The 140,945-nt window shown below is 52.6% G+C and overlaps 1 protein-coding gene and 1 long non-coding RNA gene across 8 annotated transcripts; one reads left to right on the top strand and one right to left on the bottom strand.

Annotated features, from left to right (window-relative positions):
• Window positions 1-39,932: 39,932 nt before the first annotated feature.
• Window positions 39,933-116,952, bottom strand: COL13A1 (collagen type XIII alpha 1 chain). Of its 7 annotated transcripts, none has more exons than XM_058298958.2 (38): window positions 116,648-116,668; window positions 113,876-113,911; window positions 111,049-111,075; window positions 108,561-108,611; window positions 103,126-103,161; window positions 102,356-102,382; window positions 101,565-101,591; window positions 97,422-97,448; window positions 97,306-97,332; window positions 96,531-96,557; window positions 93,388-93,453; window positions 89,453-89,560; window positions 87,189-87,215; window positions 86,342-86,377; window positions 76,247-76,291; window positions 75,321-75,353; window positions 74,376-74,402; window positions 72,397-72,450; window positions 71,547-71,633; window positions 69,948-70,001; window positions 68,784-68,828; window positions 68,362-68,430; window positions 67,379-67,402; window positions 65,445-65,507; window positions 64,682-64,726; window positions 64,221-64,373; window positions 63,554-63,652; window positions 62,099-62,143; window positions 60,963-61,004; window positions 60,043-60,069; window positions 59,100-59,180; window positions 55,866-55,901; window positions 53,187-53,240; window positions 51,860-51,913; window positions 50,738-50,773; window positions 45,863-45,949; window positions 42,348-42,386; window positions 39,933-40,152 (listed from the first exon to the last, which is right to left on the bottom strand). In XM_058298958.2, the coding sequence occupies exons 2-38, from the start codon at window positions 113,888-113,890 to the stop codon at window positions 40,150-40,152; spliced, it is 1,803 nt and encodes a 600-aa protein (XP_058154941.1). In that variant the 5' UTR covers window positions 113,891-113,911; window positions 116,648-116,668; the 3' UTR covers window positions 39,933-40,149. The 7 variants fall into 7 exon arrangements, with proteins under 7 accessions (XP_058154941.1, XP_058154942.1, XP_058154944.1 ...); XM_058298959.2 differs by lacking the exon at window positions 45,863-45,949 and adding an exon at window positions 44,866-44,943; XM_058298961.2 differs by lacking the exon at window positions 55,866-55,901.
• On the top strand, window positions 96,570-97,972 carry LOC131278746 (uncharacterized). Its single transcript, XR_009186168.2, has 3 exons — window positions 96,570-97,028; window positions 97,329-97,413; window positions 97,633-97,972. It is a non-coding gene; the product is annotated as an uncharacterized lncRNA (long non-coding RNA).
• Window positions 116,953-140,945: the final 23,993 nt, after the last annotated feature.

Genomic DNA, 140,945 nt, shown 5'->3' with positions numbered 1-140,945 from the left:
GAGGATATCCAGTTCTAGCACCATTTGTTGAAAACCTTATTCTTCCCTCCCTAATAAATTGTCTTGACACACTTGTTGAAAATCAATTGACCAGAAATGTATAGATTTATTTCTGAACTCTAAATTCTATCCCATTTACCTATATGTCTATCATTATGCTGGTACCACACAGTCTTGATTATTGTAGCTTTATATTAAGTTTTGAAATCAGGAAGTATTCGTTCTCCAATTTTGTTCTTTTTCAAGATTGTGTTGGCTATTCTGGTTCCCTTGGATTTCCATATGAATTTGTGGATCAGCTGGTTAATTTCTTACATTTCAACTTGAAGGATTCCCTTTAGTATTTCTTATAGGGCATGCCTGCTATCAACAAATTATTTCAGTTCTTGTTTATCTGGGAATGCCTTAATTCCTCCTCTATTGTGAAAGACATAGATATAGAATTCTTGGTTGACAGTACTTTTCTTGAAGCATTTTGAATATGTCAGCCCACTGCATTATGATGCCCATGATTCTGGTGAGAGATCAGCTGGTAATCATATTGAAGATCCTTGTATGTGATGAAGAACATCTCTCTTACTGCTTTCAAGAGTCCATTTTTGTCTTTCTCTTGCCTTTTGGCAATTTGATTATGATGCATCTATGTTCATGTTTTCCTGCTTGAATTTGTTGAGTTTCTTCAATATGTAGTTTAATGTTTTCTATAAAATTTGGGAAATTACAAGGATTATTCTTCAAATATTCTTTCTGCCACCGCCCCCTCCCCAACTCTTTCTGGGACTCTCATTATGTTGGCATACTTGATGGTACTCAACAATTCTCTGAGGCTTGTTTGTTTTCTTTTTTTAATTACCTTGTAGAATTTTACTTTTTTTTCTCTCCCCCTCCCCCTCCCTCTCCCTCTCCTCCACCCTGCTGTATCTATTTCTCTTTTTGTCTTCTCATCTTTCTCCTTTAGGATTTGGGGACCTCCGATGTGGAGAAAGGTTTCCTGTCAATTGTGCCACCTTAGTTCCTGGTCTCTCCTGTGCTTCACCTTGACTCTTCCCTTGTCTCTCTTTTGTTGTGTCATCATCTTGCTGTGTGACTCACTTGCGCAGGCTTTGGCTCACTGCATGGGCACTTGGCTTGCTGCATGGGCACTCGGTTTGCCATGTGGGCACTGGCTCACCATGCGGGCACTGGCTCACCACACGGGTACTCATGTGGGCACTTGGTTCACCACGCGGGCACTTGCCTCACCAAGCAGGCACTCACGTGGGCACTGGCTTGCCGCACAGGCACGCTTTCTCTTCTTTTTCACCAGGAGGCCCCAGGGATTGGACCTGAGTCCTCCCATATGGTAGGCAGAGGCCTTATCACTTGAGCCACATCTGCTTCCCCTTGTTTATTTTCTTCTCTATGTTTTCTTTCTGCCCCTCAGACAGGATAATCTTAATTAATCTATCTCCAATTTAACTTATTCTTTTCTCTGCCTGCTCAAATCTGTGGATGAGCCCTTCTAGTGATTTTTTTCATTTTGGTGATTGTACTTTTTTTTTTTAAAGATTTATTTTTCATTTATTTCTCTCTCCTCCCCCTACCCCATTGTCGCTTTCTGTGTCCATTCTCAGTGTGTTCTTCTTCGTCCGCTTGCATTCTTGTCAGTGGCACTGGGAATCTGTGTCTCTTTTTGTTGCGTCATCTTGCTATGTCAGCTCTCTGTGTGTGCTGTGCCACTCCTGGGCAGGCTGCATCTTTTTCACGTGGGGCGGCTCTCCTTGAGGGTGCACTCCTTGTGCATGGGGCTCCCCTATGTGGGGGACACCCCTACTTGGCAAGGCACTCCTTGCACATATCAGCACTGTGCATGGGCCAACTCACCACATGGACTTTTCAACTCTAGAAATTTTATTTGGTTCTTTTAAAATATAACTTTTATCTCTTTATATTGATGTATTTTATATCTTGAGACATAATTCTCACACTTTCCTTTAGTTATTTTTTTCTCAATTAAAAGCAAGTGTTTATTTTGTATGAAAAAATTACAGAATACTGATCACAGGAAACTTTTGCCAGTTGCACTGAGTAATTACGTTCATATACTATATGTTGTTATTTTACATTTATCTGATCTACTCCAGCTTTTTTTTTTTTTGGTTACTGTTTGCATGGAATACCTTTTTTCCAACCTTTCACGTTTAACCTGGTTATGTCCTTTCATCTGAGGTGGGTCTCTTGTAGACAACATATAGACGGAGCTCATATTTTTTTTATCCATTCTATCAGTCTGTGTCTTTTTATTGGGGAGTTCAATCCATTGACATTCAGTGTTATTACAGTAAAGGCATTACTTACTTCATCCATTTTGTCCTTTGACTTTCTGTTGTCTTATCATTCTATTGTCTATCTTCTTATCTTTTAGTTTACCCTTCCTAATAATCTTCATTTCTAAACTCTTCTCCAAATTTCTCACCCTTGTTTTTTTTTTCCTTCAGGCTGCAGCATCCCTTTAGTACCTCTTGCAAATCTGGCCTTTTGGTAACACATTCTATCAGGTTTTGTTTGTCTTCATTTTTGAAGGACAGTTTTGCCGAATATAGAATTGTTGGCTGGCAGTTTTTCTCTTTCAGTACCTTAAATACATCTGTAGCAGTTTTATATTATTGATGAATTCCAAAAAGAAATACTGGATTATGTTTGTAATTGAGTTATGATTGAGTTATGACTGGGGCTTTGATTGGGCCATGTCATTAGGGCATTGAGTCCCCACCCCTTGGTGGGGACTCTCAGATAAAAGGCATGGCAAAGGACAGAGTAGAGGGTTCTTAATGTTGGAGTTTTGATGTTGGAGTTTGATGCTGAAGCCTTAAGCTGGAGCCCCAGGAAGTTAGCACACAGAGAAAAGAGAAGCAAGCCCCAGGAAGAGAGGAAACTTGAACCCAGAGAGAAGCAAGACCCTGGAAGGGAGGAACCCAGGAAGCCTGAACCCTCATAGCCGTCAGCAGCCATCTTGCTCCAACATAAGAAAATAGACTTTGGTGAGGGAAGTAACTTATGCTTTATGGCCTGGTATCTGTAAGCTCCTACCCCAGATAAAAATCCTTTATAAAAACCAACCAATTTCTGGTATTTTCCATCAGTACCCCTTTGGCTGACCAATACAACATCATACCATTTTCTCCTCTCCTTGGTTTCTGATGAGAGGTCGGCACTTAATATTATCGAGTTTCCCTTGTATGTTATGCTTTGCTTTTCTCTTGCTGCTTCCAGAATCTTCTCTTATCACTGATATTTGTCATTCTGAATAGTACGTGTCTTGGGGTAAGTCTATTTGGATTTATTCTGTTTGGGGTGTGTTGTCCTTCTTGGGTATTGATATTTATGTCCTTCATAAGGGTTGGGAAATCTTTGGGCATTATTTCCTCAAATATTCTTTCTGCCCCTTTTCCATTCTCTTCTCCTTCTGGGACACCAATAATGTGAATGTTTGTGCATTTTGTGTTGTCATTCAATTCTCTGAGACTCTGTTCCATTTTTTCCATTCTCTTCTCCTGTCTTTTCCAGTTCAAATGTTCTATCTTTGAACTCACTACTTCTGTCTTTAAGCAATTAAAATCTGCTCTTATGTGCCTCTAATGTAATTTTAATCTCAGCCATCATGTCCTTCATTCCCATAAAGTCTGTAACTTTTCTTTGCAGGCTTTCAAATTGTTCTTTATGCTCTCCCAGTATCTTCTTAATATCCTTTATTTCTTTAGTCATATTTTCTTTAAATTCTTTGAAGCAATTTAGGAGAGTTGTGTGATTATCACTGATTAATTGTATTAAATCCTGTATTGCTTCAGGATATTTTGTTTGTTCTTTTTTTTTTTTTTTAAAGATTTATTTATTTATTTAATTTCCCCCCCTCCCCTGGTTGTCTGTTCTTGGTGTCTATTTGCTGCGTCTTGTTTCTTTGTCCGCTTCTGTTGTCGTCAGCGTCACGGGAAGTGTGGGCGGCGCCATTCCTGGGCAGGCTGCTCTTTCTTTTCACGCTGGGCGGCTCTCCTCACGGGCGCACTCCTTGCGCGTGGGGCTCCCCCACGCGGGGGACACCCTTGCGTGGCATGGCACTCCTTGCGCGCATCAGCGCTGCACATGGCCAGCTCCACACAGGTCAAGGAGGCCCGGGGTTTGAACCGCGGACCTCCCATATGGTAGACGGACGCCCTAACCACTGGGCCAAAGTCCGTTTCCCTGTTTGTTCTTTTGGTTGGCCATTTCTTCCTGTTTCCTAGTTTGGCTTCTAAGTTTTGCTGATGTCTAGGCATCTGAATATGTTGGAGAATTTACTCTGATGGCTAATTTCTCTCTCTTGCCTATTGTTCTTTTTCCTCCATAGCTCTTCTTTGCTATTTTATTCAACTTATTCTCAGTCTTTAAAATTGCCCAACTTAAGTTTTCAAAATTGGCCCAAGGAATCACTTGTGGGGTGCAGATTTTCTTTCAGGGGTTGGATACAGAGAGTGTGAACCATTTTTGTCCATGCAATTTCCAGACCAACCAGCAGATGGTGATAGCTCACCTTTCAACAAGGTATTTCTGTCTCGGCTTTCCTGTGTTCCTGTGTTGAATCTCCAGATTGAAGATTCAAAGTGGGCTCTGCTGCCCAAATTCACTGAAGAAAAGCACTCCAACCTCCCCTCCCTCTTCCTTTGAAACAGCTGACAGGGAGGAAGATGTCTACTGCTCTGTAAGTTGGCTTCAGTGAGCCAGGGGTTTTACCCTAACTTGATATCTTGGAGGAGGGGAGCTCTATCTGGCCACCACGGGCGCTTGATAACTCAATGTTTGTAATTTGGCTTCTTCATCTCTCTGTTTCTCACCCTTCTGGGAGTTGTGTAGCACTATCCTGGTCTGATGACCCCCAAAGCAGGAGCCTTGGACAGCTTTTGGGTCTTTCTCTGTTGTTTTTGTGAGAGCATTCAGCTCTGCCTGTTAGTCTGTCATCATCTACTCACAATCTTCTCCTTTAGTTTTTTAGACATGGTTTCCTTTAGTTTTTTGAACATATTTAAAATGGCTGATTTAAAGTCTTTGTGTAGTAAGTTCAATGTCTGGGCTTCCTCAAGGATAGTTTCTATTAATTGGCTGTTTTCTTTTTTTACTGTGTATGGGCCATACTTTCTTTTTTCTTTTTAGTAATAATAAACTTTATTTTTGAGAAGTTTTAGATTTACAGAAAAATTACATAGAAATTAGAGGGAATTCCTATATAACCCCCACCCACACACATAGTTTCCCTTATTATTAATATCTTACAATAGTGTGGCACATTTGTTACATTTAATAAACCAAATACTGGAGCATTGCTATTAACCAAAGTCCATAGTTTACATTATGGTTTACACTTTGTGCTGTATAAGCTTTGATAAATGTATAATGTCATGTGTCCATCATTGTGGTATAATACAGAACAATTTCAATGTCCTAAAAATGCCCTATTTTCCACCTGTTCATCCCTTGCCCTTGCTTCTGAACCCTTGGCAACCACTACCTTTATATCAGTGTTAAAAGTTCTTCTGTTTACACAGAATAATAAGTACAATATAATGAATCTACTGTGGTTCATGGTTACACTCTCCCCTTGTGTTTGTTCATTCCTCAGTGTGGAGGGATTTGAGACGATGTCTGCCCTGACTCCTTCTGGCTGAGAAGGGACTTAGATATTATCAGGCAGATGGGAGGAATTGTTTTGCTTGCAGTTGTAGATACTCCTTGTTTTTTGGGATGGGACTTGTCCATCATCATCATTTTGCCAGTTGCCAGGGAAAGCCTGAGGAACTGGAGAGTAGGAGTTGGCCGTAACTCTGCTGGGATTCAGGACTCAATTGGCACATGAATAATCCAAAGATTTAAGTCTCTGAGAGATATATTTAATGGGTATATTGAAAACTATAGATCCAAATACAAGGAATAGAAGAATCATGAGTAGGAGAATTATAAATGAGTATAATAATGTTATATTGGGAAAACAGATGATCATATATTCCCAAATAGGGCCCACTGAGGAAGTATTGATTTCAGGAGTCCGTGTGCCTTGCCTCTGGTGTCTGGATGTCCCTAGAGCTCTCAGGAACATTCTTGTTTGAGGCTTTGTTTACTGTGGCAGTAAGTGAGACCTGTATAAGTATAACCTCTGGAATGACCTCCCAACTCACTTTGAAATTTCTTAATCATAAAAAATACATTTGTGGGAAGCGGATTTGGCTCACCTGATAGAGCGTTTGCTTACCACATGGGAGGTCCAGGGTAAAAACCCAGGACCTTCTGACCCATGTGGAGCTGGCCCATGTGCAGTGTTGATATGCCTAAGGAGTGCCGTGCCACATAGGGGTGTCCCCCGCATAGGGGAGCCCCATGCACAAGGAGTGTGTCCCGTTAGAATAACTGCCCTATGTGAAAAAAAGTGCAGCCTGCACAGGAGTGGCACCGCACACATGGAGAGCTGATGCAGCAAGATGACCCAACAAAAAAGAGTTGTGGTTTCCCAGTACTGCTGACAAGAATATAAGCAGACATGGAAGAACACACAGCGAATGGACACAGAGAGCATACAGCTGGTGGGGGTGGGGGAAAGGGGAGAGAAATAAGTAAATCGAAAAAAAAATTTAAAAAATGCATTTGTAATTAATATTTCCTCCTTTTGGTCAAGGTCTTTTTTCCAAAATGCATCACTGGTTGACACTTGGTAATAATCCCTCAGTGCCAAGGAGGCTCATTCCCAGGAGTATGTTCCATGCTGGGGGGAAGGTAGTGAGTTTATTTGCTGAGTTTGGCTTAACAAGAGGCTGAGCAGTAACAAGGAGATTTTCAGGAGGTAATTCTTAGGTATTAATTCCAATTAGGCTAAGTTTCAGTTTTACAGAAATAAGACTCATAAGTTTAAGCATTAAGATCAAGGGCTTGGCATATTGGCCTGTTTTCTTTTGTTAGGCACACAGCTTTTATATTCCAGAGATTTTTGCCATTTTATTTGAGAAAGTAACAGGACTTCCCCAGCTGGAGGTTTAATGTTTTATTAGCTACTGGGTGGGCTTCTGTCTAGTGAGAAAACTTACCTCTGACAACATGAATACATTCATATCCCATAGAAGTATGCTTTAGGTGCATTTCCCCCCATATGTCACACCACTATCAATACCCTGTACTAGTGGTGTGCCTTTGTTACAGATCCTGAAAAAACATTCTATTCATAAATCTTAACCACAATCCTCAGCCACCCAAAGTTCACTTAGTTATACAATCACCTGTTTTATCCTCTAGTTTTCCTTCTAACATCATGGACAGACCAAAACTTTCCCATTCAACTATGTTCACACTTACACTTCAGCGCCATTAATTACACTCATATGGATGTGCCACCATCACCTCTGTCCATTTCCAAATCATTATAAGCACCCTAATTGCAAATTCTGCACAGATTAAGCATCAGCTCACCACTCTCTCACTTCTATCTCCTGGTAACCTATCTTCCAGACTCTACCTCCACAAGTCTGCTCACTATCTTTAATTCATATCAATGAGATCATGCAATATTTGCCCTTTTGTGTCTGCCTTATTTCATTCAATATAATGTGCTCGAGGTTCATCCATGTTGTCACATACATCAGTACTTCCTTCTTATAGCTGAATAATATTCCATTGTATACATATACCACGGTTTTCTTATCCATTCATCAGTTGATGGACACATGGGTTGCTTCCATGTTTTGGTGTGAATAATGCCACTATGAACATTGGTGTGCTTATATCTGTTCATATTTCTGCTTTCAATTCTTCTGGGTATATACCTATTAGTGGGATTTCTAGATCATATAATAATGCTATACTTAACTTCCTATGGAATTGTCAAACTGCCCTCCAGTGGCTGCACCATTGTACAATCCCACCAGGAGTGAACGAGGTGTTCCTATTTGCCCACATCCTCTCCAACATATGCAGTTTTGTTTTTTTAAAATAGCAGCCAATCTAGTAGGTGTGAAATATCTCATTGTAGTTTTGATTTGCATTTCCCTAATAACGAGTGATGTTGAGCATCTTTTCATGTACTTTTTAGGCATCTGTATTTCCTCTTTGGAAAAGTGTCTGTTCAAGTCTCTTGCCCATTTTTAAAAATGGGTTGTTTGTCTTTTTATTATTGAGTTGTAAGATTTCTTTATATATGCTGGGTACTAGACTCTTATTGGATATGTGGTTTTCAAATGTTTTCTCCCAATTTGTAGGCTGGCTTTCTTTTTTTCCACAATTATTTATTTATTTATCAATCAGTTTTATTGAGATATATTCACATGCAATACAATCTATTGAAAGATATATAATAAATGACTTTTAGTATAATCACAACATTGGGCATTCATCACCACAAAAAATTTTAGAAACAGGGAAGCGGATGTGGCTCAGGCAGTTGGGTGCCCACCTACCACATGGGAGATCCTGGGTTTGATTCCCTGTGCCTCCTAAAAAAGATGAACAAGACAGTGAGCTGATGCGATGGGCTGGCGCTATGAGCTGGCAAGACGAGGTGACACAACAAGATGATGCAACAAGATAACACCGCAATGAGGAGACACAATGAGGAAACACAATGAGAGATGGAACAAGCAAGGAGGAGAGGTGACTTAAGTGATTGGTTGCCACCCTCCTACATGGGAGGTCCTGGGTTTAGTTCTTGGTGCCTCCTAAAAAGAAGATGAGAGTTATAGAGAGCAGACAGTGAGCACAAATAACAAGGAGGGGAGGGTGGGATAAATAAATAAATAAATCTAAAAAAAGTATTTTAGAACCATTTCATTACTCCAAAAAGAAAAACTCCACACCCCTTAGCATGCCTTTGCCAGCCCTACAAAACCACTAATCTAATTTCATCTTTATAAATTGACTTATATTTACATTTTATATAAATGGAATCATACAGTACATTACACAATATATTTAACTCATAGTGTGCAATCATATAGTATTTGTCCTTTTGTGTCAGGTTTGCTTTACTCAACATAATGCCCTCCAGGCTTATCCATGTTGTCATATGCCTTGTGACTTCATTTCTTCTTACAGCTGCATAATATTAATATTCCATCATGTGTATGTACCACATTTTGTTTACCCATTCATCAGTTGATGGATACCTGGGTTGTCTGCAACTTCTGGCAATCATGAATAATACTGCTGTGCACATCAGTGTATGAAGTCTGTTCGTGTCACTGCTCTCAGTTCTTCTGGCTATATACCCGGTAGTGGTATTGCTGGGTCACAAGGCAAGTCTATATTCTAGTTCTTTGGAGCTGCCAAATAGTCCTCCATAGTGGCTGTACGATTCTGCATTCCCACCAACAGTGAATAAGTGTTCCTATCTCTCTACATCCTCTCCAACGTGTATAGTTCTCAGTCTTTTTAATAGCAGTTACTCTGATAGGTGTGAAAAATGATATCTCATTTTAGTTTTGATTTGCCATTCCCTAATCATTTGTAATGATGAACATTTTTTCATGTGTTTGGTTTTTTTTTTTTTTCACTCAGAGAAAGTGATTTTTATTTTTACAATTTCTCTTTCAGTTGTCAAAATCTTATCTACAGGCCTTTGACAAGAATTTCTCCTTTCTTGTAAAATGATGTACATTACAGAAATCCCAGTACTATATTTGCTTGAGATGAGGCCTAAGATCCCAAGAAATATATTAATTTATCCAAATCAAAGGAATTATTGCCAGGTAACATCAATAATGTTTTCTCATAAGTCCTTTCCCAATAAAACAGAGATATAGTACTCCTTTAGGAGAAATACTAGCAGATCAAATTCTGACTTACAAATTAGCTAACCATATATTGTTTCTCATGGGGTTATAGAGCCATATTTCCCAGATTTTTCAATATAGTGTTTTATCTGCTTAGTATTCCAAAAAAACTTACTTCATTCAGTAAGTTTCCAGTTAATTCAATCCATGTCATCAGATTTGGCAAAATATAATTCAAAACAAACCATCCAGATAATCATGAAACTACACCAAAAAGGTAGAAAAGAAAGCAAACAGTTGGATTAATCAATTAAAGTAGGAATGTGATGCACATCCAGACAATACTCTAAAGATTTTGCAAAGACAGAACAAAATATCATATTTTTTTGCCATTTGTATTTCTTCTTTGGACAAATGTCTTTTCAAGTCTTTTGCCCATTTTTAAAATCTGGTAGTTCATCTTTTTATTTTCGAGTTGTATGATCTCTTTATATATCATGGATATTAAATGCTTATTGGACCTGTGATTTCGAAAAATTTTCTCCCATTGAGTCAGTTGCCTTTTCACCCTTTTGACAAAGTCCTGTGAGATGCAAAAGTGTTTAGTTTTGGGGAGGCCCATTTATCTATTTTTTCTTTTGTTGTGTGTCCTTCGGGTATAAAGTACAAGAAACCACTGCCTACCACAAGGTCTTTAAGATGTTTCCCTGCATTTTCTTCTAGTAGTTGTATGGTCCTGGCTTTTATATTTAGGTCTTTGATCCATTTTGAGTGGACTCTTGCACAGGGAGTGAGATAGGGGTCCTCTTTCATTCTTTTGGTATAGATATCCAGTTCTCCCAGCACTGTTTGTTGAAGAGACTGTTTTTTCCCATTTACATGGACTTGGTAGGTTTGTCAAAAATGAGTTGACCATAGAGGGGATGGTTTATTTCTGGACTCACAATTCTATTACATTGACAAATGTGTCTATTTTTATGCCAGTACTATGATATTTTGGCTACTATAACTTTGTAATATGTTTCAAGGTCAGACAATGAAATGCCTCCCATATTGCTCTTCTGTTTTAGAATGCTTTTGGATAATCTAGGTGCTCTTTCTCTTCCAAATGAATTTGGTAATTGTCTTTTCTATTTCTGTACACTAGGCTTTTGAAATTTTGATTGGTATTGCATTGAATCTATAAATATTTTGGGTAGGATTTACATCTTCATGATATTTAGTCTTCCAATCCATGAACATGGAATCTCTTCCATTTGTTTAGGTCTTCAATGATTTCTTTTAGCATCATTTTGTAGTTTTCTGCGTATAGGACATATACTTTTTTCGTTAAATTGATCCCTAGGTATTTAAGTCTTTTTGTTGTTATTATAAATGGAATTTCCCCTCTGATTTCTAACTCAGACAGTTCAATACTAGTGTACAAAAACATTACTGATTTTTGTGTGTCGATCTTGTATCCTGCCACTTTGTTGAACTTATTAGCCCAAGTAGCTTTGTTGCAGACATTTCAGAATTTTCTAAATATAGGATCATGTCATTCACAAATAGTGAGAGTTTTACTTCCTCTTTTCCTATCTGGATGCCTTTAATTTTTAAATTCTTGTTTAATTGCTCTAGCTAGAAGAACTTCTATTACAATGTTGAATAACAATGTTGAGAGTGGGCATCCCTGTCTTATACCTGATTTTAGAGGAAAAGCTTTCAACTTTTCCTTCCCATTGAGTGCGATATTGGCTGTGAGTTTTTCATATATGCCTTTTATAATATTGAGGAATTTCCCTCTATTCCTATCTTTCAAAGTGTTTTTTATCAAAAAAGGGATCTGGATTTTGTTGAATGCCTTTTCTGCATTGATTGGGATGACGATGTGTATTTTTTTTTTTTCAGTATTAGAGAATTTTTTAAAAAATTTTATTCATTTTGTAAAAATATTACATTAAAAAAATATGAGGTCCCATTCAACCCCCCCACCCCCACCCCCCCACTCCCCCCCCCCCCCCAGCAACACTCACTCCCATCATCATGACACATCCATTGTGTTTGGTAAGTACATCTCTGGGCATCTCTGCACCTCATGGTCAATGGTCCACATCATAGCCCATACTCTCCCACGTTCCATCCAGTGGACCCTGGGAGGATTTACAATGTCCAGTAATTGTCCCTGAAGCACCACCCAGGACAACTCCAAGTCCCAAAAACACCTCCACATCTCATCTCTTCCTCCCATTCCCCATACCCATCAGCCACCATGGCCACTTTTCCCACACCAATGCCACCTTTTCTCTGTGGACCTTGGATTGGTTGTGTCCCTTGCACCTCTATGTCAAGAGGAGGCTCAGATTCCACAGGGATACTGGATGCAATCCTCCTGCTTTCAGTTGTAGGCACTCTAGGCTCCATGGTGTGGTGGTTGACATTCTTCAACTCCATGTTACCTGAGTGGGGTAAGTCCAATAAATCAGAGTGTAGGAGTTGAAGTCTGTTGAGGCTCAGGGCCTGGCTATCATATTGTCAGTCCAGAGATTCAAATCCCCTAGATATATCTTAAACCCCAGCTCCAACTACACTTCCAGTAAAGTAGCATGAAAGCCTTGTGAAAAGAGATCCCATCTGTGTTCAGCTCCATCATGCAGAAACACCAGCTCCAAAGAAGGGCCAACTGACATGGCAGTGAACCCCATCTGCCATGACCCTAGAACATGTGGGTCTCTTTAGCCCTCAAAAGAACCAATACCTGGGTTGTATCTACTTTATCTGTCTCTGAGACTCTGCTCATGTGTGCATAAGGGCAATCCTTCTGACATTCTCCAGACTCTTTTTTAGAGACTCATAGCCATATAAACTCATTTGTCCTTTCCATTTCCCCCTTAATTTAGGTCAAACAGCAATTTTAACTCCTGTTATTACATGTAGACCGGGATATTCTGCCAGTCTGTGTTGAACCTTTAATTCAAGGTCATTTTCTAGTTGCATCATCAGTTGGTACTTGGTAGTGATCCCTCGGTGCCAGGGAGGCTCATCCCCGGGTGTCATGTCCCACGCTGGGGGGAAGGCATCTCATTTACATGCTGAGTTTGGCTTCAAGACTGGCCACATTTGAGTAACATGAAGGCTGTCAGGAGGAAACTCGTAGGCACAGTGCTGCTCTAGGCCTTGTTCTTATTTCAGGCATATAGTGTATTTTTTCCCTTCAATTTGTTTATATGGCGTATTGATTGATTTTCTTATGTTGAACCAGCCTTGTATGCCAGGGATAAATTTCACTTGGTCCTGGTGTTTTAGTCTTTTTAAAAATTTTTAAAATTTTTATCTCCTAATACACAGCCTCAAAATTATTCTTATGTAATCAAATGTCCCTCCTGTATGTACTCCATCAAAATCTGACTGGCTCTTTGGAAAGAGTCGTACCTCTTTTCTGAATATCCGAAATATCCTCAGTTAGGAATATTCGATTAAAATTCAAATGTAGTAACTTACATTGAGGACAGAAAGACAGGTTTTCATTGCTATGTATAGGAATGTCTCTCTCCTTTCTCTTGTTTTATTTTATAAACCTGTTTTGCCTTTTTTTAGGCATTTTTCAATTTAATTGATACATATTAAAAAAGCATAAATCCATCCAAAGCATATAATGAATGGTATTTGGCATAATCACATGTTTGTGCATTCATCACCCCATTAACTCCCAGAGCAGTTTCAATATTCCAATAATAATAATAATAGGGAAACGGACTTGGCCCAGTGGTTAGGGCATCCGTCTACCACATGGGAGGTCCGTGGTTCAAACCCCGGGCTTCCTTGACCCGTGTGGAGCAGGCCCATGCAAGGAGTGCCCTGCCACGCAGGGGTGTCCCCCGCGTAGGGGAGCCCCACGCGCAAGGAGTGCACCCTGTAAGGAGAGCCTGCCCAGGAATGGCGCCGCCCACACTTCCCTTGCCGCTGACAACAACAGAAGCGGACAAAGAAACAAGACGCAGCAAATAGACACAGAGAACAGACAACTGGGGGCGGGGGGGAATTAAATAAATAAATAAATCTTAAAAAAAAAAAATAATAATAAACAAGAAATGGGCAAACAAACAAAACTCATCACTCTCCATCTCTCTATGCCTCACCTGGCACACATAGCTGCTATTCTTTTCCCTTCTCTCCAGTGTATTTGTATTTATGTATTGTAAATATAGTCTTATACCTGCAAGATCACCCATTTTTTTGTTTTACGTGAGGTTTTATTATCTTATACAGTTCCATGTTACAGTTTTTAGCTTTCCTTTTAATGATATACATGACGTTAGACTTCCCTTTTCCAACTACTGTCCTATCTATACAATAGCTCTGCTAGTTACAAACACCATGCTATTCTTTAACCATTTCTATTTTCAAAGATTTACAAGCAACATTTAAAAATTCTGCACAGATTAACCCTCAGCTTTCCATTCTCCACCCTCGTTCTGTTTTCTGGTGACCTGTATTCTAATTATTAACTCGACAAATTTACACAGTATATTTATTTCATAATAGCGCAATTATATAGTATTTGTCCTTTTGTGTCTGGCTTGTTTCACACAACATAATGTCCTCCAGGTTCATCCATGTTTTCATACACTTAACGATTTCATTTCTTCTTACTGTTGCACATTACATTGTGTGTATATGCCACAATTTGTTAATCCATTCATCAGTTGATGGACACTTGGGTTGTTTCCAACTTTTGGCAATTGTGAATAATGCCACTATGAACATTGGTGTGCAGATATCTGTTTGTGTCTCTGCTCTCACTTCTTCTGGGTATATACCTAATAATGGCATTGCTGGGCCACACGGCAAGTCTATATTCAACTTCCTTAGAAACTGCCAAATAGGGAAACGGACTTTGGCCCAGTGGTTAGGGCGTCCGTCTACCATATGGGAGGTCCGCGGTTCAAACCCCGGGCCTCCTTGACCCGTGTGGAGCTGGCCATGCGCAGTGCTGATGCGCGCAAGGAGTGCCTTGCCACGCAAGGGTGTCCCCCGCGTGGGGGAGCCCCACGCACAAGGAGTGCGCCCGTGAGGAAAGCCGCCCAGCGTGAAAAGAAAGAGCAGCCTGCCCAGGAATGGCGCCGCCCACACTTCCCGTGCCGCTGACGACAACAGAAGTGGACAAAGAAACAAGACGCAGCAAAACAGACACCAAGAACAGACAATCAGGGGAGGGGGGGAAATTAAATAAATAAATAAATCTTTAAAAAAAAAAAAAAAAAAAGAAACTGCCAAATAGTCCTCCACAGTGGCTGTACCATTCTATGTTCCCACCAACAGTGAATAAGCGTTCCTATCTCTCCACATCCTCTCCAACATTTACAGTTTTCTGCCTTTTAAATATCAGCCAGTCTAATAGGTATGAAATGATATTAATATCTCTTTGTAGTTTTGATTTTCATTTCCCTAATAGCTAGTGATATTGAAAATTTTTTCAGGTTTTTTTTTGCCATTTGTATTTCTTCTTTGGGCAAATGTCTTTTCAACTCTTTTGCCCATTTTTCAGTTGAGTAGTTTGTCTTTTTATTGTTGAGTTGTATGATCTCTTTGTATATCATGGATATTAAACCCTTACTGGATATCTGATTGCCAAATATTTTCTCCCATTGAGTTGGCCGCTTTTTCTCCTATTTGACAAAGTCCTTTGAGGTACATAAGTGTTTAAGTTTGAAGAGGTCCCATTTGTCTATTTTTTCTTTTGTTGCTAATGCTTTGGGTGTAAGATTTAAGAAACTGCCACCTACTATAAGATCTTGAAGATGTTTTCCCACATTTTCTTCTAGGGACTTTATGGTTGTTGTTTTTACATTTAGGTCTTTGATCCATTTTGAGCTAATTTTTGTATAAGGTATGAGATAGGGGTCTTCTTTCTTTCTTTTGGATATGGATATCCAATTCTTCCAGACTATTTGCTGAATAGACTGTTCTAGCCCAGCTGCGAGGGCTTGACTGCCTTGTCAAAAATCACTGGACTGTAGATGTGAGGGTCTATTTCTGAGTTCTTAATTCAGTTTCATTGGTAAATATGTATGTCCTTATGATAGTACCAGGCTCTTTTTACCACTGTAGCTAGGTAATATGTTTAAAGTCTGGAAGTGAGAGTCCTCCAACTTCATTCTTCTTTTAGTCTTCTGATAGGCTGTTGGATTCGATTTGCAAGTGTTTCGTTGGGAATTTTTGCTTCTATGTTCATTAGAGAGATTGGTCTATAATTTTCTTTTCTTATAGTGTCTTTATCTGGCTTTGGTATTGGGGTAATGTTAGCTTCACAAAATGTGTTTGGTAATCTTATCTCCTCTTTTTGGAAGAGTTTAAGCTGGATTGGTGTTAATTTTTCTCAAAATGCTTGGTAGAATTTACCTGTGAAGCCACCTGGTCCTGGACTTTTCTTTGTTAGGAGATTTTTAAATGTGACTGGTTTCTTAAGTTCTTGTATTTCTTGTAGCATTAGTGTAGGTTGTTTGTGCATTTCTAGGAATTTGTCCATTTCATCTAAGTTGTCTAGTTTGTTGGCATACAGGTTCTCATTATATCCCCTTATGATTCTTTTTATTTATGTGGGGTCAGTCATAACTTCCCCCTTTCATTTCTGATTGAATTTATTTTCATCTTCTCTCTTTTTTTCTTAATTAGTCTAGCTAGGGGTTTGCCAATTTTATTGATTTTTCTCAAAGAACTGACTTGGTTTTGTTGATTTTCTCTATTTGTTCTTGATTTCATTTATTTCTGTCTTATCTTTATTTTTTCTTTCCTTCTGCTTGTTTTGGAGTTGGTTTGCTCTTCTTTTTTAGTTTCTCCAGTTGTTCAGTTAGATCTTTGATTTTAGCTTTGTATTAGTCAGCCAAAGAGTTGCTTATGCAAAATATCAGAAATTCATTGGCTTTCATAAGAGGGTATTTATTTGGGATAGACGCTTACAGTTACCGGACCATAAAGTATACGTTACTTTCCTCACCAAAGTCTGTTGCCATGTGTTGGAACAAGAAGTCTGCAAGTGTTCAGACTTCCTCTTCCTCTTAAGGTTCCATGATCCCAACTTCTTCCAATATCAGCTGTAGGCTGGGGTAAATCTCATCTCTCTCCCAGGACTCATTTCTCTCTAGTCTCAACTGGTCTGCTCTGTCCCCAAGGCCAACTGTAAACTATCAGGCAAATGGCTTGTCGCTCTTCCCAGGGCCTCTGCCATGTCTAATAGAGCTGTCTCTCTTTCCTCATGTATCTGCTTCTCTGTTTATTTACTTCCTTAGGCTCCAGGATTAAAACTCCAACTGTTTTCTTTGCCTTATCCTAATGACATGGCCTAAAAAAGCCCTAGTCATAATTTAAGTAAGTAAAAGTGAAACCTCTGAATTCAATGCAATCTCAGGTTATCACTAGCCCAGAGGAACAGACCAATTTACAAACATAATCAGTATTTCTTTTTGGAATTCATCAATAATATCAAGCTGCTACAAGCTCTTTCTTCTTTTTTAATGTAGGCATTTAGGGCTATACATTTCCCTCTCATGACTGCCTTTGCTGTATTCCATAAATTTTTTTTTATCCCCCACCCCCTTGCAACTTGCTTGCTGTCTGCTCTCTGTGTCCATTCGCTGTGCATTTTTCTGTGTGTCTGTATTTATTTATTTTTTAAAAATTTATTCCACCCCCTTTGTGACTTGTTTGTTGTCTGCTCTCTGTGTCCATTCGCTGTGCATTCTTCTGTGTGTCTGTATTTATTTATTTATTTTTAAAAAATTTATTCCACCCCCCCACGACTTGTTTGTTGTCTGCTCTCTGTGTCCATTTGCTGCACACTCTTCTGTGTTTTTACTTGTCTCCCTTTTGTTGGTGCATCACCTTGCTGAGTTGGCTCTCCGCGGTGCTTGTGGGTCAGGTGGCACTCTGCGGCGCTTGCCGGCCAGCAGCTCTCCACGGCTTGTGGGCAAGCCTGCCTTCACAAGGAGACCCCGGGATGTGAACCCAGGACCTCCCATATGGTAGATGGGAGCCCAACTGATTGAGCCACAGGCGCTTCCCTGTATCCCATGGTTTTGATAAATTGTGTTCTCAGTTCCATTTGTCTCAATATATTTACTGATTTCACTTGATATTTGTTTTTTGATCCACTGATTATTTAGGAGTATGTTGTTTAATCTCCACACATTTGCACATTTACCTCTTTCCTGTCTATTATTGATTTCCAGTTTCATTCCATTATGATCTGAGAAGTTGCTTTGTATAATTTCAATCTTTTCATATTTATTGAGAGCTGCATTGTGACCTAACATGTGGTCTACCCTGCAGAAAGATCCATGGGGACTTGAGAAGAATGTATAACCCTCTGAGTTTGGGTGCAGTGATCTGTATGGGTCTGTTAGGTCTAACTTGTTTATCATATTGTTCAAGTTCTCTGTTTCCTTGTTCATTTTGTCTAGTTGTTCTATCTAATGATGTGAATGGTGTGTTGAAGTCTCCAACAATTATTGTAGAGATATCTATTTCTCCCTTCAGTTTTGTCAGTTTGTCTCATGTATTTTTTTTTAGATGTTAATGTTCTTTTTAAAAAAGATTTATTATTATTTTATTTATTTTTCTCCCCTTCCCCAACCCAGCTGTCTGCCCTCTGTGTCCTTGCTGTGTGTTCTTCTGTATCCACCCTGCACCCCTGTCAGCAGCACCCAGAATCTGTGTCTCTCCCTGCTGCATCATCTTGCTGTGTCAGCATTCCGCGCATGCGACGCCACTCCTGGTGCAGGCTGCACCTCCTTCGCGCTGGGCAGCTCTCCCTATGGGGTGCACCCCCTGCGCGTGGGGCTCCCCTATGCGGAGGACACCCCAGCGTGGCAGGGCACTCCTTGTGCGCATGAGTACTGCACGTGGGCCAGCTCCACACGGGTCAAGGAGGCCCAGGGTTTGAACCCGGGACCCCCCACATGGCAGGCAGATGCCCCAGTCGTTGGGCCAAATCTGCTTCCCCGTCTCATGTATTTTGGGGCTCACTGGTTAGGTGCATATAGATATTTATGACTGTTATATCTTCCTGGTGGATTGTCCCTTTTATTAATACATAGTGGCCTTCTGTATCTCTTATGACCTTTTTGTATTTGAAGTTTGTTTTGTCTGATATTATTATCGCTACCCCTGCTCTTTTTGGTTACTGTTTGTGTGGAGTATGTTTTTCCAACCTTTCACTTCAACCGGTTTGTATCCTGGGTCTAAGATGTGTTTCTGGTAAGCAGCATGTGGATGGCTCATGTTTTTTTTAAATCCGTTCTGTCAGCCTATATCTTTTGACTGGGGAATTTAATCCATTCACATTCAATGATATTAATGTAAATGTATTATTTACATCCACCATTTTATTCTTTGATCTTCTTATGTTATATCTTATTTTTGTCCATCTTTTTACTCTTTTGGTTACCCTTTCTGCTATTCTCTCTTCTATACTCTCTTCCAAGCTTCTCTCTCCTGTCTTTTTCTTTCAGACTCTAAGTCTTCCTTTAATATTTCCTGCAAAAATGAATTCTTTTTTATGAATTCTTTTAGTTTCTGTTTGTTTGTGACTATTTCATAGTCACTTTCATATTTGAAGGACAATTTTGCTGGATAAAGAATTCTTGATGGGAGCCGATGTGGCCCAGTGGTTGAATGCTGGCTTTCCACGTATGAGGTCCTGGGTTTAATTCCCAGCCCCCGGTACCTCAAAAAAAAAAAAAAAAAAATAGGGGAGCAGCTGTTGCTCAAGTGGTTGAATGCCTGCTTCCCTCATGGGAGGTCCTAAGTGTCGTCCCCAGTGCCTCCTAAAAATGAAAAGAAACAACAAGCAAACAAACAAAAAACCAACTCAGGGGAATCAATGTGGCTCAGTGGTTGAGTGCTGGCTTCCTGCATACAAGATCCTAGGTTCAATCCCCATCCCTGGTACCTCCGGAACAGCAACAAAAAAGAAGTTCCCAGCTGGTAGTTTTTCCATTTCAGTATCTTAATTGTATCATGCCACTGTCTTCTCACCTTCATGGTTTCTGATGAGAAATCCACACTAAGTCTTACTGGGTGTCCCTTGTATTTGATGGTTTGCTTCTCCCTTGCTGCTTTCAGAATTTTCTCTTTAGCTTTGAAGTTTGACTTTCTGAGTAGTATGTATCTTGGAGTAGGTCTCCCATGACATGAATGTTGTTGTGTTTTGTATTGTCATTCAACTCCCTGAGCTCCTGTTCAATTTTTTCCATTCTTTTCTCTTTCTGTTCTTTTCCTCTCTCCAATTTCAGCTGTTCTGTCTTCAATATCACTTATTCTTTCTTCAATCATTTTGAGTATGCTGTTGTATGACTCTAATGTGTTTTTGATCTCACCTATCGTGTCTTTCATGAGTTCTGTTACTTTTCTATTCAGGTTTCAATTTTTTCTTTGTGCTTGGTCAATGTCTCCTTGATGTTGTTTATCTCTTTAGACATATTGTCTTCCAACTCGTTAATTTGATTTTGGAAATTCATGTGCATCTCGTTAATTAGTTGTTTCAAATCCGTGTCTCTTCTGGGGCTTTGATATATTCCTTTTCTTTGACCCTGTCTTCCATTTCCTTAGTAGAGCTCAATAACTTTTTGCTGATGTCTGAGCATCTTCTTAGAATGGCATCTGACTCAGATGCTCAATTTCTCCCTCTTTTATAGGGATTTAGTGGCAAGTGGCTGTATATTACTACTGTCCTTTGATTCTTGGCTCAACTGGGGTTTAGAATTGTCTCTGTTAGTTGTTTAAAACGGGTTCTGGACCCAGTAATGAGTGGCAGACCAACTTCCTAGGGCCTTGGGGAGGGAGGCTATAAAGGCCAGAAAAAGTCTTTCTTACTTATTTACTTTAAATTTACTCAGATGCTCTTCTTTCATCTGCTGGCAGATGGCATGATTTGACAGCTTTCTCAGTTTAATGCTTGGTTGGAGTGTGTATGCTGCAATACTGACTGAATGATTATGAAATAAGTTCCCACCTGGAGGTTAAGAGCCCTGTAATTCAAACTTTCTCAGAGACAGTTCTCCAAACTTCACTGGCAGCCCTGAGTAGGAAATAATTCCATTCCCTTCTGTGTCCTCAATAATCAATCCTGATTATTAGAGGAGGAGATTGAGGGGGTTGGATCTCTTTAGTCATAGATCTCTTTAGTCTGGAGCAGCTCCCAAGGCCCCACACAGCCTGGAAGGGCTCCTGGGACAAAGCAGACCAAATTTGTTGGTCAAAAGCTGAGTCAGCCTTAGGCTGTGTCCCTCTCTCTCCCCTTTCCTGGGGAGGTAGATTCCTGGGGCCCCCTTTGTCTGTGGCCACTGGCTGCAAGGCCTGAGAATTCAAAATAACTTTAGTGTGGCGGAGGGTGCTGGCAGGAGTAGCTGCTGCTTTCAACTCACAGTTTTGTTGTGGTGACTCTTTCCTTTGTCCCTCTCTCTTCTGGGTGGTGTCCAGCCTTCCCTTGGTGTCCTAAACCCTAGAAAATCTTTTCCAGGCCATTTCTGCCTGTTCTTCAGCTATTTTTCTTGGGCTGGCTTTCTTTACACACTCCTTTGAAGTGCAAAAGTTTTTAGTTCTGAGGAGGTCCCATTTACCTATTTTTTCTTTCATTATTTGGGCATTGGGTGTAAAGTTTATTAAACCATTGCCTACCACAACATCTCATAGATGTTTCCCTTTATCATCTAAGAGCTATATGGTCCTGGCTCTTAAATTTAGGTCTTTGATCCATCGGAGTTAATTTTTCTATAGGGCATGAGATAGGGATCCTCTTTCATTATTTTTGCATATGGATATCTAGTTCTCCCACACCATTTGCTGGAGAGACTATTCTGTCCCAGTTGAGTGGACTTAGCAGCCTTGTGAAATATCAGTTGGCCATAGATGTGTGGGTCTATTTCTTTTTTTTTTTTAAGATTTATTTTTTATGTATTTCTCTCCCCTTCCCCCCTCCACCAAGTTGTCTGCTCTTTGTCCATTTGCTGTGTGTTCTTCAGTGTCTGCTTGCATTCTTGTCAGCAGTACCAGGAATCTGTTTCTCTTTTTTGTTGCATTATCTTGCTGTGTCAGCTCTGTGTGTGTGTGGCACTGCTCATGGGCAGGCTGTGCTTTTATTTTCATGTAGGGTGGCTCTCCTTACAGGGTGCAATCCTTGCACATGGGGCTCCCCTACATGGGGAACACCCCTGTGTGGTATGACACTCCTTGCACGCATCAGCACTGTGCATGGGCCAGCTCCACAAGAGTCAGGAGGCCCTGGGTTTGAACCCTGGACTTCCCAGATGGTAGGCAGACACTCTATCATTTGAGCCAAATCTGATTCTATTTCTGAACTCTCAATTTTTTTCCATTGGTCAATATGTCTATCCTTGTGTCGATACTATTCAGTTTTGACCACTATGACTTTGTAGTATGTTTTGAAGTCAGGTAGTGTGAGTGCTCCAACTTTGTTTTTAGTTTTTCAAGATGTTTTTGGCTATTTGGAGCCCCTTACTCTTCCAAATATATTTGATAATTGGCTTTTCTGTTTTAGCAAAAAATGCTCTTGGAATTTTTATTGGGATTGTGTTGAATCTGTAAATCAATTTGGGTAGAATTGACATCTTAATGATATTTATTTATTTATTTATGAAAGATTTATTATTTATTCCTTTCCTACTCATTGTTTGCACTCACTGTCTACTCTCTGTGTCCAGTCTCTGTGTGCTTGTCTTCCCTTTAAGAGGTACTGGGAATTGAATCTGGGACCCTTCCATGTGGGAGAGATGTACCCAGTCACTCAAGCCACCTTGGCTTCCTGCTTTTGTTGTATCTCTCATTGTCCTTCTTCTTTGTGTCCCCCCGCTGCACCATCCTGTTGTGTCAGCTTGCCGTGCCTGCCCATCACACCAGCTCACTGTCTTGCTCTTCTTCTCAAGGAGGCACTGGGAACTGAAACCAGAACCTCCCACATAGTAGGCAGGAGTCCAATTGCTTGAGCCACATCTGCTTCCCTTAATGATATTTGTAGTCTTCCAATCCATGAACATGGCATGTCCTTCTATTGATTTAGGCCTTCTTTGATTTCCTTTAGCATTATTGTATAGTTTTCTGTGTCCAAGTCCTTTATTTCCTTGCTTAAACTTATTCCTAGATATTTGATTCTTTTAGTTGCTATTTTAAATGGAATCTTTTTCTTGATTTCCTCTGCAGACTGCTCATTACTAGTTTTATTAGTGAGGGTTCTCTAGGGAAACAGAATCAACAAGGGATATCTGTTAATAGTAAGAGATTTATCAGAGTCTCTCATGCAGCCATGGGGATGCACAAGTCCAGGTTCTACAAGCAGGCTGCAACCAGGAGCTCTGATAAAAGTCCAATGAAGGTTCTTGATGAGTTCTGGGAGATGTTGGCTTTCTAAAGATGAGCTGAGAAATTCTCTCTCAATGCTGGAATCACTTCCCTTTTTAAGGCATTCAACTTATTGAGTTAAGCAACACTCATGGCTGATGGCAATCTCCCCGATTGATGTAATTATAACCAGCTATCTATGATACACCACTGCAGTAAAGTCAATGGTGACTAAAGCCCATGAATGCACTTGTATTACAGTTACCCCAGTGCTTGCTTGACCAAACAATAGGGCACAATTACCTGTCTGAGTTGATGCAATAGCCTAACCATCACACTAGTGTATAGAAACACTACTGATTTTTGCATGTTGGTTTTGTATCCTGTCACTTTGCTGAACTCATTTATTAGCTCTAGTAGTTGCGTTGTAGGGTTTTCAGGACTTTCTATGTATAGGAGCATAAATCTGCAAATACTGAAAGTTTTAATTCTTTCTTTCAAATTTGATGGCTTTTATTTCTTTTTCTTGCCTAAGTGCTCTAGTAAGAACTTCCAACATGATATTGGTTGAGAGTGGTAACAGTGGGCATCTTTGTCTTGTTCCAGATTGTAGAGGGAAAGCCTTTGGCTTTTCATTATTGAGAATGATGTTAGCTGTGGGTTTTCCATATATGCCCTTTTTCATGATGTACTAGCCAGGACTCTCTAGGGAAACAGAATTGACAGGAGATATCTGTAAATAGTATGAGATTTTATAAAATTCTCTCATGTGGCCATGGGGATGCACAAGTCCAACTTCCACAGGCAGACTGCAAGCAGGGGCTCCAATGAAGGTCCTTGATGAGTTTTCAAGAGACACTGGCTGTCTGAAGTCCAACTGGAAAATGCCCTCTGATGCTGAAATCACTTTCCCTTTTAAGGCATTCATCTGATTGGATAAAATGTCACTCATTGCTGATGGCAATTTCCTGGGTTTATTGTAGATATAATCAGTCATGTATGCAGTAAATATGACTGAAGCCCATATCTGTCCTTGTATTACAATTAGCCCAGTGCTTGCTTGACCAAACAACTGGGCACTCTTACCTGGCTGAGTTGACACATTAGCCTAACCATCACACATGTTGAGGAAGTTTCCTTCTATTCCTATCTTTTGAAATGTTTTTAACAAGAAAAGATGCTGAATTTTGTCAAATGACTTTTCTGTGTCGATAGAAATGCTTATATAATTTTTCTTCCTTGATCTGTTAATGTGGTGTGTTACATTAATTAATTTTATTATGTTGAACCATGTCTTATGTTGCATGATTTTCAGTAACTCTTCTGCAATAATTTTGTGAAGACTGTGTTCTTTGTTGGTATGGCAAAAGAAGTCTCTGCTTGTTTAGCTTAGTGGTCAGCTAATGATTGGACAGCGATTTCCTTAAATGCTGGAAAGCAGTAAGTTCCCAGTCTTTGCCAAGAGGCACACCTTCAAACCTTAGGCATGCAATTGACAACTCTGCCTTAAATTTCACTTCCTGATTGCACAGAAATTTAAGGGCAGTGAGAGATGAGATCTTAGAAACTTCTCAAGTTTCTCTTGAGCAGGCACACAGTGCAACACAGGTGTGTATCTTTCTAGATTCCCGGGAATATATCAGCACTTTTCACACTCCCCAGTTTTTCCTTTTAAGCATGTGGTTATACAATTATTCACCCCAACTGTTATCCAGTGCCCAGAGAGCTACATTGTTAAACATTTGGCACTTATTGTTCTCAACAAATGCTCTTGGAGGAAAAGCTATTCAGAGTTATGTCAAATAAAGACAAGCCTAGCAAGTGGGGTTTTCCAGGGACCACCAGGTCGGTGACGTTATGACCATCTGGAAATGTGGTTGCCCGGATGCTGTCTTTCACTGTGACTGCAGACTATCTTTATTTTTATTTTTATTTTTTATGGCTACTGTGGATCTGGAGGGGTAGGGATGGAGTAGAACAAGCTCAAATGACAAAAAGTTCATTGTTTCTACCAAGATACAGATGTTTTTCTTGAGTAAAACAGATTGCTGCAAGCCATTGGTTGCTTTCCAGAGCTCTGAGAAAGTTGATTCTGATCATTTTTGCCACTGTTCTCATTGCTTCTATGAAGGAGAGGGATTTTAGAAGTCTTTACTCTGTCATTCTCATGGACATTGCCCTGGATAAGTTTAAAATATTATCACACAGCATCTTCTCTCCATGTCCACAGTTATAGCTGGTGCTCCTATCTTTCTCCTTATTCAGAATAAGGGGTAATTATGGCATGCTTTTATTTTGTCTTTCTCCAGGTCTCTGCCACTTTTCTTGATGAGACTATTTGGGATTTTTCTTTGTTTTAGATAGCTGTTGATGAAAACACCCCAAACTATATTGGCTTAACTATCCATTTTGCTGATTTCTATGCACTTAACAGTTTCTTGTATACCATACCTTCCTGTTTGCTGGAGTACATTTTCTAGCAATAATTTCAGTGAGAGTTCATCACCTAAGAAATAAACAGAATCTTGCCTATCTGGACATGTCTTTATTTTGTTCTTGTGCTTGAATAATAGTTTGATTGGGGTTAGAATTTAGGTTCAAAATTATGTGTTGAAACTTTGAAATTATTTCTGCATGGTCTTCTTTTTTAATTTTTAAATTTGAAATAATTTCTAACATACAGAAAAATTATAGTAGTACAAAGAACTCCTGCATATTCTTCACCTATATTTACCAGTTATTCACAGTTTCTCACATTTGTTTGATCATTTTCTTTTTCTATTTCTATTTTTTTTCTGAACTGCTAAGAGCAAATTGCAGACATATGCCCCTTTACCCTTAAATGCTTCAGTGTGTATTTTCTAAGGACAAGGACATTCACTTACATACCTGCAATAGCATTACAAAAATCAGTATATTTAGTTAATTATAAAATAGTACTAGATAATCTATAGATCATTTTCAAATGTTGCCAATTGCCCTATGATGAACCTTATAGCATTTTTTTTTTTTTCTGGTCCAGAACCCATTTAGTTAGTCTCTTTAATCTCTTTATTTTTCATTAATCTGGATCAATTTCTTGGCCTTTTTTTTTTCTTTCATGATTCTGACTTTTTTGAAGAGTACAAAGAGTACAGACCAGTGCTTTTGCTAATGAGAATTTGGAGGAAAGGGGACTGAACATGAGTGTATTTAACTTATAACCCATCCTCATTCTTGGAAAGCCAAGGGGTTAAATTATCGGCTTTTGGAATATCCAGTATCCAAACTCCTCAAGTCCTGTTCAATCTCAGGATCCCTGGGAATGCCATTTAACAGCTCATTTGGGGAATTTACACTTTCTCAATGGGGCATGGGCTGGGAAAGAGATCCCTACATGGTTGGAGCTATCTAAGCCAAAGCCTTCCAAATCAGTCTGAGGGGCTGTACACTGATTTTTTTCAAACACACTTGTAACTGTCAGCAGCAACTATAATCACACCATATGGAAAATACCAAGGGTCAAAATATATCTCCAGCTACCACTGTAGGCCACAAGAGCATCAGAAGAGATTTAAAATCTCTTCATTTTATGAAAAAGTAAAGGCCTTGGGAGAGGAAGGACTGGTGAGGATCATATAACTTATTAGTGCCCCAGCCCCATCTTGAATTAATATTCTGATTTATTATTTAAACTTAAAATGATCTAGCAGTGATAAGAAAAACCACTGGTCAGCACTGGAGAGAATATAATGGCCACATTAATTAAATAATACTGGGAAAAAAGGAGCAGCATATTTCATGCCTCCGTGGCTAGGAGGTTATGCTCCTGCCAGCCCAAATAAAAAGACAAGGTGGGTGATACGCGTGGAGCATCAGTGGGCTGGGCCCCGTGAAGTTAAAAAGGAGAGACTGCAATTCATTATTTGAAGAACATTTTAACTGTCAGCACATTGAATTAAGGGGCCAGTAGCCAAGAGGTCCTTCCCAGTTAACAGCCACAAATGTGAAGGGTCAGGGGTCTTTAATTTGGAGGAAAGACTCGAGCCTTATAAAGGTAGAGATTTACTGCTCAGGAGTGATGAGTGCTGTGTCATCCAGGACTAACATCCTTCACTGACTACATCTGCTTTTGATAAACTCTAAAGAGTTAGTTATTTAGGTCAAAAGTTTGTAAGCCCCAGGCTAAGTGAGGATGGGAAAGGGGTGGGGAGACACTGAGTAGAAAGCAGGGGAAGGGCTCAGGGAATTTATCCATCTGGAAGGTTAACACTCAAAAACCTGCCTCCATCAGTATCTGCCCAAGGGTTTTTCTGATTAACTTGAAGAGGATGTGCTTTAAAGTCTGTGAAACAAGTCTGGGTATTAAATAAAGCCGAGGCTTGCTTTACAGTTGTAGAAAAAAAAAATTGTGTTTTAATGGAAAACTCTGTCATTTATAGCATACCCTTCTGGATCCTCACGTTCTAACCTGCTCATTGTCTTTGAGTTATTTTGCAATGCTTTATAAATTGTTGGTAACTGATAGATGTGTAAATTCTGTCCTGTCTAGTGGTGATTTAATTGATTTCCTCCTCCCAAGTGGAAAGCCACTTTGGTCTCCATATGCAATTTATTTCAACTTTCCTTTACTCCATATAGATTTGTTTTGTTCAATTTTTCCCCTTTGAGCTCATATAATACCTGTCTGTGTACTCATCACATGAGTAAAATGAAATATTTACCGTGTTCATTTTTAAGTCTGTGTGAGAGTCCCGGTTGTACCTTGTTTTGAAAAGCATCTTTAACACAATCCTCCCGCAGCCTTTTGCTTGTGCAAAGGTCTAGCCTCCCTCTCCTTTTTGGAGGCAGTACCCCCTACTGTCTTTCTGAGCTTTGATTACCCCGGTCAGATCTCTGGAGACTACTTAACTGGAACTTTCAAGTATCAGCCATGTAAAACAAAATACAGCAGAAACCTTTTTTTCTTTTTCTTTTTTTGGGGAGAGGGGCAATATTTTTGGAATTGTTGGGTTTATCAGTTTTCAAGCACAGGACTGGGTGTTTAAATATCCAGCTGTTTGAGTGTTTAAATATCTAGCTGTTTCACCAAGTTTCCATCGAGTTGCTGACAGATGTCACAGGTCCTTGTGAAGGGAAACCATTTAGGCTGGCAGTGGGAAAGGAAACATCAGGAACCTGTAAACTGAGGAGTTCAGTTTAAATAAATGCTCACCCTAGTACTAGCATTTCAGAGCAGGAAGGGTTCGAGATTATATTAAATCGCTGCTTGGTCCAACTCTTCAGAAAAGGCGGACGGGTGGGAGCCTTTACTCAGACCCCCAAACTGGGCAATGCAATGGCTGTATTTCTGATGGCCTAATGAGAGGTCGAGGGCTCGTAAGGGACTGATAGATCAATGTAGCAAATTTCCTTAACAGTCCCACTGTTAAGAAGGGTGTCTGCAGTGGAGGGAGGGATCACAGCTCCAGGGAGGGGTCCCGATGGTCCCTTTGGCGCCATCAACACAATGGTGAGTGGCCTTGGGTGTCACGTGAATTCTCAGCATCCTCCTCTACAGGCTGAGGGGGTGTTTTATATGATCTTCAAGTCTTCCTTCTACTCTGACCTGGTTAGCATCTAAAGCCAAGCCTTTTGCTCTGTGGAGTGGAAAGTAAACCGTGAGTCGTGGCTTTCTTTCGAGCTGGATAGCTTTAGCTTGGTTGGTCGTCAAGGATAAGAAGGCAGTTCTCAGTTGGGTGTAGTTAGATTTTCTAGGTTCCAAAGTAGAGTGTGCCTGAGACATTCCTTGGGATTCCTTCCCACTTGGGGAGGATTGACAATTCTATGTCATTTGATTAAATTTCTGCCTTGATAGAAGCCTTCATGACTTATTAGACATGGTCAATAAGAAATTTTGGTCAAACCCAGAATAATCCAAAACTTGAGTTTTTCATAAAAATTGTTGAAACATTTTCCCCCCAAATGCTTTAAAGTTAATAAAATAATTATGATTTATCAGTCTTTAATCTTTAGAAATACCAACAGGAGATAACTTTGCAGTTAATTTTGATTTTTGCCCAAAATAGAATTCAAAAAAGAGGAGAAAGAAATCTCCCTTATCTACCCCCTACCAAATTGATACAGTCAAAATTAAAACTTGATAAGTCTGTGCATTTGACTAGCAAATTTTTGTTTGTCTTAGATTAAAAAAAAATTTTTTTTGACTAGCAACGTTTTGCTTTCAAAATATTTTGCATCTGTTACCTTGTTGGAGTTTTACAACTGTGGCAGCTGTTTTCAATTTTAGACAAAGCTCCAAGAGGTTAAGTTTCTTAGGGTCCCACATCCGTTAATGAAAGAGAGAACTAAGAAACCACTTTTCTGACCCCCAATTTTCCCTCTTTTATATGGCACCATCTGACTACCATTAGTTAGGAATGAGGGCTCTCAAATCATTAAACTCTCTTTCCTTCTTACAGGATATAAAAGTGAAGGCATATAATTTCTCAAAAAAAAAAAAAAAGAGGAACAAGATGGAGATGTTTTATGATTTATAACTTAGATCAACTTCCATGTTAGAAAAAAGAGAAACAAAATATATAATTAATATTTACATATTTTACAATGGAAAGTATTTACAGCATAGTAAGTACAAAAAGAATTGTATATAAAACTCTAGGACAACACAGATATCAAGGACCACAATTTCAGTAGGAAATTCTCTGGCTCTTATTTCCTAAGAAGTTGAAATCCATAGGCTAACTATTGTCTAACCTTTTATTTAGCCAGTTACCGTTTTATGTTTTAAACTTATGGCCTGTCCAAAATGAGCTTGTTTTGTGCAATGAGTAACTGATCTTCCCATACCACTTTTTGGGGTTCCCCTTCCATCCTTAGGACAACTCCAGGGAACAGGCTGGTTTGTTCAATTAAGTCTTAAAGGTAAACACATTTGGGAAAACCATTTAGATACAGAGTTGCAATGACTGCCCACCCCTTAAAGGAACAAAACCAAGGTCCGCTGGGGGCTGTCACTTGGTGTGGCAGAGCCGGGACGATGACGTGGCTCTTCCTCCACCATCCTTCCCGTGGGCAGAGCTCTGAGCCTGGCATCACGTTGGCCTCGGCCGGCTGGCCTTGCTCAGATCAGGCAGGAAGGCCTCTCAACCCAGGCCACACTGTCCACATCTGCACAGGCTGCCTCCTTGGCGAGCAGGTTGCAGCCGACCTGGGGGCATGTCTAGAGCTGGGGAAGGGGGTGGGCGAGAAGTTTCCAGCAGAGCTGCTTATGGAGTTACCCGGGCCTCTGTCCCCACTTCAGGAGCCCTTGAGGAGCCGCTGTGGCAGCCCAGAACACCTGGCATGGTTTCCTCTGTCATTTACTTTTAGCCTGGAAGCTATGGAAATGGAGCAGAAAGAAGACCTATCTTTGACTCGTTATGCTCAGAACGAGTCACCAATCATTAAAAATCCAAGCCAGGAAGAATAGAATAATCCAGCAGAGAAACACAAGTTTTGCTGAAATAGCACCCGATTGTATGACGTAAACCATGTAAGTAGCATTTTAAAAGGACTAATCTTGTAATGGAAATATCTAGCAGAGAACTCATTGTCTAAGCAAAAGTTTTCTTGTGTATGTTTACACAGACAACTAACATAATTTAAAAATATCCAAGGTGATTTACAAAATGAATTGAGTGCATTAAAAAATCCAAAATTAAGAATGATAATATAACAATAGTGATAATGATCACAATAAAAATGTCAGTAACTTAAAACACCAAGATATGCCAAAAGGCACTTACATATATGAAGTTAGCAATAGCAAAACATACATAAAATGGGTGTGAGGGTTCAAATATTTTTGAAATCATCTGAAGGTTGTGGGAAGCAAGGCAAACTCTGTTCCGTTATCAAGCCCATTGTGGAAATAAAATATTGTGCATTTAAATACTGCACACCCAAAATGCACCAAATAACAAGGAAAAAATGAAAATAAATTAAAGGAGTTAAGGTAATAAATGAGTAAAATCCAATTGCTTCAATAAACAGTTTGATCAAGTCAGCCTGGAATTGCTATGAAAGTTCATAATGTATGTTGGCAAAGGAAGTATTGGAAATTAAGGATAAAGGTCAGGGCACCTTCCCTTAATAATAAAGTTTTCCTGATAAAATGGCATTTGCACTAAGTCACTGAAATTTGGTAGAAGTTTCTGTAAACTTTCTTATAAAGGAAGCTCTCAAACTTACAGAGTTGTTAAAACATTTTAGAGCCCATTTGTAGATCACTAACTTAAGTCATCAGGGGACCGTTTTATGTTTGGTGGAGTCTGGAGTAAGAGACCAAAGCAACTATGGGCTGTTGGAGAAAAGCCATCTGAGGCGCAGGATACTGCCCAGAAGGGGTCCCTTTGGTCAGTACCGAGAGGCTGAGTTTGAGGCCAGGGCCATGGAGGTCCCCAAAGGCCATCAGGTCTTGGGGTACCACCATCCCACGGATGACTGGTGGAAGCCCCAGAGGTCTCAGGTCTGCCTGGGGTGGCCAGCCAGGGAGCCCTGAGACAGAACACCTCTTTAAACTAGAAAAAACAGACACCCATGTGGTTCAAAACAAAACCCCAGTGGGCACAAGGTAAAGTGTATCTGGCCTACTTAAACCCATAAGCTACCGAATTCCAGAATCAAAAAATCATACATCTAGTCTCCCCCTTAAATCTGAAGGATGGGGACAGTGAAACCTGTGCACGGTGCTAGAGGCTTCCCCTAGATCCGCTGCCTTCCTCTCCTGAGCTGTGGGGGGCCACGGTGCTGCACTGAGAAGTCTGCAGGGACACATTGAACTGAAAACCGACAGGAAACCCTAGACACTGCTTATGACCATTCAGCCAAGGAAACCAAAAAACCAAAACCAAAACAAATGAACCCCCCCAAACCCCCCAAACCCCCCAAAACAAAAACAAAACAAAACAAAAAATCCAACAAAAGAAAACAAAGCATTTCTTCCCCAGGAGGTCCTAACAACATTGTTTTGTCGGACTTTTAAACTAAAAATAAAATAAGATAAAAGAGTATGTTTTTCCTCTTCTAAGGAACATAATAGAATAAATGATACACCTGTCAAAAAATCTTTTTAAATGAAAGGCCCCAGGAGTGTTTGGTAGGAAAACAAAGCGGTCACTCAAGTTGACAAGATTGTAGACTTTTTCTCCCCAAGGAAATGGTTTTGTGGAGGGGAGCGATCATGATGCAGTGGACAGGGCAGCGGGCGGAACTGAGAGAGCGTCCTGGGGCAAGAGGGAATGGGGAGGAGGGTGGGAATGGGGACAGAAGAGATGGGAACAGGGACAGGAAAGGAGCCATGCCGCCTGGGGATGAGACGGAAAAGGGAGAAACTAGAAATAAAACAGACAAAAGGAGGTGAGACTCCATCAGGGCGTGCCTCCAGGACGCGGGGCAGGGCCGGGGAGGACGGGCCAAGGGGCCCACCTCGAACGGCAGTGCCAGGGGCTGGGGGCATAGTGCTTGAGAGGTCAGGGGTTGAAGCCATTTGGTAAAGAGCCAAAAGGCAGCAAGAAGGTGGAAACCTTCCAGGCCCCTTCCCTGCCTGCGGGGTTTGGCGCCGACGTTAAAATGCAGCGCTGTGAGAGTGGTGGCTGTCCCCTCAGCCCCGGAGCGGTCCCCTAGAAAGCACCAGCGTGTGGAAAGGGGTGGGGGCGGGGGTCCGGGCGGCCCGAGCGTGGGGTGAGGAGAGGGGTGCCTCATGCCGGGGCCTTAGCCCAGGCGGCCTTCACAGGAGGCGCTTTTGACCCAAAGGAGAGTTCAGGGGAAATGACCTTTTAAAAAGTTATAGGAAAAATGCAACAATTAGTAAAGAGAAGCCTTAACATCAAAACAGAAATGATAAACTTAAGGCATTAGAAAATTATATGCAGGCAAATGTTTTCTCCTTCCATACAAAAGACCCACGGCCTGCAGTTATGGACCGGTCCTTACCAAAATCAATTCCTACCAGAGAAAATAAAGTAAGTGATTGGCGGGGATTATTCGCAAAAACCATTGTTTTCCCCTAATTAGGTTCTGACTTAATTTGAAAAAAAAAAATTAAACCAGCAATGAACTGGACTGAAGCAAACTATAAGACACAGTCAAAGAAAACGCTTCTATCGAAATACTGAGGTAAACATTTAAAAATTTAAGACATCAGGTAGAGCACATGGGAAGCCTGCCCAGTGGCTGAAAGTCCACAGGGTGGACAGACAGAAGGAGCAGGCTTCCCGGGGAGATGGAAGCAGGACCAGTGTCTACAAAACATCTCAGGTGGGAGCCGAGGAAGGAGAAAAACCTCATTTAACCAGGAAGATGGGTAACTGGCATTTTAAAGTGAGGTGTTTTTTTTTTTTGCTTTTTTGTTTTTTTTTAAATTGCAGATACTTTTCTTTTAGGAAGAAGATAAAACTTATGACCATTCATGGAATTTATTTTTTAAAGCATCTTCCTCGGAGTCAGTCCAGATTGATCCTGTCCTAGCTGAGGTTGGCCTCCATGTTCATGTCTCCCTTCTTCACTTTCTAGAATGTTCATCAGTCAGGCCTCTGTGCCGACACAAGGAGGACGACTTTGAACCTATTTTCGCCAGGAATTTTAATGAACCACTCCTCACGTGATTCCAGTTAACCAAGACTTGACTACAAAAAGGAAGACTTTTTTTTTCTGACGGGTTAACCCTAGCCGTCCTGTCGTCCCACCTTTGTACAGCTCTGCACCGTTTTCCACGTCCTGTGAGGTAGGCAGCCCTTTCCCCACCCTACCGGTGAGGAAAGGAGGCTCAGGGCGGGGGAGGCCCTTCACGAGGTCACCGGCTGCCGGAGGCAGCGTGGTGGAGGCAAGCAGCCGCTCTCCTTCCTCCCAGCTTGTCTGCTGGCTGGAGGAGTTGCAGGCACATTTATTTTGGTGGCCGTTAGCAATAAAGCACTGTCTTTGGAATGGGTGGAATGCAAGAAATATGTCTCTTAGCAGGCGCTTTCACTGCCTTTCTCCAAACCTGCTCACTTCCATGCCATTTTACCAAGGGATGCTTTCTATTTCTCCCCTGCCCTGGTGATTTTGGCAGGAGCATGGGCTCCTGACTGAGTCCCGAGTCATGCCCTTTAGCTATGATTTTTGCCACATCCAGTTACGCGTGCGTGTCCTTGACCCCACAGGGGCCCAAGATGGACCCAGGCAATTTGTCTGCAGCTCCGGACAGATTGTCCCTACTGTGAGATGAGCCTACCAAGAGGGCAGCGTGGCTGGCTGGAGAGCTCTGTGACAGAGGTGGAGTTATCAAATGAAGTCCAGGATTGCACATTTGCAAGCTTCGTGGGTCAGACACTAAAACGAGAAAAACAACAACCCCCCAAAACTCATTCTAAGGTGTTTTTTTTAACCTATCACAGGGAGAAAAGATTTTGTTACGGATTGAAGGTCAGAGTGTGTCCCCTGTGATCCAGCCTCTCCATCCCAGAATCATCTCGAGAAGACCTTGCTCTGAGACACCAGGTTTCTCCAGAAGCTCTTTGTGTCCTTTGAACACCCACTGCCCTTTGTTTGCGCCTTCCTCTGTCCCACCCTCCCTTCCCACACAGTTGTCATTTGTGTTTGATCTTATCTTCCTACCAGCGGTGAGGGGTGGTGAGGACGTGGAGTGTTTCCTTCAGTCCTCACACCATGTCCGCCTTGGTTCTGTGGACCCCTGAAGTGAAGCCCCCATGAAGGCTTGTAGCTCTGAGGTTGTTGCTAGGGAGGGCTGGGGGGTGACTTAAGTTCTGGCTCGTTGTCGGAGTGGCCTCATGTCCTGGAGCGCCAGGCTTGCCAGGCAGACACCCGGCGTCCCAGCCTGCTTATTCCCAGCACCCTCTTTCACGTGCACAGTGTCCTGGATTGCATTACAGGACATGGTCACTCATACTGAAGAGGTAGGGCTGCGTGGCGGTTTGCGCATCACGGCAAAGGGGGAAGTGAGGCAGTGGAGCTGGTTAACCTCACGGCCCTTTGCCTTCAACAATTCCGCTCAAGGAAGGGGGCTTATTTCAGACCCTCTTGACAATACGTAGCTGGCCGCCTCCTCTGCTCTTTGCCAGTTCAGTACTGGCTGAGCATCCCACGGCACCAGACTAGAAGTGGGAGGCCCTTGGCTCTGAGCGCCAACCCAGGCATCCAACGGAGTTACCCGGCCTTGCTTGTGGGCTCCATGAGGACGGCGAGCCCAGGAGCCCTTGGAGCGACAGCAACAGCAGAGGTTCCTGGCTGCAGGGACGCGGCAGCAGGTCAGAGAGCTGGAGAAGAGGTGGACTGGGCAAGCTTAGCTCTTCCACTGGGCTTCAGCCCTTGGAGAGGGCAGGGCCATATGCCAGGGCAGGAAGCCACAGCCCCAACTCTCAGCTGGCCACACCGATCAGCCCCTCAAACCAAGCCCCTGGGGAGGGTGCGGCCAGCCATCCTGTGTCCAGGGGCTCCTCCATCTTCTCCATCCTCCAAGGCAAGGCATTTTCCCTGAGGCTCTTGGCTGGCTGGCTTCACTTCTTGGCGACTAACCAAGGACTCTGACCCTTGAGGAGATATAGAGAAGGTGAGGTTTGAGGAGGAGCCTCCCGGAGGGGTCCCACAGGCCCGGCTGCCACCTGGTCAGACTCCAGTCCCCTCATGTTTGGACCTTCCGTCTTTCCCCCCTCTCTTCTACCACAATCCCATTGGTCCTCCCTTGAAGTGAGAAGGAAGCAGGCTCCAGGATCACGCTCACTGGAAGATCATGTCAGGAAGAGGGGCACGAGGCTGGGGAGAGGACTTCCCGCCTGCAGTGGCAGCCGCCCCCCTCTGCCTTGTAAGCCCCCCTGGCCTACGTGGTCCTCTTTGCCGGCTGGGGGAGCCCCTCCTGGAGTGCTCAGCGTGCGTCCTAGTACCACCGGGTATAGTTCTTAGGTCCTGGAGGCCAGGGCTGAGTCTTACCTTCCAGGAGGCCCCTCCCTTCCCCTTCCACCTGCCTGGCAGGAGGCACAGTCCCTGCACATAGTAGGTGCTCAATAAACATGGCTTGCTAAGTCAGCAGGCCAGGGAGGTTTATGAGCCTTTGAGCTAGGGCCCTTGGGAGAGACGATCTGGAGGACCCCTCCCTGCGCTCTCACACAAGGTGGGAGGAGAAAAGAGCCCAGAGTTTCAGGTTGTTCCAAGGAGGGAGAGGATCTTCCAAGGGCAGAGCTCAAGTCTCCCGGGGCTGTGGTATTTGAGCCTTGAAAGGTGGGTGGGATTTGGACAGAGGAGAATGGCATTCCAGGTGAAGGATGGCCAAAGGTGCAGAAGGGGGAGCGCCGAGGGGGTGTCTAGGGGTCAGTGAGCTGTGGCTCCCTGAAGGGAAGGGGGTGGGCCTGCTGGGAGGCCCCGGGCCGGCTGGGGCTTTGCCCTTTGGCCAGCTCTCCATCCGTCTGTCTTCCTTGGAGACTAGGTTTCCTGAGAACTCGAGGGTCACAAAACTGCTCCCTTGAGGAGCTGCTGCTGGCTTCTGGGCGGCTTTCCTTCTCTGCCCTCCGGCTCCGGGGGTCTCTTTTCTGACTCCCTCTCCAGTGACTGCCCTTCCCTTCTTTACAGACATTGGGAGGCTTGGGTGCTCGACACCTCAAGCTGTCCAGGGCCGGGGAGGGGCCTGGCTTTGGAGAGTGGGGGACGCTTGCGGGGGGGGGGGGCGCCGATGGCCTGCTGGAAGCGGGGCTGGGCAAGCCCATGGCAGCAGCACCTGCTCCTCAGCATTGGTGGGGGCTTCGGGGCCCTCCCCGGGTGTCAGGTGATGAAGCCCACCTTGCTTCGTTGCCTGCTCTTGGATACACTCAGCAGTGGGGAAGCCACCGAGAGAAACAGCCTCCACCCCCTGCCCTCCCCGGGGAGAGCGGAGCCTGCTCCCCTACCCCGTGCGGGCCGGGCCCCCCGAGTTTTGTTATTCAGGGTTAAGGAGCACACACATGCCGCACGCAGCTCCGCGCTGCCCACCCCATGCACAATGCCACCGCAGCCAGTGTCGCTAGGTGTGGGTCGCCCGGCATGCTCCAGCACCCGCGGCTTCCAGGAGCTGGCCCGTCCCTGGGATCCGAGGGTTTCGGGCTATCAGAGCTGGAGGAGCCCACGGAGGCCACCCAAGCGCAGCTTCTTCATTTTACACTGCGGAAATCTGAGGCCTGGAGCAGGCGCCCAGCTCAGTCACGGCAGAGAAAGGGCTAGAAGCCTCTCCTCAACTCCTCCTTTTGTGGCCTTCCCCTAGTCCCCCGCACCCCACGCTGCAGGGTGCCAGGTGCAGTCAGGGCGCCGGGAAGGGAGGCCAGCGCAGGGTGGGGCTGGGCTGGGCTGGGGGTGAGTGGGCATCGTGTCCTTTAGCACAGAGTGGCTTCTCTGAGTCCCCAGCATCTTGGAGGCCTGAGTCACCACCTTGGCAAGGCTGTTTATGCAGGCCTGGATCGGCCTGTCACACTGTCAGCCCAGGGGCACCCGCTCAGCCCTTTGTCAAGCCAGGGGCCTGCAGGTCTCCAGGAGGCTGCTGGGCAGCTGCGTGCCCTCTGTACCAGAGCACAGAGCAGCAGGCACTGCGAGCGGGAGGGAGCCACACAGGACCAGGGCCTCGCGGTTAACATAGAACTTTCCCCCATGCAGACTTAGTTTGCCCAGCGGGGAAGGGGAGCTCCCCTCTTGCTCCCTGGGCATACAGTTTTCAGCAGGAGGTGCTGCAGGTGCCAGGCTGCTGCTTCCCAAGAGTGGAGCAAGCGTCCTCACTCCCCGCACACGGCTCTCTGGTCACCCACCCCTCTGCACTGCCGTTACCCGATCCCCCCTGCCTTGTACCTGCACCTCTCACGGCAGCACCTGGGGATTCCATCTCGCCTTGGTCTCCTGGACTGCTCTGTTCCCCATTCATTCTGCAAACTTCTTGACTATGTGTTTTCCTCCTTTTAATCCCCCTGCACTGCACTGGACACAGAGCTGAGTATGGTTGCTTAATGAATACTTTTCTGATAGGTTCAGGTAAAAACAAAGATCTTGGTTAACCCTTGTCATGTTTTTAGATACCCTGTTTTCTTAAGTTAAGGCTCAGGTGGAAATGTCCAGGGCTGGGCCTGAAGCCAGAAGCTCCTGAGTACACTGCCCACAGCAACAAGACAGGGGAGGGGTCCTGTGGCACCAAAGTGCATGATGAGACAATGTGTTTACTCACACAAGGTCAAACTTTGGTGGACAGCAACCCAGCCAGGAAGGCAGCGTGGAGGCCACAACTAGGCAGATCCATTTCCTTTTTTCACTTTGCCCACCAGACAGCTCGAAGTGACATGTGCAGCTCAACTTCAGTAACCCCGGAGGGCCCTTTATTTGTCTCTCCAGGGTTCTCTGGGCACTCCTTTTTCTTCTATCCTTATTTTCCTTGAGTCTGACTTTTAAACTTTCATTTACATATATTTCTATTTTTTTGTGTATGTTCTTGTAAGCTACTTCAGAGTCTATGACATTAGCTGAAGTGTAATAAGTAAACAAATAATACATGTTTGAAACAAAATATAAGAGGTTTCTGCTTGCCCAGAGTTACCCAGGGTATTCAGCTGATGGAGAATTCTAGTTTGCAGGCGGTTCCAGTTAGTGGATTACTCCATTCTGAAACCATCCACAGGTTCTGATTGCTCTCCCCGGAGCGAGAAAGTGGATCAGGCTGTGGGTAGGGCGAAACCAGGGAGGGGACAGGTGAGTTCCATTTGATGACCACATAGATCAACTCTAGTTCAATCGAGGTGGCCAAGGCTTAGAGGGGGAGTTGTCTCATTGCCAGAGTAGGCGTTTTGGGTAAGAATGCCAGGGCCGTCTGCGTGGGCCAGGGTGGCAGAGGTGGTAGAGGGTTTGTGACGGGAAACCCCTCGCTCAGAGTTAGTGTTGCTGTGTATGGACAGCATCTGAGTCAAGCGTGCCTTCGTACTGTCTGGGAAGAAAGGATGTATAAAAGACATTTAAAATAAAACACGATGAGGGGAACGTTTAAACCACCCAAGTAGGCTGCTATTTCCAGGCACTTTAGAAGCATCAATTTATGTTTTTTCAAAAAATCAAACACTAAATCTAAATGTTCCATAGTAGGTAATACCTGGTAATTAAAATAGGTTTCCTGGAGATCGTTAGTAAACAGTGCACTGGGAATGGAAAGAACAAAACTCTATTTTAGAAAATGGCAACTTCAGCTTGGTTCTACCTGGCCCAGATCAGTGAGTGTTTTCTGAATGTTCTTTGCTAGAGTGGGATGGCAGGTGAGGTGACACTCTCTCAGCTATGAGCCATCAGTGGACCTGCAAGCCCGTATCAAGAGGATGGCGGGGTCAGCGACAGCTGATGCGATACTAGGTACTGCAGCGCCAAAGGAGAAACCTGGACAGAAGCGATAGCAAATGGCTCTGTGCCACCCTGGGTGGCTGTCAGCACAATTGAACTGTCAGTGGTAAAGCTTGACCGCTACCTGATGGCCTTGGGCCATATTATAACAGAAAGCAGACATTGCTTAACGGAGTTCCTCTCATTTCAAAGCATGACACCATTCTTCTGAGGACGCCTGCCTCACAAGAAACAACGTCTTTAATTTAATGATTAATCAGGATCATGAATTGCCATGTTTTCATTTTTTTTTTTAATAATGAAAATCCATAAGAGTTTAAAATATTCTTAGATACACCTAGCTTGGCAAACACCACCAACTTCCACGTGTATGTGAATTCACACGTACGCTAGCCAGCACCCGAAGGCTGGGTGGCCCCCTTTGGCACCAGAACACAATAATTTATTAAGCTTCAATACTTAATAAGTGTGCACAAATATCATGCAAACATTACGACCGTATTCACAAAGAAAAAGTGTATTAGAGACATAAACTTATACAAAACATCTTGTAAACAAAGGGGAAGAGGTTGATATCTTCTGTACAAAATATGCAAGTTTTTTTTTTAATAATCTGTAAGATGCATCATACTTCTGGCATTTTCAAAAAGTGAAAACTGTATAAAAATAAATATTCTATGTACAAACACACACACAGGCCAATCCAAGGTTAGAGGCATCACTGCAAAAAAACACAAAAAGCAAAAAACATAGAGTTAGTTTTAGTGAGTCAGTGGATGTTTATTTCCCTTGTAGGAAGTAAGAGAGAGAGATCTTGTTCTGAATTGGATGGGAGCTCTGGTTAGGGCAACTGGGTCAGAGAAAGGACTGGAAGCACCCTGAGGGTGGGAAACTGAGCTTACTTTCCAGTGACTCCCCTACTTGGCCACTAGAGGGCACTTTCTCACTACATGCCTATGGACGCCGGCTGTTATTGATTACTGAATAGACTGAAGTAATGGTGTGAACGGCCAGGCAGGAGGCTGTCCCGTTGCTCCTCCAAGACACTGTAGCTCTTGACAGGGGCTGTTTTTCATCTGGTAAGCACAGCCATTTCTACCTCCTAACCGTCAGCAACAGCCTTGAAGAAGGTTACTCTTAGAGGGTAAGGGGTTGAGGGCTTACCCCACACTTCTCTTACCTGCTCTGGTAGAGCTTTGGCTAGGTCTGGGGTGGGAGTCCACAAGAGGATGCAGCATGGCTTGAGGGACAGATTCTGGGGGAGACCCTCCCTTAAGTGTTGAGATTTTCCTTTCTCTGATGAAGGTGCAGATGGGTACTTAACCTAGGGTCTCTTGGAGACTTTACGTCTTTCATCCAACCCCATGAATTAATGAGATTCTGAGCAGCTTAGCAGAAAGAAGCTTGCTCATCTCATTGAACGTGTGACTCCACTGGAATAGGACCGTATTCCAGTTAGCTAAGTACAAACTCTTGAGCTGATGGGCATCATCAGCCTTTTTTTTTTTTTTTTTTTGAGAGGGGAAAATAGATTTTTATTGTGGTAACATGTATATCACATAAAATTTGCCATTTTACTCATTTTTTAGTGTATAAGTCGGTGGAGTTAATTCCATTTTCAGTGCTGTGCTACCATCTTAGTTATCCACGGTCGGAACTTTGGCATTATCCCAAACAGAAACTCTGCACCAATTATACAGTGGCTCTGCATTCCCTCTGCCCTCGGCTCTTATTAACTTCTAGTCGACTTATAGTATTTATGGATTTGCTTATTCTAGATATTTTGTATTAGTGGAAACACACAATATTTGTCCTTTTGTAAAGATACAGCTTCTAGACTGAACCTCAGGGAATGGCTGAGGCTGCAAACCTGGCTCGGCAAGGGTGGCTCTTCAGACCACGTTGCCTTTGCCAAACTGACAAGATGAGCACGTGCTAGAGTGCTGGGTCATTGCAAGCGTTTGTGGAGGCTGTGTGCCTGGAGTAAATCTGATGCACTATTGTTGGAGGATAAATGCTGCATTCATCCTAAGGAGCAATCTGACAAATTCAGTAAAATATGTCTCCAGCCCTTTTTTGGGAATGAGCCAATGGCTGGTGACCACTGGGGTGGAGGGCTGGTTGAAGTCTTTGAGTGGGAGGCAGGGGTGAGGAGCTGCTGGGTGGTGGCCAGTGGGGTAGCAGGGCAGCCACTGCCTTTGCCAGGGTCAAGGTGGACTTCCGGATTAGCCAAATGATGGCCCTCATCAGGCCGGAGAGCCCTGCACTTGGGGGCCATGGCTGAAAGGAGTGATGCATGTAAGGGCACAGCCCTGTGATGTCAGATGGCTTTAAAGATGGCAAATCCCAGGACAAATGTGAATAAATGAAAGCCCAGTGCCGGTAGGAATTCTGGGCACCCAAGGGAGGTTGTGCTGCAGGTTACACGTGGGAAAGCAGGAAGCTCTGGCAGATTACGTTCAAGGGGAAGGGTGGAGTGGTGAGCTGGACAATATCTATGAGGAGGTGTAGGAACCATGTGAGTTTATACTTAAAGCAACAGATTTCCTATCTGTGGATAAAGGCCATCATGTGGCTTAAATAACCTCATATGAATGCTATGAAAATAGCTAATTAATAACTAATTTTAAGTCATGCTTTCAAACTCCTTAGAGGAAAGGCACTGTATCAATTAACCATACAAAACAAAAACGTCATCTGTGTGGCTACATGGAAAGTCCATACACTGGAATGCTAACGCCTTGAAAAGCATTTTTGAGTGTTCTCCAAGCGTGGCCACGCTCGGGATGTTCCAAGGGCACTGCCGATGCCATTGAGACAGTTCCCTTTAGACCCCTGCCTGCATTCTCTCAGCTAGAGAAATGGAGCCCCAAGTACACCTGTGCCCCAAGGCAGTGCAAAGGCAGGAAACCTTACCTTGTTCCAGCAGCCCTGGACCGGTAAGCCATCTTCACCCTGCAATGAGGAAGGAGGCAGAAGGGCTGAGACTCTCAGAGCGCGGCCCACGAAGCAGGCTGGACAAGGATGACAAGGCTCACAAACATTCCCAATTTCTCTGTTTCTTTTCTCTGCCTCGGGTCAGAGTCTCCGAAGGAGAGGGAAACATGTTGGCCGTCTAAGGTGACTTGGAGCTACAGTGCAAGGCCAGGAGGGGCTCTCCTAGCTCGTGGGACCAGGGAGCAGAGGCGTCCCCGAAGCCACAGCTGGGAGACCCGCTGGACTCTGCCCTAGTTCACTGGGTGCTGGTGCTTGCGGCCAAGTCACTCAGCATTTGGGGGCCTCAGTTCTGTCCTCCGTAAAACCTGGGGCAGGCTCCCCGGTTCACGCGTGCTCTTGTTTTCCCCTCTTCCTTAGCCCAGTGGTGGGAGGAAGTCTAGACAGCCCCATCTGATGCACTATGGTGGGGGGTGCACAGAGGGAAGGACAATCTCAGGGGTGTTGCAGCGGGGTCCTGAGGTGGCCTCAGCCAGAAGATAAGCTTTCGGCACAGCCTGAGATACTGCAGGGAATTTGGGGGTGAACCAACTGTCTGTCCCCTTTGTTGGCGGCAACTGCTGGGACCCTCAGGATGTCTGCTCAAGGAGACAGAAACCGCCTGACAGCCCGGCCTCTCTGGCACACGCTGGGAGAACCTAGACGTCTTCGAGAGAAGAGGTGGGCAGGGTGAAGCTGAGCCGAGGGCAGAGGTCCAGTACTTGGCCTGAGTCTGCGGGGCTGCTCCCCAGCCCGGAATTCCAGGCTCCAGGGCAGAGAAAGAGATTCTTGAAGGACCTGGGGCTTCAGGCGACTGGAAGAAGCGGTCAGTGCCCAGGGAGGATGAACGGGAGCCTCTGCGCCCTAGACCAACTTAACCAGCCGGGGCAGGCACCTAAACGCTTGCCGCTTGGCATTTGGCAGGCAGCCCCCGTCATGGAGGACCAAAGGAGTCTACTTATCTTGTACTAAAAGTCATGACCATATGCACAAGAACGCAGTACCGGAGGCAAGGACCAACAGTGAGCAGGAAAGGGAAGATATGCACACATCTGCAGCAAGATTACTAGACATACACTTCCATATGGGGTGTTAGTGGAGAAAATGCCATTTTGCATTAAAGGGTCAAATAGGATGACCTCCATTTTCTCCTTTGGGTCGGGGAGGGGACTGCAGGGGAGGCGGTGCAGCCCCACTTTCCGGATGGCCCTCTGCCCCCTTCCCCAGCCCGTGGCACGCTTCACTCAGCCCCACTGGTGCGTGGATGGTGCTGGTGGGGAGGAGGGTGGCAGCCGGAGGATGGCAAGGTGTGTGCGTGCGGGAGAGGAGGACGGAGGCCAAGAAGAGGCTCCCGTGGGGCAAGGGCTTGCCGTGGGAGGGGGCAGAAGGCCGGCGGAGGAGGAATGGTGGCTCCTGGAGGGAGGCGGGAGCCCCGCGGTTGAGAGGTGCCCGTGCATGCTGCATGCTCCACTCCGCTGCCGTGCCGGGGGTGGGGGGCGGGAGCAGGGGTTCTAGCGGCGGGGGCAGGAAGCATGTTCCCTGTGCTGCAATAAGCTACAGGCCTAGAGTCTGGGCCGGAGAGAACTAAGGGCTACCACCTATGCCGGATTGGAAGAGGGGTGCTTGGAAGAGGGACCCTAAATGTCTCCCTCCCTTCTCTCCCTTAACTACATTCTCAACTTCTTTATCCTCTGCCAGACTATTCAGTGGTGATCTATCTGAAGATGAAACCGAGGGAAGGTCTCGAAATGTCTTGTGGAATTTCAACAAAAAGGACCAACCCTTTAGGATTTAAAAATCTGATTTGAATCAATTCCCCCTCACTGCCACCCCAGTTCTGGTGGTGTCACCAGGGCAGCAACCCCAGACCCAGGCTAGATGAGGAAGCTGGCGTTCCCCTCCTCTGCTTCGGGAATAGAACTTCTTCATCTACCCCAGAAAGGTTTCTGGGTGTGCCCATCTGCCCCCGGCCACATCGTGAGGCTGTGCAGGGGCAGGGGGATGTGGGGCTGCCTCGGCCATCTCAGTGGGGCTGGGTCCCCTCCACACTTCAGCAAATGCTTTGCCAGGTGCTCAGCTGAACTGACTGCATTGCGGGAGGGAAGAGAAGTCACGGTTCTAAGATCCTGTCCAGAGAACCCACTTTCCTAGTTTTATTTCTGGTGGTGGATTTGTCTGGAAGCAACTCTGAAATGAGGATCAGACGCAGGCAAAGCTGGTTTCCCATGGGGTAACGTGCTTTTGAAGCAGCAGCAGACGGCAGACTTCACGTGCAAGAGAGCAGCGTGTCTGGCAGGCCCCAGAGGTGACCCTGGGTGTCTACGGAGGGAGGAAGCAAGACGAGGAGATTGGGCGGGTGGAGGCCGAGGGGCGGGGATGGCGGTGGACAGGCATGCGGGTGTCAACCACACACGTGGGGGGGCCTGGGGGGCCATGCGGGAAAGGGCAGGCGATGCCGTACCAATGGGCATGGGGCATCCAGTCCGTCCAGCCCTGGTAACCCCGGCTCCCCTTTCTCTCCTTTAAAACCTCGGTGTCCCTGTTTACAAAACCAACCACGATGATTATTGAGTCGGGGCTGGCCAGCTCCATCGGTGGAGTGGAGAGGCTCGGCCCTAGCCTGGCCAGGATGCGGGACCCTCAGGGCACCTACAAAGGGGCTAAGCCCCGGTTCATTCCCCATCTCCCAAATTCAATCCTTGTGCTCTCTTTGGCTTCCTGGGGGTTCGGCTTCTGAACACGGTCAACCAGCCCCATCTCTATGTAAAGACTCACTTGGAGTAGACACAGGTGAATGTCAACTTCAGTGCATGCTAATTTTCAGAACCTTCAAATGGATCAAGAAGGTGCCATGGATAATGAATCATGGGTTCGTTGGGGAAGGCTTCCTGTGGGTGTCTGGCTACGAGTGGGGTCGGAAGCGTCAAGGATTTTAGCTGGCTGGCTGGTGGGCGTTGGGAGGCTGGCTCCTGAAAGACCCCTGCCTGGACCTGCTCTGCTCACTTGTGAGCATAAGTGTCCTGAGGAGAAGCCAAGCCCAGGGCCCCGCATCCTGACCGAGGGAGGATTCAGACGGTGTGAACCCCTGGCCACTGGACAGAGGTGGCCGCAAAACAAAGAAGGCAAATTTGCGGCTGGCAAGTGCTCCGCTGGCTTCTGAATTAACCCTGGAGCTAAGAGCTGAGGCCTCCTCCCCAAATCACTTTCCTCTTGGTTCTTTGCTTTCACACATCAATTGTTCTGCATCTTCAAAGGAAAGAGATTTAGCCACAATGATTCACAGCTGTGGTTTTAAGGCAACCCTACAGGGGGCAGAATTTCACGAGTTAAATGGACAGATTTCAGTGGCATGCATGTAGTCATTTAGTTCTCATCTGAGTTTATTTGCCTTCTTTGTTTCCAACTTGCAAACCTCAAGGAAAAAACCAGAACAATGCAAGAGATAAATAAAAACATACCAACGGGCAGGGGGCATCTAATCCAGGTGCTCCTTGGTCTCCCTTATCCCCTTTAGGCCCTCTAGAGCCTTTCTTCCCCCTCTCCCCCTGTAAACAATGGTTTAGTCCAAGAAAAAAAATAACATCAAAACTTTAGGATTATTCATGTGTTAAAGTTAGAGACAGAAAAAGAAAAGAATAAAAATTAAAGAGGGTAAAAAGCATAGATTCCCTTGGATAGGATTTGGGGGCAGTACCCACCTTCACCCTGCTAAGCACCTGAGACTTTGGCTAAGGCAGGTGGGGAGGGGCAGGGGCGGAAGGCGAGGCCAGGCTGCAGGGAGCAGCGGGGCCAGCGCTGGGGGTGGAGGGGAGGTACAGGTGGCGATTTTGCTGATGCTGGGCCTGGGGTGGATCTGTGATGAGCAGAGTGCCTAGGGACCAACTTCCTTCTCTTGCACCGTCCATTTTTGGAAGGCTTTGGGCTGCTGCCTTTTTGTGCTGCTGCTTTTCATTCCTTTGGTATTCTATCAGGAGGCAAGGTGATTTTGTTGAGAGCCTTGGGTGTGTGTGCATGCATGTGCTAGTGTCTTCGTGGGTGCATGGGTGAGTGTGGGTAGGTGCTTGTGTGTGGATGTGTGCGTGCACTATGGGTGTGTTTGTGCATGTGTACCTGTATACAAGTATGCTCTGGGCTCAGCTGGGTCCTCCGTTCTACGAGGGTCTCCAGCCTGGCCCAGGCTGAGGTCACAGACAGCTACTAGGACACGGACCTGTCAGTTCGTGGGATTCATTTGTTTCTGAAAAGCTTCACTGAACTGCATCCTTCTAACTTGAACCCTATTTTCTGCATCAGGGTCATTCTCCATTTAAAGGAGGACGGTGAGGAATTCTTTTTAAAAGTGAAACCTCACATCTGTAATGAATTTGGATTTTCATATGTTGTGTTTCTTTAAAAATGGCCCAGGCATGCCCTGGGGGAATCTTCCGGAGAACTCTTTCCATCCTCTAGAAGATCAACTGTCTACTGCATGGGGACATCCACAGTGCTACTTCAGGGTGGCAAGACCTTGAAGACTTGGTGGCATATTTGTCAGAACAAAGGCTTGGAGTCAGAGCTGGATCGTCAATTATTAGCTGTGTGACTCTGGGATGTTACTTAACGTCTCTGAGTCTCAATTTCCTCACCTGTAAAATCGGGATAACAACATTTGCCTCAAAGGTCTTTGAGATCTTTGTGCATATTAAATACTGACTGCTGGCATATAGTATGCGCTCAGTTAATGATACCTGCCTCATAATGACAGTAACAATGGTCATTATTTATTGTTGTTACTGAGGCAAGCCTTGGGGTCAGAGTTTCGGTCTTATAGATTCTGTGGCTTTCTCACAGTGGAAAGATGCAGTATATGAGTTTGTTAGAGGAAGCAGAGGATAAGAATACTTTTGAGATTTCCTCTGCTCTATGGAAATTATCCAAATTTCTTGATTCCAGAAATTGGTTGCAATTTCCAATGCATTTTTAAAAAATGAATTTTCCAAGACTCAAATCAATACTTAGAAAATGGTATGTATTTAAGGGGAATAATGCATATACACATGTGGTACACTCCGTTTGTTCTGTTGGCTGCCATGTATCCCACCAAGGAGAGCAGCCTGGCATAAATAATCCTCAGGCGGAGAAGTGAGACCACGAGCTCTTTGGATGGGAGAGCCCCAGGGTGACCCTCCTCTGGAGTGCCGCCCCTCGTTCTGTTTGGGGCGGGCCAGGGTAGAGATGACCCAGTGTCTCATTAAGAGGGTGGGCACAGCGGCACAGGGTGGGGCCTTCCAGGCCTGGATGGCCTGCCTGCGGATAACAGAGGGTCAGCTGGTCTCAGGCTTCCCCGATGGGCGACAGACAGACACCGCGGGGCCTCGGTGTCATGTTCTAAGGGCAAGGGCGGGCGCTTTCCGTTGGGTGTCCTTTAAAGGTATCAGAGTAGAAGTTTTACCTTTATCCTCCTCCGCCCCCTCCCTAGAGAATGACAGGAAAGAGGCCCTGCCAGAGAGAGCATTCTAGCTGGTAAGGAGGGGATGGGACAAGTGAAGTCAAGCAGCAGAGCTTTCTTTAAAAATAAAGGAAATAAACTGGAAGCTGGGGGAGGGGAGGGAAGGGATGAGGGCCATGGGATTATGGGATTGCGGTGGGTGAGTGTATCTAGGGGAGAGGAAGATTGGAGTCGGAGAAGAGGAAGGAAGGGGCAGATCCAGGCCATAAGACATAGGAGAGGACATACCCATACACACACACACACACCCAGACAGGGCAACTCAGAGAGTGGCGAGTTAGGCTCTGCACTGTCAGAACTTTTCAGTGGCTTTCAGGCAGCCCTGCAGTGACATCAATCACTTTGGGGCTGTGTACCCGACTTTCCTGATGACCAAATTGCTAGATCCACACCGCCCTTCATCCTTTGACTCATCGTTCATCCTGAAGTGGCATCTGGGCCAAATTCACGGAGAGCTCCTTAGTGACCAGGGGACTGCCCTTCGTGACAAGGGCAGACCATTCTTTCCATGGGCATCTGTGACTTCCTCTTAGAAAACTTCCTGTTTCAGGCTCTGATCCTTTGTCCGCCACTACCTTCCTCCTTCCCGGACCAGGAAAGAGGCTCCTAGACGTTGCTCTGGTAGGGCTTGGAGAAGCAGCATTTTAAGGTCGTGTCTCGGATCAGTGTGAGATGGAGAGAAAGACTCGTGCACCCACGGGGAGCCTCCGGGATGGAAGTCCCAAGGCGCGACTTGGGGCAGAGTTTGGGAGCTGCCCTCCAGGGAGGGACTCACCCTCCACTGGATTGGCTGGGGGGCTGGGTGCTTCTGAACATCTCTAGCTTCACCTTCTAAGTAACAGTGAATGTTGTCTAAGCCCTTTCTGCATTTCACCTTGGTCAAAGCGTCCCTCTTCGCAGCTCCCAGGTTAGCAAAGCAGCCCTCGGCAAAGCCCTGGCTCTGCTGGAGTCTTCTTTGTTTCGGAGGCTTTCTCACCAGGCCCTCACATCCCCCCCCCCCCCAAAGTCCTGTTAGGGCCAGTTATAAAGAGAACGAATGAGGAGGCGAGGTTTAGGGAGACTCTTACAGGACATTCTGGCCCCCTGAGAGTCCACTCTCCTGACTGGAGGCAGTAAGCTGCTCTTTGATTCGGAAACCTGCCCTTTGGAATGAGTCTAGTAAGTCAGTTAGTTCTTCAAGGTGTATTTGAAAGCAAGTTTATGCATCTTTACTCTTTTCTGGACTTAACTTTGAAGTGACATATTCCTAATCTACACAGGGGCAAGTGTGTATTGCTTTAGGAAGGGAGAAGGGGAGAACTTTCTCTCTGATTCCAGGGTCTCACTGGCTCACTCTTGTTTCCTTAAGAACCACAGCCACCAGCCTCCCGCCCTCGCCTGGTCGTGATGAGCACTCTCTACCTTCACTGCCTCACCTCTAGGGCAGCACATCACTGTCGCCTCGAGGATGGGCTTTGCGGCCTTCAAATGACTCGGCGCCTGAAGCCAACTGAAAAGGTCTTAAAAGATAGGTTTTACGAACAGTCGCATAAAGAAAAGAAAACCAGAACTCTTTAGAAATAAATTAGAAAGGAGGTTACTAAGCCAAGGAAGGGGTGGAACGATCAATTTCTTGAGGGGCCTACACTCTGATGACCCACTACAGGAAGGTGGGGTTCCCGGCCCCCCTCAAAAGGCTGGTCCCCCCTCTGGAAGGAGACCTACTATTCCGGCGGAGCCTAAACTTGGCCTTCCCATGGGACACTCTGGGGGTGGCTCTGCCTGCTCCCCCTTGTTTACAGACCCCTGGGACAAACCGAGGTGCTTTTGACCAGCTGCCTGGGGGAGTCTTCGGGGATGGCAAAGTACTCTCGAAACATGTCTGAAACTAATTGGTACCAGATATAAACATAGGGATTCTGGCATTTGCTGTTCATGAACAGGGCATCAGTTTTCAAAGACCAGCCCCATGACCTGGATCCTCGAGGCCGCCTGCTCTGCTCTAATCTCTGTGGCACCCCAAGACGTTGTGCATCATTCGGGGCCTCGTTTCTCCGTCTGTTCCTCCCATTCCTTCCCTTCAAAGTCTAAGATCCTTGGGTTTTACCACCCACTAGAAGACCCTCTTGGGCCTCTAGGGGATGTGGGCCCACTCTGGGAACCACTGTGATAGGACACCAGATGAAAGAGTCCTTCTAGAAAGGAGCTGGAAGGGTCTCTCTTGGTCAAATGTTAAATTATCCCTTTGGCCCAAATGCCAAAGGCCACGGCATGTGTCATACACCCCCCCTGTGGACATTCAATAAATGTGTCCTGATGAAGACGGCAGAATCCAAAGGCAGAGCACAGGGCCTAGGGAGGCAAAATTCATCTCATAGTGCTGCTGACTCTTTCCAAGAGAAACAATGGCTGTAATATATTGTTTAAAACAGTTGGCTGCTTATAACAGCTGTATCCTTGTTCTCAGAACTGGAATTTATTTTCTCTCTCACCTGGCAAAACTAAGTGTTAGAAGGCAAGGACTAGCTAATGATGGATTTAAAAAATGCCACGCAGGGGCCCATTATCAGGGCGACACAGAAGGAGCTGGGTGTGGGCCTGGTTACTGGGCGGCAAGGCTGACCTGACAGCCCCTGGGAGGCTCAGCACCTCCGTGTCAGGCGGAAAATGCGAGCTTCATTTCAAGCCTGGGCCCAGGCTCCCTGGAGGCTACACATTAAGGCCCTCGTTTTAAAGCCTTTTAATTTAGGAGGACTTATTGGAAAACACCTTTTTGCCGTGTTGGGTCAGGTCTTCCTAATTGATCATTCCACCACAACAGGAAGACGTTAGTGACCACAGCCAAGGGGTGAGGGCTCAGACTCACCCGGTTTCCTTTGTCCCCGGGTGGTCCGTGTAAACCCTGCCGTCAATCAGAGAAACGGAGACACGTTAGGGAGAAAACACGGAATGCCACCAGCTCTTCCTTCGGGGCTCGCAACGCTCTCTACTGAAGCCTCGTCCACTGGAGACAGCTTGGTCATTCCCATTTCACAGAGAGGGGACACAGTGGGAGGTCGCTCAAGTAACGCAACCCAGGGACAAATGATGAGCTAGGGACAGAGCCACGACACGGTCTTGCCTTGTTGCTCCACAGCCCATGCCCTTGGCAGTCAAGAGCTTCCAGGGTAATGGTGATGAGAGCTGGGATCTGAGGACAAGGCTGTGGGATCAAGAAGCTCTCTTGGCAGAGAAACTAACCCGTCCACCTGCCATCCTGCCAGGCTCTTGTTGGAGGAACGATTCGCCACCTTCTCACACTCTTTTCTAGGTGCTGGATGCTATCTACTCCTTCAGCTAGGGGAATGCACACAAGGCAAAGATTTGCCTGGAGCTGCCTGTTTAGCCAAAACAGCAGCCTAGACAACTTAGCCCAGAGCCGGCAAGCAGATGTACAAGCCTTACAGCGGAGAGGAAATAAAAGTTCTGGCTCCCATAGGCAGACAATTTACTTTGATAACAAAGCGCCGGGAAAACATGCTGCAAATGGAGAGCCAGCCTATTTTTCCAGGCCCAGCTTTCTTGGGAAAGCTGCTCCTTTCCTGGAGGCTCTTCCTCTCGTATTGTCGGGATTTGGGTTTGATTCTGCCCGGCCAAGGGGCTCAACCCCTTGAGGGCAGGGGACCCCGCGCTCATCCGGGGCCCCCTGCGGCACCTAATGCCCAGCGCACGGCGGGAGGGGCTCATGCTGTTTGCTGCCTCCCATCCCATGGGATGGGCGAGGCCGTGGTTGGTCCCCGACAGCTGTGCGCCCGTTTTTCCCCTTAAGTTGTGCCCAGCAGGAACGTTCTCTTTGGCTGCTGGCAGCTTCCTCGGTCGTAGAAATGGGAATTCTCACGTGGCTCTGGGTCTGTCGCTCCAGGCCCCGGGCTTTCTCTTTCGACAGAGCCTCTGTTGGGTGGGGCGGGGCGGGGGCGGCGGAGGGGAGCCTCCGATTCCTGAGACTTACCGGGAGCCCCGCTGCTCCTGTTGGTCCCGTCATGCCGGGGTCGCCTTTGCTGCCCTGAAGCGAGAGGGAGGAAGCCATGAGCCCCCCGACAGGACAGCGCATTCCCTCAGCCATTTCCTACTCCCCTGTGAACGGGAGAAGCCTCCCCAGCTCCCTGAGAGAGCCCCCAGGGAAGCAGGGAGCTGGCCAGAGGGTGGGGCGGGCCGGGGTGGAAACCCCTTCACATTCTCTCTCCAGTGCCTCAGGTCCATCCCCCAAGAACTGAGCAGTGTCCTGGGGGTACTGGCTGGTCCCCCCTTAAGCAGGGGAGGGCAAAAGGGAGCAGGGAATGGGTGTGGATGAGGAAGGCGGGGAAAAGAGACAGGAAAGAGAAAGTTTGCATCTTTTCTTTGAGGCCTCCCTCAAGTGTCACCTCCTCAGGGAAGCCCTCCTGATGTCTCCCAGTGGCTGTGATTTCAGAGAGCTGGACACCCCTCCTCAGAAGCTCCGCCCTCCCCACCCCACGAAGGCTGCTCCGGTCTCCCTTGGCTGTGTTGTCTGAGAACGAGATCAGAGATTGCCCTGAGGCAGTGAGCGGGGGTGGGGGGGGGTGGGGGGGAGTGAGGGGGGGTGTGCGGGTGGAGAGGGGAGCTGAGCCGCTCACAGCCGCGAGCTTGGCGGAGGCCCCTCCGAGGTCCAGCACCCGAGCCGGCCTCCAGGGAGCCCAAGTCCTGAGCGTGCACAAACTGGGGCCTGGCAAGGGCTGACGTGGACCCACAGGGCAGCCCTGGGGCCCTCCCCTGAGCCAACGCCCTCCTCCCTCACCCTGCGCACACCACCCCACGTGGGGCTGGGCTTGGGCAGCGCGTGACGTGCCCGGTCCAGGGACCAGAACCGTGGGAGCGTGGTCGTCTCCTGACTCCTAGGTGCGCCTGGGGATTTTCCTAAGCTCACCTGGGACTCTGTTCCACGCCCTCTCCCTAGTGGAGAGGTGTCCCGGGGGCCACAGCATCTGGGACCTGCCCGACTCCGAATCATGCTACTGACGCGAGGTGACCAGGGGCAGAAGTGGAGAAAGCGGCCCACTGTCCCCACTGCCCCGAGTCCCTGTCCATGCACAGCTACAAGATGAGCCACCCCCAGGCCTGCTGTCCCCCCTGGGCTGTTGCCAGCACCACCAGGACAGATGGAGGAGGAAGGCGCGGCGGCCGGGCCTCCTTTGGCTGATGGAAGTGGGAACCCGGGAAGGCGCTGGAGCCCGGGCGCCCAGCTGGGGGATCCGAGGCTCAGGGTGGAGGGGCCCTCTCGTCCTCCTGGACGCCCCGTCCCCGGCGGGCTGAGTACTCACCCTCTCGCCCTTTGGTCCCGCTGGGCCGGGAGCGCCAATTGGTCCTGGAGTGCCCTGGGGAGTGTAAGGCAAGCCGAGGTGAGGGCCTGGCGGGGGGCGCGCTGGGCAGCCCGCCCGAGGCCTGGACACCCAGTTTTCAGGGTTGGCGAGGTCAGGCTCGTCAAGGGCGGTCACTGGACCGGGCCGTGTTCCTGTTTGGGTTTGGGGGGCCTTGGGAGGGGAGCATGCCTCCCCTCTGCCCCTGAGCCAGATTCTTGGAATGGAACCCTTTTGCGTCACAACCCAGCTTGCCAAGACTGAAAACGGTGGGAAAATGGGGCCTTAGTTTGCTCCCAGAAGCTCTTGAGAGGGAGTCGAGCCCACCCCACGGGTGGGGGCCGGGGGCTGGCACCCCTGTGCTATCGCAGCTCCACATGCAGCAGGAAGGCCTTCATGCCACAGAGACCGGTGCAGACACACACAGAGCAGGCGTGGGAGGGTCGCTCAGCACCGCCGCCCTGGCCGCCCCCCATGGCTGCCCCACTGCAGACCCCGCCCTCTGTCCCCGCCTTCTCCTCTCCCCTCCTCCGGGGCCCTGCAGGAATGCGTATGCCTCGGGTGCCTGCCCTGGCCTGGGTGGCAGGGTGTCCCAGACCCTCCTGACTCGGGGCTCCAGGGCAGTGGTTGTTGCTTAGAGACAGGAGCAGGGCCTGCTAGGGCAAAAGTAAGCGGCTCTCTAATTTACAGCCTGGCTGGCTCAAGACTGGCGTTTGTATTTCCGCCTCAGTGTTTGTATTTCCTGCCCAGATGAGGCCGGGAGGATGCAGGTTGGACCTGTGGGCAGGTCCCAGGGCTCTGATGTGGCTGTGAAAGGTGGACACAGAGCCCGTGGGAAGACGCTGATTTACTTTACATGAAAAAATTAAAAAGAGCAATTAAATGGCATCAGTGCGCCCATTGCAACCAGGAGGGAAGGACAGTGTGTCGGCATCAATAACAAGGCAAGAGGCCAGATCAGGCTAATGGCCAAGGACAGGGCCACAGTCAGCCTGGCCATTCCAAACCCTGCCTCGAAGGCCTCCAAGCTGTGTGACCCTGGAGGAGTTACTTAGCCTCTCTGAGTATCAGTGTTTTCTTTTCTGCGACATGAGGATGGTTAGTGCCTGCCTCCAGGGTTAAATGAGAGAATGCATGGGAAGCCTGTGGCGCTGGGCCAGGAGTGCTCAATAAATATTAGTTATTGACAGGCCAGGATATTTGTCCCATAAAAATTTTCCTTTAGGGCTGTGATATTGATTTCATGAGAAAAATAAGACTTTCAGTCCAAGGGGACAGAGTATATGAATTTGCACTGCTTCCCTCTGCCCACTGTTAATGGTAAAAGCAGTTGAGGAAAAAGTCTCACTTTCTTGGATTCCAGCCACAGAACATTCCCCTAACCCTGACCCTGGGAAAGGTGAACTTGGGAGACAGAGGCCGTGATGGACGATCAAAGCCCTAAAAGTGACTGGGCGAGGGGGTCTGCTTTCCATCTGGGGGAGCCGATGGGGTCCTCTCCATAAAGGCCTGGGGGGAGCAGGGCTTGGAAAAGATCTGCCGTCCCGGGCATGTCCCGTCAGCACCTCCTCTTTATGAGGGCCCAGGACAGGTGCTCAACAGGACGGAGCTCCGAGTGGGGTCACTGCAGCCCTGCCCATCTGAAAGCTGGAGGCGTCCCCAGGTGTGGCTTTGGTGGCCCACCGCCCCGTCCCTGGAAAGCCTTGCTGCTGTGTTTGAGCAGGTCCCTGGACCCGTCTGTACATCTTCCCTTCTCTGTATGAACTGCTGAAAGTTCTCTCTCCTGGTCATTACTGCAGCCAGCCCGTTAGCACCTCGTCTCCCGATGGGGTCGGTGACCCCAACGCCACAGAATGGGGAGAGAGCCAGGAGCAGGCTGTCCCCAGAATCTCGTGGGGTGCTCAGGGAGGTGGAGAGGAAGTTTCCCTCCGACGCATGAGCTGTTTGTCACAAGGAGACAGGTGTTTTCGAGTCAAGAGTAGGCGATGCCTGTTTTATGGAGAAAGGGGCTGAGCCCCTCACTTGTTCCACAATAAACCCTCTTGTTGGACTGCAGGGTGGCCGTGGGGCCACAGGGAGAGGCGTGGCTAGAACGCGGCGTGCCGCGCTGGCTGGAATGGCCTCTGAGCTCCTGCACGCTACACCTGCCCCGTCCAGGGCCCTCCCGCCCCCATCCACCCCAGCTGGTGGCCGCATGGGAGTGGGGAGCCCCGGTGGGCAGAGAGGAGATGAACAGAGCTCAGAGCATGAGGACAACACGGCACGGCGCGCACAGATAGACACTGTGATGGTGGTGGGGACGGGTCGTGGCCTGAAGGCCAGCGCTCGGCTCCCAGGCCAAGCTCGCACCCCTTCAGGAACGGGGTCGGTGCTGCTGGAGCCCCCCATTCCCCTCCCACATCTGCTAACTCCGGTTTGGGGTCCCTGGGTGCGTACTCTGGAAAGGGGAATTCCAATGAGGCCCGTGCGTTGGGGCAAGAGTCTGGATTCGGGACTGAACTGCGCGGGGCTGTACGTGCTGGTGTCTGTGGGGGAACGAGGCAGGACTCACTGGAACACGAGGCCACAGCGGGACAGACAGAGGGGTCACAGGCCAGGGGTGGGACGGGGTGGGGACGGGGATAACGGAGAAGTGACACTCACCGGTGGCCCAGGCCTGCCGTCCAAACCTGACGCTCCCTGGACGAAGGGGACGGTTTGACCAAAAGAAGGGGAGGGGAGAAACGGGAGGGGAAAAAGGGAATGGGGGAGGGAAGAGGTGAGTGAAGCAGTGACTCTGGACAGACATAAATGCTGGTAATCAAACAAAACGGGAGAAATAAGCTTGGCAGGACAGGGAACGGTGTTTACATGGAAACCAACAACACATGGAGACGCTGGGTACAGTGTGGCCTGCCGAGCCCTCCTGAGGCTCCTGACCCGACTCCCCTCTCCCTTCTTATCCTCTCCCAGCAGCCCCCTCCCAAGGGGTTCCAGTGTTCTGGGGAGAGGGACACAGAAAGTGAACTCCAGCAGAGCTCACAGTGCGTCCTTCCCAGGAGGGGTCTGGGAGAGGCTGGCCTTTGCGGTCCCTTTTGCACACCTGCTGAGACCAGACTGGGCTGGGGACCCCCGAGAGCTGGGCACTGACTTAGAGCCCTCAGATTCGCAGGCAGAGCAGAAGCTGGCCTTCTCCTGGCGGGCCGGGTGGAGGACTGGAACCTCGAGTGGTAACACTAACAATGGCTGACAGTTCTCGGACACTGTACAGTTTGCAGAGCCCAGCACCAATTCCTATGCTCTCAGACAAGGGCTCTTTTATAGAAAAAGCCTTTGGGGGCAGCTGCCTGGGAGAGAGGGCTTTGCCCGGGGCAAAGCGGCAGGCAGGCGGGCTGCTATTAAGACCAGGTGCTGGGGCTGCCCTCCTGTCTAGTGTCACATAAGCTCGGATGCTGGGGTATGGTGAGTTAGGAAGCCCCCCTGCAGCCCACCTAGGAAAACCAGGGGGCGAATATTGCCTACTGATTCCAGTATGACAGACCAGGGAGAAGGCAATGGGGACACTCGCCCAGTGAGATGCTTGAAAACTGCTTCCACCTGAGCCTCAGGGTTTTTACCCCCCCAATCCTCACCCCCCCAGAAGGAAGGCGGGGGAGGGGGGAGCAGTATCGTCCTGGGGAAATGGTGTCGGGTAGCAGGTCGCTAAAGGGACTCCTTCTCAGTGTTAGGACCACATGGCTCTTGGGCGGATGTTGACGCCCCAGCCTGGAGAGCTGAGGTTCTCACCCCATGTTAGAATCCCCCAGGAGATCCAAAACTAGCCAGATGCTCAGGCCCCGCCCCAGGCCCATTACATCCAAGTCTCTGAAAGTGGGGCTGGGTGATGGAGTGCTCAGAAAACTTCCCAGGTGATTCCAATGTGCAGCCAGCGTTAGAGCTGAGGACCACCTCTGTGGGGCCAAGAGAGGGATCTCTATAGACCAGTCCCAGAAAAAATAGGTTGTTACTACATGGACTGAAAAATCCAAGGGAAGCCTGAAAATCGAACTTTATCCAAATATCTACATGCTTCGTCTGGGCAGTATTAATACTGAGTTATCAACAGAGGGCATAAACTGGAAGCTTTCAGGCTATATGTGGGCCATGGACATATTTCTTAAGGTCTATACCGTTGTAAATAATTTTGAGCTAGCGTTAGAAAGTGGGGAGATTGCACGTAAAATGTCAGGTCTCCAGCTTCCCTGGAAAATGCAGAAGATTCAGAAACACTGGGTCCCCATTCCCCCAAGCAACAGCCAGCTGAGCTAGAAGGGGATGCTCCATTTAAGAAGGGACACATGGTTCCAGTGAGTGATAGTCTCCACCACTCTCTATTGTCACCCTGAAGTCCAAATTAGCTGGTGCTTATAGACATACTTGGGTGTTTTGTTTTGTTTTTTCTTTCTTCCTTTAACTAGAAAAAGGATTTCCCTGTACATGTATCTGTATCAAAAGTTAGAAAATAAAAGATAGACTGGGTACTCTCTCTTTCATCTGGCCGGTCCTTTGCTCATATTACCGGCTTGGCTGCTGTGGCTTGTGAATTCCAAGCCCTGGCTGAATTCTCCAATTTGCATTAGGGTTGTTGGGGCCACGAAGATGAGCAAGGAGAGATGTGTGGTTGAGGCGGGGGAGGAAGGCTCCTTTAATAGCAAGGAGTATTTAATCATTCCGGACACAGTTTAAGACTTGGGGAAATGTCTGTAAGGTCATTCTTTCTGGGGTCTGTCAAGTGAAGCAGCTTCTTAGGCGTTCCTACATTTGCTACACTAATGAGGGTGTAACGATACCTTTCATTGTTTGGTTGCTGTGGTTGAATTAAGCAGACCTTCGACTTTTGCCAAGCTGGGATAATGGGCTTTCCATTGTTCCCGCGGCCCTTTATGGCTTCCTGGAGTGGGAACTGGCCGTGAGCCGGGGACAAAGGAAGCCCGAGTGGCTAGGAAGAGCCCCCTTGTGAGGCCGCAGGCGCGGTGGAGGAGCAGCCTCTACCCTGGCTGTCACTGGCTTCATGGGTGACCTCAAATGACTCACTTTCTCCTCTGGGATCATCAGTAAAATGATGCGATGGATCGCTAAAGTCCCTTCCAGCTCTTGAAAAACAAATCAGAGCCTCCAACCTCAGTGGGGTGTGCGTGAGGATGGCGTAGGGCCCCAGGGATGGGTGGTGCCTCACCTGGACACAGGTGAGGCAGTGATGAGCCCATTGGCCCTAAGAGGTTGGGGCAAAGGACGGGCCCAGCCCAGCCCCTACACCTGGGAATGTGGAGGATGCCTTCTGAGCAGCCTTGGGCAATCTGATATCAGAGATCTCCAGGAATCTGAGTCTGAGTGGCCTAAGCCTGCTGTCACCAAAGAATCTGACCCTTTCTAAGCTTTTCTGCTGTGGCCAGTGCTCAAGAGAGAGAGCAGCGGTTGCTCAGGGAGTCCCTCTGGGAAAAATAGGAGCTAAATGGGGAATTTCCCTCTGTCCCATTGCACCCAAGCCCTCCAAGCTCGGTCCACATAAGGACAGAATTTTCTTGCCCTGAATCATGCCTCGTAGGGACTGAAGCTGTTTGAAGGCCCCTCCTGGCTTTCCAGCTGGGAGCTCCTTGGGAGCTTACTCAGCTTCGCCTTCCCCCAGCCTCAGGGCCTGGCCCAGAGGAGGCTCTTGGTAAGAGACTTAGGACCAACAGTCTTGCCAGGCTGGAAAGCAAACCACATGGAGATCTGGAATGCTCCGCACTTCAGAACGTCGAGTTTTCCAGAGGTCTTCTCCCAGGTGCCCGCCCAGCACCCCTGGCCCCATCAGGACTTCCTGGGCTCCTGGGCCCAGCTGGGCTCCTCTCAGCAATTTTCTGGGTCCAAGGTACTTACCGGCAACCCCAGAGGACCTCGGTCTCCTTTTTCTCCCTGGTCACCCTTCTCTCCTTTTGCTCCATCTATTCCTGCTTCCCCCTGAAGGAAAGGCAGATGGGGAGATCACAGAAGGGCACATCCCAGACAAGTCATTCTGGCATTCTGGGGTCCCGAAGGGTGGGGAGATATGGGGCAGGTGGAGGAGGGAGAAGGTGGAGGTGGCTGGTGCAGGGGTGGCAGGCCAGGGACCCCGAGGATCCCTGAACTCTCAGCCTGGCTCTGCCCCAGGTTGAGCCCCCTTGCACTAACCTGAGGTCCCCCAAAATAAAAGGGACAGGTAGAGTGGGAACAAACCCATAAGGACAGTGCCAGGTCAGGCTTTATCACTGGTAGAGGATTCTCAGACCAGCTAGCTGCACAGGAGGAAAACTGGGACCTACAGAGATTTTGCTGGCAGATGCCTGAAATGCCACCAGCACAGCACAGAGCTTCTCAAACGGAGCAGCCACCAGCCACCCCCCTATCCACTTGAAATGTCTGGGGGAAGATTGGGAAGCTGTCATCCCAGTTCAGTGGGCTGGGCCCTGGGGAGGGGTCCCACTCTAAGCTGCTCCCCACCTCCCATTTATTCTTCAGGGTGAATGAAGGTCTGGGCCAGGTGACGTGGGCAAAGGACTTCGTCATTTGCTAAGCATCTAACCTATCACTCTGTGGGGTTAAGTGGTGGAGGGAAAATTCTGAAGCCAAAGCATGCCAGATGCTGATGGTGGCTGTGAAGGGGACTGTGGGACTTCCTTCTGCCCTGCCTGTTCTTTGGCCGGGGTGTCACATGACTCCATTTGGGGAGCAGAATCAGCTGGGTCACCTGTCACAGGAGCACTTACCCTCTTTTTTGCTGTCACTGACCCAGCCCTCTTCCTGACCCCCCTTGCCCAGCACCTGTCACTTGACATCTTCCTACCTTTGGTCCAGGAACACCTTGGATCCCCTGTATTTGAAATCAAAACAAGGCACGTTAGAACCGCATTTCAAGTTAAATCAACTTCCTTCTCCATACACTGGGCCTCAGAAGAGCAAGGGCTTGGGTGCAGAGTCTGGTATGGGTCCCTGTGCAGGAGAGGCAGATGGGACTGCTAATGGGGACCCTGCCGGGGGTGGGAGCTGCAGAAGCAGACTGAGCCAGCCTCCCCGGCCAGGGGCTGATAATCTCTCTGTGGCCCCCAGAGCTGACCCCGAGTCTCATGAAGGGAAGATTCAGAGGAAACACAGTGTAAATTAAATAACTCTGAACTCTGAACAGTGTCTGACACATGGTAAGTTTCAACAGATGCTGGCGCTGTGTATTATCACTACCTCTGCTTCTGCTTCTCCAGTGACGATGGGTGACACCCTGCCTTGGGGACCGGGAACCACAGAGGCACGGACCAGCACCTTTTGCTTCAGGATGCTTGGGTATTTACCAAATGCAGCGCAACCCCTGAAGGGGTTGCCTTATCATCCGTAACCTGGGAAGAGCACTCCGTGGGGCTTTAAAGGTTTTCAAGGTCAATTTCAATGTCAGCTGGTTAGGAGGAAGGATGAAGGGGAGGAACAGATGTCTGATGGCAGAGGGTTAGGTGACAAAGCGACTCCTGCTGAGCAGTGGGACCAGACCCCGGTCTGCCATTCCACTCAACTGTCTCCAGGGAAGTGGGTAAGGCCCAGGCTCTTGGTGTCCCTGGATGGCACCTGCTCAGTATGGGTGGAAAGGGAAGAAGGTTCCTGGGAGGAGGAGGTGACAGTGACTTAAGGCTGAGGCTGAGCCCAGTAACTGGCTCGGGGAGGGGACATTAGGGATCTGACCACAGGGGACCAAAATGTGGACAAGTCCTCCAGACTTACCGGAGGTCCAGGAGGGCCCTCTGACCCTGGTGGCCCAGGAACCTGGAAGTGAAAGGGGAGACTGTCAGCTCACTCCCTTCACAACTGAAGTGGCCCTTCTGCCTGACATAGATCAGGGTCCAGCTGGGGACTGCAAGGCCAGTGGGGGGTCAACCTGTGACTGCCCAGCACAGGCTCCCCAAAGAAGGCTTAGAACAGGCAACCCATCGGCTCTAACAATGTTGAAAAAAATGTCAGGAAATGTCCCCCCAATGTTTAGTCTTCCAGATTTTTTTGTGAAATTAGATCTGGCAACACGAGACTCTGTTTGCATGGCAGGCTAAATCAGCTTCCTTATCCATCTGCTAGAGCTGGTCAGGAGTTTCCCCCTTAAGGAGCATGAGTTCTTTCACTCACCCTAGTCCCTACCAATCCGTACTGTCTCTATACCTGGACCTCATGTATTTGTTCCTTGCCTGACCCTTGTAGGCATTTGAGTTAGAGACCTTTGGCTTAGAGGAGCAGGGATTGATTATCTGGACTGGGAGGAGGCTGAGATGTTTCTGCAGAATTATCTCAAGACTCCCCAGGTCTGTAACCAACAGGAGGAGGACTGTTGGCCTCCAAGTCCCATCAGGGCTGGGGTAGTAAAAGAGATTCGGACTAGAGAGTGGAGACGGGACCCTCTATGGAGGTTGGTGCCCATCACCGTGTCTGCCTCTGATGGAGATGGGCGTCCATTTGTCCACAGGCAACCACCCAAGAGGCAGGAAGGAGACCTGCCCGCTCCTTTCTGAGCTGGTCACCCCATGTTGGCTTATCTGCAGGGCCTCCTCAGGCCCTCCAGGCCACTCCTGCGACGGCTTCCAGGCCCGGCTGCTGGCCGGTGTCCCGGGCACTGCAGGGCAAGCCGCCGATCCCGCCACTATTACTTTCCTCATCCCCAGACCCTGGCACTGGCCCAGGACATGCCAGGCGCTCTGGGTTCCACATAGCGAGAAGGTGGAGCGGCCCCACGGCTGGCTTAGCGCCCACCATCTTGGGTGCTCATCGGGCATCCGGCTCCTCCTCCGTCTCCTCGTCCCAGAGGGCCTGGGCTGCCGAGGGCCCCTGTCAAGTCATCTCCCGACGCAGGAGGGACAGGAAGAACCACCCACCTCCACTCCTGGGTCACCCTTCTTCCCGGGTTCTCCTTTCTCTCCCTGTGGGCACAAAACACCACGGCATGAACGTCATCACAGACAGACCTCAGATCCCTGACAAACTGGATCTGGACCAGACTGGGTCTCAGTGCCAGAAGCAAGGAACATCTGGGGGCTGTGGAGGTAGTCGGCCCACAGGAGGGGAGGGGGAGGGGGAGGGGAAGGGAAGGGAGAGAGGGGAGGGGGAGGGGAGGGGGAGAAGGGGGGGAGGGGAGGGGAAGAGGGGAGAAGAGAAGGAGGGGAGGAGGAAGGCTGGCAAAGGAGAGCCATGATCGCTGACTTCAGGAATCTGAGGTTCTAGCAAGTGGGAGGAGAGCCTGTAGCAGACAGGCCCTAGGATGGACGTGGTACGTGTTTCTAACCCATAGAAGATGGCACATGGCAAAGGTAACAGCATGTCACTCCCAGGATTTGATATATATATGTCTATCTTTATCTCTATCATCCATTTATTTATCTATACCTATCAGTTATCTATCTCTATTATCTATCTTCAGCTCTTCTATTTATATCCATTTATTCTATTTACCCTCTATCAATCAATCACTTGTTGTCTATTTATTTATCTCTCTCTACCTAATTCTCCCTCCCTCCCTCTATCACCCGTCATCTGTCTGTCTGGCTGGCTCTGTCTTGTTTCCACACCAGAGAGACTCGCTAGCTGGCCTTGACGCCGCCAGCTGCCATCAGGTGGCCTGCCTGGAGACGGCCCCGCGGTAGGGAACTGCGGTGACCTCGGGAGCTGAGGGCCTCAGCCCTACACCAGAAGGCCCTGAATTCTGCCCCTGGCTCCAGCTGAGAACGCGGCAGCCAAGGTCTGATGGCAGCCTTGGGAGACCCGGGCAGAGGAGCCGGCGGAGTGCTTGTTGGTTTAAGCCGCCGATCCGTGGTATTTGTTAGGCCGCTATAAACTAGGAACTCAGATCCAGAGGGCAGAATGGGGCCGGGAGGGGAGGGGGGCAGCTACAACAAAGAAGCTTTCCACACCACACCTGGAGGCACCCCCTCCACCAGGGAGCTCCCTTCCCTAGGGTGAACATGGGGGGGCCGTGAGCTCCCTGCCTGTCCAGGGAAGTTGGACAGCGGGTCAGGGCTGCTGCAGAGGGATTCCTGCACTGGGAGGGAGGGAGGCAGGACTGGGCGACCTCTAAGGTTCCTATTCCCTTCTAAGAGGGACAATTCCAAGCACAAGATTCACCTGCCCTGGAACCAGGTTGGGGCCTGAACCGAGGACCTGAGGTCCCCTTTTGCACTCCAGTGCCCCTCGGGGCAGTGGCTGCTCACCCTCGAGGAACCCCCAGGGTGGGGCAGGCGCGGGTTGGTGCAGTCCCCACAGCACCAGGCACCTGCTGGCTGCCCGCGACTGCAGCTGCCTGCTGGCAACTTCGACACCCAGCCCTGTCGCCTTACTGTGAATCCCGGGAGCCCGATCAGGCCGGGTGATCCTGCTGCTCCGGGTCTCCCTGGGTAACCTGGTTCTCCCTTCTCCCCAGTGGGGCCGTCTAGACCCTACAGATCGACAAAGATCTCTGTTAGTGAAGCGCAAGGCCGTCCCGCTGCGTGGCCTGCCCTACAGCCGCATGCACGCGTGGCTTCCTGGGAGGGTGCCCATTTCACTGACGGGGACACCTGGGGCTCAGGCCAAGTCATCAGTGCAGCTGGACTGGCAAAGGCCCCTCTTTTCTACATGCAACCTCTCCTGGGAGTAGGGTTTCCCCATGCTTTCCAAAGAGGAGTTTTACGTTTGGGACCCCATCTCCTTCCCAACAGCCCACTGGGGTATCCAGGGATGGCATCACAATCCCACTGGAGATGAGGAAACATGAGGAAACGGAGGCTCTACGAGGCTCAGTGACTTGCCCGAGGTCACAGACAGATGACAACTGAATGGACCTGGGTCCCTTGAGTCAGGAATTGGCCTCATAAAGTAAGTGGCTCGAGGGGGCACCCGCGTGGACCTCTGGGGGGGGGCACCCGCGTGGATCTCGCCTCCCCAGCTCCGGGCTCCGGGGCAGCAGCTGGCGCCACGCTGGGGGCTGCACATGCACGGAGGCGCGCCGCGGCCCCGCCCACTCACCGGCGAGCCTGCTTGTCCTGTCTCCCCTTTCTCGCCCTTCTCTCCTGGGCTCCCCGTGCGTCCGTGTTCTCCCATCGCTCCAGGAGGCCCCTCCTTTCCAGGGGGTCCTTGGGGACCAGGGGGGCCCATGTCGCCTGGCTTGCCTCTAGGTCCCTTTGGAAAAGAGCAACCACACTTAGATGCATCAGTGGAGGAACGAGCGGGCAGAGGACACAGCACAACGGGAGGGCCAGAGGGCATCAGACGCGCTCTGTGCCTGCCGGCGCCCAGGAGAGAGCCTGGCAGCGCCTCTTCATGGGCACCTGGGGGGGCTCCTTGGCCAAAAGCCCAGCCCAGAGGGGCCTGCCTGTCTCGCCCTGGAGCCTGCAGTGGGGGCTCAGTGGGCTCCCCCACCTTCGCCTTCCCCACACAGACTTGGGCCTGGGATGCTTCAGGGGTTGGTCAGGCCGTGCTGTCCTTACCTTTTCCCCGTCGTGCCCTGGAGGGCCTGGCAGTCCGATCTCCCCCTGTGGCCAGAATAGCGGAAGGTCAGCTCCGAGGAGACAGTGATGACTCGGCATTTTACCACAGCCCCGCTGCCTCTGCCAGCCCCTGGGCACGCCAGGGGGCCCGCCTCCCGGGCTCCCCCCAGACCTGCTCCTGGAGGTCCTGGCCGCCCCCAGGGAGCACGCTTCATTTTCATAGCAACCAAAGCCCCTCCTTTAGGTAGGGACAGAGGGACAGAGCTTAAGAAGGCGTGGCCTCTGCCTTCCAGGTAAACAGGCTGCATCACCAGGCAAATGACGTAGGTTCTAGCCAGAGTGGCCGAGAGGAAGGGGCAGGAGGAGGTGGGCTTTGAGTAGGGCTTAAAGATGAGAAAGGCTTGGGGAGAGGGGAAGTGGGGCAGGAACGAGCAAGGCCCAGAGGGGCAAAAGCGCACAACCCTTTGAGAAGAAACACAGGGCGCTTGCGGAGGGAGGCACGGGAGGGGGGCAGGCTGGGAAGGGCCCTTTGCCACAGCCTCTGATCCCTGATGGCTGGCTTCGGGCCACGGCTGGGGTCCAGTTGGGGCAGACCCAGGCTCACTGCATCAGAGCCTGAGAGTTACAGGAACCCAAGAGAAGGACGCTGGGAAGGGGGAGCAGCAGAGCCGAGGGCTGGGGGGTGGGCGCTGTGCTGGGGGTGGCAGGAGGGCAGCACCTCTGCAGGGACTTCACCCCCACTCGCTGTCAAGACAAGTTTTACCTTCTGGCCCTGAATCCCTGGAGCTCCAGGAGGGCCAGTTTGCCCGGGAAGTCCAGGGGGCCCCTAGGGAAGAAGAGAAAGTCACACGGAAAATCCTTCTGACTGAGAGGGGGGGTCTCCAGAGGGGGAATGATGTGGCGACCAGCGGTTTCAAACCTTTTTTTAGTGATAGAAACAATTTCGGGAAACGGACTTTGGCCCAGTGGTTAGGGCGTCCGTCTACCATATGGGAGGTCCGCGGTTCAAACCCCGGGCCTCCTTGACCCGTGTGGAGCTGGCCATGCGCAGTGCTAATGCGCGCAAGGAGTGCCGTGCCACGCAAGGGTGTCCCCCGCGTAGGGGAGCCCCACGCGCAAGGAGTGCGCCCTGTAAGGAGAGCCACCCAGCGTGAAAAGAAAGAGCAGCCTGCCCAGGAATGGCGCCGCCCACACTTCCCGTGCCGCTGACGACAACAGAAGCGGACAAAGAAACAAGACGCAGCAAATAGACACCAAGAACAGACAACCAGGGGAGGGGGGGAAATTAAATAAATAAATAAAATCTTTAAAAAAAAAGAAAAAGAAACAATTTCCTTTTTTTTTCTGTTTTGCAAAGGGAATAACATGGGGAACCCCAGAATGTAAAACAGATAAGCACGGAACTTGCTTGGGTTAAAGTGGGGCTGGGGGTCCTAGAGCCATGCCCAGCAGCCCCTCCCTCCTCTTCCCTCCAGGAACCGGTGGAGGCTCCTTGGGCTCCAAGGACACACATCTGACTTTCTCCGGCAAGCTCTCCAGGGAACAACCCAAATGCCCATCACCACGGGAAGAGATGGTGCATCTAAGCAGCGGACCATGCTCTACAGTTAAAGAGTCAAGCACCGGGGATGGCAATGGCACAGGTGATCCCAAAAAACATGCAGAGTCTAAGAAGCTGGGTGCAGAGACTACACCCTGTGTGATTCTAGTTATACGAAACTCTAGAAAAGACAAATGTGATCTATAGTGCAGCAAGCAGATCAGCGGTGGCCTGCCGCTGGGCGCGGGGAACTCCTAAGGGGCATGAAGGAACTTTCTGGAGTGATTGTGGTCATAGTTACATGGGTTTATATACATAGGTCAAAACACATCGAATTCTATGCTTAAAACTGCTAACATTTTATGATTTGTAAACTATACCTCAAAGTTGATTTTAAAAGAAAAGAAAATGTTTGTGTTTCCAGGAAAGGTTTGCTTTCAATACCTATTTCAAATAATATATTTTAATGTTCCCAAATGAAGCTCACTGATTCCAACCAGAACCATATCGGCTAAAACCAATTTCTAAGATTGGAAAATCATATGATTGGTGTTCAGTTCTGAGCTAAGTGTGTTCTGTGGCACACAACCAATAAAAAACATCAAGTGAAAAGAAATTCTGACAGTTGGAAAACCTTGTGATGAGCCCTCCTCTTTCCACCTTGTAAATTAGACCTTGGTGTGCGTGTCATAACTGCAGGTATTTACTGAGGCTTATGCTGGGAGAAATGTGGGCAAGATGGGCCTGGGATCCACTGCTTTCTTTTCAAAAGCAGACAGCGAAATGGATTACTAGGGAAGGGGGAAATGTGGAAGGTTATTACTGATGCCCCAGAGTTATGGATTTTACCAGCAGAGGGTTGAGGAAAAAGAGAAACCTCCTCCTTGATGCCCATCTTTCCTTGACGCAGCTGTGCACTCACAGCTGTGTGGGTGAAGCGCCCTCACAGAAGACAGCCGCGGCCCGGTGCTCGGGCAGCTCGGGCAGCTCGGGCACTCGCAAGTCCCCGGCTCAGATGGCCCTCAGCCCCCCCACAGCCGGGTTGACCCTAGCCCAGGAGCCCAGTGTTGGCTTCCGATGGGGAGAACGTGCGCCCTCACCTGCAGGCTGCCCCCCTCCCTTCAGCCAGTGCCCGAGAAAGAGAGAAGGGGACTTACCATCAAGGCCAGCGTGCGGATCTCCTGAAAAACCAACACCACCGTCAGTGGAAGGGCACACCCAGGGCCGCCCGGAAGGGCCCTCTGCCAGCCCGGGGAACGTGGGAGCTGTGCCCCCGAAGAGGCACAGGAGGAAGGGGGAGGGTCGCCCTCACAGGTGGGTGTCCGTAGGCTGGCCTGTCACTCTTTGTAAGCACTGGGCAGAGAACGCCCATCGTCGGGCACCCAGCTGCTGCTCTACAAGGACGAGATGTGCTGAAAATGCACCGGCAACCCTCCTCCCCTTTGCGAAAGGAGGGAAGAAGCGGCCTCTCTCATCCTTTCTAGTGGCCCACGGGGGCCGTCCCTTGTGCTGTTCTCTTCTCCCAGAACTCAGAATTCCAGGTTTAGATGTACTTCCTTTAAGCTAAGGCAGTATAGAAAGACAGGGAAGCATTCAAAAATTAAATTAGAGGGACAAATGGGGCTTTATAAATGAATTCACACACACACACACACACACTCCTCTAAAGCAGTGGTCTCAATCTAGGGCAATTTTGCACCCCCAGGAGGCATTTGGTGATGTCTGGAGACATTTTTTGGTTGTGGCAACTGGGGGTGCTATTGGCATCTAGTGGGTAGAAACCAGGGAAGCTGCTAAACATCCTACAATGCAGCACCAGGCAATAAAGAATTACCCAGCCCAAAATGCCAGTAGTGCTGAGGTTGAGAAACCCTGCTTTAAAGGGTCAGTGACTTATACACAAAATATGATTAACCAAAAGGGGAGACGAGTTTCTGGGAGCAGCTTCTACCATGTGAAAGGGGAGTGTGCGTGTTCTGAAGAAATGGGCCCCAGAACCCTGCACGGGCTGCACCCCTGGGGGTGCCAAATGATGGGAGCCATTTGCCAAAGGAGAGCCAGGGGCGAGCCTCCTGGAAGCTCTGCCCCACGTGTGAAAAGCTCTGGTCCAATCGCTAGTCTCTGGCGAAGCCCCACTCACCTGGAGGGCCTCGTTGATGTTTCCATTGTAATCCACCATCTCCCCTTTCCCTGGTTCTCCCTTGGAGCCCTGCAAGGCAAATGAGATCTCAGCCAGGGCCTGGAGGAGGGACCTGAAGGCAAGCGCTGTCTGCTCCCCATCTAAACAGCTCCACCCTGCTGACCCAGAGCAGCCGGGGGAGGCTGATGCGGGGAGCCCACCCACGCTCGGAGGATGCTCAGGGATTCTAGAACAAACAGAGAAATCTCTATGTGAGACTTCCGGATGGGACAGTTCAATCATGGACGCAATGTCAGCCTCAACCCAGGGCCAGAATGCTCTTCGCCTCCCTCCCCTGCAAGACCCCAGGGTCAGCCACCGCCCACTTGGACGCCAGGGAGGCGAGACGTCACTCTGTGACTCCAGGCGAGAGATGCACGTACCTTGGGGCCAGCGGGTCCCTGCTCTCCAGCTGCTCCAGGCTCCCCCTGTTGCATGACAAAATTGGAGTGACATGGAGACAAAGGTGGGCACTGTATGTCTCCAGATGGGCCGTGCAGGGGTCAGGAGGCTCATCTTGGTGCAGGCTGAGGACACAGACCTGCCTGGCCATTAAAGAGCAGCAAGGCTCCGCCCCCTTCAGGAAGCACCCCCTTAGCGCCTGCCCGCGCCCTCTCTCTCCTAGGTCCTCGGGGCTAAGTCTGCTCCCTCCCACGGAGGACTTGACATTCTGTCTTGCATTCTTTGCCAGTGACCACCTGTGACAGGCTGGCCTTGGTCAGTAACACCCTGGCTTCTCTCTCATTGCCATTCTGCTCATGGAGCAAGGGCTCAGTAAACTCTGCCGTTTGCCCCGATGGTGCATATATTTGCCGTGGAGAACCCGTGGGGTTCTTTTTCGGGTACCTCGCTTGTGAAAGACCCCAGCTGCACGGTGAAACAGGGGGACCACAGAAGGCATCAGGAGGGCCTTTTGTGGGGTGCGGGGCGTGCACAGGGCATCTGTCCCTGCCGGAAACATGACGAACACTGAGCGTTAACGAGACACAAATGACAATGCCCATCCTTCTGGGATGTTAAAATTAAAGGACATCCATAGGTATGTATATGTGTATTTATCAATATAGAAAGTAAGATGAAAGCAAAAATGAACTCTTTGGTATGATTCAACCTGTGGCAACCTTTCAGTCGGTGGCTCATGGAGTCAAGCCATTGCCACATTGCAGCATCCCCCTGCCGCCCCCCAGCCACACGGCAGCACCCCCCCTCCCTCCAGCATTCTGGTCCCTCTGTGTCTCCGAGGGGCACACCAGCACTGACCCAACCCTTTCGTGGAGTAGCTGGAGAGAGTGAGAACCAAGCGGCTTGGGAAGCGAACAGAAGCAGGGGCTCTGGTCACACGCAGCCCAGTGTCCCGCGCCAGGGCTGGCCTCTGCAGGGCTGCTGACTCATGGCAGGCTCTCCAAAGCCAAAGCCAGCCAGAAGGATGGTGGCAGGAGCCGCGGGGGGCCAGTGCGGACCAGCCCTGTGCCCTGAGGTCCAGCTGTAGGGACCGCCAGGACGCTCTCTCTCGGGACTGAATTCCCAGGATCTGGGGCACGGTGTACCTTGTGTCCTTGCCGTCCTGGGGGGCCAGCCTGGCCATTCGTACCAGCTTCTCCCTGGGGAAGAGGAGAGAGACGGGATGAGGGCACCCAGGGCAGGGTGGGCAGCTGCTTAGGGGATAAAAATGGTCTTGCTGCTGCTGCCCTGGCTACGCAGTGCCTGTGGGCCTCTGTCTCTTTCCCTTCTGCTAACTCACACCATCCCACCTTTGGGATGTCTGCCCACCCTGGGGCCCAGCCTGGGCCTCACCTCCTCCTGGAAGCCCCCCCTAGCTGCTCTCTTCTTCCTCTGAGCGTGGCACCACTGCTCACCCCACGCTGCCAGGCCCTCCCCGGTTCTCGGTTCATACGCACACGCCCTGCTCGACCGCCACCCCCAGCTGCACTGTGCCCTGACTTCAGCCCTGAGTGCGGGAGGCAGGTGATTTTGGAGGCTGGAACACCTGGGAAGGCACATCTCATCAGGTCCTGCAAGGACACCGAGGGAAGCCTGAAAGCCTTGGGTGTCGGGGAGGGGGCACCAGAAGGCTGAGAACGGGGTTAAAGGGAGAGAGGGGGAGACCTCTCAAACCCTCCACTGGTTTAATAATTTGCCTGGGCCTGAAGGTGGGCATCAGTTCAGGAACAGTCTTCTAGCTTTCTCTCCCTTTTGCCCCAAGACACAGGACAGTAGTGACCAGGTTTCCCCAAGCCCAAGTTGAGACCCAAGATGTGTGAAAGATACGGGGTCAGTGGAGAGACTCCAGCATGGGGGGCGCCCCGAAGCTGGGTGGCCGGGCTACCTTTGGCAAAGCTCATGCTGGGCACATGCTCTGTTCCAGCCACGGCCAGGCTGCAAAACTGGGGGGCAGCCAGAGACCCTTCCCGCCACTCATCCCGCCTGCCTCTGGGGTTTACTGTGGCGTCCTCCATGGTGTCCCTGGGAATTGGGGGTCTGTTTCTCCTGCTATATTATAAGCAATCCGAGGGCAGGCTCGGCAGCCCCACTGCCCAGCAAGGGCCCACCCCGTAGCAGGCCCTTGATAAGTATCTATGGGATGAATGGGCGCGTTGCCTCAAATCATACCAAGTAATTGATCATTTCCTTATGATCTAAGAAAGATTTGGTCTCCCTGTGCTGCTAAAGTAAACCCAGCCAGGCACAAGGGCTCTGCTTTGGGAACCCCCAATCTTACCACTGCCGTTTCTAACCAGTGCAAGAAAAGCCAGGGCAGCGCCTTCTGTGGCTGCCACCCCGACGCCACCACTTCTGCCCCGTGCGCCATCGCCGGGAGGCACCCAGCTGATGAGAGCTGAGGCGAGGGACCATTCTGTCTGTCGGGAGCCCCGCAGCCATTGGTCCCTGGCCCAGTCATATCACAGCCTTTGGACTCAGTGGGACCAGCCACCTGCCCTGAAGGACCTCTCTCCTGGACAGGCAGCTGTCACCTGCTCGGAAGCAAGGATGGGGCCCAAATGACCTTTCTAGGAGGTCCTGGGAAAAATAGCAAGAGAAAGCTAAAGAAGGAGACGTGTCCAGGACGCATGTCCCCAGGGACAGGCCGAGGAGAGAGGCCACAGGCAGAACTTTTCCTCGAGCACTGGCCCCAGGGGAAGACTCACCTTCAGCCCGGGGGGCCCGGGGAGCCCTGGGGGGCCGGGCTCCCCTCTGCTTCCTCCAATGGAGTTGCCGGCATCACCTTTCTCTCCCTGGGGGTGCAAAGTAGAGATGCCATCACTCGGCCCCCCTAACTCTGCAGGGAGGAGGTCTCTTGCCACCTGTCCATTTGTCTTTTCTTCCACCACAGTTCAAAGGAGTGGAGGCAGCTTAGCCCCTAGGGCGAAGCTGAACTCTGAGGGACAGTAAGCTCCCCCAGAGGGCACCAGCATGGCTGGGGACCAGAGGCCTTGGGACTGGTCTGGTTTGATCTGGCAGTGGGATGTGAGGTGGGAGCAGAGCTGGATGCAGAAGGGGAACAGGTTTAGAGCCAACCAAGGGAGCTGCCAGGACCTGGGGCTAGAGGAGTGTTTCCAAGGTGTGCGCCTTGGAATACAGTGTGCGGAAGCGATGGGTTAAACCAGACTCTGAGGGCCTTCTCTGCAGGACTGCTCAGAGCCTTTGGCAGGCCAAGGGGCCTGGGGGTCTCTCTTATTTGACTTCAAATCTTTTTTTTTTTTTTTTTTAATGAACTCTTGTACAGAGCTAGTGTGCTATGGAACATTTCTTGGAGCTGGAAGAGAGAAATCCAACTGAATGGCAGCTACTGTGGTCTAGCTGTAGGCAATTTTGGCCAGTCAAGGTCTCCCTTGGGGACCCCCTGCGCAAACGGAATCTGCCTGTGTTCCAGCCCCTTTCCTTCTGGCCCATCCGGGAGGGGGGGGCACGTCCGATGCTGGGGCCCGTGTGACTGTGGAGGGCCGGAGGGGTGGGGTGGGATGGACGCAGAGCCCCACCTGAGCTCCTGTCACCTACCTTGTGCCCCAGGGGGCCCGGGAGCCCAGGGGAGCCCGCAGCCCCCGTCTCGCCCTGCGGGGGAAACAGACGGGAGAGTCAGGCCTGGCTTCCCAGGGACGCGCTCAGGGCCGTGGCTCTCCTCTCCTGCCCTCTGCCCCCTCCCGGCAGTTCTCTGAAGGGCTCCACTTCCTGCCGGACCCCCGCCCCGGCGCCTCCGGGGCCACCAGCGCCCTCTTCGTCCTGGCACGCCGAGCCCAGTGGTGAGAGCCCCCCCGTTCTCCCCATGCCCGCGCCTCTCACGCAGGAAGGAGTGTGACAGAGGCCAACAGAAGTCAGTCTCCCCTGGGGAGCGGCGGGGGGCTCAGAATGCCAGCACCAGGGAAACCCCTTCCGTGGGCTGATGCCTGCCATGAGGAGGCCCGGCCCCCTCTGCCTCCTCCTCCCTGCCTCGGGGCGGCCAGAAACCCTGTCGCCAGAACTTGTCCTTTGAGACTATCTTGGGGAGTTTGTCTTCCTCGTCAGCAACTATTACTGAAGAACTCTAATTTTTAAAAATTATTATTTTTGATTAAAAAAAATTTTTATGGCATGAATCAGAGAGCCCCTTAGAGCGACTTGAGCCCCTCTTTCACTTTCTAGATGAAGCAAGAGAGGTTCCAGGAGGTTAGCGACAAGCCGGGTCCAGAGCCCAGCTCTCCCGATGCTCTGGCTTCTTTGTCACAGTGACTTAAATTTGCATTCGCAGATTATGCGATATTAGGTTAGCAGTCCACGAGCAGCCTGCGGGGGCTTAGTGCCATTCCCTGAGGCTGGAGGAACGGTGCTCTCTCGTTTGTAACAGTATGAACTGAAGGTTCTGGGATCGTTATTTGGAAAGATGAACTTTCCGGCTGGAGCCACGAAAGAGGCCACGCCAAGTCCGTGGGTGTCATCTTTCCCTCCTCCTTGAGCAGAAGGTGAATCTCCAAATGGCTGGAAGCTGGCAAAGGGAGGGGATGAGAGCCACACAAGGGTCCACGAGACGGGAGGGCCCTGAGGGGGCTCCTGGAGAGGTGCCTTAGCCTGGACACCCCCTTCCCCCGAGACAGGCCCGGATGAAGACACGGGATGAAGATCCTGCCCTCCTGCTGGGCTTCCCAAGAGGGATGGTATGTTCTAGAATCCGATTTCCACACTTTTCCCGCCCCCCTGAGGACAGCCCCTCTTTCCAAGGCCGCATGCACCCCAGCACATTGCAGGCAGCACGCCAGCCACGGGGGTGGGCAGGGAGTGGGGCCCAGCCGGCCGGGGCGAGGGAGGCACACACCCAAATACACAAGATCCTACCCGCTGCCCCCTCTCTCCCGGCAAACCTGGGGACCCTGGCCTCCCTGCTGCTCCTGGGTCTCCCTTTAGGTAAGAAGAGAAAGTCACTGATAAGAGGACAGGGTGGTGGTGAGGGTGGGAAGGAAGTGGTCATACACCAGTGTTCCCAAAGTGGGTTCTGTAGAATACTTGTCCTGTAAGATGCTCTTCTTTGGAAAAAAAAAGAATTTGGGAAATGCTGCGAAACACATTTCCTTTTAGAGCTTCCTAATGCATATTAGCATATTAAAGGCTCTGAGAAGGTCTGCAGTAAAGAAACCTCTATATTTCTAACCCAGGATTTCTCAAACTAATTTGACCATGGTAACTTTTTGGTCATGCTACCCCTTTTATCATGCTAGATGAGAAAGAGAACGCTATAGGCTCAAGGGACAAAAGTCACTGCCCACTGGAGTTGGCATGCCAACAGGCCTCTTAAGATGGCGTGAGACGGAGCTGTCCAGGTAGGATCCAGGGAAGGGAGAGGCATTTGCGGTGTGCTCCCGACATGCAGGCCCCTCCTGGTGCCCCCCTACCCAGTCGGGTCCCCAGCCCCAGGCCAGTCTCCGGGGGTCCAACAGCAAGACAGCGCCTCCCACCCCACCCACCCCCAATGCTCCATGCAGCCCAGCACTTTCCTGCTGCATCAGTACCTTGGCTCCGGGAGTCCCTGGCTCACCCTGCATGGAAATAAAAAGAAGAATCGGGTAAAGAAACGAGAGCGAGAGTGGAGAGATCCAACGAGGGAAAGTGCATTGGAGCAAGGTGAAGAGTGAGACCAGGCCAGGGCGCTCCTCTGTCCAGCCCCAGGCACCCTGGCGCTGGCCCTTCGAGGGTGCCTTATTTAGCGCAGCACGTCCTCGCAGGCGCGCCTAGTCTAAGCAGCGACTTCCTCCAGGCTGTGGAAAAGAACGCCAGTACGGCTTCTCTTTCTCTCCTACTAACAGATTTTTTCCCCTGAGGACAGGAGCTAGGCTGATTCAACTCTGCTTCTCCCAGAGCGTCCGGCCGAGCGCTTGGCACTGAGGCATGCCCACTGAATGAGTCCAGTCGATGGCCCAGGGAGCGAGGGACTCCACGGCTGTAGGCGTCGCTGGGCTGCGGCCAGATCTTCCCCTTGGGGAGGCGTGTGGCAGGTGGGCATGTGAGAGCCCCCAGAACAGGGAGAGGAATGAATGGGCATTTGATTTGGACTTGGCATTGAGAACTTGTGCTTCCGGGTGCTCCCACCCACCCGCCAGCCAACGAGTGGGGTGAGGGCTCTGGAGAAGGACTCCTGCTCTCGGAAGCTTTGAAAGCATGAGTGATTGGATTCTAGAGCACTAAGGAAGGGCCTGGGCTCCTTCGGCGCTAGCAGGCTGGCGAGACCTTTCATTTGAGGACTGGCAAATGTTGGCTACTTATTTGCAAGGCTTAGTTAACCATCTATTGCTCTTAACGTTGTGCGTCCCCACGACTGCTGCTTTCAGAAGACTTTCCGAGCCCTGGCTGCCCCCTCCCGGGCCCTGTGGCCGCCCCACTGAGGGTCTGAGGCCCCAGCCCTGGCCTCCTCGCTCCACCTTTCCCATCCTGCCTCTGGGAGGTTGCGTTCCACTGACCTTCATGCCAGCCACGGCGATTCCCGGAAGCCCCTGGCAGAGAGGAAAAAGGCATGAAGACTTTGCAGCCCGAGGAAGCGTGGAGGAAACGACTGACCCCCTTGGTGAGATGTGGAAGGAAGACTCCCCACTTCTGCCTGCGCCCAGATCCACCCAGCGGAAGCGGGGGCTGAGCTTGCTGATGCCGCAGAGAGCACTGGGAGAGGCTCCGGGCAGCACGCCGTGCTGGTTTCTTGGGGCTTCCCGCCCGCCTGTTCAGTATCCAGGCTCTACTGGGAGGCCCAGGGGGGGCCCTGGGTGGGCTAGACGGGGGCATCCCAGGGGTCGCGGGGGGTCCTTCATAAGAATGTGAAAGGAGGATGTGGGGGGGAAGGTGGAGGCAGAAGGAGCGCTGTGGGGGAGGGGAGACCAGCAGTGACGCAAAATAAAGGGGTCGATTTTACCGAGGACAGTAGCCCCCTGAGTGTGCAAGTGGGATTCTCCTCACAGGCAGTCTCTGTGCCTCACAGACTGGCGAGCAGCTGGGGTGCACCCATTTTCATGTCAGCCCAAGACCACCTATTCCGAGGTAAATATGCTTCCCAAAGCACCACTTAGTGAACCCCAAGTGGGGTTGATTTTTGGGGAGATCCCCACCCCCCACGTGGGTCTCAGGACTGAGCCAGAGCTGCGGGCACCTGAGCAGGTTTTGTGGGACCCAGAGATGCCCAGAAGGAGCTCACACCTGAGCTGTCCAAGGGACAGGACAGAGGGACCTGGGCGAGGGCCTGGGGAGGCAATAGGCACCCCCTCTTCCCAGCAGGATGTGAGGAGGAGGACGGCCGACGAGCTGAGCCTCCCAGGGTGTCCCAGAGCTAAGGGGCGAGGGACAGGAGCAGGGGAGGTTCAAGGGGCTGCCCCGGGACGCGGCGGGATGGGGCGGGTACCTTGGCTCCTTGTTTGCCTGGCATCCCCGGCATGCCCCGTTCTCCCTGGAGGAAGAAATCAGACAAACATTGAGAAGAGGCACAGACTCACGGGCCCCAGGCCTAGGAGCGCCGGAAGCAAGGCCTGCAAGGACGCCAGAGGGGAAGGTCCGGCTGGAAGCCTGGCTGGCCGTCCACCGTCAAGATGAGTTTTGAGGACCTCGCCGACTTCCCGGGTGATCGTGGCCAGACGGCGGCCCCCCTCAGCCGGTGCACCAAGTGGGAGAGGCCCCCACGGCGAGCAGCTCACGGGGCGAGTCCAGTGGGCGGGCGGCTGGGCAGCCAGTGCAGGCCAGGCCGAGGGCACCGTGCAGGAGCAGCGTGGCACCGTGCGGGAGCAGCGTGGCGCCGGCCTACGGAACGCGTTCCTGCCGTGCCCAGTGCTTCCCTGCCCTCCTTTCACTCCAGCGGTTTTGCTAGAACGGCACCTGCTGGATGAGCCAGATGTGGCTTCTCCTCTCTCGCCTTTGTCTGGGGCTCCTTTTCCTCCCGGGTTCCGTGGGTCTAGGGGTTCCTAAAGGTCGGTGGGCCTTGGCCCCACGTGGCCAGAGGGTTGGCCTGTGCTTCGGGGGTGGGGTGGGGTGCACGGGGGCGGCCGGCCTGCTTCTCTGCGCTCCATTCCTGCCCATGTCACCTATTCGGGATATAGGATCTTCCGTGCCAGAAGATGGAGCCCTCCCATAATCTGACCCTACTGCTGACCCCTGGGCCACAGGCTGGGATGTCAGAGCTCAGAAAGTGACCTGCAGCAGAGCCAGGGCCCCAGGCCGGCCCCGGCCCTCGAGCTCTGGGAAGTCCCTGCTTGCGGGGCTGGCGCTTGGCTAAGTGCTTGAGGTACCTCCTGCAATTACTCCCAAGACTCCTCTCCAGCGTGGCAGGGAATGCAGGGACGACTGCCAAGATGCAGAGCAGGGATTTGAACACAGGCCCGTCGGCCACCAAAGCCCGGGTGCTCATTTCTCTTGGTCAACCCCAAGCATCTAATGGGCTGATGTTCTATCAGCTTCCAGCAAACACCCACTGCAGACCGAAAGCAGGGCAAAGCCCCTCTCTGCGGAGGGCCCTCGGCGGCGTGAGCGGCGGCTCCGCGGGGCTGGGCGGGGCCCTGACCGCCCGCGCTGGTCTGCTCTGTGGCCAGCAGAGGGCGCCACAGGACCTCACCTGAAGCGCAGCTGCGGCAGTGGTGGCGAAGTCCAACTCACCGCCCACCGCGTGGAGCTGTCCAAGGGGAAAGAGCCCCAAAGCCCCCTCCTCACAAGAGCAGGGTGAGGGCTGCTGTCACTGTTTCCTTGGGAAGACCAAGCTTCCCTGCTAACATCCCAGCCTGACCCAGCAGAGTCAACTCAACCCCAATCCCCTGAGACCCCCAGAGCTCCCGAGGGAGGTGCAGGTGGGCGGTCAGCTTGCGAGTCCCAGGATATTCGGGGATATCCCATGTATCACTTTCTTCTGCTTCCCCTCTTTTCCTCAGTTTACTCCCAACGTCCCTGCCTTCCTCGCTCCACCTCTGTTTTGGGGAGCTGGGCTGGGAGTCAGGACACTGTGTGACTTCAGAGAAGCCCCTTTCCCTCTCTGGGCCCAGGATCCTCATCTACAAGATGGAGACTGGACTGGATACCTCACGCTCGGACCTGTCCTCCATTGCTCTGTCACCCACAGCTGGGCTGCCTTTAGGAGGGAGAGAGGCCAAAGCCAAAGAGATGACCCTCGGGGCTGCTGGGCTTGGTGGGAGAGGAAGTTGGAGTGGGGATGGGGGGTGTAAGCATCTGCTCTCCTTTCTTTGGCCCAGGACAGCTGCGGGGGCTCCTGTGCCTGCTTCACGCTCCCCTCTGGGATTCTGCTGACAATCCCTGCGCAGCTGAGCAGACAAAACCCTGGGCGTGAAGGCTCTGGCTAGGTGGGTTGTAGGTAGAGACAACGCTTGCACCCTGGGCCCCTTAGAGCCCCCTAGGGGAGCAGCCCTCCTCGTTAGGGCAGCTGACCCTCGCCCCTTCTGTCCCGCCCTGGGTCAGCTCTCCTAATTCCACAAACAACCCAGACTCCCTTGATCCCCGTCCGGGGGCCTCTCCCGCCCCCACTCCTTTGCCAGGCAGGAAGCAAGGGCGCCCTGGCTGACCCCGGCCGCGGCCCTCTCCCCTCACATTAGTCTCACCCGCCCAGGACTGGTCTCTAGGGCTGGCCTCAGCCTGACCTCCGACCTGGGGAGCCGGGCTCATCACAGAGCAGAAAACATCAAGTTCTGGATGCTGGGGGATGTGACGGGGGGGGGGGGGCCGAGAGGCACAACCGAGGGCTCCAGGGCTGGCGGGCGCAGTGCAGGGAGCGGTGGAGGCAGGGCCTGCGGGGGCTGCTGCGGCGCCTTCCCGCCGGGCATTCTCGTGAGATCCCACCTAGAGGCATCTCCACGTTCCCTCTTAAAAGTTTTCCTGTGTCTGTCCCTGCAATATCATTCAGGACAACTCCAAGTCCCCAAATGCCCCGACCTCTTCTTCCGTCTCCCAGCCCTCAGCAACGCCCGTGGCCACTGTCTCCACCTCAATGGTACAATTTCTTCCATTGCTAGTCACAACAGGTCTATAGTAGAACACCAGTAAGTCCACTCTAATCCATCATTTATTCCTCCATCCTGTGGACCCTGGGATGGTGATGTCCACTCCACCTCTAAATCGAGAGGGGGCTTAGATCCCATCCTGCCATAACCCACTGAGTGGACTGGGGAAGAGTGTAAACTACAGCGTAAACTGTAATGCATGCGGTGCAGCAGTACTCCAACAAATGTATTCACCAAATGCCATGAATGTGCCACACTGGTGAAAGAGATTGTTGATGTGGGAGGAGTGGGGTGGGGTGTGGGGTATATGGGAACTGCTTATACTTTTTAACGTAACATTTTTTGTGATCTATGTATCTTTTTTTAAAAAAAAGGACAATAAAAAAAAAAGTTTCCCTGTGTAAAAGGGGCAAATTGCTTGGAGTTGTGCCGAATTTAGATCCACTAACCCAGGGCTATCTTCATCTTTGGAGGGCCAGGCTCTCAGAGTCTGTTAAAGCCTGGAGAGCCACTTGATTTACCTCCTCTACCTCTACCTTCCCATGTCCTCAGACCCCAGCGGGCCCGCCCGTGAGCTCCTCACAGCGTCCGCGGGCGTTCTCCTCTGGCCGCAGCTTCCAGGTGGGACAGCCCATCCTTTCCTGAGATGACAGACTGGAAGGCTGCTCCTTGGAGCACAAACCCTCCCTGCTCGCGTCCTCTGGGAGGGGCCTGCTAATTGGTGATTTACTGTTTGTCGAACGAGCCAGGCAGGGACTTGGCAGGAGGAAGCAGTCTGCAAGGAGGAGGGGTCTTGGAGGAGGGCTCGCCAGCCCAGCAAAGGCCCCGGCCAGGGAGGGGGGAAGAGATGAATGGACCGGCTAATGGGAGGCCTTCCGAACCGGTGGGGACTCACACACACCCGCTTTGTTCTCTGCAGGGGAGGGGGAAGGCTGCGGGGTGGGGAGCGGAGGGCAGGGGAGGCCGCAGGCGGCTTGGGCCTCGTGCCTGGACCAGGTCCTTTCCTGGGCTGGACAGGCCGGGGGGCAGAGGGCATTGCCCCCTGAATAGCTCCCAGACCTTCCCAGCCAGTTCCTGCTTCCCCGCCCCAGCCAGCCCCAGCCCAGAAAGGGCTGGAGCCACGGAAGTGCCAAGTCCTGCCATACGTAATTAGGGCCCGCAGGAAGCGAGCCGGGTATTAACCCGGCCAGGCGCCCCACCTCAGGCCAGGGCTTTGGAAGGGCAGCTGGCTTGTCATCTCGATTTGCGATCAGGTGATCCTGCAGTTCAGTTCCAAAGAGAAAGTCAACCCTAATTACTCGGTGGACTCTGGAGTGCAGGACAGGCAGGGCTGGGAGAGCACAGGCTGGCGGCCGGAGCTGGGGGGGCTGGAGTCCCTCCCGCGCCACGAGGCCCCGGGCTGCGGCCCATGGCTCAGATCTCTGACCCGTTTTAATTTGAACGGTCTGGACGTCCCCACGGGAATTCCCTGGCTTTGAAAGAGAATGTCGTCCCCACACCAGACGGCTCCCGCGCCCTGGCCTCCATCTGCATGGAGCCCTCAGGCGTGTGTGGATGTCACGCGAGGCCTGCGGCTGCGCAGGTCCTCTGGGAAACGGTGGGTGCGGGGAGGCTTAGGGACAGCTGTGGTGGGGGCGTCCAGAGAAGCGTTGGGGGCCCCAGGGCTCACCTCCCGGGGAGTCGTCCCACTAGCCTCTGTGCCAACGGGTAAACCGCTGCACTTGAGTTCTTTGACCAAAATGATGCACCAAAACCCCCACTTTCTCCACCATAGCAATGCTCGAGACAGTGCTCGGAGGAAGCCTGGAGCCTCAGGAGCGGCCTGGACCCGGGCACAAACTTTTTTTCACAAGACGGAAAACACCTCTCTCCCCACCTCATTTCCTTCCACTTGAGAAGGGGGGCAGGCCTTCTGGAAATCTTGGGGTCCTCCTGGGCTTATAAGACGCATGAAGTCCTGGCAACGAGGGACCACTATCAACTACCAACTGATGATGCAACTGGAAAATGACCTTATACGGAAGGTTCAATGCGGATCAGCAGAATATCCATGTCTACATAAAATACCATGACTTTAAAATGCTGTTTGACCTAAAGTAAGGGGGAAATGGAAAGGAGAAATGAGTTTATATGGCTACGAGTTTCTAAAAAAGAGTCTGGAGGCTGGCAGAAGGTTTGCCCTCATGCACAACTGAGCAGAGTCAGAGAGACAGATAAAGCAGATACAACCCCCAGATATTGGTTCCTTTGAGGGCTAAAGAGACCCATGGGAGTTATGGTCATGGCCGATGGGGTTAACTACCAGGGCAGATGGCCCCTCTTTGGAAATGGTGTTTATGTGTGATGAATCTGGACTCAGATGGGATCTCCCTTCATAAGACTTTCATGCTAATGTGCTGGAGGTGCAGTTAATGTTGGGGTTTAAGATATATTTAGGGGATTTGAATCTCTGGACTGACAATGTGATAGCCAGATCCTGAGCCTCAACAGACTCCAGCACCTACAATCTGATTTATTGGACTTACCACACTCAGCTAAGATGGAGGTGAAGAAGGACAACCACCACACCATGGAGCCTAGAGTGATTACAACTGAAAATGGGAGGATTGCATCCAGCATCCAGGTGGAATCTGAGCCTCCTCTTGACATAAAGGTGCAATGGACACAACCAATCCAGTGTCCACATAGAAGAGGTGGCATTGGATTGGGAAAAGTGGACATAATGGACAAAGGGTATGGGGAAAGGCAGGAAGAGATGAGAGGTGGAGGCGTCTTCGGGACATGGAGCTGCCCTGGATGGTGCTTCAGAGGTAATCACCGGACATTGTAAATCCTCACAGGGCCTACATGATGGAATAGAGGAGAGTATGGGCCATGATGTGAACCAATGTATATGAGGTGCAGAGGTGCCCAAAGATGTACTTACCAAATCCAATGGATGTGTCATGATGATGGGAACGAGTGTTGTTGGGGGGGGGGAGAGGGGGGGTGGGGGGGTGGGGTTGAATGGGACCTCACATATATATTTTTAATGTAATATTATTACAAAGTCAATAAAAAATAAAAAAATTTAAAAAAAAAAAAAAAAAAAAAAGACGCATGAAGTAAAGTCGGGTAGAGCTCGGTTTTGGGCTCAAACAGACCTGGGTTGGGGCCCTGGCACCTCTACTTCCTAGCTGTGGCCCTCAGGGGACCAGCCTCTATGAACCGCGCTTTGTCATCTATAAATTGGGGTAAGAATAAAGCTACCTCACAGGGCATCGACAGCACGCAGGGGGAGGATGCATGCCCTGTCGAGGTGCAGCCTTGCCTGCTGGGGGCTCAGGGATTAGCAGCTGGCATTGCGCTGAGCCGCCCTCTGACGGGAAGATCGGGGTCATCACCCGGCACAGCAGCTTCCAACCGTGGGGCCCCACTGGAGCCCCTCCCCAGAGGCCCTGTTTGTGGGGCGCCCTGCAGGCACCCAGGGACCTCTGGGGCACTATCAAGGGGCTGCAGCGTGAGGAGCGTGTCTCTTTCTGGTCTGAAGGCAGCACTGCGCAGCCTGTGGATGCACAGCTGTGCGCCAGCCTCGGCCCCGCATGTGCCTGCACTCACGCTCAGACTGCCCAGCTACCAGCTCCGAGGCGCCTGGAGAGACGCTCTCACCAGGCTTTGGGGTACGCAGAATTACAGTCCGACAATACTCGTCAGTCCTCTTGAAAGAGAGCCAAGGCTGTAATGTTTTAAACACAGAGTCTCGCAACATATTTAGAGTAGATTGATGTCATAAATTTGGATCCAAATCAGTACCACATGGGTGCACAAGTAGCCTCGCAGTGTTCAGGCAGGAGGGATGGGCCCCAAACAGGGTGTGGGGGCAGCCTGGGTGCCCACTGGCCCGCACTCGGGCTTTGTCCCCGAGGGGCTTTTGGAAAAGCCCGCCCTGCTGGCCTGGCCGGCCTTTGGGAGCTGACGGGGCTGGCGGTGGTGCTCAGATCAAGTCATCAGCCAACTTCGCAGGCTGAGAAAGGTCTTTGCTGAGAATTAAATTCCATCAGGCGCTGACAGCAAGGCCTCCTTGCCTGTGCGCCCGTCGTGGGGGCAGAGGTGGCTGCTTGGAGGGCTGGAGCACACGTGGAGAGTGCATCGGTTATTCTACAGCGCCCCTGCTGTCCCCTACTGGCCACCAAAGGCAGCTGCGTGCTCTGTCTCAGCTCGCAGGATGCCCACCCGCTGGGCAGTTCCTTCCTTGGGGGTGAGGCAGGAGAAAAATCGTCTTCCCAGCCTCTGGATTAAACCACCCTCATGTGACAGGTCCCTGGCCAGCCCCTTGCTCCAAGCAGAGAGCAGCGAGGGGAAGAGAGAGAAGTGGACAAGAGCAGAAGGTTGGGGCTAACCCTCCCCACCACAGACAGCCACTGCTGAGGCTGATCTGAGTTAGCTGCACCTGGGGGAGACCCCCAGGGAGCTGTGAACCTCGGCACCCGGCCTGGCAGCCCCAGCACGACCGCTCACTAGCTGTGCCACTGGGGCAATGCGTGGGCCCCTCTGAGTTGCTCATCAGTGAAATGGGGATATGAGCTGTAACCGCTGGGCCCTGGTTAGAACCAGGACAGAGAATGGACGGGCTTTGGTTAAACTACAGATGTGAGGCATCGCTCTCTGGATGCCAGTCTCTCAATCTAGCATTCTGAGGCTAAGAAGCTTCAGCCCCGTGCAAGACACCTGCCAGCCAGCCCATTGTGGCCGGGCTAGAGTAACAGGTACTTGTGTGCTCCCGAGGGTCACCTGGACTCTGAGAGTTGACCCCAGTCCTGGAAGAGGCCCCTCTCCCGCTGGACGTCAGCTCCCCCGTGCACACCCTCTGGTGACAGGACAGAGGTCCCAGCAGAGGGAGCAGTGCTGAGACACGGGTGCTGAGACCCCCTGGGGGCTGGTTGGCTTTGGGAGGCTGGGGACACCAGTAGGGCCTAGAGAAGAGCCTCGACAACAAGTTGGGACAAGTGGAGGCAGCAGGAGCCTTCCAGAGGCCCAGAGAGGCAGGGACGGGAGCTAGTGGTCTCACAGCCTCTCCAGACTCTGGGAGAAGAGGTTCCTGTGCAAGAGCAGAGGGGCAGGGTCTGGCAAAGGGGAGCAGGAGTCCAGAGGAAGGAGCAGGCCCTTCTCCTCCACTCTGCACGAGACCTACAAGCAGTGATGCTTCTGACAAGCTCTAGACATGGAGGAAAAAGGCTCAGACAAAGGCCCACGGAGGCCAAGATTCCTAGCAGGTCAGCATCTCCCACAAAGCTGGGAGCTGGTCCACTCTTGGATATATGGAGCCAACTATGTCCCAGGCAGCCATGGCTTCCCTGAGCTGGAAGAGATTTTAAGCCAGTCTCCCATCTGATCTAGAAGCTTCTCTTAACACATCTCAGACAAGTCCTTATCCAGCCTCTACTTGACTACCTCTGAGATGAGACTCCCTTCCTCCCAAGGCACCTGTGGCTATTAGCAAGCTCCTTAGTGAGCTGAAACCACTCTTTCTGTAGTGCTCACACATTGGCCCTTGCTCTAGCCTAGTTATGCCAAAAAAAAAAAAAAGTACTCTCCCCCTTCTATGCTGGATCATACTGTTTTTTTCTGAAAATTCAATGCAACCAGGGTTGAGTTATTTACCCCACAATTTGAACCTAGGGTTCAGTTATTACACTCATGGGACTAGCTCTTCCATCACTGCGACACCCCAACCCTCAGCTGAGGTCTCTCCATCCTCAGGACGCCTGCATCACCCCCGCACCTCCAAGCTCTTTTCTGGACGAACCAGACGTCCAGTTTGCTGCAGCGTGCAGGCGCCCTGCAGCCCGATGCTGAGCCGCAGGCCCCGCCATGAGCTGGGGAACTGCAGGCCCGGCCTCCCGGCTTGGAGGAGCTGGTCTGGCTGCTAAAGGAAAACCGACCCTCGCCGCACCAGGAGGCAGTAAATTTTGTGAGTCTGTGCAAGTGAATAGAAGCACCATGGGGGCTATAATTTCCTCTTCCTGACACAATACCAACTTCTCAGTTTATGCAGAACTAATTAAAGATCTCTCAGGTCCCGCCGTTTCACCCACCAAGCACCCATGAAACAGTGCGGTGATGGCAGCTGCCCGATGACAGCGTGCAAGGCGTGTGCTTCTTCCTCGTGCTGGCCCTTCCTGCCTGCCTCTTGGATCTCTCCTCCTCCTGGAAGGCTCCAGGGCAGCTTCCCACCCGGGAGCGGGAGGGCAGGGGTGCCCTTGGAAGCAGATGGTACTGTGGGAAGGACTCAGACCTGGACATGAATTCCTGCCCTGCCACTGCCCAGCCAGGAGCCCTTGGTCCAGCCCCCGTTTCCTCTTGTGTTAAGTGGGAGAATCAGAGCACCAGCCTCGTGGGCGGCCTTCGGGTTAGAAGTAACGCAGGCCATGTTGAAAGACAGCGTCTGGCACATGATCGCCGTTCAGTAAGTGGTGACTTACTAAAAGGACTAGGACGCTATCGCGGTTACTGCAGTGACCACCTCTCAGCCTGTGCGCAGATGGATTCCTGTCCTTTTGAATTTGCTGGCAGAAGGCCTGCCCTCCAATGCTCTGCTACTCCTCTGATCAAAAAGTGGAGCTGAGTCCCCGTCCACACCGACTGATGCAAATTGGCCACGTGACTTGCTCTGATGGAGAGGACATCGGGAAGCATGATGCCGGGGGCACTTGAAAAGGGCTTGTGCACTGGGCCTGCTGCGCCGTAAGGAAGCCTGTCCAGCCTCCTGGAGGAGGAGAGGCCGCATGGAGAACAGAGGCGCCCCCGCCCACAGCCGGCGCCAACCTCGGGCCAGGTCAAGGCCACCTTGGCCCTCCCACCTTGCCATCCACCATCTGATGGGGCTGCGTGAGCAAGACCGAGGCCAGCAGACCCGCCCAGACTGCCAACCCACAGGCTCATGAGAAAGAAATCATTGCTTTAAGCCAGTAAGTTTGGGGTGGTTTGTCACCCCAATAGATAACTGATATGCCTATCATCCATCAGGGCTGAGCTGCTAAGTTATCTTCTTCCAGAAGCTTCCTCCCAGACGGGTATTAATCTCTCTGCCCCCTGTAATCCCACGGCACTTTGCCTTCACCAGGGTTATTTATGCAGGAAACCTTCAGTCTCTTTGGCCTGTGAACTTACAGAGCGCGGGGCTGGACCCTTCCGCCCCCCACTATTTTCAGCATGGAGTGCTGCCCAGGGTGGGCCCCAGGAATCTGGCTCGCAGTTATCAGGCCCTCACGGGGCCATGCTGGTACAGACACGGCCGCTCGTTTTGGTGGGAAGAGCCCTTCCTGGGTCCAAGTGCCGGCTGTGCCACCAGCTCGCACGAGGCTCCCGCGCTGGCCCCACCCCCCAGCCTCCCCGTCCTCAGAGGAGAGATGCGAACCCCTGTTCAGCTGGCCTGGGCCCCCCTGGGTAGTGTGCACCACCTAGCGCTGACCCACTTGGGGTACCACCGGGGGAGGCGGGGTCCTCTCCCTCCCCCTCCTTCTTACCTTCCGCCCGTGATAGCCCTGGATCCCAGGGTCACCCTGGGGAACGGAGAGAAAGCTATGAGAGGGGTTTTCCCAATGGCAAACTTCTGCTTGTCCCCCTCAAGGCCCACCCTCATCGTCCCCAAAACCCCAAACCTCCTGACCCTTCAACACCCACCTCGGCCCTTCCCTGGCACATAGTTCCTGGCTTCCTCTGAAGCCAACAGAGGCTGTTCCACTTTTCAAAACAAGCACCCACTTTTCAGAGGCACAGGAGTGGTGGGCGGGGCCCGGGGAGCTGAGTTTCGCTTTGGGCTTTGCTGCTGACTCGCTGTCCACCTGGACAAGGCACTTCTCCCCAGGGCTCGGCTTCCCCGGCTCTAAGACTGGGTGGAGCAGGAGCTGAGCTTCGCCCCGGGGCTTGGCAATTTCTCCTCCCCAGCGCCCTAGGCTCTCCAGCTTCAAAGGGAGAGCTTGCTGGGCACACTGGGCTTCCAGGTCAAGTTTCACAAGAGACTCGCTGGCCCCGAAGGTCCCTTCCAGTATTGATATCTTAGGACGCGCTCTTCAGTAGGACATTGTGACAATGTCTGGGCACCAGCGTGGGGGCTCCAACCAGACTGCGAGCACTTGGGAGGGGACGGCTATCCACACTATCTGTAGCACCTGCTCAGCCTGAGCATACAGAAATGCAATCCTTGTGGAACCAGATCCACTTCCTAGGAGGAGGTGGTGTTTGGAAGTGAGCCAGGCTTATCCCTCTCTCTTAGCCCGGGGCCTCCTTAGCAGCCCACAGAGCTGCCTCCCCGCCCTCCCTCCTGCAGGGAACTCTCCCACCTATTCCACAGTCACCCAGGAGGACCCTTACCTTCGGTCCAGGAGGCCCCGGTAAGCCCTGTGGAAGCAAGAAGAAGGTGTGTGGGAGACGGTTTCCTCTGCAAATGGTTGAGGTTAGTGCTGTGTACAGTGGGGCTGGGGGAAGAGCTGCCCCAAATGGCCACAGCGAGAGGACAGACGTGCTAGGACACGTCTCAGCTTTCCTGGAAGGCTGGCTGCGACCTGCGGAGGGCACGTGGGGACAACAGGCCCTGTCCCTCTTCGGAGCCACATGGAGCCAGGGGCAGCTCCGCTGCGCTTGCCCACTGCAAAATAGGTCAGCGGGCTCCTGCTAAATTGACGTGTGGCTTGGTTCAGATCCTGACCCACCCAGCTCCTGTGTGGGACCCCCTCGAGGAGACCGACCTTTCCCAGCAGAGCCTCGATTCGACCTCTGGCCCCGCCCGCCTGCAAGAAGCCCCCAGCTTCCTGGCTCCGGCCCTTCCGCCCAGGCCACCGCGACAGTGGCAGTAAGTGGGGGCGAGATCGCGGGGCCGAGGTGCCCGCGGGAGCTCAAGGGGGAGCAGAGAAGGCTCTGCCGCAGTGCTGGGCGTGGGCCCGACAGCAAACACGGGTTAGAGAAAACCGTGATGCCCCAGTCTGGTCTGTTTCCATGGGTTTAAAAAATACTTTGGGTTTTTTTTTCTCTGTAAACAACCTAACAAAGAAAACCCTCTGGATTTGGTTCAGGGAGCAGGAGCCCTCACTAAATGTGCACGGGGGAGGATGGTCAGCAAAGAAATGAATTTTAAGCAAGTTTTGGTTTTCTCAGCTTGGTTTGGTTCAATTCCCTAAATTTCACTTCCTTTCTGGTTTTCTGTTCTCCCATCTAGAAATCCATGGAAGTGAGACGAATCCCCCTCCCTGGGGTCCTTGGAAATATTTAAAATCCATGGTGGAGCGGTGCTGGGCAGGGCCGGCTCCCAGCAGGTTTCTTTTCCACCTTTGGGGGACCCTGCCCTGAGCCTCGGGGTTGGCAGCTGAGGCACCGAGAGACCCAGGGGTGATCTCAGGGTGGCCCTATGCATCGAGGGCCCCTTGGCAGGGACACCCCTGACCTAGCAATTCTACCCCTGGGGCTCTATCCCTGCAACAGCCAGAGATGTGCACAGACATTTACACCTGCGGATGCGCTATAAATAGGCCCGGCAGCCCTGAAACCGATGTTGTGGGGAAAGGGCTTGCTTTATGCTGATAAGTGAAAAGCTTAGCATGATATGAAACTGTCATTTTATTCAGAATGTTACCAATCTGGAAAAAGTTTGTGTGCAGATATGACTAGGGAGAGAAATGGAAGGGCTCTACAAAATGTTAATGACGGTTTACTTTGGATGTGGCAAAATGGACAATTAAAACTTTTTGTCTATGTCCTCCAAATTTTTCAAAATGAATGTATGACACTTTTGTGATAAGAAAGAAAACCAGGTAATTATTTCCACATAGGAAAACCCTTGTTAATAAGCAAACAGATTTTGTCCTTAACCCCTGGTCCCTTCTATAATATATAAAGGCAGCCTTATTTCTGGGTAGGGGATCCATTTTTCTGTAGAGGAGTCCTGGTATCTGATGAATTGTTCTCCTGCCCTGGCACTCTGTTGTACTAAAATGGACTGAGAGTGTTGGGTGTCCCCTAGGCTTACAGATGGGTGATCGGCGGCCACCGGATTTGACCTGGAGCCGACCGAGGGGGACCCGGGTTGGCTCCTTCCAGCAGTGGTCCCCACGCCAACCCCCAGGTCCACGCGGGGCTGGCCAGGCGTCCAGCTCGGCTGGAGAGGCGGCCCAGCCGTGGGAGCTCCACGCCTGCTGTCTTCTCCTCGCCTGCTTTGCCTGGCACACCCACGGGGGAGACATGCTCACTGGGGGGCCAGGGGACTTCCTGCCCCGTCAGAACCCACTCCCCCTGACTCGGGCTTTCCGAAGCCCAGGGCCCAGGGGCCATCCCTCGGAGGTGGTCCTGGGAGATCTCCTTTGAGCTCTCTGCTGAGGCCGGGGAAGGGGCAGCTTGTAGAGATCTCCTCCTGGAAGGAAATGACTGGGGACCTGGCAGGTTTGCAGAGCCTGAGCTCACCAGGCAAGGGGGTCAAGGAGAGGCAGCTCCTTGTCTGGCCTACCCAGGTCCAGGGGCCTTGCCAGGGTGTTTCAGGGACCCAGGCTCCTGTTGGTTATCAAAGGTTTGGGTGCTTCCAGAAACTTCTTGGGACCAATCCTGAAGGAGAGGAGAGGAGGTGGTGGATAGAGGAAGGGGCTACTTACGGGTGGCCCGATGGGCCCTGGCAGTCCTGGGTGCCCCAGCGGTCCGCTCGGTCCCGGGGGGCCTGGTGGCCCTGGTGGGCCTTGGATGCCGGCCTGGCCCTGTTCACCCTGAGGTTTGGGAGACAAGTGTTAGAGCGAAGACCCCAGAGCTGGGGGCCAGTTCCCACCCAGTGCCATGCGCCCGGTGAAGGCCCAGCGTGGGCTGGGAGGGGAAGGCGTGGTGGCGGCGGGGAGAGATGGCGACGTGACGGTTGTGGCTGCCGTGATGGTGGAGCCTCCATGCAGGAGCTGGGGTGGCGAGAGGAGAGCCGAGACATCAGGCCCCCCGGGCGGGGCTTCCCGAGAGGACGACCTGCACTGAGCTGCTGGCGAGGGCCTGAGAACCAGCTACAGGAGGCGAGGGGGGATGGAGCCGAGCCCCAGCCCTCCAAGGCCTGGTGCCACCCAGCCAAGTGGCCAGAGCCTGGTCCAGGTGATCAGCGGCCTGGGCCTGCCTTGGCCACTGCAATCCTTGTGGCAAGTCATGTCCTCTCTCTAAGCCCTGGACTCCAGCTGTAGAATGGGAACAGCAGTTCCTGGTTTCCTATCTCAGTTATTCACTGTTTTTGTCTTACCCAGAGGATCAGATGAGATCCTCAGGGCAGGGGTCATGGAATTTTGTTTGGCTCACCAAACAATTGGGCAAGAGATTTGATGTAAAAATGTGTATTGGCAGCTTCTGATGAAAAACCAGGAGGCCTGGCAACCCTGGGCCCCCATCCCTGCGGGGCGACCATCGCCTGGACCCGAGGAGCGACCGCTCCTTCAGAGGGGCTGAGTCCTCCAGTTGCCTGGGTCCCGGGCCTCCTGTGTCTGCCACTCGTGCGGCCTGCGTGGCGTCAGAGGGCATCTGAGTTTGCAAGCCTCGGCTTGCTTGGAAGTGCTTTGAAGCCATGAAGTGTTTTATGCCTGCGTGGGTTGCTTTTGCGCTTCTCTTCCCCCAGCCCAGCTCCTCAGCCAGCTGCTCTGAGTTTAGCCCTCGTCCCCATACTTGTACCCAGGATGGAGACCGAGAGCCCAGCATAGTAGGGGCTGTGTTGTGTCCCCTCAAGAAGAGGACAGTGCCTGCTCCATGCCACCCAGGTCTTGGGGCTGGGGGAGAGCCAGAGCATCCTACATCTGGACTGATGCAGATCCGCACGGGCCATCGATTTCACCGCCATGTTCTTTTCTAAATGGCCTCGGCAGAGAGCAGAATGGCCCGACAGGCGTGAGAGCTTCCGGCTGGGATGACGCGGAGTCCTGGAGACCTGGCTGGCCCACCCCTTCAGTGTGATCTCAGCAAGCCTCTGGACACCCTGTGTGACGTGGGCGGCTGATGATGCTTGCTGCAGGTTGTGGGATGTGGTGAAGGTGACCAGGAGGCCACGACTCAGAATGAGAAACGGAAGATTTAACAGCACCTGCTTGCACCACCTCTCACTGGAACATCCTAAGGCACCAGCAGCTCTGGGAGCTGGGCCTTGTCCCACTGCACCCTCTAGAAGCCACTTTAGGGTTCAGAGTGCAGGGGGCGGGTGCAGAAATGGCTTTGTTGGTCTCCCTGCTCCCACTCCCCTTTCCCCTTCAGCTTCATGTTGGCTGTTTTGACCCAAGGGCTGCTCTGGAGTGTCCTTCCTGAACCAGGGGAGGCTTAAAGCAAACTCAGTCTTCAGGAGGGGAGTACAGCCTCCTTGTCAACCAGAATAAATCTGAGTAAGTCCATCGAGTCCTCCAAATTCCCAAATAACCTCTTGCATTGGTGCGCTACTTTATACTCTTCACAGTATTTCTACATTTTTGGAAGAGAGGGATAATGCACAGGGCAGGGAATGCTTGGCTAAAACAAAACCCTGAGGTCCTTTTCAATTTTGAAATTCTAGAATTGTCTCCATGTTCCAAGTCCCATTTTACAGAAGAGAAAATGGAGGCTCAGAGAAGTTGAGCTCCCTGACTGAGGCCAAAGTCAAGGTGAGAGCCAGGACCCAAACTCGGGACTGCAGATTCTAGTCCTATTTATTCCAATTAATCTGCCAGCAAAAAGTGTTCTCTGTCCAACTCTGCACTTTGGAAATGACCTCCAACACCATCTGCTACAGACATCACATCTCATATAAAGTTTCCTCTTTCAGGTAATGTTAGACCTGATGTTTAAGCCTCTTGCAGAGCCTGTAAAGTCAGTATTGCTTTATTGATCGGAAACGGACCAGTCTTCTTATGTCCCATGAGGGCTGACAGCATAAAAACCTTCTTCTCCAGGCGGATGCTGCCCGAGGCTGGCTGGGGCCCTACTCTTTCTCTCTTCTTTGAAAACCAGGTCAGGGGCAGCTCAGAGATTCCGGCCTCCTGCCCCTGGCTCTCAAGGCGACAGCGGCAAAACACAGTGGCCAGGGCCGAATCCGGGACCTCTCTCAATCTCTTCACCTGAAGAGTGGGGCTGTGTGGCCACCCCACCACCGTCGAGTGAGATCATCGTGGAGGACGATCTACGGAGGATTCTTACAAGAGGGCCCGGGACCCAGGGAGGGCTCGCTGAACGGCCACAGCCACAGCTAAGGTCGCAGGAGCCGCCGGGCGTCCAGGCCGCGCCGAGGGCACATCCTCAGCCCTCCTAGGATTGGGGCTGGCACGGGCAGGGCTGGGGTGGTGGGGTGGGCCTGTGGGTGAGGCTCTCAAGGACTGGGCAGGCGGACCGGGAGCGCAGCCTTGCAGGCTGGGCAGCGCGCACCACGCGTCTCTCTGCATTTTTGGCTGTTTCATTGGAGTGACTTTTTAGCCTTGTTCTGACCATCCAGGCCCCTGAGCTCCTGACTCCTCCTGAGTCAGGTCGGATGGTGGCCTTGAGGTCCCGCTGCCAGGCCTTCAGCGCGCGTCTCCGGCTCCACCACGCCCAGCATCCCTGCCAGGTCAGGGGTACTCCCGGTGCTGTGGAAGGAAGGGGAGAGGCAGGGGAGGCAGCCAGGCTGCCCTGGCCTGGAATCGAGCTGTGATGCCCATACCTGGGTCCCTGGGTCTGAGACAACTCGGAGAGAAGGAATGAGATTGCATTTTGCTTCGTGACCTTGTCCTTCCTCAGCCTCCTCGGGTCAGGAAGGCAGGAAGAAGGAAGAAGCTTTTGCTCAGGAGGGTTATACCAGTTGGCTTGCTCCTCGGACTTAGGTTACAGGTGGTCAGATGCGAAGCCTTCTCACAGCAGGGGCCCCTCCTGCATTTCTAAGTGCAGAGGCTGCAGGTTCACCCGAGAGCCTGCACGTGGGCCTCGCTGCCCGTTCCAATTCCACCTCTTGCTATTGGTGGGAGCTTGGGCAAATCCATTTGCTTCTCTGAGCCTCATTTTCCTAGGATCCAAAATATGGGTAATAGTGATAACGATAGCTAACACTGTGAGCAGTGCTTCTGTGGTGCCAAGGACTATTCTCAGTGCTTCACATACACAACAACAACCCTATGCAGCAGGTACTGTGATCACATTTTCCAGGTGAGGAAGCCGAGGCTCAGAGAGATTAAGTAACTTGCCCCAAATCACACAGCTAGAAAGGAGCAGAGAACCCGAGTACAAATTCCTGCTCAGCAGTATACCTGCTGTGTGACTTTGGGCAACCTCACCTCTCTGAGCTTCAATGTCCTCATCTGTGAAGTAAGGATGAATGGGCCTCATTCATACAACTGCTAAGAGAAGAAGAGAAAGCCAGGCGTGCACGACGCGCAGTCGACTGAGCAGCCGCCCAGGGGTAGGCGTCCCAGGTCTTCCGGCGCCTGTGTGTTGTGTATGTCCATCTCGACGGTATTTATGGGTCTTTTTGCCTAATTTAATGGACCCTAGCTAGAGCGAGGCCTGGCTTCGTCTGTGACCCCATCTGGCCTCCTTGCAGAGCCCCTTGGGGAAGCCGCGCCCCGGGCACCCAGACGGTGTCTACCTGGAAGGTCCGCCTTTTAATGACTGGAGGCGGAGCCAGCCGCACTGAATTGAGGAGAGGCAGCAGCTGAGGAGAAAGATGAGGTGCAGGGCCAGAGGGCAAGGGCCAGAGATCGCAGGTGGTCAGAAGGATGCCGAGAGTCGCAGGGCAGCCGAGAGGGTGGGCGGAGAGGAAGAGAGAAGAGAGATTAGCGAGCGTGAGCCACAGGGAGGGGCGGCGTGGAGGGGGCGCCCACGGGGCTGTGGGCCAGTGTCCCCCGGAAAGCGAGGACCCCCAGAGGAGGGGCCGCTCTGTCCGTGGCCCGCCTGGGCCGGCAGCCCCCTGGTGGGGAGAGCGCCGCTCCTCCTAAGAGCCCCCCTGCGACACGCGGCCCAACATTGCACTGCCAGCCCCACCCGGCCTGGCTGGTGAGCGCCTGGCTGGGGCTAGTGGCCTCAGAGCTCTGGCCGGGAAGCCACGGGACCAGCTAAATTGGTACTTGAAGTCAGGCTGGTGTGTGGTGGCCTCTGGGTTCTGTTTTTGGGTGAACGAGAAAGGCTGATGCCAGCGAATCTGGGGAGGATGGTCAAGGGCGGTGCCAACCCAGCTCCCGGGGGCTGAGCCGGGCCGAGGGTGGGGCCGGTCTGGGCACAAGCTAAGTGCTACTCAGCTCTCACCCCGGGGCCAGAGGACTTGGAAAATAGAGGCTGGGCAAAGAGATGTCTCCGCAATGTTCAACCACTCTTTCGGGGGTGGGAGCAGAAGCAACTCCTAATTACGTCATCTAATGTGATTTTCACTTCTGGATACTCTTGCTACGTCCTGTCCCTCTTCCCGTTGCAGCTGAGCGACTCATGGCTTTAGGAGGCAGTTAGAACCCATGTGAAACCGAAGAGCACATGTAATCAATCACTTGTATTTTAAAGCATTTTAACCCACATTTGGGGGCGAGCTTTAAGAGCCACGGGCCCCTGGGCTGAGAGTGTGCCCACCTGGAGCTTGGGACCTCAACAGAGGCCTCGCTGCAGCCTTCGTGGGTGACTGCTGCTCAGAGAGCCCCAGGGGGGGCCGCCCACCGTCCCACTGCTGGGGCCTGGGGGTGTGCAATATTGGGCTCAGTGTCCAGGAGGTCTCCCGGCAGAGAGGGTCCCGCGGATCTGCCGTGGAGCCGACAAACCTTCAGGGTAATTATCTGGTTGGAGCGCAGAGCTGCTAGAGTGCCGCTCAGGGACTCCTGGGTGGGGGAGGGGAAGGAGGGGGCGGTCAGGGCCATGGGGGAGGGGGAGTGCTCGGAGCCCACAGACACCAGCTCTCCTGCTCCCCACCCCGGGGGCCTTTCCCCCTGCTCCTGTGCCTCCCACTCAGGCCCTGGCCTAGGGACGCTGCAGGCTGGACCCCTTAGCATCTCGTGGGCCTAGAGACCTGCCCTCACCACATGCCCAGATCCCTTGGAAAGCCAAAGGCCAACTGCCCCGGAAGCCTCCCTCTCTTCTAGCTTCTTCTACATAATTAGGGGAGCTGGCTGCCCTGGCCCTGCCCATCAGCTGGGTCCCCAAATTCCCTCTCATTCCCACCTGACTCTTCCCCCAAGTGGCCCCCATCAGCACACCGTGCTACGCTGCAACCTGGGGCGGGGGTGCCTCTTCTGGAGCCTTCTACCACTGCCCCCTTCCTCTCGTGGTGACTGAGAAGCCCAGAGCCCTCTCCTCTCCCACCCCAGGCGCTCGCTCAGGACTGATGACGCACTGCCAAAGCGTCTGCAGTTGTGTTGTCTTTGTGCCGGGGGATGTTGTCTTTCTTTCGGGTAACATAACAATCCTGTGAGCCCATCGTTGCAAATAAACACAGCTGACCTTCTATTATTGTATCAGGATCAGGCTGGCCGGAACACGGGGCCCCTGCATCCCCGCAGCACATGACGCTGACAGGCTGGCTGTCTGCGTGGCTGCTGGCATGCAGCCCCCTGCCCAGGCCCGGCCGGGCTCAGCCTCTCCCTGGCCCAGGTGTGCAGGGGTCCGAGCCTGGGGGCTTTCCAGCCTCCTGAGCAGATGGGTGGAGCCTGGCGCTGCACCAAGGCCCTGCAATTGTCTTCCAGAGAGAGGCTGGTGCTGAGCCTGGCTTGTGCCTGTCAGCATTCCTTAAATCCCCCCGCCAGGGCCTGCCTGGGAGCCACTCTGCATGTGTTTCTGGGCATAAATGCAGCCCAGGATGCCCCATGACAGGGTGTGGACACCTAATGACGCCCGTCCTCCCTGCCCCTGCTCCCTGGGCCTGAGAGCTGCAAGGATGGCACTTTCCTGCACCCACGTCACTGCAGCTCCTGCTGGAGAAGGCAGAGCCCACCCTTGCCCTCCTCTGTCCCAAGAATGGCTCTTGCTGTCGGGGCACAAGTTTGAAGATTCCTAACAGGATGACAGCATTCTTTCGGATTCTGCCTATTGGGGCAGAGCTGGGTGGGAAATCAGGGGTAGGAGACATCTCAGCTCTGAAATCCCCCGCCTGCCCCAGAGATTTTATCCTGGGATTTAGATAGCCAGCTCCCAATTTCTCCCACCATCAAGGTCTGGGTCATCTGAAACAATGACTAAGCTGAAAGTCCCTCTCACTTGGCCCTGGCAGGCGGCCAGACACACAAACACAGTCGCACGAATACACGCTTGATGGGAACGGCCAGACATGCAGGCTCATCTGAGCACAAGGCCAAACGGAGGAGGCCCTGTATGGAGGAGACACACAGGTGGGCAAATGGGCACACATGGGCGGGCACACATGGGCAGGCACAAACATATGGGCACAGGTGGGCACACATGGACACACACACAGGTGGGCACACACAGGCACACAAAGCCAGGTATACACAGGCAGGCACACATGAGCACACAGCCAGGCACACACAGGTGGGCACAGGTGGGCACACAGGGGCAGGCACACAATTCCACATTTCCACAACTCAAGAGATTCATAAGACACAATACTGAGAGACACAGTCAGCTGCGTGGCCAATCACAATGGGACCCCACAGACCCCTCTCTGGCTGCACCAGCTGCTCAGTATTGGAGAGCTGAGCCTGTTTCTCCCAGATGCTGGGGGACGGGGGTTTGAGCTGGCTGCCGAGTCCCAGGGATGGATCCAAGGGCCCCGCCTGGTTTTGGGGGTTCACTTACCCGGTGCGGGTACTCTCCACACTGACCCTGGTGGGGGGAGGGAAGGAGGTGTTAGCACTTGTTGGGGAGGAGAAGGGGCCGTCCTCAGGGCTGAAGGACATGCCACTTCCATCATCTCCCACCAGCCCTGCGCTGGCCCTGAGCCCTGAGTCAGGGGAACAAACCCCCCCCCGCCCCTTGCTCCCGGCTGGCAGCAAGGAAGAACCCCCAGGGCCTGCCTGGAAGTGGCCCCCTGGAGCCTAGGGCAGGGCGAGGAGCTGGGTCCCATCCCGGCACCTCCCTGGAGAGATCTCGGCTCTGGGCGGGTCCACCCAGCAGCACTCAACACGAGTCCCTGGATGGGGAGGCAGGTGTGGGCCATGGGGCTCATGTGAGTGGGGGCAGCAGGCTCCTTGCCACCCTCCCAGGGGCAAGCACAGCAGCCTCCACCAGAGACGGAGGACGGACGATGCCAGCGATGGACCAGCCGACCCCTCGAAATCCTAGAGGCTCTTGGAGGTGTGTCATGGCCCCCGTGGGGGTGGCAGGTGGGGGCAGAGGGAAAGGCAGAAAGGACCGGGCTCCAGGCAGGGCTCCCCCCCCCCCCGAAAAACAGAGCGCCACCTAGAGGGGCCCCGCTTTTATCTCCTTGATGGTGGGGCCACAGGGATTCCTGGATCAAAGGGCTATGTTGGAAAAAACTAACGTTTGAAAAGAAGCACCAGTGGACCTTTGGCTACCTGCTGGGAGGCTGTTTCCTGAAACAGACCTTCTGGAAAGGCTCCGGCAGGCTTACCTTTTCTCCTTTCTGTCCTTGAGGTCCCTACGAAGAGACGGAAATGAGAGTTAGAGAGCAAAACCAAGCACTCCCGGCTGAAGCCTCTGCAGGGAATACCAAGAACAGGTACCAACCGGTTGTCCTCGGGGACCCGCCAGACCCTGTGGGGAGGAAACACACACACGCGTCAATGGGGGGACAGGAGCCAGGGGCAGAATCAGGGGCACATGCCTGGGGGGGGGGGCGGATTATGGGAGAGCCCGGGGCTTCCAGTGCTTTTTTTAATTATTATTATTTTTTAAGATATATTTTTTATTTATTTCTCTCCCCTTCCCCTCCCCCCAGTTGTCTGCTCTGTGTCCATTCGCTGTGTGTTCTGTGACTGCTTCTATCCTTATCAGCGGCACCGGGAATCTGTGTTTCTTTTTGTTGCGTCATCTTGCTGTGTCAGCTCTCTGTGTGGGCGGCACCATTCCTGGACAGGCTGCACTTTCTTTCACGCTGGGCGGCTCTCTTTACGGGTGCACTCCTTGCGCGTGGGGCTCCCCTACGCGGGGGACACCCCTGCGTGGCAGGGCACTCCTTGCGCGCATCAACACTGCGCATGGCCAGCTCCACACGGGTCAAGGAGGCCCGGGGTTTGAACCATGGACCTCCCATGTGGTAGGCAGATACCCTATCCATTGGGCCAAGTCCGCTTCCCTCCTGTGCTTTCTGAAATGCTACCGAGTCCTGCAGGCTGGCTTGGTCTTCCTGTGCCTGAGAAGTTCCAGGCAGTGTGGCCGTAAACACCAGCCCTCAGTTTCTTCACCCGAGCACCGGGCATGGCTGTGTGCATCCGCCCCCAGCACAGGGCCATGGTGAAGGACGTCTCATGGACAGTGTGGTGATTCTGCATCCAATGACGCTCACGGGCCACCAAGGGGCTCATCTGGAAGTCGTGGGATAACCCTGCCTCATGGAGCCAAGAGCCCTGGCGCATGCTATCTTCTACCTGCCACGGCCTCAGCTGGACACCCTCTGGGAGCAGGGCATTGCCTCAGCCATCGGGGCTGTAGAGGAACCTTTGGTAGAAGAGGAGTAGAAGCGGGTATCTCAGGCATGTTCCGGGCTCCTGCAAGGTTGTCCTGGCTACTTCCCGGAGCTAAGAAGGAAGCCTGACTCTGTCCTCTGAGGACATGGTCGAGCTGGCCCTCTCAGGAACCTTTTCTCTGAGCTAGTGTGGAGGACGCCTCATGGCCACTGTGGGGGAAAGAGGGGACAGGACCAAAGAATCCCCCGAGGCAGTCTCCTCAGGCCTGCGCTGAGCTCACAGCTCACACCGGCCCCACGAGGAAGGTTCTCAGCAGGTGAGGGTGCTTTACAGTCCGTCTCACTGCAGAGGCCCAGCCTCTTCCACGCTGCCGCCCTTTGTGAACGTGGCTCCTAGACTTGCTCCGCCACTGACTCCCGCACAAGCAGTCCCTGGCCCCCTGTGCCCCCTGCAGTCCTTTCCAGTGGCCACCCTGTGGGTCATAAGGCCCACCTGAAGAACTCAGGGCCCCCATGGATGGACTGCACCTGGGTGCACTGTCCTCAGGGTGCCGAGATGTGGGAGAAGGGCCTCTCTTGCCCCCGACTTGCCAATTGGACTAACCTCGGAACTGGGAAATCCCCAGAGGTTCACCAGAAGGGGACAAGTGGCCTTTGGGACAATCTGAGTGGCACCCTCAGCCGTTCTGGCTGACTGAGCGTTTAGAGCCAAGTTCAGCAGAAGACGATTCATCCAGCAGGGACCCAGGGAACAGAGAGGAGTGTGAGCAAGACAGGGTGCCAGGGAATGAGAAAAGTAACACGAAGTCTTTAGGACAGCAAGAGACTTGGAGGATTGAGACCAGAGGTCCCAGGTAGAGGCTCTCGGGACAATTGTGGGTCCCAGAGCTTATGTGTTTGCCCCACATATATATACATTTAATATTTCAATTAATTGTGAACATGTAAGAGCAAGGAGAGAGCTAATAAAGATCTGGATCGGCAGCGTGTCTGAAGCGTTCTCGGGGCTACTGAGAGATGGGCAGAGCAGGTGAGGACACAGGGTAAGGGGTGAGTGTGAGCCTCAGACCCCAGAGTTGGATGCCCAGCCCAGGGGAAACTGTCTGGGGAGGGAGACGAGTGGGAGACGGACAGATGCTGAGCAGGCCAAGATAATCACATTAAGCAGCAGTGTTGAATTAATAGCTCCGGGATCCCTGTGCCAAGCTAAACAGGAGCCTAATGGCTCTACGGCCTGTCAGATTTTGAGGCAGGTGGGGATCTATCACATTGACGCAGGCTCATGGGAGATGAGGTGGCCCTTCCCTATCTTCTGAGTTAGCCTTGACCCCTCATAGATGGGAAGGCTCTGAGGCAGGTCAAGTGGAATGGGGTAGAGGGACAGTGTGAGCAGTGGAAGGTCAGGGAAAGAAGCCCCATACAAGGGTGCTTCTCCTTCTAGACAAAAGGCCCCGGCAGCAGGGGGGCAGCATATAGGAGTGGGAAGATCCCACTGCATCAGTTTGAATCCCAGCTCCCTTATTTAGTAGCTGTGTGGTCTTGAGCCCGGTGCTTAACCATTCTGTGCCTTGGTTTCCCCTTCTGTAAAAAGGAGATGACAAACTTGTTCTGAGGATTCCAGAACAGTGCCTCGTTGAGGACCATTATTACTACTTTGGATGTGCCACAGACAGCCTTAGGGAAACATCAGGTCACCAGGAAGGGGAAGAAGGTGGGGAGCTGAGGAGGGACAGAGTGAATAAGCACCCCAAACTCCTGGCATCCGAGTTTCTCACGCCTCTATAAAAATGGAAGCATGGAAGTTGATTTGGTTCCCTTCACACATGTGCACAGCGCGCTTAAGAACAAGGGAGGGGCTGTAAGCAATGCGTGTGCAGCAAAGGGAGCTGGGCCGGGGAGGAAAGCTTGCTAGAAGACCTGGACTCCAGCTGCCAGCTCTTCCATCGGCTGCCTCCTGTGCCTCAGGGCCACTCCTCTCCCGTTCCACAAACAGCTCCAGGACTTTCCTGCCTCAGGGCCTCTGGCCATGCCCAATGCCCAGCATGCTCCTTTATTACTTTCTCTTGGTTAAATCATCATTTTCGAGCCCCAGGTCACACACCTCTCTGCAGGGAAGCGTCTCTGACCCTCAGCCTGGTGGCGGCTGCTCTGTGGGGTGAGCTTTCTCAGGGCTCCAGCATGACCTTTCCACAGCGCTTAGTAATTCGTGAGCTCCGTGCGTGATTACCCAAAGGTGTGCCTCCGCCTCTAGACTGTGGCTAGGTCGGTGTCTGCTTTGCTCCTGCCTGTATCCCTGGAGCTGGCCCAGCGCCGGGCACATTAAGACACTCCGTAAACAGGCTCCACAGCTGTCAGAACAGGAGAAGAGGCTGTGGAGGCCAGGTGCCACGGAGGACGGAGGGAGCACTAGAGGACCACGTAAAGTACTTCGTCCGGTGCCCTCCGCCTAGAAGCCCCCAGCTGTGTCGGCTGCCCCTGAGGCAGGCAGACAGGCAGAGGGGGAGCAAGCCGCCGAGGTCCCGTGGCCAGTCGGGGCAGAGCTGGGGCCTCGGCCTGCTTTACCACCTGCGGGACTGGGCGGCCTCCCTCTGCGGCAGGGCTCCACCTCCCCCTGTCTTGGCAGCGCCCCCGCAGTGGGCGGACAGGGTCTTCAGCCCAGCACGTGCAGCACGGCGCGAGCCAGACCCCTGCGGATGGAGGGCCGGGGGGCTGCCGTGTTGCTCTCACCACCTGGTGGCAGCTCCCAAGCCTCCAGGCGGCCCCTCACCATGTGGGCACGCCCCAGACCTGGAGGCGGGAATCGTTCAGCCCTGGGGAGGCTCTGCAGCAGGGGGAAGGGGCCAGGAGGAAGGCCAAGGAGCTCGGCGTGGGGCGGGCACTGGGAAAGCCACGCCATCCCGGGCATGGTGGGAAAACCCAGCCAAGGAGAAATGCCTTCCCCCAGAGGAGATGCCTGGCTGGCTCCCCACGCCCCAGGGGGGTTGCTGAGTGGAAGCTTGTCCGGGCAGTTTGGGGGTGCTGAGCTAGCTCTACCTCTTGGTGACACTGGCAGACCTCTCCCTGGGACCCCCTGCCCTGCCTACCCCCCCCCACCGTGCTGACTGTAAGGGGGTGTGCTGCACGGCTGGGAGCGTCCGAGAGGGGCGGCCATGCCCGCGGTCAGCTCTCTATGCCGGGCAGCGCTCGGCAAAGGTCCAGGAGGGCCCCCACCCGCTCCCGGGAAGGCAGCGGAGCTGGAGTCTTACCATCTCCCCTTTTGGTCCGGGGTGGCCCTGGAAGGAGAAGAGCGTGAATGCCAGCGACATCGGCGGCGGCCCCCTCGGCCCCTCCACAGCGGCTCCTCCCTCCCATCCCCAACGGCTCTCTTCACGCGTTTTTTGTTTACATGCGTCCACTTGTGTCCAGCCCTTGACCTTCCGACTCAGTCGTGGTCACTCATCCACCGCCCTTTGCAGAGTGCAGAGGTGGGAGGGGCGGTGTCTCTGGGCTGGAGCCTCTGCCCTGTCCACACACCCAGGAGGGCTTCACGGGGCGCACGGTCCCATGAGATGAGTGGAAATGAGCAGGACAGCTCGCTGGCCGGCAGTGGGGGTGTGACCGGGTGGGCAGTGGGGCCCTTCCTCCCAGGGGGTGCCAGCTGCTCAGGGGAGGGGGACGGTGGGCTTGGCCATCGGTAAGACCACCCAATCCCTTTACTTGGTGAGGGGTCTCGGAGGGACCAAGCTCTCCTCTGGCCCACTCCTTCCTAGGACTGGGGAAGGGGTTCCTTTCCCCATCAACATTCGTCAGGGGACTAAGTCGAGAGGATTAAAACAAACGAAAAAGCTCCGGGGGAGGAGAACCCAGCTTGGCGGCTGTGGACAACTCACTAGCATTAAGGGCAGCTAGTTCAAATAGCGTCTCCTCCCCTTTCACCCTTCCACGCGCTCTCGGTCCATCTAAAGCGGCTTCCAAGGAGTCAGGGAGGGCCCAGAGATCCAGGGTTGGTGACCTGGGCCCAGCAAGAAGAGCCCACAGGTATTGGGGGCCCACTTACCGGTTTGCCGTCTAGCCCAATGGGACCCTGAAACAGGAAGGAGCCAGATATGAAAACCAAGCATCACAGGACTCTTGCCAAGAGGCTGCACGCTGCAGCGGTTAAGAGCGCGAGTTCTAGACTCCAACAAGTTAGGGTTCAAGTCCCTGCTTATCCACTTACTGGTCATGTGACCATGACTCAGCCTAAGCCTCAATATCCCATCCTGAAATGGGGATGAGTCTGAAAGAATCTTTCACAAAGGGAAGAGAAGAGTGAATGAAATGCTTGGCCCAGGGGAGAACCCAATGGATGGCCATCACCACTGATACCAAGGCCTGGGGAGAGGGGACTTAGCAGCTACCCTGCTCGGCCTCTTGGGCCCCTTAGGTAGGGGTCAAAGGGCACCCAGATGGCCACCGGGTTGCTGCTTGCACGGGAGCCAGATGGGAGGTTGAGCTGCACAGGTGGTTTCCCTGCAGTGCCTCATCTGCGCCATATTCGGGCATCACACTGGGCTCTATCAGCCTGTGACTTCTCTCATGGCAACCTGAGAGGTCGCCTGATCCCTGCCCCCTGCCCCTCTGTTTGTTTATTTCCCTGGTTTTACTTGCTCCACGGACCAAGCACCGAGCTACTCTCCTTGGCCGCTCTCTCTGAACGGTAGTGGAAGGGCGTCCTTAAGTAGGGTTTAGAAGAGAAAGAGGGCTTCAGGGCTGGCCTTGGGTGAAGTCCCACCCAACCAGGCCCAGAGACCGCCTAGGACAAAACTGACCTCAGCCCCTGCTTACCGGAAATCCAGGAAAACCTCGCGTGCCGGGCTGGCCCTGGAAAGAACAGGAGAGGAGTGAGGATGAGCGCACGGGGATGAAGCTAAGCCCTGGCTCCTGGCTCTCTGCTCCCCAAGACCCGTGGCTTCCTTCCCACTCCTCTGTGGGCGTCCTTGGGAGACCCACCCCATGGAGAGCTGGCTGGGAGGGAGGGAGGAGAAAGATGGGCATGAACATTGGTAGGAAGTTCCTTCAGCGAATGGGGATGGGGAAAGGACAGAGGAGGCAGGCAGCATCCTGAGGGTCTGCGCAGGAGAGCTCCACACCCTGTGGACGCACTGAGCCTCGGCCTGTAACCATGACAGCAGAGCGGAGGTGGCGGGGGCTCAGACCGCAGCACACTGGGCTCCCGGACTGCAACCCTCCAGGTCCTTTCGATTGACAGCCATTGCTCATGGCCACTTAGCTGAGGGTGGTTTGGATATCAGCCGATACCAGGGCTCGACCTTCAGGCAAGCAAACACAGTTGTCCACTTTCCTCTACCCTGGCTGCAGGCTTCTCCTATCGGATGGGAAATCTGTGGATCTCCTAATCTTTGTGGGAAGTGAAGCAACTTGCCCATTTCCCTGGAGGTGCAGAGAGCAACACACAGTCAGGCTGGAGACTAGAAGCATGAGGTCAGCAGAAGCAGGGACTGTGAAGATCCAGGGCTGGGGGTGGGGGGCGGCTTGCCGGAAGTCAAGGGCAGTAGAGATCTACCACACATTGTCATGTCACTGCCCTTCTCAGGAACCAGCAAGGGTTCCCTTCTGCTCACACGTCATTCAAGGTCATCCTCAGTCCAGTCCTGATCAACCATCTTAGCCTCCTTTCCTGCCTCACCTCTCCATCCACTCTTCGTTCAGGCACACTGACTCACCTGCCTTTCCCTGGACACACATCATTTACACTTCCAGCTCTTGGCCTGGAGTCTCCACTTGGCTGAGATGGCCATGATCTCTTCCTGCGCACAGGCATTTGAGCCTGGCAGTTCTAATTTTGGCTTTGCCAGTGATGGTGGTGTGATCCAAGCAAGTGGTAACCTCTCGTTTCCTCTTCCACGGAATGGGGATACTGGTTCAGCCTCATGGGGCCACTGAATTACATGTAATTATGTTTGTAAAGCCTGAGGGTGGTACTCTGTCAGCATTTGGGAAATGATAGCTGAATTGAACTGAACCGAGGAGCACTCAGAATAAAGCAAGATTTAAGTCCGGGGCTCAACAGAGTCTTTGTTAAGCAGTGGTTTCAGAATCAGATCCAACACAGAGGGAGATTTCTGGGTCCATCTGCTGAGACCCTGAAACATCTTCAGGCTGGATGGGTCCTCCTTGGAGCCAGGAGGGCTTGAGGAAGTGAGTGCCCCGGCACTTTGCTCAGGGGACAAGCCAGCCCCTCTGGCTGGGTCGGGAGGGGACCCCGCTGTCAGGGTGGGTGCACTGGTTAGGAGGGGAGCAAGCTGGAATCTGTGCAGGCTAAGGGGGCTTGTGGCAGGCAGCCCAAAGGGCAGGAGGAGGGGACACCATTCCTAGATCAGAAGGGCCTCCAGCCTCTCCCCTCTCAAGGGTAAGTGACACTAAGAATAGCACCAAGGAGAAAACCCGGAAACCTGCAAGGTGGCCTCTGGAACCTTCCAGTACTGACTCTCTACTGCTCTGAGCATGGAGAGGCCTGACGCAAAGGTCAGGAGGAGAGGATTCCAAGAAACATCCTCCAGGCCCACTCAGACCGTGTTTACACGCTCGGGGTAATCATGCGGTTTGCTAATTACAGAACCTGCCGGGTGGCAGGATGTAAGTCTCCAAATCCAGAGCTGACCAGGGCTTTTTCAGGGATCTTGGGAAGATGCCGTCATTAACTAAATGGAAACTGGGTTTCTGCTTTCTGCAGAAGTTGGGCCTGGGTGAGGCACTTGGGGAAGTTTGGAGAGAGTTTATAATTTACATCTTTCAATTATATGCTTAGGTTGAACAGCTTTCCCTCTTTTACCGCTGGCCCTATTTGTTTGTACTTGCTACCAATATTTTCTACTAGGTTTTCTGCTTTTATTGACTTGAGTAAGGCTCTTTGTAAGAACAGTAATTCTTTGACAGCATATGCACTGCAGATATTTGCTCCATCTCGGCACTTTGTTTTTTTACGGTATGTTTTCTGCTATACGGAGGAGCAGACCTGGCTGGGGAGATGAGCACAGCTCAACGCGATGACTTTGCCGTGTCATCCTGATGTCCAAGTGGAGACATCTGTCTGCAGCCGGAGGGTCGGAGGCTGTAGTGGGCTGGAACTGACTCGCTGGCTCCCGAGAGCAGATCCCCCCAGCTTGGTGTCCAGTGGCATCGCATGGGAACTTGACAATCGGCTGTGGGGAAAGTGTTCACACCACCGAAATCGGCACACCGTGGGCGAAGAAGGGCTCTCCTTGCCTCCCCTTCCCTACCCCCATCCAACAATGAAGCATTTACCAACACAGAATCTTGTTTGGAAAATGGTCAGCTTGGCTGGGGTGGGTGGTAATGGAGCACAGGCTCTGGGCAGATGCACAACTGACTCTGTCAGGGGTCAGGGGTCAGGGAAGGAAGTCGGCTGGTAGGTTTCTTCCATCCAGAACCTTCCGTCTGTTTTCTGTTGCTTTAGCCCACACAGTTTGCAGGTAGGAGGTCCTCTCAGAAAGGTGGGGAGGGGTCAGCACACCCAGACATGCTGCATGAGCATCTTGCCTCACTGAATTATGAACCATGATCGTCCTCCAAAGCGCCTGAGATAGTTTCTTCCTTAGCTTGGACCATTTATCAAGCTCCACCAGAGGAGACAGGTGGCCCCAAAAGCAGCAAGGCTGGTTCTTATTAGCAGCATTTACGCCGGACCCTTCCGGGCTGTGTACAAAGCCACATGTTCCTCATTATTCTGGCTGCCAGGGCCTGCCCCACTTGACCTCTACCCTTCAATGAAAAATGGCCCCTTTGTCTCCCCCAACCCCTACTATCCCAGCTCAGGATGGCTTCCCAGGAGAGGCTGAAGGGACTGCCCCTGCCGTCCAGGGCGGCCTCAGCAGGGTGGCCCAGTTGTCGGGTGACGGTCACCGACAGAGGCCAATGCCGGAGGACGCTGGGCTTGGTTAAGGGCCCCCAAACCAGGCAAGCTCTCCTAGCACCAAGGCAGGCACCAAAGGGACAGTTGTTTTTTCTTCTCTTTCGGTTAAATATCCTTTTTAAACAGGAGATCTAAAAGCACAAAAATGGGGAGTCAGTGCAAGACTCTGGACTTTGGAATGAGGACGAACTGGACAAGTCCAAGCGCCACCACCTACTAGTTGCATGACCACAGGCAGGAGTCAGAGCACTCAGCCTCCTTCTCCGTAAAACGCACGGGTGGCGCCTGCCCTGCAGCATTTTGGGAGGGCAGGAGGCGACCTGCAGGACCACAAGCGGGGGGCCTAGGGGCCCAGCTCACGGCAGGTGTCCAGGAGAAGGATGCTGGCATTGCCACCTGAGCAGGTCGTTGCCCCCACTGGAGTCACATCCGGAGCAGTAGGTATGTTCCTGATTAGGCTTCCACATGCCGGGCCAGAAGCTGGGAGCCGCTGAGGCAGATAACTGCCCCTAAGCACATTCTCCAAGAGGGGGGCCTTTTCAGCAATCGCAAGGTGGCATGTTGACGTGGTGCTGATGAAAGGACCCTAGAGGAGGCAGCATGATGGGCCGACAGGAACGTACGTGGCCAGATGGCGCAGAAGACGGAGACGGCGGCCAAGGGCAGAAGCTCCGGCCCTGACAGGCCTACCCCCAGCCTGGCCCTCTGTGCTAGAACCCAAGACTCTGTCCCCCTTCTCTGTGACTTTCCTGACTCCCAGCTCCTCTCTGGCTAAGATGCACAGGAGGCTGGAAACCTGCCAGGGGCAGCGGGTTGGCGAGCCAGAGAGAGGGCTCCAGAGGGCAGGCACGTCTCCCGGGGTGATTAATCTGGCAGTGTGGCTGCGCTCCAGCTGTGCCCCTCGGGAAAGTCACTCGACCTCTCTGTAACGCGGAGGTAACGTGAGGACGCAATGAGTGAAGAAGTGGAAAGGCCTACGGACACCGCCTGCCGCACGTCAGGTCCTGAGTGTCAGCCTGAGCTGCTGAGGAGGCCGTGTCCACCCAGCCCAGGGCGTGCAGACCCTGCCTCTGGCCCGGGCCCCGACCTGCCCACCTCCCCTGGCTCACCAGCTCCACGCTCTGTTTCCTTCTCTTACCTTCCCCGGGTCTCCACGGAGCCCCCTTTCGGCCCCATCGCTTAGCTTCTAGCACTTACCACGGCCCTCCTCCTGGCTTCTTAGCTCCTTCTCACCCCCGCCCTTGGACATAACAGCAATGTGCTCTTTGACCCCTCCTTAGACTGTGGGTGAGAGCCCCCGCTCAGAACTCCCAGGGGGCGAGAGCCGGGAGGGCCCGTCAGCCTCCGGAGGGCTCTCAAAGACGCCAGCCTCGCGTGGCGGGAGAGGAGCCGGCCGCGGTGCACATGCAGTCTTGGCTCTGGGCATGCCCTGTTCACGCTGGGCCCTCGGGATTACCCCTGGGCCCACCCCCTCACAATGCATCGCAGGGCAGGAAACCAGCACAGCAAAGCCCGGGCAGCCTGCGGTGGTGGTGGAAGCCCCGGGGGCCAGGAGCCCTGGGTTCTGATCCCGCCCGGCCTCTACCTGCCGGAAACCCTCCAGACCCCCTCCTCTCTCTGGGCCTCAGTTTCCCCTTCTGAGAGGACTGGACTAGACAGTCGCTGAGGTTCTTTCTGGTCTGACGTCTGATGATTTTATTTAAGTCCCATGTTCAGGTGCGGTTTGGGAAAACAACCCGCTCTCCCTCCCGTAGACACGCATCGTCCCAGCTTCCTCACCATGTCTCCCTTCCTGTCCCTAAGGAAACGTGCGAGAGGAAGCAGCCCTGACTTCCCAAGCTCCTGGCCCCTTGGTGGAGGGTACGGAGACCCTGGACCCAGGAGTGCTCATACGCAGAGCCTCCAAGGGTGGGTGGTGGGCTGGGCCTCGGCCAGAGCTGGGTGTCTGCTCCGGGGGCTTCTGGAAGTAAAGGCGCATCCCCTGGAAAGCTGCAGCGTCCCCTCCAGAGAGGAGCGGGCACCTTCTCCCTTCTGCCCGCAAATAGCAGGCTGCTTCACAGCTACCAGAGTTTTGCGGTCAGAGAGTAGGCGCTCCCGAGGCCGCCGAGAGGCTGTAATTTAGGTATATTTAGTCAGGCCACTTTCCTCAACATCAGCAGCAGCGCTGTGGCCCGGTCTGGCTGACCACACCACATGGAGTGGCCGCCACACCCAGGGGGACCGCCAGGACTCGCTCCCCACCCCCAACCCCCGCCCCCACCTGGGGCCTTTTCATTAACTCAACCACCCCCACCCCCCACTCCAAAGAAGAGCAAAAACCACTTACAGGGGGGCCGCGAGGACCGATGATGGATATCCCAGCATCTCCCGGGGCCCCCTGTGCGGAGAGAGATAAAGGAGAGTGAGGTAGGGTGGGACGATGGCAAGGAAAGGGAAGTGGGCAAGAGAAGAGTGAAAGGAGAAGAGCTGGCAGGTGGGGACGGGGGAGCAGGAGAGGAGGGGGTGTAAAGCCAGAGGCCGTGGGGACAAAAGGGAGGCCAAGGGTGTGGGGTGAGAAGAGAGGAAACGAAGGGCGAAGGCGTGGGTGTTGCGAGGTGAGCAAGAGCAGAGGTGCGGGCACCCCGTGGGGCAGGCCAAGAAGAGGTGTTCAGGGAGGTAGTGGAGAGGGGACACCGGAGGGAGAGGCTCAGCTCAGCACCGGCTGCCCCGGCCAGAGGCCCCGAGCTCTCCCGACCATCGCCCTGCTCACGACGGTTCCCCACCTAGCCCAACCCCCCCAAGTTTTAAAGGTCTTGAGAGCTTCCCACCCACCCCCAAGTGCCCCTCTGGCTGCACTCCCTCTAACTGGTGACGCTGGTGTCCAGGGCTGTTGACAGCAGGTGGGGACTTACTACGTGGGTCCAGCAGCCCTGGGCCTGATGGCTTGAGCTGCCTCCAATTTCTTAGTCCTGGATTGAGGTGACAGAGGGTTAGGGCTGGGGCAAAACTTTCAGCCCCAAGGGGATGGTGCAGGATGCTGAGCTTTGAGGCCACAGAGCTGCCCAAGGGGCCGTGCGAGCTAGACCAATACTTGTATGTGCGTGTGGTTGTGGTGGTGGCGGGATTTGACAGAAGGAGGGTGACAGGACGGAACACGGAAGGAGGAGAGATGGGACGCTCTGACAGAGGGTTGGCAACTGTGTCCGCTGCCATCAGGAATCCACACCTCCCAGCAGGGACGTGCAGGGGAGTGAGAAGCCCAAGGCCTCAAGTTGGAGGTCTTGCTTTGAAACCACTGGCCAACTGGGAAACCTCTCTGGGCCCACGGCATGCCTCCTCTGCGAACGAAGGGTGCTGGGAGCGGCTCTACCAAACTTACAGGGCAAGGTGCACAATGCATTTGTAAACTGGAATGCCTTGCACACCGGTGAGGGGGCGATGGCAATTTAGTAACTGTTTATGCCACTGCAACTACACAAGAATTTTTATACAAGGCATTGCAGTTTAATGGTTAAGAGCACAGACTTTGGAGCCAGAATGCTTGGGTTTGAAGCCCAGTTCCTTCCCCTATCAGCTGTGTGACCTTGGGCAAGCTATTAAACTCCCCCATGCCTCGGTTTCCTCATCTGTAACACAGAGGTGAAAGCACACGAAAATTACACGAAGTGATGTTATGATGTGCCTAACCCAATGGCTGGCCCACACGCAAGGTGCTCTGAGGTGTTTGCTATTGTCCTTAGACAACGATTAGGTCATTTGTCCTTCTCCTGGGAAGGTTAGCCTCGCGTGAAGTTGGGGCTGGAGGAGACTTCTTTCCATTTGGGGGACAGCAATGCAGTGGCTAGGACCCCAACTTTGGAGTCAGTTACACCTAGGCTCCTCCCCAGCTCTGTGACCTTGGGCAATGACCTTGCCTTTTTGTGCTTCAGCTGTCATATAAAATGGGAAGATTGAACTTCCCTGTTAGGGCTGTGTGATTGTCAACTAGGATAACAGAGGTGCAACCCTTAAAACAGCTCCTGCACAGAGTTTGTGGTTAATACATAGTGGCTGCTGTACTATTGCCATCGCATTGTAATTTTGGAGACAGGGAGACTATCGTGAAGAAATACACGCTGCGATCCACGGGCAAGGCAGCAGGGGCGGCCGGAGCAGTACTGGGCTGGGCACTGGCAGGTCTGGCTTCCAGCCTGTCTGCATCACTTTTGCTGAGGGACCTTGGGCAAGCCCCACCCCTCCTTGGGGCCTCAGTTTCCTCATCTGTAACATGAGCTGGTTAGATGTGTTATTCTCTGAAATCTCTAAGAACCTGCTAGTCTGATATTCCAGGATGGCAGTGGCTGTCCTTATAGACAAGGACATACATATATAAGGACAGCTGGGCTCGTCCTTATAGACGCCTCCTCCCAGCAGACTTCACTCTACAACCCTGGGAGTCTCCCCTTCCTGGGTGTTTCCCCAGGGAACTCTCTCTGGGGCTTCCTGAAGAAGGGGCTTCTAAGTCTGAGGACACAGAACAGACGAGCGCTGGCCTTGTCTTGGGGAAGGGACTGGCTATGTCCCGGGATCGGAGTGAGGAGGCCACGTGAAGCCGGATGGGCCATGGGAGACCCGCTAAGCCAGGAGAGCTGGGACCAAGACTCCTCCGATGCTGCCAGGGGGCTGGGCTCTAGGGCTGTAGGGTCAGCCCAGAGCTGCTGGCTCTGCCGGGGCCACGGGGTGAGCGGGTGGCCAGGCAGGGCAGCAGCTGAGAAATGGGGCTCTGAAAGCCCCTCCCCAGAGATTCCACGGGGCAGAAGGGATTGGAGGGGCTGAAGGAGACCCTGTGGACTCACCTTCTCGCCTGGGTGGCCCTTTACTCCCTGCGGCAGCCACATGCAAAACAGGGTGCAGGGAAGAGAGAGGGAGGGAGAGAAAAAAGAAAGAGGATGAGAGAGCAGCACAGACACAAGAATCCGTGTCACTGCACAATGAGCAAACAAAAGAAATCACCATGAAATGAGAAACAAAACAAAACACAGATGCTGTCACACGGCAGGGTCCCCGTCCCACCAGCTCAGCCTCAGCCCACAGTCTGCCTTGCTGCCGTTCCAGAAAACGGGGAGAACTGGTGGCCAGGGGTGAAAGAGGCTCTTGGAAAGTGTATGCTTGTGTGCATGAGAGAGAGAGTGAAAGAGAGAGAAGAAGAACTCACCAAGGTAAGAAACTGCTGAGAAGCCATGGGCACTCGGGGGCTGGATCAGTTTGAGGGGGGGGGTGGCTGGGGGTGGGGAGGACTGCTCGGGGCCTGGGATGTGGTGGTGGATTCTGCGAGGATGGAGGGGCCAGCTGACCTCCAAGTCAGAGCTTTGCCAAGCGAGGCATGCGGGGAGCCTTTGGGGCTGATGAGGCAAGAGGGGAGGTGGGCATGGCGAGTATGGGTGGACCCACAGCAGAACCCACCAACTGGAGGGATGGAGGAGGGTCAGAATACAGAGGAAACTGGGTCATCGGCTGAGGGTCTCCTGTAACCACAGTGACCATGAGGGGTGCAGGGGTGTCACCTCTTGTGTCCTTCCACCTCCCCCCAACAACTCAGGCATTTCCCACTGGCCACCCGGGAGTCCTTATCAGGTGGCTCATGCCCGGACCCCTACTGGGCAGCCAAATGGGCCCATTGTCACATTTAAAATAGCACAAGCAAGGTGAAAAGCCCCCAAATGGCTTGAATATAGCCTTGAGTAGAAGGAAATGGGGAGACTCAATGCAGCCTGCCCCCTCCCCCCACCGTGGGTCAAAATCAGGCTCAGAGGGACACCTTAGGGGTGTGTGTGGACATCTACCTAGTCCAAGGAGTGTGGGTGCGGGAGGCCAGGCGGCGCCAGCTGGCACATTGCAGCCTCCTGCAGGCCACAGCACTCGGGCTAAACAGAGGCTCCTGAAGCTTCCCCGGGAGGAGCAAGGAGTTTGGCTCTGAGAGCCCCCTCAGGTACAAAGCCCCGCTCCACCCTATCTTGGGCAAATTGAGTCTCAACATCCTCAGCAGTGGGACGGGGTACCGATAGCACCAGACTCAGGAGCCCGTGAGGCTACACTCAGGAAACCTGATGGCGGGGGCTGGTGCCTCTACAGGAAGGACACCCATCTGCGAGCATGCGCAGTTAAAGCAGAGGTCTGGGGCAGGCGGGAACTCCTCAGTGCTCTGCTTGGGGAGTGGTGGGACAGCCTCATGTGGGGGGCCCAGGGCTCCCAGCCTCCCAGCCTTGGTGGGTGGTGGTGGCTGGGCCCTGGAGAGTTCCAAGCTCTTGACCTGGAACCCTTGTCCTGAACCTCTGAAAGGTCCCAGGCCCAGGCACCATGGCCCCATCCTAAGGCTTAGCTCCTCCTTAGGCTACTGTGCCAATGGCTGGGGAACTGGGGTTGGAGGGCATCACTGTCAAGGTCAGGGTCAAGAGCACAGGTTTTGAGGTCAGACTGCCTGGGCTAAACTCCCTGCTCAGCCTCCTCCTGGCCATGTGACCTGGGGAAAGACACATCTTTCAGACGAGCCTCTGTTTTCTCATCTGAAAAATAGGGGTGGAAATCTGCCTGCCTGATGCAGTTCCTGGGAGGACAGAATGAGCTAATTTGTGTCTGGCTCTTAGCAGAATGCCCAGCATGCAGCTAGCAATCGTGAGAGTTAGCTGTTGTGTGGATGCCTTTTCCCAAACTCTGAGCCCTGGGCTCACTCCAGGCATGCAGACTCACACATGGATGCCACACCAACGCCTCAGGCCAATGCCAGCTGAAGAGGAGGAGGAGGAGGAAGAAGCCAGGGTGGAGGTGGAAGCTGACGGCTAGGGCACAGTTAGGACTCAGGCCAGGAGAGCAGCCCCAGCCTCAAACTGGGCAATGATGAGGCCAGTGTATGGTCATCCCAGCCGGAGGCGGCCAAAGGTGGCCAAAGGTGTCTGCACTGCCCTTTCTAGTCCCTTAGAGACCATCTCTCTGAAGCCACCAGGAAAAACCTGGTACCCAGGACCTCAAGGCCTAGTGCCACCTTCCCATTTCTGGGAAATGCTCTCCTTGTCAAATTCTCATTTCCCTGTCTCCATTTTAGTTTTTCAGTAGGAAATGTTAATGTTTAAATCAAAGCCTCCTGGTGAGGATTTGGAGGCACCACAGGCAACCAAGCCCCGTCCTTGTCATCTCCTCCAGATGTGTCTCCATCTACGGAGAGCGCTCCTCCTGGAGCTCTGGCTCCGTGCGGGTTCTGTAAAGCATGCCCAGTCTTCCAGCGGACGGACACCATAACTTTGAGGTTGCAAATTTTCTCCATCTTTTGCTGGGGTGCGGTTGCAGGAGCAGCTACAAATCAGAGGGCGAGCGTGCTGCCTCGGGCGCGGGTGGGAGACCTCCCAAGGCCTCACCCTGCCACCTGCACGCGATTAGCAAGGAGCCTCATCTGTGTACCTTTCCTGGGTTTGCTCTTTGCCGTGGCAGCTCTCTGGAGAATAAAGCCATGCTGTAAAGGCCGAAGGACTAGAATAAAAGGCCTTCCCTTCTCCCCTGGCCCTCTCTGCAGCTGACTTGGGGAGGGGCAGGAGGCTGGGGCAGGCAGCACCTTGCCGTGGCTTGGCGGCCAGGCCAGCGCGGAGAAGCAAGCAGCGCCCCCCAGGAGCAGGTGCAGATGCGCCAACTCACCACACGTCCCGGCATCCCGATGGCACCTTTGTCTCCCTGGTGAATGAGGCGGAAACAGACAGATGTGCTGGAGCCAGGCCAGCGTAGGAAGGACCCCACGGCTGGCTGTGCACCCAGGCCTGTTTTGCATGGGCAGGTGGGGGCCTCCCATGTGGGAGAACTTTCCCATGCAGCACCCACGATTGTTCACAAGCAGCCCCCTATTGCTCTCTGCACCAGGCGTACCGCTGTGCAAACTAAAGTCGAGCCAGAACCTCAGTTTCCCCGTGTGTAGCATGACGGGTCCAGGGCCCTTCCCACTTAGGCTTCAGTTGTCACAGCCCATTCCAGCTATGACCAGATTGTGCCTCATCCTTGTCATGTGCAACTTGGAGGCATGGGGCAGGGGCACAGGCAGCTCCTTGTGATTCAGGAGTGAATCACTTCCCTGGGTCTGACTGCTGGAGCTGAGGAGCACACCGCCCTGCTCCTTCCCAGGCCCTCCTTTGGGGAAAGCTGTGGACAGGGGCCTTCTCCATTCCTCCCTCCTCTCGGCCACCTCCAGCACTGACAGGAGGCACCGCGAGCCATGTGGATTCAGCCATGGCACGAGTTTCGGCTGCTGGCACGGGTGAGGGGAAGATCACTTTGTTTCGTAGCCGGGGTTACGTCTTCCTGCTCTGGAAATCTGCTTATTAAGTTTTCCCCCTCCCCCACTTGGTAGAAAATATTTTTTTGCAATCATGCGCGTGCAGACATCATAAAACCTGGGGTGGGGCCTGGGGTTCGGTATGAGCCTGGAAGGGTGGAGAGCCATCAGATGCAGAAGAGAAGACAGTATTTGTCCAGCCTGCTGGGGATCAGACAGCTGGGGTCTTGGGTTTTCCTGAAGTGTGTGGGCATTTCTGGGCCATTCTGTGCTTCTGCTGACCCCGCCAAGGTGAAAGCATTACAAGATGTGTGTGGGATGCACCAAAGAATAGCAATCAACACTAAAATTAGATTTTTGTCGCACATGTTGTCAAGTCCAGTGGAGTCAAATGCACTGCCCCTGTTGAAGTGTAGCAAGGTGGCAGTTTTGATTTTAAGCACCAGCTCTGTTTCCTTAAGCTCCCTCAGCATCAGCCTCTGGCCCATGGGGGTCCTAGGAGCTTCTCTCTTATGGGGATCCCATGAGATCATGTCTCTAAAGGGCTCATGGGCAGGCCTGGCACTCAGTCTGTGTGGAGTAAATGGCATCTGCTAGTGTTACTCCAGCCCTGCTAGTGAATTTAGAAGCTTGCTTGTACGTCACACCTTTTGCATTTCACAGCAAGGGCCAGGGCCAGCAAATCTTTTCTTGGGTCACTCCAGGGTTCCTTCACAATGAAAACATAAACAAGACCATAATCCATGGGCCCAAGGTCTCCGAGAACCCCAGGCCCTGCTGGTCATCAGCTGTGGCATCCAACGGTCCATATGCTATTGGGCTTTCAAATGATATTGCAGGATGTGGGTTTTAGTTTCTTTTTCGTTTCTCTTAAAAAACTAATGTTCTTTGCAGTCTTGGCCATAAAATGTTTGGGTTAGGGACAGGCACGGAATGGTCAGCAGGCTGGAAACTGCATGCTGCAGCCCTGCTCTGTGAATTGCCCCCTAAATGCTTTTTAAAGGTGGACTTGGTAAGAAAAACCAAGGTCTGCCCACGTTCCTCCTCAGTCATCTGATTTTCCCCTCCTTGGGTTTCGTAGGACCGAGTCACCCGCCCGCCCTCTGCTCCGGGGCTCTTACTTCCTGGAGGGTTTCCATTTTCAAGGCTAAACATGATTCCACATGCATTTCATTAAGAAAGTCACTGCTGGATATGAATTCTAGAAGCTGCTGTACTGGTCAAAAGGTTACAGTATAATTCATGACTAAATAGGAGTAACTGGAATAAGAGGCATTCATAGAAGGGTCTGGAATCCTTGGTGAAGGGAGACAGGGCAGCCTGGCACACTTCGTGCATCTCAGCATCTTTCCAAGTCACTCTGTACCACTCAACCGATGTGTGCCCATGCTTGAGGTCATGGAGCTATATCTTAGAAGACTTTCAAAGATGGTTCTCAAATGTCAACATGGACCCCAAGGAACAGTAGTTTGGAAGGATGTGTGATAACACAGGTTCTCCAACAGGTCTAGTGGCAGAGTGACTGGGGACAGGGTACTCTACCTCTGTGAGCCTCAGTTTCCTCATCTTTCCAGTGGGCATAATGCCATCCATTTCACCAAGTTGTTGAACAAATCAAATGTATAAAGTGCGGTTAGCACAGGCCTGGTACATGTTAAGGTCCCATTAAAAGGAGGCTACTGTTATTATTCCTACATCCTTCCAAAGTCCCTATGGTTACTTGGCACAGCCTTTCCAGAAATTCAGAAATAGCACCTGAGGGAAAATAGTCTTAGCGTCTACTCTTTCACCAGAAGGCGCAGGAAAGAAGGGGCAGTGAGCCACTGGGCTGCTGCCCCCCCCCCATTACGGGGGGTCTGCCTGGTGGTCAGTGTCAGAGTTGGAGGGGTCTGCATGTGTGCGTCACATGCCTGGGACCCCAGGAGGGGCCCCAAGGGGCTGAGCTGTAGCTCATGATGCTCCAGCAGGGCCCTCCCTAGTCTCAAAGGAGGCAAGGGCTGAGGGTGGGCTTCCCCTCAGTTAGGGATTAGAGACCCTGGAGAGAGGCTCTCACCCGGACACACCCAGAGGAAAAGCAGCCAACCCACCTAGCCAGGCCTCGGGTTGAGAAAGAGCAAAGGAAAGAAGAAATGAAAGCTGCTTACCGGGAGTCCAGGTCTTCCAGTGGGACCCTGAAAGAAAGGGGTGACAGTGAGGTTTACACAGGTCAGGGGTTTGCAATACCAGATTCTTCAGAGCTGCCCTGACTGGCTGCACAACTTTAATTTTGGACTTACAGCCAAGCAAGCTGTGAGCCACTTAAGTCCCTTCAGTTGACCCGTTGTGCCATATTTGTCATAGCAGCTCTGGCAAACTGAGACAGGGAGGAACTACCTGGGAGAGCTTCGAGAGCTAAGTCCCAACCTTGCCCTGGAGGAGGCAGGGGGTCCAGGAGAGACACTGGCATCTTGGTAGGGGAGACAGTGCGGCTTAGAGGCTAAGGGATGGGCTCTGGGGTCAGCCTGCCTGTGGTCAAACCCTGGCTCTGCCACTTACTGGTTGTGTGACGGTAGGTAAGCTGCGGGGCCCCCTGGCCCTCTGCTTGCTCCTCTGGCACATGGGAGAGCAGTCACGCCTAGCTCTTAGGACCGAATGAGAATGCACGCAGGGCTCTCGGCACAGGGTCTGGCATTAGAAGCGCTGAACAAATGGTGCTATTACAAGTACTATTAGAAGGGAAGAGGGCTGGAGGGGTGTGAGGAGCTGGCCTCGATTTCTCCCTCTGGAGACCCTCCTAGCAGGTACAGATTTCATCCTTGCAGACATCCTGCTCTTCCCATACACCGAAGGCAGAAGCCGAAGTGGCCTCAGGATGTTCCTAGGAGGACAAGTTCCTGCTCCAGGGCTGAAACCCAGGAGGCACCGGGAGGACACCCCTCCTCCGCCGTAGTTCCCGAGGACGCCCTCTCAGCCCTGTGCCTTGGGAGTGCTGGGTAACGGCCGCCAGGGTGACAGGACACCTCCCACCCACTCTGCATGCTTCCACCCGACCACCAAAGCGCAGCTCCCGGGGCAGGGGCTTTTACGTTCTCCAAGACGCACTGTAGGCTCTCAGGACACCTGTGTGAATGAATGAATCAGGGCGATACCACGTGCCCGAAACTTAGCCCTCTTCCTTCCCAGGCCCCCACAGAGACCCCTCAGGGCACTGAGTAGCCCTCCTTCCACTGAAGCTTTAGCGCTGAGCCTGTGGGGTCGGGGTTCAACCACACAGGGAGGCTCCACTCAGGCCAGAACAGCAAGGGACAGTTCACTTACAGCTCGCAAGGACTTAAAACCACTATCGCCCACATCACACCATCCTCACGAGGCTACACGGAGGCTCAACACGAGGAAGAGCCGGCCTCCACCCAAGCCTCTGGCGCGCTCCCGCCTTACTGCAGCCCTGCTTTGGGCTGGATGACCAATAGATGTCAGCTTGAGCGCCACCTCCAATGGACTGGTAGTGCCTGACTCTAGGGTTGTGCTAAGAAGCCTCCTAATGGATTTGCAATGTCTGCCATGGGCAGGAGGGGTGGGCAGGGGTGGCCACACATTTGCTACATCTTAAACAATTCCTGCTACAACTGAAATGCACCCTTCGTTGCCGTGTCCTCTAGGCACTGGCTGTCCTGTCGGGAACCGGGTCATCTGCTTGGAGTGCAGAGCCATCCCAGAGATGGCCCCAGCGATAGCCACAGAGGGCAGAGGGCAGGCGCTGCCACCAAGGGCATCCCTGACTTTTTGCAGGGAGCAGAGAGGACAGGGCTGAGGCGGAGGTTTCCACCCTGACGCACTTCCGGCTCCGCTTCCTCCTGCCTGGGTGTTTCAGCAGCCGTCGGGCAAAGGTTCAGGACTTCTCCTCCGTGCCAGGTCAGAATGGGGGAATCGCTTCCCGGATACCTCTGCTGCCGCCACAGGTGTGACTCGGCTGGAACCGGGCAGGTGGGGAGCACGAGGAGAGAACATTTGCTTCTCCTCGGCGGCACCCGCTCTAGGTCAGAGTGCTCGGAACCCTAAATTTCTGGTGAGGAAAGGACCCTCGAGCCAGGCAGGGCCTTGGCAGGGGCCCCGCCCTTTCAGCAGGGACCCAGAGCTGACCTCGCCTGGGGTGGCTCCGGCAGCCTGGAGGTGGAGACGCCGTGGGTGCAGGAGGTTCTGGGCGCAGGAGGTGAGGGCTCTTTTGGTTTGTCAGAAAGGACAGGGGGGAAATAAGGGCCATTTCCAGCAGGTGGTCTGTCAGAGTTCCCAATAGCAGAGTTTATTTTGGAAGATTGATGACAGGAATTGAGATCCGACATCCCAAACACGCCACGATAAATCATTCCCCCTCAGTTCAAGAAGGGAGGCGATTCTCCTCTCTTGGTGTGACTCATCAGTCGGGGCGCTGAGCAGGGTTCTCAGCATGGGTTCAATTTACTCTTCGGGGAGCAGATGGAACACTAAATAATGGCCCTATTAAAAACTGGGCAGGCTGCTCTCCCAGGTACATAACAAGAGGAAGCAACTCTGGAAGGGACGGGAGCCTGGTTGATTTCAGCAACCTTCTTGAGACATGATGAGGCAGTCTGGGCTCTTTCAAATCCCCACCCCCGGCTCCCCTAGTGCCCTCTGGGTCTTTTGTTGGGATATCAAATGTCTCTCAAAGAAGACGGTGCTCCTGTTCTCTGGGTCCATTACTTCGGGGAGATAGCCTCCTTGGGCTCTTCTCAAGTTCTCTGGAAATAACCGGGCTCCCCCACCCCACCCTGGGCCTCAGAGGGACTCCTGGAGAGAGGAGGGACGCTGTAATTTACGTGTCGTCTCCAAGGTCTAGCCTGCCGCCATGACTTTCCCTTACACAAGAACCGCCACCCGCCCAGGGGACTGGGCCATCGCAAAGCTGCCCACTTACTGCTGGGGCGTGGCGCCAGGGGCCTGGCGCAGCCCATGCTGAGAGCCGCACGCCGACCTGTTTTCTGACCGGCAGGAGCCTTTCCAAGGACCAGAACCGAGGAGAGATGATCTCTTTCCTCTTTCTAATACCTTGTGCTTCTTTGACCCCAATTGCTTCTTCGGGGGACAAAGGAGCTGGGCTAACAATGGGGCGAGCCGTCCTTTCAGATTTAAATGCGGGCCCTGCTTTGTATTGGGGGTGGGGGGGGCAGCCACCGCCCGGCCCTGGAGTGGGTAGAGGTGGGCGGAAGGCGACACACAGCCTCCTTTCCCGTGTGAAGAGTCGTGAGGGATCTGCAGAGGCGGTCTGCGTAGGAGCTCCCTGGGAAGGCAGCAGAGGGCCCACGGCCGACCCCCCACCCCGGCCCGTTACCGGCAGGGAGCAAAGTTCTTTGAGATGTGTGTGGCCCGGCTGCAGCTTGAGTACTTACAGGAGGTCCTGAAAGAGAGAGAGAAAATGCCAGGGTCAGCGTCACTGCTGTAAGGAATACGAGGTGTGGGTGGGCGTGGCAAGAGGGGGGTTGGGGGGTCAGGGGGTGGCTGCCTTAGAAGCGGTGTCCAAGGGTTTCATCTGGACTTCAGAGCTTGTATTTTTCTGGCCGGCCTTTGCCAATGTAATCTCCTCCCCCTTTATATCATCTCCGTATTTTCATGATTGGATGAGAATTCCAGAGGTCTGGACCCCAGGCTCAGCCCTCCTGGGAGCCTAAAGGTGATCCCTAGGACAGGCCCCCACCTCAGCTTCCCTGTCCCTGAAACAGACTCTTCAGGACCTGCCCAAACTTGTGTGCAGGGCTGCTCTGCAGAACACAGCACGGTGGGCACCAAAGTTCACAGAGAAAGGTGGAAAGTTTAACAAAACCCAAAGAGATTATGACAGGTCTCATGCTCGCTGTCCTCTCCAAGTTTCCCATGAAGGCACTGGAAACAAGCAGCGAGGAGAGCGGGCAAGGCGTCTCCTTCCGTTCCCTGCCTGAGGCCTGCGGGTCTGCCCCGGTTTCTGTTAAGCTATGCGCCGGCTGCCCTACCCTCCCGGGACCACTGCCCACTTCTTTCTCAATGCCCACCTCTCACGCTCCGCACCCTCTGTGCCACTCTCTTTTCTTTTCCTCTCTGCGTCCATTGTCCCTTCTCCCTCCCATAGACCTCAGCAACAGCCCTATGCTGTCTTGGCAATCGCCAAGAATGACAAATTCAAGTCTTCCGAGGAGGAAGCAAGGGCCGGGGCTGGGTAGGGGCTGGGAGAAAAGCAGCAGCAGAAAAATCATGAAATAAAAGGCATTTCTGCGGAACATGAGTCACACCCCCCCCCCGGGCTGCTGGCTTCCCAGCTGGGCCTGGAGCATCTGCCTGGCCAGTAGTGACCTGGCGACGTTAACGCAGCTGCCACTCCTGCTACTCCTTTTATGCTCGGCCAATAAAGACTCCTCATGTTTCCCCTCGCTCCTCACTTTCCCAAAGCCCGCTTCCTTCCCTCCTCCTCTAGCCATGGCTCCTCTGTCCTGGTGCCAGTCCAGGAGGAAACAGCCTCTTTCATTCTGGCCTCCGTCAAACCATCATGCTAAGGTGGAACAAAACGTTGAAAAAAAACAAGTCGAGAGGTGTAGTAACTGGGGGGGGGGGCCCACACCAGGGTTTCAGAACAGGAGAGAGAAGGTGGCTGGTGGAGGAGGGGAGCGTCTGGGACCTATTAGGCTCCAGGGCGGGGGACATCTGAAAATGTCCCCCGAGGTGCAGCCTGCCAGAGGGGCTGGCCCCACTGGAAAGTCCATGCCTCCTGGCTGGGGGAAGTGTCCTCAGAGTGAGAAGCAGCCTGGTGACAGCTCAGCCCCTGGCAATTCGGATGTTTGGGTCACGTGGGTGGCAGATGCCCAGGCCCGCTGGGCCTGACAGGACGCTGGCTCCCAGGGCTGCACACAGGCTAGGGGACGCAGGCCCTGCCCTTGGCAATCCGGGCTGCACAGCTATCACCAGGTGTGCCTGGGGAGATGACATGGGACTCAGCGCTCTGCTGGGTCTTGGGAGAGCACATGGCTGGGTCCACTAAGTTCCCCTGAGACATACAAATTTTAGCGATGAGTTGGAGGTTTTTGACATCACCAGCACCATTGTCATTGCTGCTCATCCCTCTAGGTGCCTACTCGGTGCCAGGCACACGTCTAAGTGTTTCCATTTGTTAACTCCCTTAATCTGCATCGCCCCACGGGGTAGGTTCTACTATCCCAAGTTGCAGGTGGGAAACTGAGGCACAGAAAGTCCGAGCGACCCCCTTCAAGCTAAGCAGGGAGCAGGGTGTAGAGCTCCAAATCCCTTCCCCACAGGGCTTCTCTCTAGGGGTCTCAGAGGCAGCCTGGCAGGGCAATGGCTTTGGGAAGCTCCGTGGTGCTGGCTGCAGTCAAAGTAGAGGTGTGGGCTGGTCTCCCATGGGGGCCACTTGGCCACATGCAGAGCTGTGGGCAATGACAGACCCCTACCCTGGCTGGGCACCGTGGTGGTGGGAGCTGTGTACCCCAGAGAAGCAAGGTCTCAAACTTAACCCATTCCTGGGGGTGTGAGTCCTTGGACACAAGAGCTTTTGATTTTTGATGAGGCTTCTTCAGTTAAGGTATAGCCCGGCTGAGTCAGGGTGGCTCTTAATCCTACTGTGGAAGGCCTTACAGGGAAGGCCACAGAGAGAGAGAGTGCCAGAGGCAGCAGCCGGAAGTCAAAGGAACCTGGAGGAGAAAGGAGAAACCGCGAGAGGCCCCCAAATGCCATTCTTTTGGGAGAAAGCATCACCTTGTGACGCCTTGATTTTGGACTTCTCGTAGCTTCAAAACCACAAGCCAATCAAGTCCTGCTGTTCAAGCCAACGTATTGCATGGCATTTGACTCAGCAGCCAGGAGACTCAAACAGGCACCAGAGAATCACCCTCTGGAGATTGCTGAGTCCCAGTGTGCAGATGGGAATGAGAGACCCAGGGAGGCCGGCATGCAGCTGGGACCACTGAGTGGGTGGGTGGCCTCCTGATGCCGCACCCGGGGTCTTGCTCACAAACCACATGACCTCTTGTGACCTGCATTGCTGACCCTGCTGAGGGCGTGGGAAAGGTTCTGCACAACCCACTGTCAGATGGCGAGAGAGAAGGGGAACCCCTCAACTCCTCCATGGGCCTGCTCCGGGTGGCGTGGGGATGTTCTGTCCGAGACCCAACCCCTTCCCTGGGCCTGGGGTCCATCACCCACCAGCGTGTAGTAACAGATGGCTCCAGTCCCGGGACATCGTCTGGGTCACACATTAATTTCCAACAATATTTTTGTATGTTCATATATTCATTCATTCATTCAACAAACACTTAATAAATGTCTACTGTGTGTCAGGCATGGTGCTGGGCTATGATATAAAGATACGTAAGGGACAGTCACTACCCTTTAAGGAAGGCAAGTTTTATGTTTTAAGCACCTGATATTTCCCAGGCCTGATGGTAGGCTCTGGCACTTTAGAACTCAAGAGCTCAATTCCTCCTCTGTGCAGTCAATAGTGCCCTATCTCAGGAAGCTGGAGAAATTCCAGAGAGGAGGACTAAATGAGCCAAAGTCATTAAGAGGGAAAGGTTTGCTGGAGGAGCATTCATTCATTCATTATTCTATAATGGGTACTGAGCATCTATTACGTGCAGGCACAATGCTAAGTACAGTCGCTCTAACGCTGCATTTAATCCTTAGAGACTCATGCCAGGTCGCCATTATCATCCCATTTCACAGGTGAAGAACCTGAGGCTTAGAGGTTAGGCAACCTGCTGAAGGTCACCCTGCTTTTGAGTGTCAGTGCCGCGAGTTTTAAAAAACAGGATTTGAACCCTGTCTCTCTCAGCACGAAGCCTGTGCTCTCCAGGCTGTGAAGGTCACAAGGGGGGGAGGGGCTTCATCCCCTCACCTGGCCTCAGCCACACACCCCCCATTATGGGCAGGAGAGTCCTCTTCCTCTCCCCCACAGGCCTGGCCCCACCCCAGGCTTAGAATCCATCCTGGTCCCGGACAGGGGGTGTGGAGCCACAGGGTGCTCCCGGGTTCAGCATCACATGAGCCGTGTGCTGACCCTGCTTTGGCGCTGGGCTCCCAGCAGCTGGGGTCACCGCCCACATTTGCTGGGCCCTGCTGCCAGGCTTGCTGCAGCCGACCTCCTGCCCCTTGGCTCTGCCACGTGCCGGGCCCATCCCTGCCAGGACGGAGGCTCTGCTCCCCAGGCGCTCCTCGGATCTCCAGTGGCTGAACCAGCCAGCTTTGTCCCACTGGAGCAGCCCTTCTCAACTGGGGGTGATTTTGCCTCCCAGGGGACAGCCGGCAATGTCTGGAGACATTTTTGGTTTTTACAACTGAGAGGTTGCTCCTGGTCGCCAGTAGAGGCCAGAGATGCTGCTAAACATTGCACAGGTGCAAGGCAGTCTCCTCCAACAAAGACTTCTCTCGCCCCAAATGTCGCTAGTGCCAAGGATGAGAAACCCTTTGCTGGACTGATGGGACTAGCTTGATCTCCCAGGCAGCCTGTGTGCCTTCAATTCCCAGAATGCACCCACCTGCCCTGCCCATGGCGGGAGCCCAGCCCTTGCACCACTAGTGACCTGTCTTTTGAGTGTCTGTCCTTTGACGTTTGCCAACTTTGGGGATCCCATTCTTCTAGAGTTTGGCCTGTTCTACCCCCACCCAAGACCTCATAGGACAAACCATAATCCACTTACTGAGCCTGCACTCTGTGCCTGGTGCTCTGACATAATATACATAATCTACAGTGACGGTATATACGCTATCTCATGCAGGGAAGGAGCTACTATTCTTCCCAATCTACAGCTGAAAAAGCCAAGGCCCAGAGAGGTTAAGGCATGCACTCCAGGTTGCAGGGCTCACGCGGACCTCCAGACCTCAGCCTGCACCCAAACCCAGTCTGTGTGCTCGCCACATCTCCCCGGGGCACAAACACAGCGGGGCTCACTGGAGCAGGCTTCCGGGACCCCCAGGACCCTGGGCTTGAAGGAGCAATAAAAGGAAGGACCCCTTCCTCCAGCCACCTCTGCCTCCAGGGGAGCTGAAGAGGGAAACCCGAGCAGCTTCACAAACCACCGAGAGAAATCCATCAGTGACAGGCATGCTGAGCCGTTCAAGGAAACTCAATGAGTTCCGAGGCAGTGTCTGTCCTTTGAGGTTGACATCAAAGAGGACAACCAAGCCCTTCTCTCTTACAGCCCCGCGGCAGACACACCGACTTTACAGGGGAAGGGCAGACACAGCTTTCTGGGGCAGACCGCCTGGATTTGGTCCCCCGGGAGCATGTCTGACAAATCATGCTTTGTGACTGACAGAGCACTTTCTTATATCTTAACTCGCTTGAACATCACCATAATCTGACTCCCACTCTATGGACGAGAAAGCTGAGGCTCCGAGAAGGGCTGTGACTTGCCTCTGGTTCACAGCCCGCAAGTGATGGAGACGCTACATGTCGTGAATCCTAGTCCAGTGCTCTTCTCAGGGCAGTCTGCCACTGGCAGAGCTCTAATGGGTAACAGGAGTCTTTACATTTCCCAGAAAAATTGCAGGACTACACAGCCAGCAGTGTGTATTGGAGCCAGCTAATAGAGTCCTGGGAGAGCCGATTAATTGGGGGCATCTCCTCCCCAATCTGCCTTCAGTCACTTCACATTGGCAGCTGGAAATTGGCCATGGTGGGATAGAAACATCAGAAATCAACAAGAGCAGTAAATCAGCTGCTACTCCCACCCTCAGTCCCGAGAGCCAGTTGTTAAACATTTTCCAGCACTCCTGTGATGATGTTTCTCAGCCACAAGACATCCCTAGACCTTTTCAGCTCTGACTGATGAGGCATAACAGGTCCTGAGAGTGTGGGTAGCAGTTAAAATCACACACAACTGTACTCTGCTCCTGCACTTGTGGCAGACATTGCTAATCAATCACAGTTAATCTTCCCCAATGAGCACAGGCAAGGCTTCACAATTCTTTCCAATCAGCAGGACATGGCACACTAGATGGAACCTACTACTAGTCATCTGGGAACTAGAGCCACCTGGGGGGTAAGGCACGGGGCAGCAAGCAGGCAAAGCCCGAGGGTTGTACGGGCGGTAGTCTTATCAGGCAGGGCTTGGGCCAGCCTTGAGGGTTGGAGTAAACCGAGGCAGTCACCCACTCTGAACCCACTTGGCCAGGGTGGGGGCGGCAGAGAGGCTGGGTGCCCTAGACCTCCCAGGCACAGCTTGCACTAGGTGTGGTGACTGACATGAACGGCAGCCCCCTCCCCCCTTCCCCATCCAGCTGTCAAGATTGGCAGAGAGACGGGGAGGTGCAGGTGGGGAAGGGACGGCGCCAGCAAGATCCCCTCAGCTAGCCCCTGGCCCAGCCCCAGCAGGTCCTCAGATCACTCCCGAGCCGCAGCTGTGCTGCTGCCACACCTGGGGCAGTGGGAGAGTGGCCTGGAGGCCACCTTCCTGCAGACAGCATGGAAGGGTTGTCCAGCCCAGCGGCCCCTCGGGCCAGCTCCTGGGACCCCTTGGGCTCTCTGCCCTTAGCAAGCCCCTCCCTGGGGCCAGGGTGGGGGATAGGATGGGGGACACTTAGCTGCCTCAGCCTGGGTTGCAGACACCCTCGGTTGCCTCCCGAATGGCCATTCTCTCTCTCCTCCTTCCTAACGGAACCCCGATTTATCCCAGGGTTTGTCCTCTCTCCACACAGCCCTGAGGTCCCAGGGAAGTGGATCCCGCTCACTAGGAGTGGGTGAGCGCCAGCGCCTGGGGCCAGGAACCCTTGTGAAGGTGGCTCTGGTGAGCTTGGGGAGACCCGCTTCAGCTGGAGGTGAGGGAAGCCCATAGCCGAGGCCACCCAGACGATGGCAGTTCCCGCAATGACGGCGTCCGCGTGCCCCGTCGGGGGGGAAAGCAGCTCGGAGGCTGCTGGAAGCTGAGGCTGCGGGGGCTACTGGCCTGCGGGAGGCCCCAGGCAGAGGCGAGGAGAATGCCGGGTGGGGGGCCTGGCAGCAGGGACCCTGCCCCGAGGAGGGTGGGCAACCCCTCCGATGGACGATGGCCATGGCATCACGCCATCACTTGGGCCCACCCCGCCAGCCGGGGAGAAGAGAGAAGGAAGGGGCGGGGGTGGGGGTCCTGAACCGGCGGAGGGTGCCCCTGAAGGGCGAGCGTTCTAAACAGGAAGTGCTGTGTGACTCTGGCGTGTTTTCCGCCCTTCGGCAGAAGTCAGGGGCTTGAGAGCAAAGCCAAGTGTGGGGCAAAGAAAGTCACGTCCTTGCACACTTGAGCTGCGCTGGCTCCGTGCTCGCCTCACAAGTGTTCAGCATCACAGGCACCTGCTCACCGCCCGCGGTGTGGGCTGCTTGCAGGTGCTTTGGGTCACACTGGCCCTGGCCTGGGGGCTCCGGCCACTTCTTCCCCGAGGCGGCCCCATAGCCAGTCACCCGCCTCTGCTTCACGCAGCCCTCCCCAGTGGGCCCACGTGGTCCCCTGACCCCAACCTGCCCAGGTTAGCCGGGTTGGCCGCAGGCCTCAGGGCCTCTCCTCTCCTGCCCCCTTTGGGCCAGGTTGGCCCCGCCTCCACCCCCTTTGGTCCCCACTCGGTCCTGACTTGCTCCCCACCCCTACGCGGGCCCCCGCCTGGGTGCTGCGCGAATGGACCAGGTCTGCTCAGCCGAGCCCTCCGACCTTCTCAGGGTCCTTGCCTCAGCTGTTCTCCCGGATGCACGTGGCAGCCCTGAGAGGCTGGGCGGGTTTCGGCAGCCCCGTTTCCCGCAGGAGGGACGCAGATGCAGTGAGGGAAAACGGCGCCCAGGACCTCTCGAAAACTCCAGCAAGCTCCGGCCTCGCCTCCCGCTCCAGCTCCCGACCTCGAGGGCTGGGCCAGGGCCCAGGCGGGCCAGCGGCCTCAACACCCAGGACGCCAGCCCAGGACCCGGGCCCCAGGGTCATTTATTTTCTCTCATTGGGGTGTCCTGTCCATCCTTGCAGGAAGACAAGTCTCCTCTGAGGCACAATAGCTCTGACCCGAGACCTGCTTCCTGACGCCGGATCTCGCCAGCCCACCCGGGGTCCTTGTGGAAGGCCTGGCTGGGGCACCTCAAACGTCACGGCCTCTGCGGGCGGGACCCCCCCAGGCCACCGTGGTCTGCTCAGACCAACCCTGACCTCAACCCTGCAGAGGCCTGGTGGAGGGCCCCGGCTTTGAAGGTCTTTTCTCCTGAGCATGGGCTTTTTTATTTTAAGGTCACATTTATGGATAGCCCCTTATGGGGGCTGCTGTCGTCATTCTAAGTCTTCTGTCTCATTGTCATCATGAACACTAATATTTACTGAGTGCTTGCTAATCTCCAGAAAAGGGCCTAGCACTTTATACATCACCTCATTTAATCTTTACAATAGTCCTATAAGGCGCCACCTAACAGATGTGGAAACTGAGGCACAGAGAGGTCAAGTCACCAGACCATGGTCATACAACTGGAACCCCAACATGCCCATCGTCCCAAAGCTACACAGGACCTCACTGGAGAGCCACAACAACTCTGACAGGCAGGGTCGCTGTGGTTATTATCCCATTTTACAGGAGGGGCTCTTGAGGTGCAGAGAAGTTAAATGACCTGCCCAAGGTCACACAGCTGGTAGGTGGCAGGACAGGCAGTGGAAATCAGCTTTCCCCTAAAGCTCTTCTCCTTAACCCCTACAGTTATTGCTTCAGCTGTGAAAGCAAAGTAAGAGTCCACAGACTTAGGGTGGTGGGGCGAGAGGTTCAGATTGCTGAGAAAGAACAAATCTAATTAAGTCCTTTCCAGTCCTTTGAGTAACACGTGGCCCCATCCACGGGGCCAGCTTTGGAGTCCTCTCATCTCCTTGCCCGAGCCGGTCGCTATGCACGCCCACTGAGGAGCGACTGCTAACCCCCACCCAGGCAGGGCCCATCTGAGGAGTAACTACCCCAGCCACACACATGCATCAGCCTCACGGGTTTATTGCTCCTCCTTTACGTAGAAGTAATGAACTAGAAACCTGACTGACAACTTGACCTTTCACTTACCAAACTGGACTCCTGCCCACCACCCCCAGTACAGTCTTGTGGGTAAGGGCATGGACTTCAGAGTTGAAAAATCACAGGTTCAAATTCCAACTTTGCTACTTATTAGCTGTGTGATCTTGGGCAAGTAGCTTAACCTGTCTGAGTTCCACTGCCCTTCTCTGTAAAATGCAACTCCCGATAGTATCCACCCCCACTGGATTTGGAAGGTTAAATGAGAGAGTACAGGTAAAGTGTTTAGCACTGTTCTTGGCTTAAACACTCAATAAATGATAGCTATGGCCATTATTATGTTATGAAGTCAGGAATAATGACATTTGCCCACAAAATGTATGAGACCTTCTTCTGTGTTTTAACCAGTCAAAGAGCTAATACTTAGAGTGCTCTGGTCAGCCACCATCCAAAATGCTTTAAGGATATCTACGTATTTAACTTTTACAAGCCTTGTAAGAGAGGCACTGCTACCCCCATTTTACAGATGAGGAAACTGAGGCATAGAGAGGCAGTGTCCCCTGCCTGGATTGCACAGCTGGCGAGCGGCGGCTAATTCCAGGGCCGTGCTTCATGGCCGCTCAGATGAGCCCCCGAAACCTTGGAAACCAAGAACCACAAACAGGCAGGGGTCAGGTTAAGCTGCGATAACCAGAGCATGATGGATGGGGCTGGATGACCATTTGAATAAAATAAGAATAGATTAAAGTCTGGCTTTGAACTGGTGGGACAAATTGCGTAATTCCTCACTTCCTTGGGCCCCTGACACTTCCAGGTTGAGGTCAGAATCAGAATGAGAGTGAGGAAATCTTGGGGGTAGGTCTTGCTAGGGGAGATTGCAGGCTCAATTCCGCAGATTCAGGCCAAGGGCAGGCATTGTTCTCAGGCTGCCAGTTCCCCGAACACACGCCGGCTCAGGGCAGAGGGGCTGGGCTGGCTGGACACAGAACGGGGCAGTGGCCCAGAGAAGGGACACTGGTTCACCATCAAGTGATCCAGGTGGAAATCAACCTGGTGCGGGCAGGGACTGCCCATTGAACTCTGCTGCCTCGGACTTTATTCAACTTTATTTATGTAATGACTTGGAGTCTTAGGGTCTCTGAACTTGAACTTGTCACCCTTGACTGAATCTCCAAGAAGCGGCAAGATCCCCCACATGACCTGGAGATATCTTCCCAAAGAGAGTTATATTGGGCCGCACCCTCAATCCCTCACCTCTGGTCCTTCCTAGGAAGTCAGCAGCACAAGTGCTACGCCTTTTCCACATCTAAAAGGCACAAACAGTTCTCCAGCAAAGCTCTAGAATGTATACTGCAGCTGCATACCACCTCCTCCAGGCAGCTGGCTTTGATTTATGTCTATCATGGTACCAAACTCAATTGTCTCCCAAATCCTCAAAATCTTTAGTTATCATTTTCATTTCAATGTCTGAATGTCAATTCCATGTTTTTCTACCCTGTCTTCTCTATTAGACTGAAAGATTTCTGATGGCTGCAGCCATTTATTCTTGATTCAGTACTCTAAGAGGAGTTGTGGGAGATGATGTGTTGCAAATGGAAGTGTCTACAAGGATCCAGGCAGGATAAAGAAGTGAAGCCGGCTGGGTGTGGAGCAGTAGGGAGTGGTGGAGACGATGGAAAAGTGCTGAGGGCTTGCCTGTGTGCTTAAAATGAAGTGGCTAGTCCTCAGCTGCCACCAAGTACTGCCAGGTGAGGATACAGACCCATTATTGTCAGATCTTAAAATATTCAAGAAAAGCTGCAAGTTGATTTTTTAAAGGCAAAAATCTCCTGATTTCTAAATGTTGGTACTAATATTTTTAATTTTTGAAAACCCTTCTGCAAGCCAGACAAAGCCTGGGAGGAGCTGCATTTGGTCCTCAAGCTGCTAATTCACAACACACAATCTCTGGGGACCTTCCAGTTTTCAACAGTTGCAATTCTGTGGCTCAGAACCACTGGCCCAGAGTGTGTGCTCAGCAAATCCTGGCTGAATTAAGCGAAAGGATGGGTGGGCCAACTGGCTATCTCCTTGACTCAGGAACTATGAAGAAACAATGTCACAACAGTGTTTGGAAACTGAACTTCTGCTTGGGAGTTAGGATTGGCCAAGTCTGGAACTATTTGGTGATGCTACCTTTGAGTGTGTTTGCATCCCTCCCCTTTCCCTCTCTGCTCCCACCAGGCACGGAAGCACCAAACAAGTCCCCAGCCTAAGTCCATGAGTTAGAAGGCTGAGTTTTACTCAGACCTGGAGGTCAGGTAGGGTAACAGTGAGCAGTGACTGGGAGCAACTGACCATTAGGGAGGTACTTTATTGCCACTGAGTATTCATCTTAAATCTTATTTTTTAATTTGTGTGCAATTAAAAATGTATACAGGGAAGTGGATTTGGCTCAATGGATAGAGCATCTGCCTACCATATGGGAGGCCCAGGGGTCAAACCCAGGGCCTCCTGACCCATGTGGTGAGCTGGCCCACGCCCAGTGCTGATGTGCACAAGGAGTGCCATGCCATGCACGGGTGTCCCCCACATAGGGGAGCCCCATGTGCAAGGAGTGCACCCTGTAAGGAGAGCCACCCAGTGCGAAAAAAGTGCAGCCTGCCCAGGAGTGGCGCCGCACACACTGCTGACGTAGCAAGATGACGCAACAAAAAGAGACACAGAGTCCTGGTGCCACTGACAAGAATGCAAGTGGACACAGAAGAACACATGGCAAATGGACACAGAGAGCAGACAACTGGGTGGGGGGGATGGGCAGGGAAGGGGAGAGAAATTTTTAAAAAAATCTTAAAAAAAAAATATATATATATATATATACACACAGTGACTAGTCGTAAGTGAATGTGAATGCCTGGCCATAGTACAGAGTATTTTAACTTATAAAAGCATAGTCAGATAGAAAATCTTGCTTATCTCTGTCTCTCAATTAATCATGGTTTAAGAAGTTGTTATTGGCTCCAAGGCCATGATTAAGGCGTGCATATGTGACGGGAGGCCAGGAAGCCGTGGGAAATACCAGCCTCATGGGCAGCTGCCTAGAAACTGCCCATGGGCCTGATACCACACGCCTGCCTGAATGGTACCACCCGACACTCTGGACCTCACAGATGGCCAGGAAAGCAGCTCCTCTGTGCTCCGCATCTTCTATGTGCCAAGCTGTAGATGGAGGCCTTTCCATTCATTATTTCTAATCTTTATAACACAACTTATCCGCAAGTTCAAGTATTCTAATCTACCAAGGTTCAATAAGTTTAGATAGGTTGTCCAAGGTCCAATAGTTAAGAAATGATGGAGCCTGGGTTGGTCAGACTCCTAAGTCCATCTTCTTTCTATACTACTGCCTGGAGAACTAGAAAAATGGGACAAAGTTGTACAGGGAAGTGCTGGCAGCATTGAGATGAAAGCCCAGATGTCAGGGCCCTGCTTTGAGTACAAGACTACTCTGGGATGGTGAATACCTGGGACATGTGCCTCTACTCCTCCAGCCAGGGCCCATGCAGACCTAACTAGTCTATTCCAGAGCTGATTCTTATACTTCTGGCAGTCACAACCAATCAATCAGAGCTGGGCCTGGGATGAAACATATTTACCATTCTTGGCCAGGGTTTTGCACAACTCCAAGTGAAAGAACCTTCCTAACTTAGGATGTAGACCCTCTGACCAGAGTCTGGTGGCAAGCAGAGGCAGAGAGAAACCACTATCTTTCAAATGGAGAGGGCTTAAGCATGCCACGGAAGGAGCAGAAGGCAGATGGAAGGATGAAGCAAGACTCCGTAGTCTTACATGCTAGACCAGATAGGCTGGGGGTTGGGGCCCCGTTTGCACAGCTAGCCATGCGACTTCACATGTATGTGTCGGGGTGTGGGGTGCTGGGGTGACCAAGGAGCCTAGGAATGGATACATCTGCACTATGAACAGTGAAAACACTTTGGATTTTACATTTGGCTTTGCTTTTTGAAAAAAAGTTTGTGTTGTTTTGCTGACACTTATTTATTGTTAAAACAGCTCTGTAACAACATTAAAGGCCATTTTGTGAAAGAAAAGCATCATCCCCAGCCCCTGGCCCCCACACGACTGTTTCCAGTTTTTCTTCTCCTCTCTGATCCTGGTCCACATACATACCTATCTTTGCAGAGCTGAGAGCAGTGTGCAGGCAGTTTGGGCCACGCTACTTTTACTTAACATGACAAGGTAAATACATCCCCACATTTGGGAAGCCTTCAAAATTCCATTTTTAAATGGCCGCACATTTCATCATGTTGATACCCTGTGACTCACCTACTTGCTTTACTAGATCTTGAGGGTTTTGATAGTCTATGCTACAATGAATGACTGTGCGTATAGCACTTTGAAAAATTATTCATTAGGCTAAGGAAGTGGGCCTACTGGGTCAATAGGAAACCTTTGTGTGAACATCGTGTTGACTTTCTGCATTTGCTTTTATTTTTTATTAGAGCAGCTGTAAGTCTACAGAAAAATCGTGCAGAAAGTGGAGTTCCCAGATACCCATCCACCCCCTCATTTGCACTTGCTTTTGACCTCACAGAAACCTCTCAGGAGTTTTCAGAACACTGTACTTCACCGGATCCTACGACAATCCCAAGAGGGTTTGTGCCTTCTATTATAAAGACAGGGAATCTGAGGCTTGGAGGGTAAGAAGCCTATTCCAGGTCACCCAGCCAAAAAAGAGGCTTCATTGGACTGGCCACTTGTGTTTCAAGCTCCTTGTCAAAGTTCTTTCCATCAGACCTGAGTCCTGGGTGAGGGATGTTTCGGGGCAGGGAGGGCAGAGCTCACAGCAAATGGGGTCGACGGTGTCGAGAGCAGGCAGAAGCCTCTCTGGTTGCCAGCTATCCCTCCTCACTGCTCCCCCTCCTCACGGAATGTCCTTTCCCGACATTCTCTTGACTTTTAATCAAGAGAAGATGCTGTTGGAGCAGGGGCGGGGCACCCCGAGGAGCCGGGGCTGTGTTCTCAGGGGCCGTTTGCAAGAAGGGGCTCGTAGCAGCTGCCTCTCTGCATGAAGGGCCCCTCCCCGCAGTGGGACACCCTGAGAGGGGGCTCCGGGGGAAGGGCAGGCAGTGTGAGAGAGCTCTGCAGAGGAAGAGGCTGGGTGGTCTCCTAGAGTGCTGGCCCCTCTCTGCCCGAGGCACTGGGAAAGCACAATAAACCCAGCCGAGCAGCCCCTGCCCAGGGCTGGCCAGGGCGGGTCCACCTTGGCTGATGGGGTGGCTTCACTGCCCCGAAGCGTGGGCCCACTCTGCCCGGCCAGGCCCACTCTTCTCCCCACCAGGATGGGGGGGTCTGACTGCGCAGGCCACCCCCAGCACCACCCTCCATTGCCCCACTCCTGGGCCCCCACCAGTCCAGCCTCCCCGCCCGGCAGGGTCTCATCCAGCCAGTGAGTCAGCGATGATCGATTGAGCCCCTACCTCATGGATCTGGCACTGCTCTAAGTTGGTGCTGGGGCTACGGAGGTGAAAAAGACAGGCCTGGTGTAGGCCCTTGGAGTTTGTTTTCTTATCTGGAAAATGGGGATAAAGCAGTCGCTATCTTGTATGGGTGCTCTGAGAATTAAACGAGACAATATGCGTCGAGGGCTTAAACTGGCGCCTGACACATAGCGAGCGCCGCGTCAGTATCAGCGTTGACGTTATTACTTCTAGTTGCAGGAGAGAGCCAATAAACGCACAAGGATGTGAGAAAAATGCAGGCACTGCTACCTGCTACGAAGAAGTTAAAATACGGCAATGTAGTGGAGGGGGGCTGGAGTTTGGAAAATGTGTTAGCTCAGGTGGTAGGGAAGGACTTTCTGAGGAAGGGACATTGGAGCTGAAACTTAAATGATGAGGAGCTGGCGAGAGGGGATCTGCAGGACACACATTCTACACACCGACGAGACACAGCGAGTGCAAAGGCCCTGAGACGGCAACAAGCTTGGGGGTCTGGGGAATAGAAGGAAAGGCCCATATGGCTGGAGCTGTGCTGCCCAATGTGGTAGCTACTTCAGTGACAATTCACTGAAATGAAATAAAATAGAAGGCCCAGTACCCCCGTCTCACCAGCCAGGTCTCAAGTGTTCAACGCTGTCCGTGGCAAGTGGTTATCATACTGGAACAGCGCACACAGAGAATATTTTCATCGTTGCCAAAAGTTCTAATTAAGGAGTGTTGCCTCAGAGCTTTGGAAAAAAGGAAGAGATTGGCATGAGATGAGGCAAGAGTGGCAGGCGGGGGCCGGACCTCGAAGAGCTTTAAGCTAGAGCAAGGAGCTTGGCATTTTTCCTGAGTGCACTGAGAAACCTTCGGGATGTCTTCAGCAGGGGAGTGATGTTATCTGGCCTGGACTTTGGCGAAATCACTTCGGCTTAGGAGGGAGGAGGGACTCCCGTCTGATTCTCCACTCCCCTCAGCCCGAGGAATCCTGAGACGTCAGAGCTGAAAGGGGACAGGTGTGTTCACCGAGCCCAGTCCTCTCACGGTCCCAAGCCTGCAAGTTCTGAGGAGTACACACAGAATGCCACAGAAACTTCTGGAACGCAGCATTTTCTCGAGGGATGCGTGGCTCCCCGTAGCAAAAGCGGGGATGGGGCTGCCGGTCTCAAGGTCTTTTGTCCCTGTCCTGGGCCCCTGACAAAGGCCCCTGTAGTGGACGCCGGGCTGTGCCCTCCACCCAGTCCCCCTCAGAGGGTGAGCGTTACTCCAGATGCTGGAGTGCTGCCCACCTCCTCGGGCGCTGCCTCAGCTGAAGAGAGCCACCTTCTGGCCTGGCCCCCAGGCCCGACCTGGGACAACTCGGAAGGGCCATCCCAGCTCCAGCAACCGATCGGAGCAGCCGCCGCCCTCGTTGTGACGCCCCCACAGCTCACCTCTGCTCGGCCCACTCCTGCCTCCTTCCCTTCCATGCTGTTGATCCTGCGAGCGCCTGATAAACTTCCCCAGGCTGATCTACGTTTCAAGGCCACCTTCCCAGGGAACCCCATCTGCATGGGCTCCCCTCAGCCTTCCCAGTATTGGAGCCTGGAGCCAGGGCAATGAAGCAGCCCCACGATGACTGCACAGGGTGAGCGTGGCCGTGACCAACTGGAAAGGACTCCCAAGTAGGCACTTCCTCAGAACGCAGGCTCTGACGTGCCCCTGCTTCCCCCCGTGGGACACGCCCCGGGCCTGGAGAGCTGCCCTGCGCCCCACTTCCCACAGGCGGCCCTGGTCCTCCTCCTTCTCCTCAGCATGCCTCATCTTCCCAAAGGGAAAGCCCTGGCTCTGAGGGAGTCCACCACAAGCCCAGTTTCCTACGACTCCTAAATGCCTGACCTGGGATTTGAACCCAGGTCTGGTGACTCCAGAGTCTGCCCTGACCCATATTGGGCTGTGTAGTCTAACCTCAGAATTCTAAACCCAAGATTTCATGCATTAACACACACATTCTTTTCAAGGAACTGAGGAATTTGAATCTCACTTTGCCTCTGTTCTAGTCCAGCATCAGAGGACATCCTCCCCCTCCACCCCACCGCATCCAGCGGGAGTTTTATGGCTTCCCTACAGCTACCACCTAATGTCTGTCTTAGGCACTGCTTTTCCAGGCTCTACAAATACTGCTTTGATGTACTTACAGCCCCTACTGAGGGCACTGGTTAATAAATCATCATGTGGAGTCCAGGATGGCCAATCCGACATCTTCCCCTGACCTCCGACCTCACCAGGAGCTGGCAGTGGGGCTGCTCCATATCCCAGGAGTGCTGGGGCAGGACAATTCAGGGAAGCTGAAATCACCTAGGCAGCTCGCCCTGGGCAAGGAGGTCTGGAAAGAGGCCGAGGACATTGGAACCTTAGCAGATGGGAAAAAAAACCCTGAAGGATTTGGGGATCCCAGGAGTCTGGGGACAGGTTGAGGCGAGCAAGGGAAGATGGCAGGAGGCGCTGTCCTTGCCACCAGCCCCCGAGTAAAAGAGAAGACTGTAGAGGGAAGCGGATACGGCTCAACGGCTAGAGCCTCTGCCTGCCAGAAAGGAGGTCCAGGGGGCGATACCCAGGGCCTCCCGGCCTGTGGTAAGCTGGCCCACGTGGAGCGCTGCCGCGCACAAGGAGTGTCACCCCACACAGGGGTACCCCCTGCGCAAGGAACGGCCCCCACGCAAGTAGCGCAGCCCCGTGCAGGGGAGCAGACCGCCCAGGAGTGGTGCTGCCCACACAGAGAACCGATGCAGCGAGACGACACAATGAAAAAGCGATACAGAGAAGAGACAATATGAGATGCAGCGAACTAGGGAGCTGAGGTGGAGCAGGAGAACCATCGCCTCTCTCCCACTGTATAGTTGGCTTCTGAAGAATCAGGACCCATATGCTACTGGGGTCAGAAAGGCCTGCTATGTCGGGGGTGGGAAGGTGGGGGCCAAAATCAGAAAGGAGACGTGAAAGGTGGGAACCAACATCCTCTCCTTCATGGGAAATAAATAAAAACACAAACCCGCCATCAGGAAGCAATAATCCTGCACCTCTCCCCAACGAGAAGGCAGAGGGCTGTGGAGCCTGGGGTGGTGGGGAAGCAGGAGCGTGGCATGGCCCGCACGGACCCCCGAGCACCTGGCTGGGCCGCCAGGGCATCTGGGCCAAGCCCCAGCCCCTCTGCTGGAGGAAGTGGGAAAAGGACCCGAGGGCAGGGCGGTGCGGGTGCTGAAAGGGGTTTCTCTGACAGAACAAGAGAGTGGAGCTGAGGCCTGAAAGTGACTTTCAATTGGTTTAGGGTTAGAAACCTGTTCTTTTTAAGCACCACGATTTAAGACTCTTTTACAATTTGAAGCCATTTTTAAAATGGCTTGAATAGCCCTCTTCATTTTTGGTAAAATTGTTAAGGAATTCCCGTCCATCTGAGCCAGCGGGAAAGATGGAAATGAATTGCTCGGCATGGGGCCGGCAGAGAAGGAGGGTGTCGAGGCACCCTGGGAGGCTAGGTGCGGGCCCAGCAGCAGGAGACCCCGTGAGGACAGCATCACAGGGGCAGGTGCGGCTGGACGTGACAGCCTGGGCTGTGCCAATGTCCAGTCCACACTGTACAAGGCACCCCAGGGAAGGCGAGCTGCCAGAGGGTGCGTCCTGGGGACGTGTGGCCGTCACTGCCCCTCTGTGCTGATGGCTTCTGCTGTTGGGATGCTTCGTTTTGTTTTGTAAGGGGAGGAGGAATCATTTCAAGTGCGAAGAGATGGGGGTCGCGCTCCTGGTCCATTCCCCTCCAGAAAGAGGCAAGGGAAGTCTGGGGCGGAGAAGACAGGTGAAGGAGACAGATCGTCAGCCTGCACCTCCAGCGTGTCCCGGGGGCTGCTCTCTGTTTTGCCAAGTAGAATTTGTTTATATCTGCATAGTCCTTACAGCTTTCTCAGAACTGTGATGTGCATGAGCTTTGGAGTCAAACAGACGTGCGTTCAAATCCTCATGCTTCTCGATAGCTGTGGGGCCCAGGTGGATTTCTTTTAATCTCCCTGAGCCTCCGTTTCCTTATCTATAAAATGGAGCCAGCTGTACCAGTTGTGAGGATGAGACGTGAGTTGTAAGGTTCTTGGCACTTAACAGGCCCCCAGTAAGTGGCAGCCTTGCTTCTTATTACTAAATCACCTTGTGGGGTTAGGATGTGTGCTACCGGAGGATTTTTATTCATTCAGGTCAATGCTTTGCGGACTCCTTGTGACACTCATGCGGCCATCTGATCCATCTTCTTGGCAGCCTCTGCGTTTTTCCTGCCCCTCCCTCGGAGCCCCTCTGTCTCAGCTGGTGCCAGTGGTTTCCCCAGCTCCATGGCTGCAGGGACTTGGGCGGATGACCCCACGCCCCATCTGGCACACGCAGCCCCCACTCCCACCATAGACAAGCTGGGGAGCGGAAGGAGGGTGGAAGCTGGAGGCAAAGCGGGCTGTGTTTCCTGCCTGCATTCTGAGCACAAGCACTTCGGAAGGCATTCTCATTGCAACCTCCCGATGGGCCGGTCGCCCCCTCCCGCCATGGGGCGCCTGGCTGGTAAGGCCTACTGAACTCCTTTAGGTTTCTGGGCTGATGTAGGGCCTCCTGATTGCTTCTGCGGGCCAGGTAGGGAGGGAAGGGGGAGAGAACGGGGAGCCCCTCCCCTCCTCTGGCTGGAGGCCTCCGTCCCTCGTCCCAGGGCCAAGTCCTAATTCCCCGGCCTGCAAATGCCGAGGAGCCGCAAAGCTGGAGGCTTATACACAGGCCCTGCTGTTTACTGGGCGGCTTAGGGCCAGGACCCAGGTCCGGCTGGCCTCAACCACTTCCTCTCCTGAGCTGCCTCTTCTCACCTGGGTTGTAAGTGAGGACGGGGGAAGAGAGGGCAGGAGGCGGTGGGGAGAGATGAGAGGGACAGAGGAAGGGCCTACTAAGTGCTCGGCTCTGTGTGTGCCATCTCATTTAATCGGTGGCAGTAAAGCACGCTATCCAACGCGTGCGCGTGTGTGAGCAGGGCGCAAATGCGGGTTTTGGAGGCAGGCTGGCACAGCCGTCAACAGTACAGGCGCTGGGTGGGGCCTGAGCTCCCGCCCCAGCCCTGACACTTATGGGATGACCTTATCCACAGCGACACGTTACTTCCCTGCCCTGAGCCTCAGTTTCCTCATCGGTAAAACGGGGATGAGAATGCCTACCTCCTCGGGCTGAGGGGCGTGGAGCTCTCAGCATGGTGTCTGGCACACTGTACAGTATTCAGAAGACCGTAGCTATGAGGAGGAGGAGGCGGCAGCGAGGACAGAGAGAGCCAGGTGAGGAGAAACCAGGAGAGGGACCCCGAAGGGGGTCTGAGCACAAGAACTTGCCGCCCTGTCTCCACCTGGGATTTTACCGGCTTCAGTTTTCGCCCCCATCAGTGGCGGTGGTGGGGAGCTCCAAACCAGCTAAGCAGGATGGCAGCAGAGCCTGCACGCCCAAAGGCCTGCACGTCCTGCTTCCCCGCCAGCCCCCGGGCAGAGGGGGCACCCATGGGGGAAGTTCATTCGGGACCCCGATTCAGCCATCCTGGGGCTCACCACCGAGCACCAGAAACCCGCCCTGTGTCTTTAACGGGGCACCGGTTGGGAGCCCAGGAGGGAGGTTAAGACGATTAGCTGGTGCTAACACATTTAGGATGTGGAAGAAGTCTTTTCTTGGCCGTCCATCAAAGGAAGGATTGAATGTCCCCGAGCTTGGAAAGAGCAGAGGGGAGGCAAGGCTGGGGGAGGGGAGTGGGCGGGCCTTATGTGTTTACCAGCTGAGTGTTCTCTCTGGACAGGCACAGGGGGTGTGCGGGAGCCGGGCAGGCGTGCCGGGCCCGGCCAGCTGTCTGTCCTGGCGCTGGCCTTCCCGTCAGCCCGTCTGTCTGTCGCCGCCCCGCCCCCACTGCCCCAACCCCAGCTCAGGTTATGTCCAAGCAGCTGGGCTGAAAGGTGATCCTGGAGGAAGAAGGCCCTTCCTGTTGATGAGGAACCGGGACACTCTCCCCAGCCCCCTCCAGCCCGACCAGACCCCCTCCTCACCCAGGCTCCTGTCCTGGGGCCACCCCCTGCCCCTTGTCACCAAGAGCTGGGCAGCTCCTCGTGCAGCTTCTTGCGTGAGCGAGGGAAACTCGCACGGGCTCCCCGAGAGATGGCAAACCATGCACTAACGCTTCATCGCAGGTTGTTTCCCGCGTGGGCTGGAGGGAGAGCAGGGGAGCCGGGCCACATCCAGGAGCGGTTCATTCAGAACTGCTTGGTGCCAGCTCTGGGCCGGGCCCTGTGTCGGGCACCGGAGAGACAGAGAGCAAGACACTGTCCTGTCCCTGCCCTAGCACCTGCCCCGGGGAGCTCCCCACCTGGTGGGGTGGAGAAAGACACACCAACACGGAGCATAGACACAGCAGTGGCTCTCAGAGGTTAATGGGCAAAAGGATTACCTGGTATGTCTCTAAATGCAGATTTCTAGGCCACACCCTTGGTGATTCTGATGCTATGGGCACGTGTTGGGCCTGGGCATCTGCATTTTTAAAGCAGAGCAGGTAGTTCTGAGGCAGGCGGATGTTGGAGTTGATTCGGAGAAAGACTGAAATGGAGGGAGCAGGGATATAGTGACAAGAAGGGGTGTAGGGTCGGGGTGAAGGGGGCAGGAAATACTTTCCAGGGTAGGTGCCCCGCAGCTGACTGACGGGGAGGGAGGCAGGCGGGTGGGTTGGGGAAGGCCCAGTTTGCTGTGGTTTGGGGGTGCGGAGGGGTGTGGAGAAAGAGGAGGCTGAGCATGAAGGCAGGGGGAGCTCTTGCAAGCACCAGGGGCCTCGGAAAGCATCAGGACCGTGTCCTGGGGCAGCGCACTGTCCTCAGCAAGGGAGGGTCTCGATGGGCTTGTCCTTCTGAAAGACTGTCCCAGCTGCAGGGGCCCAAACGGAGGTGGGGGCAGGGGTTAGGGTGTGGCCGACGGTGGGGAAGAGGAAGGC

The sequence above is a fragment of the Dasypus novemcinctus genome, chromosome 6 (genome assembly GCF_030445035.2).
Source record: "Dasypus novemcinctus isolate mDasNov1 chromosome 6, mDasNov1.1.hap2, whole genome shotgun sequence".
NCBI classification, from domain to species: domain Eukaryota; kingdom Metazoa; phylum Chordata; class Mammalia; order Cingulata; family Dasypodidae; genus Dasypus; species Dasypus novemcinctus.
This window is presented reverse-complemented; position numbering and strand designations above follow the sequence as displayed.

Excerpts from the sequence above, each read along its gene's own strand:
- COL13A1 (XM_058298958.2), bottom strand. Across the intron at positions 86,378-87,188 it reads CGGGGCCTCCTGGACCGAAG|GGTGACCCTGGGATCCAGGG; the intron begins GTAAGGGTCCTC and ends TCCGTTCCCCAG. Across the intron at positions 74,403-75,320 it reads TCGCCGTGGCTGGCATGAAG|GGTGAGCCAGGGACTCCCGG; the intron begins GTCAGTGGAACG and ends ATTTCCATGCAG.